Source organism: Mustela nivalis, assembly GCF_964662115.1.
Source record: "Mustela nivalis genome assembly, chromosome: 4".
Lineage (NCBI taxonomy): Eukaryota > Metazoa > Chordata > Mammalia > Carnivora > Mustelidae > Mustela > Mustela nivalis.
In genome coordinates, this window is record NC_139023.1 from 148,946,044 (window position 1) to 149,090,222 (window position 144,179).

At 44.9% G+C, this 144,179-nt stretch overlaps 2 protein-coding genes across 9 annotated transcripts; one reads left to right on the plus strand and one right to left on the minus strand.

The window, feature by feature from the left end:
• Positions 1 to 44,061: 44,061 nt before the first annotated feature.
• PNOC (prepronociceptin) lies at positions 44,062 to 70,730 on the plus strand. 2 transcript variants are annotated; one of them, XM_082726864.1, is made up of 4 exons: positions 44,062 to 44,262; positions 54,056 to 54,205; positions 64,968 to 65,418; positions 68,258 to 70,730. In XM_082726864.1, exons 2-3 carry the CDS (start codon positions 54,080 to 54,082, stop codon positions 65,367 to 65,369), a joined length of 528 nt encoding a protein of 175 aa, XP_082582990.1. In that variant the 5' UTR covers positions 44,062 to 44,262; positions 54,056 to 54,079; the 3' UTR covers positions 65,370 to 65,418; positions 68,258 to 70,730. The 2 variants fall into 2 exon arrangements, with proteins under 2 accessions (XP_082582990.1, XP_082582989.1); XM_082726863.1 differs by lacking the exon at positions 44,062 to 44,262 and adding an exon at positions 44,457 to 44,538.
• On the minus strand, positions 70,287 to 114,437 carry ZNF395 (zinc finger protein 395). Of its 7 annotated transcripts, none has more exons than XM_082726852.1 (11): positions 114,076 to 114,112; positions 85,522 to 85,607; positions 85,052 to 85,298; positions 82,995 to 83,227; positions 81,065 to 81,174; positions 78,017 to 78,252; positions 77,452 to 77,552; positions 76,472 to 76,751; positions 75,007 to 75,099; positions 74,104 to 74,207; positions 70,287 to 73,865 (listed from the first exon to the last, which is right to left on the minus strand). In XM_082726852.1, exons 3-11 carry the CDS (start codon positions 85,283 to 85,285, stop codon positions 73,754 to 73,756), a joined length of 1,503 nt encoding a protein of 500 aa, XP_082582978.1. In that variant the 5' UTR covers positions 85,286 to 85,298; positions 85,522 to 85,607; positions 114,076 to 114,112; the 3' UTR covers positions 70,287 to 73,753. The 7 variants fall into 7 exon arrangements, with proteins under 7 accessions (XP_082582978.1, XP_082582977.1, XP_082582976.1 ...); XM_082726851.1 differs by having other exon boundaries at positions 113,913 to 114,077; XM_082726850.1 differs by lacking the exons at positions 85,522 to 85,607; positions 114,076 to 114,112 and adding an exon at positions 114,319 to 114,437.
• Positions 114,438 to 144,179: the final 29,742 nt, after the last annotated feature.

The window sequence follows — 144,179 nt, forward strand, 5'->3', positions numbered from 1 at the left end:
AAATAATCAATCTATTTGTTCTGTTACTCTGGAGAACTAATACAGGCCCACCTCAGAGAGAAATGATCCTAGGGGAATAAGGAAATGTACTTAACCCAGTAAGGAATGGAAGAGCAATTCTTTAAGGAGCTGTTACACTAAATCAGGATTTCTCTGACTTTGGGAATCCACATATCACTTAATGGACCAAATTTGAGATCATTTCTAAAGAGAGTCATAATAATTTTAATAATAAAAATTAAACCTTTAAAATCAATACTGTTTCTTCAGATCAATTGAAAAGGATAATGACTTGAAATCTTTCACTTTTTGGTTTGGTGCCACCATATTCTATATCTAATTGGTTTCTTCTCTCTATTCCCACCCAATTATAAAATTCTAAGTTTTAATGATGTTATTGAGCATGGCAGCAAGAATTTGTCTCTGTCAGATAAGGCTAGATATTTGGGTTGAATAGGGACACAGAAATCACGAAGAGATGACTCACTGAAGTCTTTCAGCTCTCCCTCAGATGCTAAGTCAATAAGCACATCACACTCAAAAGCTGGAGGAATGACTCTCAGCTTGGGAATTGGTGCTGAATGGATTCCTAATCTACTCTTTGGAAAGTAGCTTTTCATGCTCCATTGCAACCCTTGGAGGTAATTTTAAAAATATGCCCAATAATACGTCATTGATTTCTTTCTCCCTGAGAAGAAAATCAGCAAGTGCTGGAAAAAAGACAAACTTTCTGCAACTGAGCTATTTGCACCATGGACACATTCTGATATCTTATCCTCAATATTAAAATTCATGATCATTCAGCCCTTAGGCAATAAGCTCAGGCTTTAAAGACAATAAATACATTGCAGAGAAACACAGTTGAGCAAAACACTTGAAGTCTTAGAAATGGAGTTTATGACATTATCAGTGTCCTGAAGAAATGTTTTTATTTTATTCCTGATCTCAAAAACTCTTGAAAGCTGCTTTCTCTGACAGCTAGAGTACTTCAGTGTGGAAAAACTCTTGTACCAGAAGCCCATTTCTTGACATAGCACATTAAAAAAAATATGCTGCCAGTGGGCATAATTTGGGTGGATTTACCACTTTCACTATTTCTATTAACCTTGAATCAAGGTCAAGTTGTGTTTGAAAATGTAGGCTTTATGATTATTCAGGTATGGTGAAGCCAACAGATCAGGAGAAAACTGCCATTGAAAAGACAGACTATTATACAGTTACAGGGAGAGTGGGGGAAGCTGAAGAAGCACCAGGGTTGGTTATGCAGCAAAGTTAGGGTGGAGGAATGTGGGCAAGAGCCTTTATTGTGGCTTGCATGGGAAGGAAGAGGTGAGGCAGGGTAAACCAGGCAGGATTGGTTAGCTAGAATAATTTCATCAGGCTCTGGGGATAGGGACTATCCCTAGTTGTCTGCTATCTGGTCCTGGAGTGATTAGCAGGTGTATAGTGCCCCTAGGTGTGAGAGACTAGTAAGCGAGGTGGTAAGGACTTGGATTGGTTGGTTTGCATCTGAAAGTCATGGTCACAGGGGAGTCGTTTTCTATCTCAAGGAACTGGCTACCCCTGGGAGGGGTGGTCCCTTCAGTGTTAGCAAGGCCTGAGATGTCAAAGCATCAACAAACAGAAAATGACAGACATGCTTAACATGGGATGTAGACACTTGGCCACCAGATGTTCTCAGTGAATAAGGCAATGTGTGGATGACATTACCAAGCAAACCCTTTTCTTTGCAAGCAGTGAATGCCCCTTCTTGCTTTACATCTACTTAAGTATGTTCAGAGAAGGTCTCAACATTTCATTTCCAATCTAAACCATCACTCATGAACTAATTAGCTATGGAGTGAAAAATCTCCTCTGCAGCATGTGCTTTTCAGATGACAAGAAGTCTCAAAGCACTTCTCCCTTATGTGTATATCACAACTATACCAAGAGCTATTTCATACTCTATACATCAGTAGTTTCATCCAACCATACATGATGGTAATTGCTTTTTCACATTGCCTCTGATGTCCAACAGCATCAGTTTTTTCAACAGCAGGATTTTTTTTAATGAATTTTTCAATAACTTGGTATGCTTTCTCTCCAAGCATATTTATCATCGGCTTTTGGCTGGTTTTACAAGTGTCCCATCAAAAATATAACTGGGGTAAATGCTTAGCGAAATAAGTCCAGAGGAGAAAGACAACTATCATATGATCTCCCTGATATGAGGAAGTGGTGATGCAACATGGGGGCTTAAGGGGGTAGGAGAAGAATAAATGAAACAAGATGGGATTGGGAGGGAAACAAACCATAAGTGACTCTTAATCTCACAAAACAAACTGAGGGTTGCTGGGGGGAGGGGGGTTGGAAGAAGGGGGGTGGGGTTATGGACATTGGGGGGGGGTATGTGCTTTGGTGAGTGCTATGAAGTGTGTAAACCTGGCGATTCACAGACCTGTACCCCTGGAGATAAAAATATATTATATGTTTATAAAAAATTTAAAAAAAAATGTAACTGGTGCGCCTGGGTGGCTCAATGGGTTGGACCTCTGCCTTCTGCTCGGGTCACGATCTCAGGGTCCTGGGCTCTCTGCTTGGCAGGGAGCCTGCTTCACACCGGCCCCCGCCCCACCTGCTTGTGATCTCTCTGTCAAATGAATAGATGGAATCTAAAAAAAAAAAAAAAATGTGACTAATACCAGGGTAGGGAGAGAGTGGTTGGGTTATGGACATTGGGGAGGGTGTGTGCTATGGTGAGTGCTGTGAAGTGTGTAAGCCTGACAATTCACAGACCTGTATCCCTGGGGCAAATAATACATTATAAGTTAATAAAAATATATTTTTTAAATGTAATACCTTTTTTTTTTGTTTTGCTATGATTGCAATTCTGAAAGATGCCTCTAGATTTGGTCTCTCTTCTGTCTTTTGCATCAAAATCAATCAGTTGGAGGTTTACTAAAGAGGTTTCTAATTTTCATTTGCAAGAATTTTAGTGGCTCTATAGCACTACTTGACAAAGTTTCATAGCAGACAACATATTAAAGACCAGGAGGGAAATGGATTACGTGCCCAAAAAATCCAATTTCTAATTTATTGTCATACTTCTTATTTGCACCTCTCTTCTAACAAATTGTGCAGTTTTACTTGTTCTGGTACATTCTACATTTGAATTGTAGTGTTTACATTATTGTTTTCACCTCTATTTTGATGCTTCATTGAACCAGTCCCAAGCCATCCATCCTTCTTGGTAAACTAGGAAAATACAACATATTTTAAAGTACAAATACTCCTTTGAATGTTTCCAACTGGTTCTGATATAAAATGTTCTTCTATTCTTCACCCCACTGGTTTTCCAGACACTACAATACAAATTAACTATGATGGGGGCTCCTGGGTGGCTCAGTGGGTTAGGCCTCTGCCTTCGGCTCAGGTCATGATCTCAGGGTCCTGGGATCGAGCCCCACATCGGGTTCTCTTCTCAGCAGGGAGCCTGCTTCCCCCTCTCTCTCTCTGCCTGCCTCTCTGACTGCTTGCGATCTCTCTCTGTGTCAAATAAATAAATAAAATCTTTTTTAAAAAACTAAACAAATGTATATAATAACATACCAATGACATGTAAATATATAGACTAGAAGAACTGAAATCTATTCACTGAAATGTTATAAGAGATGAAATCTCTTATACAAAATACCACCCATATACAACCTTTGAGAAGGTGAACAATAATACAGTAAGGTGTCAGTTAAAATCATAAATGGGCTTATAAATTTGTAAAAAACATATGAATAATATGGCCCACTATTTTTCCCTTTGAAAAAAATCCCTATTAATCACATGACAGCTGAGCAGGGATCACAATAATCTATAGATTTGGTTCCCCTTTTGATCTTTCAGATTACTAAATCAATCATGTTTGTTCCATTTTTTTCAGGTATTCTGTTCACTTTCTTCAGTTTAGAATAATTTTATCATTCCAAAAAATTTTTTTTGGCTCTTTGAACATTCCTTTGCAATATAGTCTAATATCTCCATAAGACTTAAATAATTTCTTTAAATCTCTTGTTTCTTCCTGAGTTTTAATCAGAACCAAGTCAGGCTTTGGTCAGATTTGTCTTCAAGCTACTGAGCCCCTTAAGTGATTTAGGGGCTTTCCTTGTCTATTTGTATCACTTAATGCAGGTTAGGATATTGAGCTCTTGCCGGCAGTGGGGAGCTGGCCGCTTAGGAAGGAACCAGTTCTTCTGCATGGCTGAGCCAAATGGCCTGGCATGCTGGGACATCTTTTAAGGGGGGCATATGTTATAATGAGCACTGGGTGTTATATGCAAATACTGAATCACTGAACACTACATACATACATACATACATACATTCTTTATCAGGCATTCTCCTTGTTTCTAAAATTTAAAAATAAATTTAAAAATTTTTCTAAGATTTATTTATTTAGAGAGAGAGGGAGAGAGAGTGTATGTGTGTGAGCAGGGGCAGGGGCAAAGGGAGAGGGAAAGAGAGAATCTCAAGCAGACTCCCTGCTCAACATGGAGCCTGACGCAGGGCTTGATCTCACCACCCTGAGACCATGACCTGAGCCAAAATCAAGAGTCAAATGCTCAACTGACTGAGCCACCCAGGCAACTCTTGATTGAAGCACATGAGGAGGTACCCAATTTCTCAAAAACTACAGGAGGTAGAGTCCCCACACAACTACATGGAGAGAAAGCAGTTCAACCAGGAAAGAAGTTCCCTTTGAAGAAGACAAGGATTGATGGAACCAGCAGTCTAAGCCCTTTGGATCAGTGGGCTCAGGCTTTGCCTTAGCTAGAAAGTCTGGCTTTCTCACAAGCCCTTCAGCTTTTCTCCAATATTGCAAATAATAGTGTCCCTACCCATACTTTTTCCCATACTCAGGGCTCCAGATGTGTTTGGGATTCCCCTCCGGGCTCCAGAAGTGAAACACAATTTTCTTATTAGTTGATGATCCCAGCAGAGAGAAGGGGACAAGGGGTCATAAAAGTGCACTCCAGCCAACATCTTTCCAGAGTCCTCTGCATCCCGTCTTATTTCCATGGAATTTATCTTTCAAATGGTCTCCAGAGACATTTGTCTAACACATAAAAACACACCCTGATGGAACCCTTCGTGATATTCCATCAGCCACAGACAATGTGCAAGCTCTAGTTTCATTCCACCAATTACGGATACATATTTCACACCTGAATAGGATAGAACTGCTTATAGTTCCAACACCAATGTAGTCTTACTGATGCTGTTACATCTCATTTCCAAGTTTTCTTTTATCTCAAGATTAGCTCCGGTGTCACCTCTAAGAAGCTGTCCATAAACCTCCAGTTTGGCTTGAATATTCTTCATGAGTACTCTCACAGCACTTCATAAATGCCCCTCTCATCATGTTACCCTCACACCGTACTGAACTTCAGTTGCACTGTCTCCTTCTAAGCTATTAGCTCCTCAAGATGGAGGACTTTGTCTTATTCATTTATGTATTTCCAGTGCCTAGCATAACGCTGGCCACTTGGTATGTCCACAAAATATTATTTGTTGAGCTAAACAGTTTCCAACTGACTGAAATGTCTACTTTTTTAAAGACTTTATTTATTTATTTCAGAGAGAGAAAGCACAATTTGGGGGAAACATGCTGAGGGAGAGGGAGAAGCAGACTCCCTGCTGAGCAAGGGGCCTGATGTGGGTCTCAGTCCCAAGACCCTGAGGTCATGACCTGAGCCAAAGGCAGACATTTAACTGACTAAGCCACCCAGGTACCCCTCTTTTTGTTTTTGTTTTTGTTTTTGTTTTTTACAATCCTCCCACAAATGTTCTGTGATTACTGCTATAGATCAAATTTTTGTGCCCCCCAAAATTCATATATTTGAAACCTGATCCCCAGTATAATAGCATTAGAAGGTGGGGCTTTTGGGAAGGGATTAGGTCATGAAGGCAGAACACTCATGAGTGGGATTAGCACCATTATTAGAGAGATCCCAGTGAGTTTCCTTGCCCCTACAGCCAGATGAGGACACAGCAAGATTGTTACCTATTAACCTGGAAACTGTTTCTCACAAGACACTGAATCTCCTTGTGCCTTGATCTTGGACTTCTAGATCCAAGACTTCAGTCCTTGGACTTCCAGGACTGAAAAATAAATTTCTGTTGTTTATAAGCCATCCAGTCTATGATATTCTATTATGGCAGCCCTACAGGACTAAAACAATTACTTAACGAATTAAATCAATGTATTTAATGTGCAACTCACATGATAATAAAGAATTTTCTATTATTTCACATGTAATATTGGATTTCAAGAGCCATTTGAGATTGGAATATTACTCCAATTTCTGCATATGAATATTTTGGCCAAAATGAAACCAGACAGCATATCCAATACTTGACATTTGTTCATCTAGACCAGAAGAACTCGTTCATATTGTCAATCTCACAAAATTCTATAACAAACCATGTGAAGTAAGCCAATACATGCTATCAGCAGTGAATGACTCTCACTCCGGCAAAACACTTGGCTGCTTTGCCAGAGGATTCCTTCAACCAGACCACAGTGTCAGTTTCTCTGAATATTCCACATTTTCCAGTCCATTACAGTACACTATTCTTGAAACCCCTTTTTTCCAGCCTGATTAACAACTGCCACATCACCACCATATAATTTCCATGACCTGTCTCCTATAGGGAATTAGATTTGGCATTAATTCTCATTGTTCACTCATGCTGAGGTGAAAGCAACTTGGGAAAAAAAAAAACACTTTAGAAGAGAATATTCATTTCCTAAGTCTGAAGGAGAGAAAGAAAGAAAAGCAGCATCGAGTGAATTTTAAAACTTAACCAAGAGGATAGATTTTATATCAGCATGATGAAGAGCTATCATATTATTCTCTGATTTTTCAAAAGATGAGGATTCAGCAGTATAGACACCACCACTGCAGACCGTTGTCAGAGAATATAATCTTAAATCACATACTCTGACTCTTTTAGAAAGCCTTGTTAAGAGATGTGATGTTTAAAGAAGGATTAGAGTCATCCAAAGCTAACTTCAGTCTACCTATTGTTCAGGTCAAACAAGCAAAAGGCTTTCTACTTGGCACCCATTTACCTGAGCTACAGAATCATCTTCACTGAAGTGCACTTAAGTGTTTTAACATCAACTATTGAGCATCATTACAAGAGGAGTTATATGAAATGTGATTCTTCTTTTTGTTAAAATCTTGTTATTAAGGAAATTATTCAACTTTTCTAGTAACAATGACAACAATAAAAACCCTGTATGAAACTTGAGAAATTCATGAACCGGAGAAGACTAGAGAAACCAGATCCCCAAATTCAATGTGATATTCAAGATTGAAACAGAACAAAAAAAAAAAAAAAAAGAAAAGATACTAGGAAAGTTAGGAACTTGGAACTTGTTAGTTCAAGATTGAAACAGAACAACAACAAAAAAGAAGATACTAGGAAAGTTAGAAAACTTGGAAAGTTGGTGAAACCCAAATAAACTCTGGAGTTTAGTAAATAGTTATGTACTGTGAAAATGAATATAGGAAATCTCATTTAAAATGGAGTCAAGACGTGGATGGAACTGGAAGCTATTAGGCTTAGCAAAATAAGTCAATCAGAGAAAGACAAGTGTCATATGATCTCCCTGATATGAGGAAGTGGAGATACAACATGGGAGGTTTGGGGGGTACGAAAAGAATAAATGAAACAAGATGGGATCGGGAGGGAGACAAACCGTAAGAGACCCTTACTGTCACAAAACAAACTGAGGGTGACCAGGGGGAGTTGAATAGGGGGAGGGTATGTGCTATGGTGGGTGCTGTGACGTGTGTAAACTAGGCAATTCACAAACCTGTACCCCTGGGGCTAATAATACATTATATGTTTATTAAAAGTTTTTTAATATTTTAAAAATAAATAAATAAATAAATAAAATGGAGTCAAGAGGCCAGGAAGGGGAGCTCTCACACCTTCCCACACGTTGCAGCCCTTTGCAGACTCAACAGGAAGAAGTCTATGTTTTAGTATCCCACTGGAGGAAGGAAGATTTTCTCCTTGCCTGGCAATAGCCCAGCCAATGAAGAACTTTCACAACTCAGCCAATGAGAAGCTGCTATACTTCAAGCTCCTAGTTTATGCCAAAGAATTTTTTGTTTGTAGCAGCCCCTCCCAACATGCCCATTTCCTCTATAGAAGAACATCCTCTTTTGTTCTTTGGACTTGCCCATGGCTTTTGCTATAGCTTGCTTTTCCTGAATTGCAGTTCCTCTGCTATTCCCAAATAAACCCATTTTGCTGGTAAAACAGCTGGATGTTTTGCTTTTACCAAATAGTGGTATCAGAGCCTCCAGAAAAGATCCCCCAACAACTCTGAGGCCAGTGAGCAAACAGATGGCAGTATCCACTGAGCCCACTGAGTTCACTTCCTTCTCATAGACTCTTGAATTTGAGGATAATTTTTCTTCTGAATTCAAGCCCTGACCTCTTCGCATCTAAGCTCTCCAGGCTTTATTTTGGGACCTGTTTTGGGGCCAGAGGAGGGTGGGAAATTAAGGGTGTTGTCTTTTTTGTGAGTACTCATTTCACACTGTCCTGACTCCTTTGGAATCAGGCTGTTCCCACTGGAACTGTGCTTGCATTTGGCCCAAATGCTTTGGAATCAGGCTGTTCCTATTAGAACTATGCTGATATTTGGCTTCACTCCCTCGGAACCAGGCTGTTTAGTTTTTCTTTTGCTCTAGAGAAAAACCCTGGGAAACCCTAGAGAAAATCCCAGTCGTCTAAATGCTCTGAGGGCATCCCCCTTCAGGGACATTTGACCAGCTTTACGTTTGAAAACAATGGTCTCTCCTCATGTTCATACTTAAGTAAATGGACCAACTTGGCTAAAGATGATTTAGAACTTAAATGACCATTATGGGGAACTTTTGATCTTCCCAAACTTGTTTTTCTCAAAATTAAATTAGAAAGCTCCAAAATTAAACACACACACACACACACACACTCTCACACACTGAAAGGGATGCCTATTTTTATTGGTACATTGGTACATGCCTATTTTATTGGTGCAAATATTTTCAGGATTCTAAATTGCCTCTTTTCAAAATACTATTTCTAAATTAACTGAGACAAATAAATAATCAAAAGAAGTCAAGGGGGACCTGGATGACTTAGTTGGTTAAACAGCTGACTCTTGATTTTGGCTCCAGTCATGATCTCAGGGCCCTAAGATAGAGCCTGTGTTGGGCTCCATATTCAATGCATAGTCTGCTTGAGATTCTCTCTCTTCCTCTCCCTTCACCACTACTCCTGTTCTCTCTATATATAAAATAAATAAATAAATAAATAAATAAATAAATAAATAAATGCTAAGAAGAGGAAGAAGAAGGAGGAGGAGGAGGAAGATGGGGATGGGGAGGAGGGTGAGGAGAAGAAGAAGTAGTCATCAACAAAATGGCTCCTGAGGCCTTCCCCCTTCCCTTGCAGCAGTCATCCTGTACTCACACCCCATCTCTGATGCCACTTTCTCTGTCTCCTCTGCACTGTCCCACTTCTTCTATAACCCCACTCCTTCATTCTAATCCTTTCACCAAACTTCCCTTTTCCTCCAAAATTCGCCCTGCTTCCTCTTTTCCTGAACCCATTAAAACATGTTCCTTTAGAGTTAAGTCTTCTGCGGGTCCAAATAAATCCCGAACTTGTGCTCCCTAGACTAAAGCTGAACTATAAGTCATCAAGAGTGTCCAAAAGTAACTAAGGACTCCCACAGGTCTGCTGAAGAATTCAGCATAGTCAAACTTACGAACATGGTTTCTTAGAGTATATTAATTAGTCCACATGCTTGTTCGTAAGGGTCAGGTCAAACATCAGATGAAATTAGCCCCAGTGGGAATATCCTCAAAGGGATTTAAAGAAAATGACCCCTACCTTTTGGCAAGATGCTAGAATACTTGCCAGAAATCTCCAGCAAGCAATTAACATTACCTTGCCCTAAGCCTTGATTGAAACAAAATTCAGGCTTGGACACAAAAGCCTGATGAAGCTTTCATGACAATTACAAATCTAATCTTCCTTTCAATGTTGAATTCCCTGTGGTAGCTTAGGTCTCTGTGTATTGAGAGCCTAAATCAGGATCTTTGTCTTTTAGTTAAAAGGATCAGGATAGAAGAGGAAATTATATCCACTCCAGATTTAGTTAATTTGACAAATCACCCTACCCACACCCTAGATGATTCAACTAAAAGGGAGACCCCAAAATTCTTAATTTTCAATTCTGGCAAATGGAGACCCCAAATAAAGCCAAAAACCTCATGGTCTCCACCATTATTGCAAAAACCACCAGGACAATGGGGAAAAGATTTTTTTTTTTAAGGGAAATTTTAATTTTTTATTTTTTTTTAATTTTTTATTTTTTATAAACATATATTTTTATCCCCATGGGTATAGGTCTGTGAATCACCAGGTTTACACACTTCACAGCACTCACCAAAGCACATACCCTCCCCAATGTCCATAATCCCACCCCCTTCTCCCAAACCCCCTCCCCCCAGCAACCCTCAGTTTGTTTTGTGAGATTAAGAGTCACTTATGGTTAAGTGCTCCAGGAGTCTTCAACCCTCTAACCAGCCTTTGCAACATCCTCCTAATTCCCAATGATGAAGTTTGAGGAACAACAAGAGCTTTTCCCAATCTTCCATCTTAATCAACTTGGAGAAACAACTCTCCAGATTGGGAACTAATCTCTCTCCTATCTCTTGGTGTCTTACTGACACTGGAGCTATACTCTTGGTGCTCAACCTAACTTCTCAAAGCAACCCCTGCGTTACAGTACTAAAATGGCCCAAAAACTGGAGTTCTCTAATAAACCTCAACAGGTCCCTGTCTCTGAACTATTCCCTTTGGTTTATGCCCTTTGAGAGATATCCATCTTCTTCCCCTTAGTTCCTCTGCCACTATTCATTTCTTGGGTCCAGATTTCTTAGAAAAATATTGTGCTGTAACTTCTTTCTCCCAAAGGGAGGTAACAGTTCTAGAATTTGACAGTAATAATCAAAATAGCCAACCAGGTGAGTTAAATGACCCCTTAACATCTTTTATTTGCTCCATCTCTGACAGCATTATGGCTGAGTCTAGAAGTACTGGTCATTTGTCCCTATTAGATCAGCTACTATCCTCTTTCTGGGCAAAATCTTCAACCAATATTCAGCTGCTACTTTACTACCCCAGCAGAAGGAAAGAAGACTTTTCCTTGCCCAGTAAAAGCCCAGGCACTGAGAAACTGTCACAACTCAGCCAAAGAAAAGTCACTACATTTCAAACTTCTAGTCTATCCCAATGGACTTTTTGTTTATAATTACCCCTCCCAATTCCCTGCTTTTACTATAGATTGTCCCAAATTGCAATTCCTCTACTAGTCCCAAATAAGCCCATTTTCCTGATAAAATAAGTGGCTGTTTTACTTTTAAGGTCCACAGTACCAATGTTAATTCCTTACTTTGGGCAAATGTACCATGATTATATAAAATGTGAAAGTTGGGAGAAATTTGAGTGAGGAGACTGCAGGAACACTACTACTTCTGCAACTTTCCTGTAAATCTAAAATTATTCCAAAATTAAGTTACATTAGAAAGAAAAGGCTTGGGTAAGAAGTTTTCAGTTTAAAAAAAAAAAATCTCCCAAGAGAGTTCTGTATGCTTCCTTCTTTTCTAACAATAAGTAACCACAATTTATTGTCCTTTTGTTTTTACTTTTGCTGTTCGGATGCCCAGAGCCAAATTCTATGCTGGATTACATCAGCTGCTTTAGTCCTTAGAGCTCTCATACTGTTTTCCTCATTTCCCTTTATCCTGATTTCCCTTTAATATAAGGAATAAAACCTAACTTTATAACATTTTTTAACTGATGTCATCACAAACCACTTCTAATCCTTTTAGGAGGGAGGCTTTGCATTAATTAGGGACCTAAAAATTGTCCAAAGGCAGGGAAGGAAGAATGTGAAGGCTCAGGATGTCATGGGTCACGATGAACAACTGAAGGGATTAGCCTCCTTTAGGCAGAAAAAAGACTCAGAGGAAAGATGATGGTTGTTGCCAAATAACTGAAATATAGCCCTTGAAGAAAGCAGGGAAGAACATGTTTGTGTGACACCAAAAGGCCAAACCCTAACCAATGAGGTACACATCACTAGAGGAAGACTTAGACTCAGCATAAGGAGGAACTAACAAAGCCAACCAGTGGGGGAGTAGTTAGAACCACTGCCCTACTCAAGGGTGTCTAGATTGTTTTAACAGGATCTCCTATTTTAGAAATCCTACTAAAATGCAATAGGTCTGATTCAATGGATAGCAAGACTCGAGTCTAGACCATCTGCTAGGAATTCCTCTTTGAATAGGTTAAACTAGATCTCAAAAGTTTCTTCCAGTTCCATATTCTGAGGTGATAGAAAAGTAGTTCACACTACAGTTCTGGAATGTGGAGTGAAAAAACAGAACAGTGGGTGACATTCATTAAATGCTTACTCTGTGTTGGGAGCTGATGAGTGCATTTTGAACCCACTACCTCTTAACCTTTCAACAACTCTTCAAGCAGGCTCAACAGGAGAGCTTATGTCTTCCTGGCCATGCCTTTTCACACTGCTGTCATATGTAGCAGCAGCATTTGTATGCTAGCTGCATCCTGATACCCCAAAGGCTGAGTCTAAATAGTTGTGTCAGTTGGAGAGAGGTACAGGTGAGTCAAGTGACCCATTTAATCAATAGCCATGGCCTCAGCAATCAGCTTAATAACCTGTTGAGAAGATGCCAGATCTAACTGTTCAGGAAGGAAATCTTGATGTTAGCACAGCTAGCTTCAATCAGAACTTCCTTCTTTCTGTATTTGGGTTAATATTGTGTGTGTGTGTGTGTGTGTGTATATATATATATATATATATATTGCAACACCCACTAGCTCTGTGACTCTGGGCCAGTCCCCTAACTTCTGTCCACCCCTCACACTCTCCAGAGGGGGGTCAGACAATTCTTCCTAGGATCCTGAATTCTAACATTATAGATGATAAATGGAGGTGAATACTTTCAATAGCACCCAAAAATCAAACGATGAGCCAAGGATCATCTAAATGTTTTATCTTGAGGTTTAAACTTTTATTTGTAAGTGCTTGTTTGCCCATAATTTTATTGTTATCCTTAATACCCACTGAGAAGCAGTTACCAATGTCCATTTTTAACATCTGCATATTGGGGAAAGGGTCCTTGTCCAGTGATTCATCCCTTCTGACCCTGGTGGGTTACCAAGTGGAACTAAAGATATAATCTCTTATCATACATACAAGGGAACACTGGAAACACAGTAGCATTGGCCCTGTGGAGAATCAGGACTTTGCGAAGGGACCTTGGTCCCCAAGATGAATAGCATGTAGGACAAAAATAAATGATGCTAAAGTTTCAAGGCAGAGAGTAGTAACAATTATAATGGTTTGTCCCAGAGACCCCCAGATACTGTGTGGCATACAGAGATCAATCAGATACCAACCCTGTCCTCAATTACCAGCACTTCGTGAAGGAGAGAGAATAGAACCAATAAACAAAGCAAACTGGGCTACATGCAAAAATAGTGCTATGGCAGCAGAGGAGTGAAAAAAGAAAACGAATTCTGCCCAAAGAAATTGGTCAGCTTTTTGAATAAAGTATCATAAGAACTTGCCCTTCGGGATGGTAAGAGTTCTATAGCTGAGGTTGGAGGGAGGGAGGAAAAAGGGGGTTCTAATCTAGAGGACAAGCTATAAATTAGGACACAGAAGCAGCAAAATTAAAATTGTGACTTTCTGTAAGACCAGGGAGAGAAAGCATACAGGACCTATGAAGGAAAAAAGTAATCTGGAGGGCTTAGTGCTTGCTAAGGAAATCAGCCACACTTGAAGGGGTTGGGGAGATGTGAAGAGGTTGTCAGCCAGAGGGGAGAAATCACAACTGTATTTTAGGAAGACTGCTCCAGACACTGTGAAGAAGTCATAATCAGAAGAAGGAATTGAGGCAGGAAGCCCAGGTAGGAAGCCCATAGAAGAGTCCAAATCACATTATTAATGGACTCAATTAGAGGCAAGGCAGTGAAATTGGATATGGTTCATTACGGAGCTCTTTGGGATATTACCAGGGTTTGAGGTCCAGCTTTGAAGGTATTGATGACATTAAGCAAGAGTGGACACATTCGTGCAGCACCTCCCCTTCCCTTTTCTCCTAGCTATGTTCCACCACTTTCCCTCGTGTGCCACTCCCCTACCCATCAGTCTTTTCCACATGTGGTCCATTCCCAAGAGGCTGCTAGAGCCACGCTTCAAATGCATGTTCCCACTGGTTCAAGAACCTCAAGTGGTTCTCACTTCAACCTCTCAGATTCCTGGCAGAAAATGGAGAGGAAGGACTTCTGATTACAGTCAGAAGGGCTGTCCTATTTCATCCATGTTCTGTGCCCCCTTGGGCTTTGCTGACCGCTAAGGTACATTTTCCAACATATATGAATGACTGTCTGGGTCCTGCAAGTGGTATTTCTTTATGTCATTTGCCTGACTCCCTTTTATTAGTCTACATTCCTCTTCCTCAAAATCCAGCCTGCAACTTACCTCCAGGAAACCTAGGATTAACATACAGATGTCAATTATCAACTGGACATGCCCCCACTTTTGGCTTCCTTTCTCCCCTCCCATCACTGAAGACCAGCAGCACTAGAGATTGCCCTTCCACCAAGAGAGACTTGTTCTACTCTCCCCAACCCGGCAGGAATCTCAGCTCCCTGAATCTCTCCCCAGCAGAACTCCGCATGCTACAGAGGCTTCCATTTCTCAAAGTCCCTAGTTTCCTCTTTATCATCCACCTGTTCTCAGGGGAGACAGGAGACAGAATGTTCTAGGATGCCAGCCAAGGCTCCCACCTCAACTTCATTTCAACCTGACTGCCCAGAGAACTCGCAGGTCCCAGGATGACCTGCCATCCTTCCCACCAGCAACCTGCCAAAAATAGTGACGATGCCAAAGTTTCTTCAGCTAGAGGAAAGAGGATATTCAGCCACACAGAGAAAGATAAAAACTGTAGATAAAGGGATGAAGCGCTTGAAATCACTCAATGGCACAGCCATCTTTTAATTACCTCGGGAACAGGAGATAAGAATAATGGAAAGCTACAGATAATCCATTCAGTTAAAAAAAAAAAAAAACTTCCACATCAAATGTGCAATTTAAAGTTGATGCTTACAAGACACAAAAGAGGCCAGTGACAGGTTTTCAGGAAGTAAGTAAAATCCAAAGGACAGGAAAGACACAAAAACATTGTCAGTAAATGCTAAGGACGGCACACTGCAGTTATTAACCACAACTCTACACCCTTTCCCATTAATGGAAAGGCTAAATCTTTTCCAAGTGTGACAAGTGGCGTCTGATCACTCCCTAGGGATTCTCTGTTCTTTAGCCACTTAACAGTCAGAGTAAATTTTCTGTGGTTCCATTTAAAACATTATTCTCCAGGGGGTATTCTAGTTTACTTTGAACAGCCAGTGACAAATATCCCCAACCAAAAGCAAAAATGCTTAATTCAACCCACCATAGGAGGCAGAAAAGTCTGCCTAGCCCAGGTAACTTTGAGCTGGGGAGTGCCTTGCTTGGAGGCTGGCTCCAACTCCTACTGGGCTCTCTCACTTTTGCAGGTGGGAAGGATGAGTCTGAGGAGAGGCAAAGACGTGCCTGGGGTCACACAACTAATGAGCAGTAAGTCTGCACCAGGATCTGCACCAGATCTGGGTCTCTTAAATCTGAAATCACACCTAATTTAAAATAGAAGTTTCCCCTTCATTTTCTGTTCCTCCTACAACGGTCAAGGGTAGTCATGGACATGCACACCCAGACTCCCTTTCAGGAAAGACTGCTGGTCCAGTTGTGGGAAGCATGGTCAGCACACAGCCTACAGTTCTCAGTGCCTTCAGGGTCTGCCTCAGCGGTAGAAGTCCATGCCACCCAAGGTCACACCCTTCCCAGGGCAGCCTGAATCCACTAAATGAGGCAGGGTATAAAGACCAAGACATTTCTGCCTAACAGGGCCAATGCTGGTGGACAGGATTCACTCCAGAACTTCCCAGTGAGCTTGTTAGGGTTTTATCAGACCTGCATCACATTGTGACTTCTTCTTCTGCCCAATCTGGCTTTCTTCCTTCTCTTTCACAGATGCTGGTTCCTAATAAATATCTCACACCCCGGACTCCTCTTCAGCCTCTCCTTCTGAAGCAGCCAACCTGCCCCACCTGCCTCTCCCGGCAATGCCACACCCACACTCAACTGGCAACCACCTTGTCCTTGACTTTTATTCATCCCTGACTTGCCCACCCTAATTCTTGGCATGAGCTATAGGTTACCCATTCAGGGCAGGATTTCTTTTCCCACCCTTACCCCATGTCACCCCCTTCACCTTCAACTCCAGCTCTCGAGTTTATGGTCTTCCTGCTTCCCCAGCCCACAATGCAGCACAGAAGAGAAGCCTAGGACAACTGGACAGTCTCTCTACAGGCCTCTGCCCATTGACCCAAACCCATTCTGGGGCTTCCACTCACATGGGATGAGCCAGGTTCTGGGAGATGATCAGGTAGTTGTGTGTAAGTAGGCAGGTGCCCCTGTGCCTTATGGTGAGAAGCTGTAGATCACTCATATGCTAATGTTTCTTTTAGCAGTTGTGGGGTTCACTTTAAGAGATGAGAAGTTTAAAAATTAAGCTAGGATTTTGGTGGAAAAACATAGGACTCTTGGGGTGCCAATGAAGTTTGACTATGTGGATAGGGTGACCATATACCCTGATTACCTGGAACATTTCTGATCTACGCCTGTCATCACAGTATAATTATTAGTAGTATTGTTTTTCCACTCCCAAGTGTTTCTTTTTGGTGTTGCCTTTCGGTCTCAAGTGTCCCATAATGTGGTCACCCAGTACATAGGACATGTTGACTTCAGAGCAAGTCTGTCTGGCAGTCTGTCCCCTTCCCCAATGTTAGACACACTGGGAGAAAGGGATATGGTGGTGGTGTGGGTGGTAAGGGGAAAGAACATTGTCCCAAAGCAAACTTGGGTTTGAATGACCTCTGGGCCAGGCACCAGCTAGGGACCCTATGGATGAGTTCCTTACTCTGTTGCTTTCTCTGAAAAAACTGAAGTAATAAAATATGCTCAGTGTATTATACTGGCTGTTGAGAGTACCAAGTGAAAAAATAGATAATGCTTTGAAACAATAAGGCCCCATTGGGATGTCAAAAATGGACAAAATACCAACACAATAAATATTTGGTGAATGAATGATTGATTGACTGGCAAGAGAGAAATGTTAGGTATAATGATTATCAATATGTGGTAATGTAAACCAGCATTTTTTTTAAGTCAGTGAGCCTCCTGTCAAGAGGTAGAGTCTACTTCCCCTTTCCTTGAATTGGGCTGGACTTAGGGACCCACTTCTAATGAAGAGATGGGCAAATGTGGCATTGTATGACTTCCAAGGCTAGGTCATAAAAAGTGCTTTAGCCTGGCTCTTCCTTTCTTGGGGTGCTCTTCAAGCCCAGCCACGATAATGGGAGAAAACCCAAGCAAAATTGAAGAGGCCAAGTCCTCAGCCCCAGTCTCAGTCCTAACAGAGAACATTAACATCCTTTGAGATAACTCCAGCTCCAGTCACTATCTGATGGCAACCTTGTGAGGGACCCCAAGTAGGAACCACCTCCTAAGTCCAGTTAACAATAAATGATTGTTTGGGGGAGGAATGGAGGGAGGGAGGAAGGGAGAGAGGGAGGCAGGGAGGATAAGTGGGAGGGAGGGAGAGATATGAGAAAGAAACGAAAAGGGAAAAAGAAACGAAAAGGGAAAAAGAAGAAAGAGAGGGAGGAAGAACAGGAGGGAGGGAGAAAGAAAGAAATGGGCCTGTGTTCTGAGTTGCCCCTCTTGAGGCAGACTGCCTCCCAAGAATGTGAGAAGGGCCATTGTAGGTTTGACTCTGCCTAAGCAGCTGGAAATTATGGCCCAGACAATAGCTTCTAGGGGAGTGCCACTCAAGGCACTTGGTTTTCTGTAAGAGCCAATTATGACTGTCATCTCCACATTTATCTTAATCTTTGAAATTACTTTGTCAGGCACTACCACCTCTTGGGATAATGGTTCCATAAGCTTCTTCCCTATGAAACTCTTCCAGAACTGGAAAACAAATGCATATTCAATTGATCTACCACTCCTACCATTTCAGAACTTAAAATCACATTCACTCTTTTTTTTTAATTAAATTAATTTATTTATTTTCAGAAACACAGTATTCATTATTTTTTTTACCACACCCAGTGCTCCATGCAATCTGTGCCCTCTATAATACCCACCACCTGGTACCCCAACCTCCCACCACCGCCCCCCCCCCCCCCGCCACTTCAGACCCCTCAGTTGTTTTTCAGAGTCCATAGTCTCTCATGATTCACCTCCCCTTCCAATTCACATTCACTCTTAAGCTTCACCTTTGCAAGTTAAAGAGTCTAGAATCTCTCATCACATCCCCTACTGGCAAAACAATTTGGCACCTGAAACATTCAAGGCCTGTGGAGTCCGTGCAAATTCCCAAAGAAATGGGGTATAACTTAGAAATGGATTTGTTATTATGTGTATGGTTTTAAATGGCTTTGAAGACAGCATGTGGGTTTTTACTTTATTGAAAAGAATAAAATACAGGGACGTCTGGGTGGCTCAGTCATTAAGCCTTCAGCTCAGGTCATGATCCCAGGTGCTGGGATTGAGCCCCGTAACAGGCTCTGCTACCCACTCAATGGGGAGTCTGCTTTTCTGTCTCCCACTCTCCCTCCTACTCCCCCTGCTTGTGTTCCCTCTCTTGCTAACTCTCTGCCAAATAAATAAATAAAATCTTAAAAAAAAAAAAAGAGTGAAACACATATTGAAGGACTAGAAAATAAATACATAATTCTCTGAACTGAATATTAAGATTCTTAGGTACAATTTTTATTACATGTCAAAAACTAATTTTGTTCCTTGGGAATACAGCTTCACAATTATAATAGAAAGCACCCAGGGAGTGTTTGCACGCCATCATGCCACCCCTGCTCAAAACCTTTTGGAATTACTGTGTCATGACTTATAGGATAGAGCCCACATTACTCAAGTGGCTGGTAGCCATCATCAGCCCCCTATTTTCTAACAAAACGTCAGTTGTGATAAATCCGATCTACTCACCAACTCCCATTACGCAGCACTGTGTTGCCTTTCCCTGTTGTGTTTCCTAGCCCTGACCCACACAGCTGGAATCCCCTTTCGTGTTTTTCTGAATTCTAACTATTTATGAGGATTGGTACTTTATGACTGCCTTCTTTCCTAGAGGTTTTCCAAAGATTAAAAATGGGATTTACATATTTTTTAATTACACAAAACTTATTCTAGCTTGCAATTACCATATGAAGAGTTTTATCCAAGAGCAATGTGTGTCAGATCAAATGTGAGATCTTAATGATCTTATTTTTTCCTGTATTTTTGAACACATTACTATTCCATTACCTGGAATTATTGTTACTCATCATCCCTCATCATTACTCATAATTGTTCCCAACTATACTAAAAATAATCATAATTTTTACATGGGCAAATGATGGAATTGTCAAGAAAGATGAACCAGTAGTGAGGAAATCACCATCCTTCAGTTTTTCTTACTGCTAAAAGAAATGTATTATCTTTCAAGGGGCATAAGAGTAGGCAGTACATACCATCTTTGTAGTCTGCATTTAGCCTTCACTGAAAACAAATGACAATTCAAATTTTTTCATTTTCTACTCTTAAAGGCAAAGAAAAGAAAATGCACAGGGGAAGACACTTCAAATAGACAACCAGAAGATGAAATGAAAAGAGACAGCAGCACTCTAGACTCTAATAATGATAGTAAAATTTATCCTTTAAGTGAAATCTCAGACAGCGAGTCCTCAGATGGCAGTATTCTAATTCTAATGATCTTTCTCAAATTTAAGAATCAACATATGAAAATGTATTTTTTTTAAGATTTCTTTATTTGAGATAGAAAGTAAGTGGAGGGAGGGGCAGAGGGGAGAGAAAGAATTTCCAGCAGATTCCCTGCTGAGCACAGAACCCAACATGCGTCTCCATCCTAGACCCCAAGATCATGACCCGAGCCAAAATCAAGAGTCCAATGCTTAACCAACTGAGCCACCCAGGCACCCCTGAATGATGTATTTTTAAAGACATGATAGAAATACAGTATTTTCATCCAGTTAGTCAATCATAGGAAGGACTTCTTCATGCAATAATTTGTGACAAGAATCTGGCCTATCCCATTTTGCTAAAAGGATATGTAATAGCATTGTTTCGTTTTCAATGACGTTTGTGCCTCAAAATTTACTTGCTATGAAGAGGTTTACCATGTTGTGATTCTTTTTAAAAATCTAATAAAGCTGTTTCTCACTATCCCTTTATTGTTACTTCTGTATTCACAGAATGACTTAAAAAATAAATAAGCCATTGAGCCTTCTTTTTTATTTTTTTTTCAAGTATCTATAAATTTTTATTTTTTATAAACATATATTTTTATCCCCAGGGGTACAGGTCTGTGAATCACCAGGTTTACACACTTCACAGCACTCACCAAAGCACATACCCTCCCCAATGTCCATAATCCCACCCTCTTCTCCCAAACCCCCTCCCCCCAGCAACCCTCAGTTTGTTTTGTGAGATTAAGAGTCACTGATGGTTTGTCTCCCTCCCAATCCCATCTTGTTTCATTTATTCTTCTCCTACCCACTTAAGCCTCCATGTTGCATCACCACTTCCTCATATCAGGGATCTCATATGATAGTTGTCTTTCTCTGCTTGACTTATTTCGCTAAGCATGATTCGCTCTAGTTCCATCCATGTTGTCGCAAATGGCAAGATTTCATTTCTTTTGATGGCTGCATAGTATTCCATTGTGTATATATACCACATCTTCTTGATCCATTCATCTGTTGATGGACATCTAGGTCTTTCCATAGTTTGGCTATTGTGGACATTGCTGCTATAAACATTCGGGTGCATGTGCCCCTTTGGATCACTACATTTGTATCTTTAGGGTAAATACCCAATAGTGCAATTGCTGGGTCATAGGGCAGTTCTATTTTCAACATTCTGAGGAACCTCCATGCTATTTTCCAGAGTGGCTGCACCAGCTTGCATTCCCACCAACAATGTAGGAGGGTTCCCCTTTCTACACATCCTCGCCAGCATCTGTCATTTCCTGACTTGTTGATTTTAGCCATTCTGACTGGTGTGAGGTGATATCTCATTGTGGTTTTGATTTGTATTTCCCTGATGCCGAGTGATATGGAGCACTTTTTCATGTGTCTGTTGGCCATCTGGATGTCTTCTTTACAGAAATGTCTGTTCATGTCCTCTGCCCATTTCTTGATTGGATTATTTGTTCTTTGGGTGTTGAGTTTGCTAAGTTCTTTATAGATTCTGGACACTAGTCTTTTATCTGATATGTCGTTTGCAAATATCTTCTCCCATTCTGTCAGTTGTCTTTTGATTTTGATAACTGTTTCCTTTGCTGTGCAAAAGCTTTTGATCTTGATGAAATCCCAATAGTTCATTTTTTCCCTTGCTTCCCTTGCCTTTGGCGTTGTTCCTAGGAAGATGTTGCTGCGGCAGAGGTCGAAGAGGTTGCTGCCTGTGTTCTCCTCAAGGATTTTGATCGATTCCTTTTGCACATTGAGGTCCTTCATCCATTTTGAGTCTATTTTTGTGTGTGGTGTAAGGAAATGGTCCAATTTCATTTTTCTACATGTGGCTGTCCAGTTTTCCCAGCACCATTTATTGAAGAGGCTGTCTTTTTTCCATTGGACATTCTTTCCTGCTTTGTCGAAGATGAGTTGACCATAGATTTGAGGGTCTATTTCTGGGCTCTCTATTCTGTTCCATTGATCTATGTGTCTGTTTTTGTGCCAGTACCATGCTGTCTTGATGATGACAGCTTTGTAATAGAGCTTGAAGTCCGGAATTGTGATGCCACCAACGTTGGCTTTCTTTTTCAATATCCCTTTGGCTATTCGAGGTCTTTTCTGGTTCCATATAAATTTTAGCATTATTTGTTCCATTTCTTTGAAAAAGATGGATGGTACTTTGATAGGAATTGCATTAAATGTGTAGATTGCTTTAGGTAGCATAGACATTTTCACAATATTTATTCTTCCAATCCAGGAGCATGGAACATTTTTCCATTTCTTTGTGTCTTCCTCAATTTCTTTCATGAGTACTTTATAGTTTTCTGAGTATAGATTCTGTGTCTCTTTGGTTAGGTTTATTCCTAGGTATCTTATGGTTTTGGATGCAATTGTAAATGGGATTGACTCCTTAATATCTCTTTCTTCTGTCTTGCTGTTGGTGTAGAGAAATGCAACTGATTTCTGTGCATTGATTTTATATCCTGACACTTTACTGAATTTCTGTATAAGTTCTAGCAGTTTTGGAGTGGAGTCTTTTGGGTTTTCCACATATAGTATCATATCATCTGCGAAGAGTGATAATTTGACTTCTTCTTTGCCGATTTGGATGCCTTTAATTTCCTTTTGTTGTCTGATTGCTGAGGCTAGGACCTCTAGTACTATGTTGAATAGCAGTGGTGATAATGGACATCCCTGCCGTGTTCCTGACCTTAGTGGAAAAGCTTTCAGTTTTTCTCCATTGAGAATGATATTTGCGGTGGGTTTTTCATAGATGGCTTTGATGATATTGAGGTATGTGCCCTCTATCCCTACACTTTGAAGAGTTTTGATCAGGAAGGGATGCTGTACTTTGTCAAATGCTTTTTCAGCATCTATTGAGAGTATCATATGGTTCTTGTTCTTTCTTTTATTGATGTGTTCTATCACATTGACTGATTTGTGGATGTTGAACCAACCTTGCAGCCCTGGAATAAATCCCACTTGGTCGTGGTGAATAATCTTTTTAATGTACTGTTGAATCCTATTGGCTAGTATTTTGTTGAGTATTTTCGCATCTGTGTTCATCAAGGATATCGGTCTATAGCTCTCTTTTTTGGTGGGATCCTTGTCTGGTTTTGGGATCAAGGTGATGCTGGCCTCATAAAATGAGTTTGGAAGTTTTCCTTCCATTTCTATTTTTTGGAACAGTTTCAGGAGAATAGGAATTAGTTCTTCTTTAAATGTTTGGTAGAATTCCCCCGGGAAGCCGTCTGGCCCTGGGCTTTTGTTTGTTTGGAGATTTTTAATGACTGTTTCAATCTCCTTACTGGTTATGGGTCTGTTCAGGCTTTCTATTTCTTCCTGGTTCAGTTGTGGTAGTTTATATGTTTCTAGGAATGCATCCATTTCTTCCAGATTGTCAAATTTATTGCCGTAGAGTTGCTCATAGTATGTTCTTATAATAGTTTGTATTTCTTTGGTGTTAGTTGTGATCTCTCCTCTTTCATTCATGATTTTATTTATTTGGGTCCTTTCTCTTTTCTTTTTGATAAGTCGGGCCAGGGGTTTATCAATTTTATTAATTCTTTCAAGGAACCAGCTCCTAGTTTTGTTGATTTGTTCTATTGTTTTTTTGGTTTCTATTTCATTGATTTCTGCTCTGATCTTTATGATTTCTCTTCTCCTGCTGGGCTTAGGGTTTCTTTCTTGTTCTTTCTCCAGCTCCTTTAGGTGTAGGGTTAGGTTGTGTACCTGAGACCTTTCTTGTTTCTTGAGAAAGGCTTGTACCGCTATATATTTTCCTCTCAGGACTGCCTTTGTTGTGTCCCACAGATTTTGAACCGTTGTATTTTCATTATCATTTGTTTCCATGATTTTTTTCAATTCTTCTTTAATTTCCCGGTTGACCCATTTATTCTTTAGAAGGATACTGTTTAGTCTCCATGTATTTGGGTTCTTTCCAAACTTCCTTTTGTGGTTGAGTTCTAGCTTTAGAGCATTGTGGTCTGAAAATATGCAGGGAATGATCCCAATCTTTTGATACCGGTTGAGTCCTGATTTAGGACCGAGGATGTGATCTATTCTGGAGAATGTTCCATGTGCACTAGAGAAGAATGTGTATTCTGTTGCTTTGGGATGAAATATTCTGAATATATCTGTGATGTCCATCTGGTCCAGTGTGTCGTTTAAGGCCTTTATTTCCTTGCTGATCTTTTGCTTGGATGACCTGTCCATTTCAGTGAGGGGAGTGTTAAAGTCCCCTACTATTATTGTATTATTGTTGATGTGTTTCTTTGATTTTGTTATTAATTGGTTTATATAGTTGGCTGCTCCCACGTTGGGGGCATAGATATTTAAAATTGTTAAATCTTCTTGTTGGACAGACCCTTTGAGTATGATATAGTGTCCTTCCTCATCTCTTATTATAGTCTTTGGCTTAAAATCTAATTGATCTGATATAAGGATTGCCACTCCTGCTTTCTTCTGATGTCCATTAGCATGGTAAATTCTTTTCCACCCCCTCACTTTAAATCTGGAGGTGTCTTCGGGCTTAAAATGAGTTTCTTGGAGGCAACATATAGATGGGTTTTGTTTTTTTATCCATTCTGATACCCTGTGTCTTTTGACAGGGGCATTTAGCCCATTCACATTCAGGGTAACTATTGAGAGATATGAATTTAGTGCCATTGTATTGCCTGTAAGGTGACTGTTACTGTATATGGTCTCTGTTCCTTTCTGATCTACCACTTGTAGGCTCTCTCTTTGCTTAGAGGACCCCTTTCAATATTTCCTGTAGAGCTGGTTTGGTATTTGCAAATTCTTTCAGTTGTTGTTTGTCCTGGAAGCTTTTAATCTCTCCTTCTATTTTCAATGATAGCCTAGCTGGATATAGTATTCTGGGCTGCATGTTTTTCTCGCTTAGTGCTCTAAAAATATCATGCCAGCTCTTTCTGGCCTGCCAGGTCTCTGTGGATAAGTCAGCTGCCAATCTAATATTTTTACCATTGTATGTTACAGACTTCTTTTCCCGGGCTGCTTTCAGGATTTTCTCTTTGTCACTGAGACTTGTAAATTTTACTATTAGGTGACGGGGTGTGGGCCTATTCTTATTGATTTTGAGGGGCGTTCTCTGAACCTCCTGAATTTTGATGCTCATTCCCTTTGCCATATTGGGGAAATTCTCCCCAATAATTCTCTCCAGTATACCTTCTGCTCCCCTCTCTCTTTCTTCTTCTTCTGGAATCCCAATTATTCTAATGTTGTTTCGTCTTATGGTGTCACTTATCTCTCGAATTCTCCCCTCGTGGTCCAGTAGCTGTTTGTCCCTCTTTTGCTCAGCTTCTTTATTCTCTGTCATTTGGTCTTCTATATCACTAATTCTTTCTTCTGCCTCATTTATCCTAGCAGTGAGAGCCTCCATTTTTGATTGCACCTCATTAATAGCTTTTTTGATTTCAACTTGGTTAGATTTTAGTTCTTTTATTTCTCCAGAAAGGGCTTTTATATCTCTCGAGAGTGTTTCTCTAATATCTTCCATGCCTTTTTCGAGCCCAGCTAGAACCTTGAGAATTGTCATTCTGAACTCTAGATCTGACATATTACCGATGTCTGTATTGATTAGGTCCCTAGCCTTCGGTACTGCCTCTTGTTCTTTTTTTTGTGTTGAATTTTTACGTCTTGTCATTTTGGCCAGATAAGAGTAAATGAAGGGGCAAGTAAAATACTAAAAGGGTGGCAACAACCCCAGGAAAATATGCTTTAACCAAATTAGAAGAGATCCAAAATCGTGAGTGGGGAGAAAGGGGATAAAAAAAGGTTCAAAAAGGAAGAAAGAAAAAAAAAGAACAAAGAAAAGGAAAAAAAAAGAAAAGAAAAGAAAAAAATTTTTTAAAAAGAAAACACCTGAGAAAAATGTAAAAAAGAAAAAATATATATATTAGATAAACTAGTAAAAAATCGTTAAAAAAGAAAAAGGTAACAGTTAAAAAAAAAATTTACCCGAGGGCGAGAAGAAAAAAAAAAAAATTGAAAAAGAAAAAATTAAATTAACTGCAAGACTAAAAAAAATCACAGGAAAAAAGCCATGAGTTCCGTGCTTGGCTTTCTCCTCCTCTGGAATTCTGCTACTCTCCTTGGTATTGAAACCGCACTCCTTGGTAGGTGAACTTGGTCTTGGCTGGATTTCTTGTTGATCTTCTGGGGGAGGGGCCTGGTGTAGTGATTCTCAAGTGTCTTTGCCCCAGGCGGAATTACACTGCCCTTACCCGGGGCCGGGGTGAGTAATCCGCTCCGGTTTGCTTTCAGGAGCTTTTGTTCCCTGAGCGCTTTCCGTAGAGTTCCGGAGGACGGGAATACAAATGGCGGCCTCCTGGTCTCCGGTCCGGAGGAGCCGAGAGCCCAGGGCCGCACTCCTCAGGGCGCCCTCAGAGAACAGCGCCCAGTCACTCCCGTCTGCCTGACCTCCGGCCGCGCTCCGAGCTCACCGAGCCTGCGACCGGTTCAAGGTCACCCCGAGCTGCGAGCTTACTGTCGGCTCTGTCTCTGCAGCCGGCTTTCCCGTTCCAATACCCGCAAGCTCTGCGACACTCAGACACCCCCAATCCTTCTGTGACCCTGCGGGACCTGAGGCCACGCTGACCCCGCGTGGGCTTCGCCCCGGTTTAGCCTCTGGAGCGATGTCCCTCAGCGGAACAGACTTTTAAAAGTCCTGATTTTGTGCGCGGTTGCTCCGCTGCTTGCCGGGAGCCGGCCCCTCCCCCCGGGGTCTATCTTCCCGTCGCTTTGGATTCACTTCTCCGCCGGTCCTGCCTTTCAGAAAGTGGTTGTTTTTCTGTTTCCAGAATTGCTGTTCTTCTTCTCTTCGATCTGCCGATGGATTTTCAGGTGTTTGCAATCTTTAGATAAGCTACCTAGCTGATCTCCGGCTAGCTGAAGCAGTCTCAGCTTGCTACTTCTCCGCCATCTTGACTCCTCCCAGCCTCAGTACCGCCATTGAGCCTTCTTGATGACGACTATTTTTCCTTGTGTCTTGAGAGTTCAGGTCCTGCTAGAGCTCCACCTACCTTCTGGAACCTTCCCTTCTGTTCCAGCCCACCCTGAACTTTCCCTCTCCAGAATTAATGTTCCAAGAAGCTCCTCCATTGATCGAAGGAGAGTACAGTGAAAAAAAGTCATAGCTTCAGGGTGAAACAGAATTGGATTTGAATTCTTGCTCTCACTTCTTCCTATTTGTAGGAACTTAGGGAAGTTTCTTTGTGCCTCTGAACCTTGTTCTCTGAGTCTGAAAAGTAGAGGTTCTATTGCCTTCCTTGAATAGGTCTGCATTAGCTTGCTAGGGTTGCCGTAACAAAAATGCCACAAACTGGCTACCTTAAAAAAGAGAAATTCATTGTCTCACAGTTCTGGAGGCTGAAAGTACAAGAGCAAGGTGGCAGCAAGGTTGGTTTCTCCTGAGGCCTCTCTCCTTGCCTTGTGTCTTCTCCCTGGGTCCTCACATGGCCTTTACTCCAAGGGCACGCATCTCCAATGTCTTTTCTTCTTCTTATGGGGACACCAGTCATGTTAGATCAAGGCTCCACGCTTACAACCTCATTTAACTTTAACTACCTCTTTAAAGGCCCTACCTCTAAATACGGTTACATTGTGGGTTAAGGTTTCGACATATAAACTCTGGAAAGACACACCCCATCCAGAGCAGGGTGCCATGAGAATTAGGGAATATGCCATATATTACATACCTGTTTGTAGTGTAAGCCCTGACCATTGGCTTTTCTTTTTTTGTAAGCTTTGACTTTGGAAGCATCTTCAGAAGATGGCTATCTCGAATAAACACATCGCCAGCCGCATGAGTAGAGGAAGAACCAGGCCACCTCCTGCAAATGAGGCTACTTTGTTTTAGATATCTAGGTTGCTTTCAATAACTGATCATTTAGGCCACTTGCTTTTTTCTCTTCTCTCACTTTAAATTCCCACTCATACTTTAAAATCACCAATAGAAGTGAACCTGTGAAACCCTAGGCCCCCACCCTTTACCTCAATGAAAGCTGAACCCCAGGCCCCACTCTCTCTACCTATGACCTCATTTTGTGGCCCTGGGTATGCTATGAAATTTCCAGGTCCTATAAATAACAAACATCTGTTTTTTGGGTTTTTTTTTTTTAAGTTTCCTGATGTTATTGCTAAAGGGCATCTTGCAATCATAATAAGAACCACAAGGGCTGGTCCAGCCACAACAGTGGTTATTGATAGGCTCAGATTAGCACACAACACTGGTATACAGAAGATGCTCGATTTAAAAGTATCTAAAAATAAATAAGTAAGCAAATAAATAAATAAAGTATCTAATTTATATACAACATTTTCTTTACCCATTCTTCTAAGGATGAACATTTGGAGGGGTGTTATTTGCAATAGACAATATGGAAGTAACCTAAGTGTCCACCAATACATGAATGGGTTAAAAAAAAAAGATGTTGTATATATAAAGCAGAATGTTACTTAGCCGTAAAAAAAAAAAAAGAATGCCATTTGTGGCAATATGGAGGACCTATAAAGTATTAATCTAAGTGAAATAAGTCAAACAGAGAAAGACTAATACCATATGATTTCACTTATAAATGGGACCTTTAAAAAAAATCAAATGAATGAAAAAAACACAAACACACACACACAAAATTGAACAAACAACAAAAAATACAGAAAACAAATTGGAGGTTGTCGGAGAAATGATTGGGGGATGAGCAAAATAGATAAAGAGGGTTAAGAGGTATAAACTTTCACTTACAAAATAAGTAAGTCACAGAGATGAAAGGTAGAGAAAGGAAATAGAGTCAATAATATTATAATAACATTGCATGGTGACTACACTTATCATGGTGAGCAGTGAGTAGTATATAGAATTGCCAAACCAATATGGTGTGCACCTGAAGCTAGCATTACATGGTATGTTAATTATATTTCAATTAAAAAGAGAGGAGTATCTAATTATCATTAAAGTCTTTTGGCTTATAGGTCAATAAATTTTTTTCAAAATCTTCAAACAAGTTGAAGTTGTAATAACCATGGTTATTACAGAATCTATTTGTTAGACATTCTTGTGACACATTTTTCCTATTAACCTGCACTTGTTTCCTTATACGAATCTTTCCATGTTTGTCTCTCCTCACTCCCAGTGAGGAGAGTATAAAGTTCTGAATAGTGGGAATCATGCCTTCCACTCATTTGCTATATTAATGAATTTAACACTCTGCACACACTCAGTGCCTAATAAATGATATATCCTTGAACGTGCCTGATACATGGGTAAACACATAGTAGGTACTCAGAACATACTTGGTGATTGACTGTATCAGGGCATCAGGTTGTTTTCACATACAGGGTTCCAAGATACAGGAGACCCCCACATTTGGGGTCTGAAGAATGGGTTTAAGTCTGGACTTTGCTACTTACTAGCAAGTGACTTTAAGCATGTTACTTAACCTGACACTCCTTTGCTCACATGTAAAATGACAACAACAGTATGTATTTGGCATGGTTGCTTTCAAGTCTAAATGAGATAATGTCTATGAAATCACCCATCAAGGGATGCAGTGGGAGATCAGCAAATACTAGTCTAGTTTCTGAGAGCCTGTCTGAATGTGGATCCCTACGGAGGTGAGGGGCCCAAATAAATAAAACTATTGTGCTCCCATCAGCATTTTCAAACAGGTAAAACACAGTTCAGATGAAATTCACAAGTAGGTTTGACGTGGAAAGATGGGTTGGAGATGTCCCAAAAAGGTAACAAGAGGAACACTTGGGCTAGGCACTGGCCTCAATCTTGGTGTCCTGGAATGTTAAACCTTCAGATTTTTCCAGCACTCAAGGGTATCCCTATTCCCACCAGAGAGACCCACACACACCCATGCACACTTACATACACATACATATACACACTCAACACACTCATATACATATAGGCAGGAAGATTTGTTCTATGGGGCCCTTACTCCATTTCCCATGCCCTCCATAGCCACTGGGGCCAAAGATGAGGGGTAACAGATTCATGTAAAGTCATTTAGATTCTCTCTTTTGGTTGATTCCTGATCTGGGGCAAGGAACTGCAAATAGTTCTGGAACATTTTGTGCCAGACCACACAGTGTTCAAAGATTAACAGCATTGGCTCAGAACATGAAGGACTCTCACTGGCCAAATTTGGAAGCAATCTGAGTATCCAAAAAGAAAAATTAATGTGAGTATTTACAATACTTTGAGGTTGGGTTGTTTTTTTTTTTTAAGATATACATTCTAAAACACTCTTAAAGAAGAGGCGGGCGGTGGGTAAGAGAAGGAAAATAGCGGACAGCTCTTCAATAAGAATGCCATTTTAAAATAAAGAAGGAATGATAGAAAATTATTATTTTGCAACCTCCAAAATAATAACTGATTCAGGCAAATATCATCAAAAAATATCTGCTAAAACTTGTAAGGACACAGTCTCAAGGTTATCACCCCACATATTTCTTATTGATTTGAAGGTCAAAATGTATCATTACAATGGAAAGGCTTCACCAAGCCTTATTACTTATATTACTTATTATTACTTAGTACTTATTACTTATATATTACTTATGTTACTTATTACTATATTAACCATGTAATCAAACTTGGTATCACCAGAAGTTGCCTCCTGATGTGATAAAATAAGAAGTGCACAGTATCACCTAGATAGCTATTCTACCAAAAAAAATATGTTTAATCTGGATCTAATCATGAAGAAACACCAGTCAAAACCGGAATCCAGGATATTGTATATGACAACTGGACACAATGTTTCAAAGCAGTTGATATCAAGAAACATAAGAAGGCAGGATGACTGTTCTAAATTTTTAAATGACCAAAATATACAATATAAAAACTTTTATTGGATCCTTGATTTAAAAAAAAAAAAATTGTAGGGGCACCTGGATAGCTCAGTCAGTTAAGTATCCAACTCTCGATTTTGGCTCGGATCCTCATCCCAGGTCCTGGGATTGAGCCCCGTATCAGACTCTGTGCTTAGCATGGAGTCTGCTTCAGGATTCTCTCTACCTCTGCCCCTTCCCTTGCTCTCTCTTTCTCTCTCTAAAATAAATAAATATTTTTTAAAATTACAAAGGAAAATGTTTGACTCTTGGGAAATTTTTAAATCTTTTTTTTTTTTATTTATTTGACAGATAGATCACCAGTAGGCAGAGAGATAGGCAGATAGAGGAAGGGAAGCAGGCTCCCTGCTGAACAGAGAGCCCGATGCGGGGCTCGATCCCAGGACGCCAGGACCATGACCCGAGCCAAAGGCAGAGGCCCCAACCCACTGAGCCACCCAGGCGCCCCGACTCTTGGGAAATTTTTAACATATGCCAGACTTCAAATGACATTGTTGAATTGCTGTTAATTTTCTTAGGTGCAATAAAGTTATAGTTAAAAAGACCATCTCTCCCTTAGGAGATCATGCTGAAGGATTCAGGGGAGAAGTGTCATGGTATCTACAACATACTTTCAAATGGTTCAGCCAGCCACAGACCTCTCTGGCCAGACCACCTTGAATGTACCTGATTATAAATGTTTCACCCAAAAAGCAGTGTGTTTGTGTTTGGGGAAAGAGAAAGCACATGAACATGGGAAAATGTTAACAATTGATTAATTTGATAGAAGGCTTATTGTTCTGTCCTTTCCAATTTTCTATGGGTTTGAAATTTTTTTTAATAATAAACGAGATCAATAACCTCTTTCTTGGGTATTTGTAATTGGGATTTAGAAATGTTAAGTCATTCTAGGTTGGTCACTTAAACCTAAAAATTGAGTTGTTGTTGTTGTTGTTGTTGTTGTTGTTGTTGTTGTTTTTAAGAAAAAAAAATTATAGGGGCAGCTGGGTGGCTCAATGAGTAAAGCCTCTACCTTCATGGTCTCAGGGTCCTGGGATTGAGCCCCGCATCAGGCTCTCTGCTCAGTTGGGAGCCTGCTTCTCCCTCTCTCTCTGCCTGCCTTTCTGCCTACTTGTGATCTCTCTCTCAAATAAATAAATAAAATCTTTTAAAAATAAAAAAAGAAAAAAGATTTAAAGGACAAGTCAACCCAGAAGCTGAGGGCAGCCACCTTCTACCACATGCTTGGAAAATCAGAGAAAACAAGCCCCAATCAAAAGATGAAAGAAAGAGATACCCAGAATGATGCTGAAAAGAGAGAGACCATGTAATCCCAAATGTAGAAAAGACAAAGATCCCTAGAGAGTTGCTCCTTGTTTCTGAAGCTTTGGTTCTTGGTCTCTGTACCCTAGAAAGCTAGTGGCAGTCCTTCCATCAGGTTCTTGGAAGTGTTTCTGTATCCGAAGTCCTCCTCTTTGTTAAAACCAATTTGAGTGAGGTTTTCTGGCACTTGTAACCAAGGTGTGTGTGTGTGGTGGGGAGGATGTGGTACAGTTTTATTTTAATTGAACATATTTTTTTGTTGTGGTGGTAAAATACACACAACATGAATTTTACCACATACATAGCCTCCCCCACTATCAACATCCCCTACCAGAGTGATACCTTTGGCATAATCAATGAACCTACTACTCTGACACATCATAATTGTCCAAATTCCACAGTTGACTTTGAAGTTCGCTCTTGGTGTTGTATATTCTATGGGGTTAGACACATGTAAATGCTGTGCATCTGTTATTTTAGTATCATACAGAGTATCTTCACTGTCCTGAAATCCTTTGTGCTCCACCTGTTCATGCCTCCTCCTCCATCCCAACCCCTAACAACCACTGATCTTTTCACAGTCCCCACAGTTTTGCCTTTTCCAGAATGTCTTGTAGTTGAACTCATAAAGTAAATAGCCTTTTCAGATTGGCTTCTTACACTTAGTATTAGGCATTTAAGCTTCCTCCGTATCTTTTCATGGCTTGAATGCTTTTTTTTTTTTTTTAAGCACTGAGTAATATTCTGAAATATTGTCTGGATGTGCCACATCCATTCGCCTACTGAAGGGCATCTTGGCTGCTTCAGGTTTTGGCAATTACGATTAAACTTGCTATAAACATCTGTATGCAGGTTTTTGTAAGGACAGATGTTTTCTTTTTTTTTTTTTAAGATTTTATTTATTTGACAGAGAGAGATCACAAGTAGGCAGAGGCAGGCAGAGAGAGAGGAAGTGAAGCAGGGTCCCCAACAAGGAGAGAGCCCGATGCGGGGCTCGATCCCAGAACTCTGGGATCATGACCTGAGCTGAAAGCAGAGGCTTTAACCCACTGAGCCACACAGGCGCCCCGGGACAGATGTTTTCAGTTGCTTTGGAGAAATACCAAAGAACACGACTGTTGCATCATATGGTAAAAGTATATCTAGTTTTGTAAGAAACCACCAACCTGTCTTCCAAATTGGCTGTATCATTTTGCATTCCCACCAGCAATGAATGAGAGTTCCTGTTGCTCCATGTCCTCACCAGCATTTGGTGATGTCAATGTTCTGGATTTTGACCATTCCGGGAAGAATGTAGTGGCATCTCATTGTTGTTTTAGTCTGCATTTCATTGATGACATATGGTGTGGAACATCTTTTCATGTGCTTGTTTGCCATCTATATATCTTGGTGAGGTATCTGTTGAAGTCTTTGGCTCATATTGTAATCAGGTTGTTTGTTACCTTATTGTTGAGTTTTAAGAGTTCTTCATATGTTACAGGTAGTAGTCCTTTATCAAATGTGTCTTTTGCAAATATTTTCTTCCAGTCTGTTGCTTTTTTTCTCATTCTTGACATTGTCTTTTGCAGAAAAGAAACTTTTAGCTGTAATGAAGTCCAGCTTACCAGTTCTTTCTTTCATGGACTGTTCCTTTGTACCATAGCTAAAATGTCATCTACATATTGAAGGTCATCAAAGTTTTCTCCTTTGTTATTTTCTTGGAGTTTTATGGCTTTGTGCTTTACATTTAGGTCTATGATGGATTTTGAGTTAATTTTTGTGATGGGTGTAAGGTCTATGTCTGCATTTATTTTTTGCGTGCAAATGTCAAGTTATTCCAACACCATTTGTTGAAAAGACTATCTTTGTTCCATTGTATTGCCTTTGCTTCCTTGTCAAAGATCAGTTGACTTATATCTATGTGGGTTTCCGGATGTATTTTTACTTTCGTTTTTATGCTTTTTTGGGGTATAGTCTATTTTTTTAGCATACTTTCTTTATGGAGTCAGAAAAATGACAGTGTTCATTTTGGGGGAAAATACCACTTTCTATTCCATAAGTTGTCTTTCCATCTCTGGAAATGATTGAGATAATTGTTTGTGTGATGAAACATTCATTTAGCAAATATTTCAGTATGAGAGGATACTATGTTGCTTGCAAAGACCCTGGATAGATCTTGAAGGTCTTCTCACCTAACCTTAAGTATTTTCTTCCCATTTTACTATGTAAATGTTACTGTAGCAGCATGAAACAAAATTGTAAAAGGAAGGAAAAATTACTATATCAATGATTTCCTTCTTCTTTCCTCCAATCGGTAACTATATCATTTATCCAGTTGTAATCATCTGGCCTTCCTTTGACTTCTCTCCTCAGAATATTGTTTATTAAGTTAAAACCCTCTGCAATCTATGAATATTTGGCACATATACTGCTTTGCATTAATCCTAAATGCCTTTTTCAAGCTTCAAGGGATCCTGCAGCCAGGATCCCATCTCAGTCTCCTCAGTGCCCAGCTTCTAGCATAGCGCCTGCCCCTCAGTCCATGCTTGTTGAATGAATGAACCAGAATATGTACAGTTATGTTGGCAGAGAGGGGATGGTCCATGTATGTTTAAACTGTGCATACACACAAAGCTATGGAATGCAAATAAGCATGTTTCCACCCCAACCCTGAGCCCTGACTCAGAGCCCTCTGGTGCCTTTTGTCTCCAAGCAGCAAGGAATCCAAGCAGAAAATTCACTATTAATGCCTCAATAAAACATTCAGGTCCTGGATGCAGCCCCATGGAGGCCGTGTGGCAGCCTGGAATACAGATGTGCTACCTCAGGGGGGAGTCCCATTCTCATTTAGTCTTATCTGTCATTAGGATAGGAGCCTGAACTCCTGGGGCCTTGGCCTGGATAACTCTCACATTGGTGGGCAACGTGACAAAAGAAGGCAGAGTCAAGGTTTGGCAAGTACCAGTTAGCTTCTGAAAAATTTCCTCTCCTGGCGATCTGCTCTCAGTTATGTTATTATGTGACACAAGAGGTTAATCACCTACCTTTCCCTCAGAAAACAATTTCATTATCCTAAGCGACCAAGGGGCTTTGGATTTTTTTTAGGCACTGTGCTCTTGTGATTCAACAAGATATAATTTGCAAGCAATTCTAATGGCACCCGCTCATGTGAATGCTGGCAAAAGCTCTTTGATTGTAATGATGGCAGACAGAGATGGAAGTACCAGCTGTGTGTGTGTGTGTGAGTGTGTGAGTGTGTGTGAGTGTGTGGCCAGCAGAGACCCTGGGTGGGCAGAGGGCATGCAGGAGGGAGAGGTTACAACAAGGTTCTTAGGAAATGTCTTTTAACTGATGCAGAAAAATTGGACTTGGAGATCCATTATTTTATTTTACAAAGGACTAAAATAATTTTCTTTCTCAAAAAAAAAATCTATTTTGTGTTTTCCCCTTCCAGAGCCATGTAATGGCTTTGGAAAGATAGTCATCTTGCCTGAACAACAACACAATTTCATGAAATGGCATTCTACAATCCTTAAGCCAGGAACTGTTTGGAGAGAGGGAGGAAGAACGGGCCCTTCTCCAGTAGGCACAGGCTCAGACTGTGCCTGACTCTTAGGGCTCTGATAGTGGTGGTGAAGAGAGAGGTAAGTTGGTCTAGAAACTGGAAATGTCAAGAGATTAGGAGATTTTCATGTGGCATTATTTGCTTAAAAAAAAATAGGAAGCTTTCAGTGTGATTGCTTGACTATTTCAATGGGGATTCTGAGGCTGCAGTCATCCACACAGAACCAGCCACATGGAGATGGACAAACACCTACTCAGAAAGACATTCTCCTGCTTTCTCCGATCACAAAGTATTTAGTGCCAGCCCTAGCTTCATACTCCCAAAAGACTGCCCTGAGCATATCACCCCTTGTGCAAAAATCTTCAATCTTTTCTCATTGTCAAGGTACCAGTTATTGAGGCCACCATTCAAGGCCTTCTGCTGTCTCTCCCAGTCTGCATGTGCAGCCCCTTCCCCTGCTTCTACAAAGACTCCCCGGCTTCAGTCCCCCCAGCCTACCCACCGTCTCCTATATTCCCCCGTCTTCACCTCTCCGGATGTCAGCCATCTTTCAAGGCGCAGCTCAAATCTTCCCTGGTGGCCAGAGCTCTTGTGCCATTCCAGCCAGCGGGGTGTTCATCACCCTTCAATGCCCACGTGGCTTTTGCCGACACTGTTACAGCCTTATACAGTTCACCCTGGAACAATAGAGATTTGAACTGTTCAGGTCCACTCATACATAGGTCCACTTATATGCAGGGTTTTTTTTTTACAGTACAGTACCATAAGTATATTTCTCTCTTCTTTATGATTTTCTTAAAAATAGTTCCTTTTCCTATAGCTTACTCTATTGAAAGGAATACCGTATGTAATCCATATCACACATAAAATATGAGCTGTTTATGCTATTAGTAAGGCTTCTGGTCAACAGGAGGCGATCAGTAGTTTTGAGAGAGTTGGAAGTTACATGTGGATTTTCAATTCCATGAAGGGGGACAGTTGGCATTCCCACCTCCCATGTTGTTCAACGGTCAACTCTATATCCTTTTTAGTTCTTGCAGCTCATCTTCCAAGCTGGACTGTGAGCTCTCTGAGTGCTGGGATTTTTACTCTCTGTCATTCAGTCTCTTGTCTAAGACCCCGTGCCTTGTGTGTATCAACAAGGAACTGGTGCTTAACCAATGGTGTGTGGGACGGGTTGAGCTCAGAGTGCTTGGCACTGTGCTCAATCGGAGAGAAATAGAAGAGAATATAACTTGCTTCCCTTGGGTGGTTTACAGTCCTCCTGGACAGGCAAGATGTGACCCACCACCCCCACCCCTCCAACCTCACCTCACCAGAGAACTGTGGTGGCAGGGGGAGTCACAACACAAACAGCAAATCTGAATATAAGCAACTGTCCAGAAAAACGCTATGGAAGTGAAGCTCAGGAAAGGAAAAGGCCAATTTTTTTTTAAGATTTTATTTATTTATTTGACAGAGAGAGATCACAAGTAGGCAGAGAGGCAGGCAGAGAGAGAGGAGGAGGCAGGCTCCCTGCTGAGCAGAAAGCCCGATGCCAGGCTCCATCCCAGGACCCTGGGATCATGACCTGAGCCAAAGGCAGAGGCTTTAACCCACTGAGCCACCCAGGTGTCCCGAAAAGGCCAATTTTTAACTAGTTATAAAAGCTAGTGGTATTTGAGGGGTGTCTGGGTGGGTCATTGGTTGAGTGTCCAGTGGCTGGCTCTTGGTTTTGGCTCAGGTCACGAACTCAGTGTCCTAGGATTGAACTGGAGTTGGGGGGTTTGGCTCTGCACTCAGTGGGGGGTTTGGCTCTGCACTCAGTGGGGACTCGGTTTGAGGATTCTCTCTCTGCTCCCTTCCCTGCTCACACACACCCTCTCTCTCTCTCTCAGATAAATTGACAAAACTTTTTTTTTTAAAAAGAGGTAGTTGTACTTGAGACAGTCTGGAGGGGTAATCATTATATTTTGTATTTGTGAGGTAACTTAGAGTTTTCAAAGTCTCTTCATTTCAATTAACTGTATAAATTTCACAGCACTGTTGTTAGGTATCACTATGCCCATTTTAAACATTCCCCCCCCCCCCCAACGTTAGAGGTTGAATCAGGCTCTCCCCACAAAAAAAAAAAAAAAAATCATATGTTGAAATCCTAACCCCCAGTATTCAGAATGTGACCGTATTTGGAGATCAGGTTTTTCTAGGGGTGATTAAAGTTAAAGTCGCTAGGATGGGCCCTGATCCAATAGGGTTAGTGCCCTTGTAAGAAGAGGACATTAGGACACAGACACACACAGAGGGAAGACCATGGGGGACACAGGGAGAAAACAGCCACCTGCAAGCTGAAGAGAGAGGCCTCAGGAGGAACCAACCCTGCGGACACCTTGATTTTAGATTTCCAGCTTCCAGAACTGTGAAAAAATAAATGACCCCACCCCCACTCCAGTCCGTAGCACTTTGCAGTGACAGCTCTAGCGACAGCTCTCCCCCCTAATGCTCATACTCAGTCTTATTGAAGCCCTGCTGTCACTTTCCTGCCCACTCAGATCCTACTAGGAACCCTTGACATCTTAATTAACATTTCCTTCAAAACAGAAGATAACACGGGCATCTTCTCCTTTTCACTGAGCGTCTATTTAACTTCCAATCTAATCTACAATTAGTACCGTATTGTGCGCTTTCTAATTCCTAAGTTGTCTGGACTACAATTGTAGATGCTGTCCAGGCCACCATTCATTAGCCTGTCTTGTCCTCCAGGACACCTCTCCAGGGCAAGGACATCCAGGCCCTTCCCTCACTCTCACCTCACCTAGCACAGCACTCGGCTGGACATTCTGAGTAGTTCAACCTATGCCAGTGAAGTATAATTGGTTGTTTGCCTTGAAATTATATTTGATTAACTCTTCATTTAAAACTTATCTCTTACTGATCACTAAAATTCAACTTTCCCTCAATAGCAGGGACGCCTGGGTGGCTCAGTGGGTTAAGCCGCTGCCTTCAGCTCGGGTCATGATCTCAGGGTCCTGGGATCGAGTTCCGCGTCGGGCTCTCTGCTCAGCAGGGAGCCTGTTTCCTCCTCTCCCTCTCTCTGCCTGCCTGTCTGCCTGCTTGTGATCTCTGTCTGTCAAATAAATAAATAAAATCTTTAAAAAAAAAAAAAAAAAACTTTCCCTCAATAGCTCAAAAGCCCATTCATGATTGGAAGCAAAGTTGTGGAGAAATAGGAGTGCTTCTTCATTTTAAAAATCCATTTGTCCAGGGGTACCTGGACACCTGGTGCAGTCGGTGAAGCATCCAACTCTTGGTTTTGGCTCAGGTTGTGACCTCAGGGTCGTGAAACTGAGCCCCGTGTTGGGCTCCATGCTCAGCACGGAGTCTGCTTGAGTTTCTCTCTCCCTCTCCTTCTACTCCTCCCACCCCTCTCTCAAATAAATAAATTTTAAAAATCCATTTGTCCATTATGGACATTGGGGAGGGTATGTGCTATGGTGAGTGCTGTGAAGTGTGTAAACCTGGCGATTCAGAGACCTGTACCCCTGGGGCTAAAAATACATTATATGTTTATAAAAAATATATATATATTAATGAATCAAATCCAACTATGTATAAAATGCCCACTATGTATTAAATAAATACATAAACAAACAAACAAAATCCATTTGTCCATAGCAACATTTTTCTAGATATGTCTCCAAAGAGAAAAGAAACAAAAGCAAATATAAACCACCCCCAAAAAATACACCAAAATACAAAGCTTTTGCACAACAGAGGAAATCATCAACAAATGAAAAGGCAACCTATTGAATGAATTGCTCAAGTGTATTCAATAAGGGGTTAGTATCCAAAGTATATAAAGAACTTACACAACTCAACGCCAATAATAATAATAATCCAATTAAAAATAGAGAACCTGAATAGACAGTTTCCAAAGAAGGCTGATGGCCAACAGACACATGAAAAGATGCTCACTATCACTAATCATCATGGAAATGCATTCAAAATCACAATGAGATAATACCTTACACTTATGAGAGTGTAAAAAGAGAATCAAAAAGAGAAATAACAAGGGTTAGTGAGGATGTGAAGAAAAAGGAACCCACATTGTTGGGAATGTAAACTGGTGTAGCCACTATGGAGAAGAGTACAGAGTTTCCTCAGAAAATTAAAGATAGAGTTACCCTATGATCCAGTAATTCCAGTACTGGGTATTTTACCCAAAAAAAAACAAAAACACTAATTAAAAATACATATGCACCGTATGTTTGTTGCAGCATTATTTGCCATAGCCAAGATATGGAAGCAACCCAAGTGTCCATCCACAGATGAATGGTTAAAGAAGATGTGGGATTTATATACAATAGAATATTACCCAGCCACAAAAAAAACGATGAGATCTTGCCATTTGCAACAACGTGGCTGGAACTAGAGGGCATTATGCTAAGTGAAATAAGCCAGACAAAGACAAATGCTATATGATTTCACTTATAAGTGGAATCTAAAAAAAACAAAGGAATAGACTTTAAAAAAGCAGAAACCTACCTATAAATACAGGGAACAAACTGGTGGTTGCCAGAGGGATGTGGGGTATATGGGGGATTGGCAAAATGGGTGAAGGGGAGTGGGAGGCACAAGCTTCCAGTTACACTATTGACTATTGTCAATGGTGTTGTAATAGCGCGGTGCGGTGACAGATGCCAGCGACACTTGTGAGCAGAGCGTAACCTACAGAGCTGTCCAACCACATGTTGTACAGGTGAAACTAATGTAACATTGTGTGTCCACTGTCCTTTAGAAAAAAGAAAAAGTAAATACTTGAAAGTTCTCTGTAGCAATGGGGACACTGTTTTTCTCTTTAGAAAAAAGTAATTAATTAACTAAAAGTCTGTTTGTGTTCAGATTGGCGGGGTTTTAAAATGTGAAGAGGGAAATAAGATGCCGGTTTCCCAGCTGGGACCCTGCTCGCGTGGTTACTAAGGAGACCAACTGGCTACAGGTACTATAATTAATCAGGGGATTCTGAGCTGCCAAACACCTGATGGTGAGAGGCTCTTTACTTTGAGAGAGGAGACTTGCTGGGTGGGTGGAGGTTCCAGGAGTTCAGCTTGGGAGCCTAGCTACGACCGCCGTCTTGCCCTTATACTCCCTCTACTGAAATTTTCAGGTGGCTGTTTTAAAAGCCCCTAAAGCAGCCTCAAAACTTACCCATCTGAATGGAATGGAGTCTAATTCTTGCAGCCACCTTAGCTTGGGTGTCTCTCCTGCAAGAGGACAGCAAGCCGGCATGAGCAGAAGGGAATGACCGTGGCCTCCTGATCACTAGAGATAGGCTTACATCACCTTTCCTCTCCAACGATTTTAATGCATGTATACTGTCAGAAGAACAGAGGGCAGCTTGCTTCTCTAGGACCAGTTATCACACCCGAGGAAAGCCCATGGACCTGGAGGGGCCATGATCTGGGGGCAAAGTGCCCAGGTGAAAACCTTTACCTGACTGTGAGGACCATGTGGTTTGCACCCTTTCTACTTTGCTCTGGCTTTTCTGAGAGGCAAGGTTCTTATGCCCCCCACACAGCAATGGTTGTAAAGTCTCTTCCTAGACTCGTCCCTGCCCTTCCCCTCCATGCCTTATACAGGACAGCCTATCAGAATATGTGGCTTCATTTAACCCAAAGAGAACTCCCAAGTCATTTGGCAAATGACGAAAGAAAGGTTCAGAGAAGTGGTGGCTTTTAGCCCTTGCTTTTCCTTTCCCTTAGCTGCACGGGGGAGAAAAGCACTTGGCTACCAAAACTGTGGGAATGACGAGGTGCTCAAAGGCAGGTATGTCATTTAAGATGATTTCCTTACTGGATGTAACAAAAAATCAAAATCAGTGGCTTAAACAAAAACATGGTAGATTAAAGATCAATGGCTCAGGGGCACCTGGGTGGCTCAATCATTTAAGCATCTGCCTGGCTCAGGTCTTGATCCCAGGGTCCTAGGATGGAGCCCCCGTATCAGACTCCCTGCTCAGCAGAGAGTCTGCTTCTCCCTCTCCCTCTGCCCCTCCCCCCAGCTCATGCCCACTCTCTCTCACTCTCTCTCTCAAATAAATAAAATCTTGAAAACAATAGGAAAGTTATCAATTGCTCCAGTGAACAGCCCCTGTGTAGCCACCCCCTCAGTTCTGTAACTCTATAGTCTCCACCCAGTTTGGGTCTGGACTGTCCTTGGGACCACCTTGAGCCAGTAAATGCAGCAAAAGCAATGGGGCGCCAGCTCTGAGCTTGAGTCTTAAGGGATACTACCTTGTCTCCTTGCCTGATTGTGTTTGCTTTGGTTTGCACCTCGGCCTGGCTATGAGACCATGCCAGACCAGCCTGTTGAAGAGATACGAGAGACACCTGAAGGTGAAGGATAAGACACATGGAGATCAAAGTGCCCCCAGCTGACTGCAGGTTCTCGGGGAAGCCAAACGGAGCCAAAAGAATCAGCCTGCTGACCCCGGCCTAAATTGCCAGTTTGCAATGTCACGAGCCAAATAAAGGATTTGCTGTTCAAGCCCCTGGCTTTGGTGTGACTTGTTAGGAAGCAAAGGTAACTGAACTCTGGCTGATATTTAAAATAGATACCTGAAGTTTCTCTCTTTAAAAAAAAAAAGTTGGAGGTCAGAAATCCAGGATTGGCGTGGCATCTGCAGACTTATGAGGGACCCAGAATCATCCTGTCTTTACTCTTCATCATCTTTCGTTCATGGCTTTCATCCTCAAAGTTGTCTCATGACCAAGAGAGCTACTAGAGCTCCAGCCATCACATTCTTAATCCCAGCAGGCAGGTCAGAGGACAAAGAAGGGGCTCCTTCTAATGGAATTGGCCCCCTTTAGAAGAGCTTTCCTGGAAGCCCCACCCAATGACTAGCAGCTTGATTCTCACTGGCTACCTTGAGCTGGGAGGAAGGCTGAGACATGGAGCCTTTTAGCAGAACACGTTGCCCCCTAGAATAAAATCAAGGGTGCTGTTTAGTAAGGAAGGATAGAGGAATGAGTACCAGGAAGGCAACCAGGAATATCTGCCCCAGTATGCGTGAAATCAAGCTCCAAGCCTCAGATCCCCCCCGCCCATACACCAGGATGTAAAACTGACTACAAGTCATGCTAATTTCTGAGTTCATAGTGATGGCTTTGACCTGTAATAATAAAGTGTAAGCTTTGGGCAATCAAGGTCTAAGTGGAAAATCACGGGTGTGTTGGTCTCCCGGACCCTTTTGCTGTGAATCCAGATGGCAGGGAAATGTTATTCTTAGAACTTGTTGCTCTTCCCTTGAAGCAGGTGCTTTCTTACTTGCTTACTTTCTATTTTTTTCTTTTTTTTTGATCGAGATGTAATTTACATAGCATTAAATTCACTATTTTAAAGGCCACAATTCAGTAGTTTTTAGTACATCCCCTACATTGTGCCACTCTCAGCACTATCTAATTCCAGAGCATTTCCACCACCCCCTCCTAGAAAAACAACAACAACAACAAAAATCAACCCAATTTTGGGTTAGCAGTCAAGCAGTCAAAGCAGATGAATTCTTTCATCCTTCCCCGCTGATCTCAGGTCCATGAAAGAGCCAGACTTGCGCCACAAGAGGGTACCTGAGCTTCTTGTACAACATGGGCTCAAATCTTGGGATTCTGTAATATTTTTGCATCTTTTTGGGAGGGCTGAGGAGAAAGTCATGTTGCAATTTTCCTGGGACAAAGAGAAGCACAGCATAACCTGGGGACGCTGGGGACCTAAGCATCGCCTTCCTGGGCTGACCGTGATCTACCTCCCCACGGGGAAGGGAAGGGGGATCGGTCCTGAGAGGTGCGGGCATCTTCAACAGCATCTGAGACTCCAAGGGAGATGACACCCTAAGGTTCGGCAGCAGCTTTTAAAGTACTCTGTTGTGACACTAGATGTTGACAGGGGATTTTTAGATTTGGTGGGTATTATTTAATGTGAAAAGGGTGAAGGGGGTGCAGAACTCATTTATTAAAGGTCTCATATGTTCCAAATACTAATAGAATCTCATTTTTCTCCCCACAATGGTCCTGGGAGGTATCACACCCATTTTACAGAAGGAGGACCCGAGGTTCCCCAAGAGAAGTAACTTGTTCTGACAGTAGAGACAGAATTTCAGACACTTCCTTCTGAGTGTAAAGGCTCAGAGTTTTACATTGTGTCATGCTGTGAGCACCTGCGAAAGTGCCTCCTGGCATGACCCATGGCAGGTAAGAGCCTCTCCCCTGAGTGGCCTAGTTGCTGCCGCCTGGGTAGGGACAGTGGAAGGGGCTTGGCTTAGCTCAGTTCTGGGCTTCCCTGTGCCGGGGGGAGCTTGGCGTGAGATTCCCCTCCTTCTGCCCTGTCCCTCTTCTTTACTCCTCAGTCTAAAAGGTTGTTCAAGGAGACTCCAGGATTGGGGTCCACCTCGTCACTTTCACCAGGAGCCTTTTTTTCTGACTGACTTGCCAGAGCTCCCCATCAGTCCTCACCGTGCCTCTGGAAGCAAAGGGAAAGCAGCTGGGGGATCCTGGCAGAAGAGAGTCCAGGTAAAGCAGGCTTGAGAATGGATGGGGGGGGGGGGGTGTCACAGGTCTGAGCACAGAGCCAGGGTTGGGGTGGGGGGAGCAGGGAGCAGCCAGGAAGGATTGTAGGTTCTGCTGCTCGCTTGATTAAGGGGGTCAGCGTGTGTATGTGTCATCGAGGTGGGCAGGGAAGGGGAGGGCTGTGCGTGGGGTGGGGGGAGGATATATATACGCTGGTGTGGCTGATACGGCAGAAACGAGCCTCCCAGCCGAAGGAGCCAGGCTACCCACAGCTCTCAGGTAGGCAGCTGCATGCGAACCCCAGCCCCAAGACAAACAGCTGGGAGCCCCGGGAAGGAGCACAGCAGCCAGGGGCTCTTTCCTCACCCTCTCTCCTTTGTCCAGGGCGGATGCTGCTGGCCTCCTGGAAAATTATTTCTCCATTCCTCTTACTTTCAGTGCTCAGCCAAGGGGTGGGAGGGGGGACGGCTGAGGTTTTTATCCTGAAGAGAGAGATGCAGAAGAGCTGAACTTGGAGATGAGAAAAAGTTTTGATTCCCCGGTTGTGGCCCTGACTATGTCGTTGTTATCTGCTGGGAAAAGGTGGATGCAGGAGTGAGATGAGGGGAGGAGCAGGCACTGGGGCAGGGGGCTTGTGCGTGATTCCTGTGCGTGGCTGACTTCCTTTCTTCCCTTGCCTCGGAGTGCAGAGTGCATTCAGGCTGGTTTTCAGCATACCCCTGAACTTGATTTGGAGTGGGATTTTTCCGTCCTACGGGAACCCTTCTCCCTTACGCACTGAATAGAAATTGCTGGTAATGATGTGGGGGAAGTGGGACCCGGGGCATCACGCTCGACCGGTACAGCGCGGAACGCGGCCACTGTGTGTGAGACCCACGTAGATTTCCGCAGGGATGACCTTGGACGTCCAGACCCTGAATTATGTGGTGGTTTCTTCTTTTTCTTTGCATGTTTCTCCTCCTGCCCATCTCTCCCACTTAAAGGTCTCTGCTGAGTCCTGCTGAATATGATGTTCAGAAGTCATCCAAACTCTCGCTCTTTCTCAGCCTCCTTTTCTGTCTCCTTTGTGCGTCTCTCTCTCTCTCTCATACACACACACACACAAATACTCTCTCACTCTCTCTCTCTATCTCTCTGCATATCTCGCTTCCCCTCCCTTCATTACCCATGCTTTCCTCCCCACATTTCACTCTGAACACGGGTAAGTTCTGGGGGAATTTCAAGTGAAGCAGGATGATTCGGGAGATGGACTATTTAAAGCAAGCTGCTTTGGACTTGAATACCCTGATCCTAGGCTTAAACATCTGTGTTTCGCTTCCTGGAGCAGCCCATAATTGCCCCAATTATAACCAATAACATTGTTCGGCAGACTAACAAAAGATGAGCTTTGCATGGCATTCGCCAGCAAGCCTAAACCGGAGTTTTCAACATAGATGGGGGGGGGGGGGGAGTAACTGCCTGGCTTCTTATCAAAACCTCCCAAAGAAATTGCTGCTCTTTCTCACTGCCTGTGGGTAGCTGCCGCACGCACACTCCTTTTTCCCATTTATAAAGTGAGGCAGGGAAATAGTCAATACACTTCCACTGATGCTGTGATACCTTGAACAGAAAGGATCAGTGTTCCTCTGGGCTTGCTGAGTCCTCTGCAGGCGAGGGTGCCTGGAGAGACCGTTCTCTACCACCATCTCAGTAAAAGGAGCAGCTTCCACCCGCCCATGTGTGCTGCCCCGTCGAGGGTCCTATGCTGCAGCCTGGGGTCTAGGGGTGCAGTTCTGTTCTCCGTGCCCCTGCTTCAGCAGCTGAAGGCTGAAGGTACTCAGGGATTCAGAGAATGCGGGAGATCTTGCATTGTCAATGAAGGGAGTCATTGCAGGATTAGGCTCAAACCTGTGCTCTCTGGAGCCGATGACAGGAGCTGTCACAAAGCCATTCTGCATTCAATCAATCCGTTATTTATCATCCACACTCCACCAGGCAGGAGAGGCGGGGCGGGGGGGGGGTGTTCTGGTGGATTCAACAGAGGTGATGATAACAACCCTTTATGCTCATGCAACGATTTACGTCTTCGCGCTTTTGCACCCATTATCCCCAGCAAACAGCCCGGTGAGCTGGTGTCATTGTCTCCGCGTTGCAGGTGGTGAAACTAAAGCTGAGAGCTCGGCTCCGCACCGTGTCTGGGAGTCTGAGCCCTGGGAGGACTGAGTCCAGCCTTCCTGGCTTCTGCACACCACCCCCTCTGGGCCAAGGGTGCTCACCAGTTAATGGGGGCGAGGGTCAGACAACACAAACACAGTGAAACAATTAGAGGACAACGCAAGGTTGGGTGTAATTAAGTCCTAAATTGCATGGTCCAGACAGCGAGTGCTAGGGGAATTTGGAAGAAGGGGCACTTGCTCCCGGATTCCGGAGATTCGAACTGGGCAGGCAAGGAGGTAGAATCTGGATGGGTTGAGGGCTTCGGGGAGGGAGGTGGCAGCCAGGACAAAGCCACAAAAGGAGGGCAAGGGAATCAGCCTTGATTGAAACCTACTGTGTGCCAGGAAGGGAACTAAACTTGTCCACATGTTTATTTTATGCTAACACCCCCTCCCCAATGCACACACATCCAGGCATGGTAGAGGTGTGAAGGTTACGGTGAGTGTTCTATGCTTTTATCAACAGGGTTCAATGAGCTCCACTCCATAGCCCCACGACTCCTGAAGCCCAGGACAGAAATTTTGCAACTGCGTCTGGGGGGAGCTACTCATCAGACATTGTAGGAAGGGAATGGGCCCTTCTCAGGAAACAGGAGTCCTTCCGACAGCATCTTGGAGCGGTTTCAATGGCTGAGAACTCATTAAGCAAATTGGATTTTCTCGATGCTTTTATTTCAACGCCCATAGGTGCTCCCACTCTCTATCCTGAGGGTTTCTTACTAACCACAGACCTTGAGATCTGGGGCACACCCATTTTGGGGGCAAGCCGATTTTCTGGGCATCTCTCTAGATAGGCTCCAATCACGTTTGGTCTTGACAGTCTGTGATCTTGTGGTTTTTCAACTGTTAGCTGCTCCCTCAGCATTGCAGAAACGAGGCCTGCCCAGCTCTGAAGGGCCTGGTGTGGCAGATGAAGTGAAAGGTTTGCTCCCCGGGAGTCTAAGTCTGGGTGAAAATGTCAGTGAATCATAGAGCCAAGGCTCAGAGCCAAGCTCCGCTCTTCCCACACTCATCCTGTGCTTCCTCCTCACCCCCATCCTCATTCATCATTTCATTCGTTCAGCCAAGAAGCACATGTGACACTCATGATAGGAGGCTTGTAGTGCTAAGTGTCAGAATGTCCTCAGCTTCGTAGGAACTCACATCCCTGCAGCTGAGCGCTAACTGAACGAGTTTAGGCCCACAGTCTCCCAAAGGGGTGTGGATGCCCCCCGTGATCCGCTGGGCTTTGGGAAATGGAAGCCTTGTTTTCTGTTATCTTTCCTAATTGGCACTTTAGTGGGTTTTAGAATGTATATAACTTACGAGTCAGTTGGGAATGTGTGCTCACAACTGTTTGATTGCTGGGGGCAGGAGCCTGGAGAGTGCTGGTCTGGATTTATGGCTCTTTGGCTTCTGGGTATTTTCTAATCTTTATGAAAGAACGTTCAGTGATTTTAATATAAAAGTAAATGAAAGCTTTTAAACATCCATTTACATTATTTTGACGGGGGCACCTGGGTGGCTCAGTGGGTTAAGCTGCTGCCTTCAGCTCAGGTCATGATCCCAGGGTCCTGGGATCGAGCCTCACATCGGGCTCTCTGCTCAGCAGGGAGCCTGCCTCCTCCTCCTCTCTCTCTCTGCCTGCCTCTCTGCCTACTTCTGATCTGTCTGTCAAATAAATAAAAATCTTTAAAAAAAAAATTATTTTGACCGCCTATGTGGAACCATGGGCCAGAATCAGGAAGATCAAAGTTCAGAAGGACCCCTTTCCAGCTTTGAGGCAGCCCTGACAAGAAATATGTCTGTGGTGCCTCTCCAGGTCCTCACCGGAGCCCGGACTGCTGCCCTGAGGCCACTTCCTCAGGAAACCCTCATCTTCCCTTCCTCTTCCCTCCCGCCTTCTTGCTTCCCCTTCCCAGGACAGCACACATATCCGGCCACTTAACAAATTAAAAATACTAACCATCTCACCCAACTGCCCCTTTCTGGAGAAGGGGAAGCTGAGGCCCGGAGAAAGAAAGGGCCTTGCTCCAGATCCCACAGGGAAACAGAGAGCAGAGGCTGGAGCCCAGGACTCTCTCGTTTCTAAGCCCAGGGCTCTGGCTCATTCATTGCTCACCAGCACCAACCCTATTTGTTCTGTTGTAGGGGGTGCAGGACACGCTTTGCCCTCCACCTCCTCTATGCTCGCTCCCTCTTCGCAGGTGGAAATTCAGAGCAGAAGGAGGACCTTTTTGAATGTAAGTGAAAGGAGAAAAAGCCACTAAAGAGGCCTCCCTCAGTAACAGCTGGTGAACTAGCAAAATCCCATGTAGGACTCCTGTCTAAGATGAGTCAAAGAAATGAGGCGTGTGGAAGACACACCCCTGTGCCTATGGGCAATAAGAAACTCCTTTGGGAAGGACAGGCAATAATAAGGACGTTGCAATAGGTGAGAGGGAGCCCAGAGCTCAGGATAAAGGGGGATCGTTAGGATGAACTCGCCTACCCAGAGACAGACAGCAGCAGAGATCCTGAGTGGCCTAGTGAGAGCAGGAGCTTGGTGATCAGATGGGCTTGAGGCTCCCCTCTGCCACTCTGAGTCATTACTCCTCTGTCTTCTCAACTGTAAAATGGGGATAATAGCACTTACCCCACAGGATGGAGCTTACAAAGCAATTAGCCCAGCACCTGGCTCGTCATACTCTAAATATGAGAGTAAGGTGATGACGGTTGAAGACAGAGACTGGCCCAGGGAGATCCCTCCAGAACTAGCCAACCGTTCTGAAGCAGAAGCAGTATGTAGAGTTTATGGTTTTCCAGAACACGCCGTTTGACGTCAGCACGTCAGAGTTTGAGTTCTGGCTCTGCTATTTATAAGCTAGATGGTCTTAGCCCAGTTGCTTAACCCCTATGAACTTACGTTCCTCTCAAAAAGAAGTATGTTCTTAACCCTTGGTTCGAGGGTTGTAGAAGAATATAAAAATCTTTTGTGACTTGTAAAGAATAATATCTACACACATGGTTGCTGAAAAGAACAGAGACCACGTACATGCCTCTAGAAGGAAGGCTGTCCCTCCCCCCTTCTCCACTAAAAGCACCAATCTTAAACAGGCTTTCTCAGAGGCCATAAGATGAAACTCAATTAACTTCCAGCTTCATACGTAATCCTCCAAACAGATAAGCAACTAATTATATTGCCCTGGGAAGCAAGATTACATGCAAATAGATTAAGGCTAAAACACAGTGGTATTTTATCTCCATAAGCAACAAGGCACAATTAAATTTATGAGGTGTCGTTACCAAAATAAGAGGTAATTAAACATTTCTTTATTCAATAAGAGATGTCCAGATTATAGCAGCACCACATGAAAGTGTTAGCTGAGTGTATTTTGCTTGGTTCACCAAGTGAAATACAAGCCAGGTGAAATTCATACATATTCTGGGCAGTTCTATTTACTGATGGTCGTTTTCTTGCAATAAACCACCTCCACCACCTGTCCTGATCCCCATTTTGCAGTTGAGAAGACAAACACTTGCAGGTAAAATAACTCACCCAGAATCACACCGAGGGTAAAGATTAAATGTATATTTATTTATATTTATGAATATATTAATCATGAATCAATATATTAATCATGAATCAATTAGCTACCCACCCCTCACCTTACTTGGCATTAACTGATACACAGAGCTACAAGAAAAAGCACATCGATTTCGTGGAGATTTCTTAAAAATGAAAAACTTCTACTGAGCTTCCAGAATTCAACCTAGAACACAATGGTACTCGGTGTTGTGAGGAGTACCAAAAAAACAAAATACAGTCCGCTCTGTGAGGATAATTAGATTTATTTTGAGCTTTCACTTATATTGGCCTCACCAAAATATGACAGCCTTGGAGATAGACCTTGGAGATAGTCTCATTTTAAGGATTCTTAGAATTGCTGAGAATAAAGAGCTTTGTGTATGAATGGGTTTTAAACAAGAGATGGAGTCACTTGTTCAGAGTGAGGGGTGGGGGGACAGAGAGGGTAGGGAGGTTGGAGCCTGAAAGAGAGGTGTCCCATGAACCCGCCGGGAAGGCCAAGCTAATGCCAAGTAGATTCAAGAAGGTTTGCCAAGTGCCAGACCAAGGACAGCTCATGTTTTATATGCGGAAAAGCTACCAGGCGCATTTTACATGCTAAATGTCCCAGGAGCTCATCTTCTTTCTTCACCTCACCCTAAAAACCCATTTACCCAGAATATGAGATAACAAACATCAGTCAGTCCACCGGGCATTTCCTGAATGTGCAAGTAGCCGTGGTTAATGAGGTTCATGAAAAATCTCAGCCAGAGAGCATTTCATTAACAGCTGTCACAACTTATCAGCTCAGCCTATGCAAACATTATGTATTGCAATTGTGTATGAGGAAGAAACCCGTCCCTCTTCTCCTAGCCTTCCCTTTCCTCTGCGACATGCAGACACTGCCACCATGTGCCCAGAGAGGGCACAGCCATGCCATTCTGGACAAACGTTACAAAAATGTCTCCCAAAGAGAAGGACTGAAATTTAGTAGGATAAGAAATGGTAAGGCAAGTCTCAAATTAAACAAAAGACATAGGCAGTCCTCCGTTTAAGACTCGTGTTTATATGGCGGCTGTTTGAAATTCAAGACACATTTTCTCTTCAAAAGGACCTGTGTGATGAGGTTCTATAGCTTGTGTACCGACACCTATTTGACCTGCAAACTTCACATAGGACACTACTCCAACCATGCCTCACAGCCCTTTGTAACCAGGCTTCTGCTGGAGCGTGCATGGGGCTCAGGATGAGAATGGCATCTTGCCTCACTCTGGAAGACACTGTTCCCACCCCAACCCCCTCAAACTCAACACTCACCTAAGAGACATGCTGTCAGCCCCACAGATCCTGAAGCCCCACAGATCCTGTGCCATTAGATTCCTGGGCCCTGTGAGGCCGAGGCTCCTGGACACTCCTCATCTCTCCGTGAGCTAGGGAGAAAAAGAATGCTCCTGAGATACTTAGCAAACATTCTGAGCACATCTTAAGTGCCAGAAATACATGGAACTATAGAACATGGTCTCTGCCCTTCAGAAGTCACCATCCAGTGGGACAGACAGACACAGAAGTCCAAGCTTACAGTACAATGTCACAAGTGCCATGCAAGGGACGATGACAATATCATACAGTGAAGGCTATGCTTTGAGCTCTTCCTTTTATAACTTTTTATTCAGGACTGGTTATGTGCCAAGGGCTGGCACAAACAGCCTACAAACACCAACTGCCTACAAACACCAACACGTTCATGATCGTGTGAGACAAGTACTGTGATTGTGCAAGTTTTACGGATGAGAAGCTGAGGAGTTGAGTTACGCTATGGGATCTGGACCCAGTCGGTCTGTAGTGAGGAGCAGATGAGAAAATGCGAATCACAGCTCAGGGACACAGGTCTGTTGTGCCTGGCTGACAGGTCCCTGAGGCTTTCTTCCTTCCCACTGTGATGTGCTGCTTCCCCATGCCTTGAAATTCATTTCCATCCAGGGGTCGGAGCTGGCTTCCCAGAGGGGATAATTCTTGAGGTGTGTACCAATATGAGTGGGAGACAGGTATTCTGGGCAGAAGGAAGAACATGTGCCAACGTCCAAAGGCATTAAAAACAGGAGAGAAATGGGAACTCTCCATGTTTCACTAGGACCAGAGGGGATGCCAGTGTGAACAACAGGAGACAAAGTTAGAAAATTGGGGCAGGAGCAGTACGCAGTCCCAGTGGGGTTTCAGTATGAAGTGACGTCATCAGATCTGGAGATGTCTTGGTGGGAGGCCAGATCATTAGCTGGACTAATTAGAAGATCATCACAATAACCAAGATAGGAAGTCTCAACTAAGGCACTGGCCCTTGGAATAGAGAAGAAAATGCATATGAGAGGTTTCTTTGTATCAGGGTTTGTCTTCATTGTTCATTAGCCCCGGAGCCCCATTATCTGGAGGGTAGAGTCCAAATCCTTTGGATGGCAAACAAGGGCCAGTTCCATCTGAGCGAAACTTCTCTTTCCACAAGGAGCTTCCCTTAGGCCGTGAAGGCAGGTGGCCCTGGGACACCAGTGCACTCACCACCCCCTCACAGGCTGTGGTCCTAACACAGCCTTTCCAAAGGCTGTTTCCTGGTCCTCTCACATGCCCTCTTCTTTCTCCTCTTGGCAAACTGTTACTCATTCAAAACCCCTCTCAAATGTCCCCTCATGGACTTAACAAACACGATTGAGTATCTTTTCGTGGACAACCTCTTGTTATGAGCTACTTGGATGACACAGAACAAGGCCAGTGGTGAATTCAACTGCAAGACCCCCTTCCTTCTCTTGACATGCTCCATTCCACGCCCATCTTCCACCGGGGATTCTCAGACTTTAGCATGTATCTGGATGTCCTGAGGATCCTGCTAAAAAAGCAGCTCCAACTTTTCAGGAGTTAGGTCCAGGGTTAGGTTGAGGGTTAGGACCCTACATTCTGGTCCCTTGTGATGCTAAAGCTGGTCTGTAGGCTGCCTTTAACAAACAAGGCTTATGTCTCAGTAGAGTCTGATGAAAAAGCAATAAGACAATAATTTTTATTTTTCTAGGCCGGGCTCTTTGTTGAGGTAAAATTTATGCACAGTGAAATGCACAGGATTTAAATGTACAATTCCATGGGATTCAGCAAACGTACAGACCCCTGTGACCCACACCTCAGTCAAGAACATTCGCCACGTTCCCAGAAAGTTCCCTTGCTCCCCTTTTCACTTAATCCTCCAAGTAAAGCTGTTTCTACAGGGACACAAACCGATGCAGTCCAAGGAAATAGCTTTCTGATTCAGGAGGCTTGATCACAGAGTAAATTTAAAGAGAAGCAGGAAAAACTGTACATCTCTCAGGCAATCCCACATAAAGAATGTCAATGACTGATCTAACTAATGATGGTTGGAGCTATTATCTTCCTGTCTTGGTTCATTTTTCAATAAAGAACCACACATACCCAGACCTGTGTTTTGCATGGATGAGCGTGGTGAGCACAGAGTCCCTGGGATCAGGAAGCGAGCTCACACCTCGCCCAGGAAACAGACAAAGGGCCCAGAGTGGGGAGGCTTCTGGGAAGAGCAAATTCTGGCACGCCGGTCATCCCTGGCTGAGACAGAAGGCTGGTGGGGGGAGAGACAAACCAAGTACACAAGTCATTCATAAATCTCACTCTCCCACGGCACTTTGCAAACCTTCCCTTACGGATCTCATGTCTTTGCAACTGCCCTGTGCCAAGACAGGTACCGCCAATTCCCCTTTCATAGGTATGAAAACTGAAGCTCGGAGAGACCATCTAAGGTCCCACATTGGTAAGTGGCAAAGTGAGGTCTTTAGCTCCCTGGAAACGCTTACGCAGGTTGAAGCCAGCTATGTGGCAAGGATCACAAGGGTGCTCTCCCTAGGGGCCCAGACACTAGCCTCTGCCCCAAGGGGCAGGCTCCCTGTATCCTCGATGACCCATATCCTTCTGGGAGGGGAAACTTGGGCTCTGGTGCTATCTCCTCTGGTGCGTCCCCCCATGTGAGGCCCCCACAGAATGGCTCTTCTAATGGCCGCCCACCCTCCCTTGTGTTTTGGCATTTTAGCCCCCGGCTTCCTGCTCCTGCACCATGAAAATCCTGCTTTGTGACCTCCTGCTGCTCAGCCTCATCTCCAGTGTGTCCGGCAGCTGCCAGAAGGACTGTCTGACCTGCCGAGAGAAGCTCCGCCCCGCTCTCGACAGCTTCAGCCTTGAGGTAGGCCCTGGAGCGTCCCCCTCTTCTCCTCTCTCCTTCCTCCAGACCCAGAATGAGAAGTTCCGGCCTTGCCCAGAGGGCACGTGACTCGCCTGGTGTCACGTGGTCAGCAGGCCCCAGAAGCCGGGCCTCCGCATCTTCTAAGTGCACACCCTGACATCTTTCCACCTCTCCACATTCAAATAAAGGCCTGCGTGTGCTGCTATTTTGTTCCCATTATTAAAATAATGCACACTCATGTTGGAGATTTTGGCAAATTCAGAGAAGCCTATAAGAAAGAGAATTACCTTTAATCCCACCTGTCAGAGAAAGAACCCTAGTTTGTTTTTTTTTTTTTTAAGATTTTATTTATTTATTTGACAGAGATCACAAGTAGGCAGAGAGGAAGGCAGAGAGAGAGAGGGAAGCGGGCTCCCTGCTGAGCAGAGAGCCCGATGCGGGACTCGATCCCAGGACCCTGAGATCATGACCTGAGCCGAAGGCAGTGGTTTAACACACTGAGCCACCCAGGCGCCCCAGAACCCTAGTTTTTTCACTTGCTATATTATACCAGCATAATTTCCCCCACGTTATTTTACTTTAAGTTCTTTCTTACTATGAATACGGCTTAGTTTGTTTAACTCTTCCCCTCCCGTTGACCTTCATTTTTGGTATTATAGGTAATTCTACAATGAATCCTAAATGTTTCCTCATACTTTAAGGTTTGAATTTGAGATGCTAATCTGGCATTAGATTTCTTTTCACTAAATAAATTGCTTTCTCAATGCTTTCATGTCAGTCTAAATAGTTATTCCTCTATGACATTCAGTATAACTCGATTATTTTTTCTTGGTAGTCAGACTTCTTTTTTTTTTTTTTTTAAAGATTTTTTATTTATTTGACAGACAGAGATTACAAGTAGACAGAGAGGCCGGCAGAGAGAGAGAGAGGGAAGCAGGCTCCCTGCTGAGCAGAGAGCCCGATGCGGGACTCGATCCCAGGACCCTGGGATCATGACCTGAGCCGAAGGCAGCGGCTTAACCCACTGAGCCACCCAGGCGCCCCAAGTCAGACTTCTTTCAAAAGATGTTGTATTTGGGGGCGCCTAGGTGGCTGAGTCTTTAAGCATCTGCGTTTGGCTCAGGTCATGATCCCAAGGTCCTGAGATCGAGCCCCGCATCAGGGTCCCTGCTCAGCGGGGTAGCCTGCTTCTCCCTCTCCCTCTCCCCTGCTTGTGTTCCCTCTCTTACTATTTCTCTCTGTCAAATAAATAAATAAAATCTTTTTTTAAAAAGATGTCATATTTCAAACGTTTCAATCTTTTTTTTACTTTGATTTCTTTATTCATTACTTTTTAAAATTTCTTTTTTATTTATTTTCAGCATAACAGTATTCATTATTTTTGCATCACACCCAGTGCTCCATGCAATCCGTGCCCTCTATAATACCCACCACCTGGTACCCCGACCTCCCACCCCCTGCCCCTTCAAAACCCTCAGATTGTTTTTCAGAGTTCATAGTCTCTCATGGTTCACCTCCCCTTCCAATTTCCCCCAACTCCCTTCTCCTCTCTATCTCCCCATGTCCTCCATGCTATTTGTTATGCTCCACAAATAAGTGAAACTGTATGATAATTGACTCTCTCTGCTTGACTTATTTCACTCAGCATAATCTCTACCAGTCCCGTCCATGTTGCTACAAAAGTTGGGTATTCGTCCTTTCTGATGGAGGCATAATACTCCATAGTGTATATGGACCACATCTTCCTTATCCATTCGTCCGTTGAAGGGCATCTTGGTTCTTTCCACAGTTTGGCGACCGTAGCCATTGCTGCTATAAACATTGGGGTACAGATGGCCCTTCTTTTCACTACATCTGTATCTTTGGGGTAAATATCCAGTAGTGCAATTGCAGGATCATAGGTAGCTCTATTTTTAATTTCTTAAGGAACCTACACACTGTTTTCCAAACTGGCTGCACCAACTTGCATTCCCACCAGCAGTGTAAGAGGGCTCCCCTATCTCCACATCCTCTCCAACACTTGTTCATTTTGGCCATTCTAACTGGTATAAGGTGGTATCTCAATGTGGTTTTAATTTGAATCTCCCTGAGGGCTAGTGATGATGAACATTTTTTCATGTGTCTGATAGCCATTTGTATGTCTTCATTGGAGAAATGTCTGTTCATATCTTCTGCCCATTTTTTGATATGATTGTCTGTTTTGTGTGTGTTGAGTTTGAGGAATTCTTTATAGATCCTGGATATCAACCTTTTGTCTGTACTGTCATTTGCAAATATCTTCTCTCATTCCGTGGGTTGCCTCTTTGTTTTCTTGACTGTTTGGTTTTTTTTTGGTTTGTTTTTTTTTTTTTTTTTTTTTTTGCTGTGCAGAAACTTTTGATTTTGATGAAGTCCCGAAAGTTCATCTTCACTTTTGTTTCCTTTGCCTTTGGAGACATATTTTGAAAGAAGTTGCTGTGGCTGATATCGAAGAGATTACTGCCTATGTTCTCCTCTAGGATTCTGATGGATTCCTATCTCACATTGAGGTCTTTTATCCATTTTGAGTTTATCTTTGTAAGAGAATGGTCGAGTTTCATTCTTCTACATATAGCTGCCCAGTTTTCCCAGCACCATTTATTGAAGAGACTGTCTTTTTTCCACTGTATATTTTTTCCTGTTTGGTCGAAGATTATTTGACCATGGAGTTGAGGGACCATTATCTGGGCTCTCTACTCTGTTCCACTGGTCTATGTGTCTGTTTTTATGCCAGTACCATGCTGTCTTGGTGATCACAGCTTTGTAGTAAAACTTGAAATCAGGTAACGTGATGCCCCCCATTTTATTTTTGTTTTTCAACATTTCCTTAGCGATTCGGGGTCTCTTCTGATTCCATATAAATTTTTGGATTCTTTGCTCCAGCTCTTTGAAGAATACCGGTGGAATTTTGATCGGAATGGCATTAAAAGTATAGATTGCTCTAGACAGTATAGACATTTTAACAATGTTTATTCTTCCGATCCAAGAGCATGGAATGCTTCCAACTTTTTGTGTCTTCTTCAATTTCTTTCATGAGTGTTCTGTAGTTCCTCGAGTACAGATCCTTTACCTCTTTGGTTAGGTTTATTCCCAGGTATCTTATGGTTCTTGGTGCTATAGTAAATGGAATCAATTCTCTAATTTCCCTTTCTGTATTTTCATTATTAGTGTATAAGAAAGTCACTGATTTCTGTACATTGACTTTGTATCCTGTCACGTTGCTGAATTGTATCTATGAAAGACCCACAGCAAATATCATCCTCAATGGGAAAAAACTTGCAGCCTTCCCGTTGAGATCAGGAACACGACAAGGATGCCCACTCTCACCACTCTTGTTCAACATAGTATTAGAAGTCCTAGCAACAGCAATAAGACAACAAAGAGAAATAAAAGGTATCCAAATTGGTAATGAAGAAGTCAAACTCTCTCTCTTCACAGGTGACATAATTCTTTATATGGAAAACCCAAAAGACTCCACCCCCAAACTACTAGAACTCATACAACAATCTTTATTTTTTTAAGATTTATTTTTTAAAAGATGTTTTTATTTATTCATTTGAGAGGGAGAGCATGAGTGCAAGCAGGTAAAACGTCAGAGGGAAAAGCAGAAGCAGACTCCCAGCTGAGCTGGGAGCCCCAGTACACGGTTCAATCCCAGGACCCCGGGATCAACACCTGAGCCCAAGGCAGCCACTTAACTGATTGAGCCACCGAGGCATCCCTCAAACTCCTCAGCCTTTAAAAACAACCAAAAGTAATGACAGTCCCTTAAGGCAAGTGTGCAAACATAGACCATACCTTCACATGGGCTAGCTCACCAACAATGAGCAGATTCAGCCCCTACAGACCCAAACACCAAGCTCTTCCCACACCTGCTCTGTGGTTTTTGAGCCTATTTTCTGAACAGTAATAACTACCACGTCATGAAGAGCATCCCCAGATAACCCATCCAAAGTTTATACCTCCTTCTCATTCATCTATTGTGGTTTTTCTGAGCATTTACTGTATGCCAAGACCAGAGCCAGGCCAAGGGATCCAAAGGTAAGCAGATGGATGGAGTTTGCAAGCGGTGGGAAAGAAGATCCCAAAATCCCTCCAAGAGGGATTAATTATTGGGTGCAGGGGAAGCACAGAGCAGTAGCCCCCATCCTAGACTTTTGGGACTTTTAGAGGAACAGACATGTCTAAGGAGACCTAAGGAGTGGGAGCAAAGAGGCAGGGGGAGTGCTCCAGGGGGAGGAGGGAGGCAGGGAGCACCCAAGCAAATGCATGCATAGCCTGGAAGCAAGTGGCATGTAAGGAACTGAGAAAACAGTTTGGGGGAACACAGAAGACCCACAGGCCTTTGCTTTGCAGCTCAGAGAGGTTTAAAAGTGCATCTACAAACCACTTTTCTCTGGTCTTAGTAAACAGAGCAGACAATTTACTTCACGTGTAAACCAGTGACCAGTTGATAATCTGATAATCACCACCCTGCTCAATTCTCAATTTGCCATCTAGACGAGACGGGAAACTATGCACAATTCTGAGTCCTCTTTTTCTACTTCCTGTTGGGCTCCTGTTCTTCTCCCCACTCCGTAAACACAAGTGACCCCCAAGATTCTCTCTCTCCTCCTTCATCCAATACTCCTACTTCAAAACTCAGATTAAACTTCACCTGTGAGAATACTGTGCTGATTCTCCACCTGCCCCCAATACTGCCAGCCCCTTGCTCCTTTGAACCCTCACAGACACCTGTGTCTGCTAGTCTCTCACCAAAAGGTATGAGCGTCCTTTTCTGATTGTGCTGGGGATCCACCGTGCGCAGCACAGAGCCTGACACAGAGCCATGGAAATTGTAAGACTACCAGACCCTTAGTCTCCTAATGGGTCCATACCTTGCAGACGCAAGAGAACCTGGAGTGTGTTTCCATCCCTCCCTACCATCTTAAATCTCTGGGGTCCAGACAACACTGATAGATACTTCTTTGAAACAGGCCAGATAATGGCCAGTTAGACCCTCACAGTGAGGGATAAATCCAAAGTGCCTGCTGACCCTCAGAGGACCTGACTGCCTGATTGTTTTGTTTCTAGTTTGTATTCGCTTTTAACATACTTTTAAAAGTTTGGTGAGATGCCTAGAATGTTGGCAACCACATCTCATTTCCAAATCTTACAAGCCTTTTCCAACTCTGTGAATTATGGGGGCTGGGGGAACTTAGATGTTTCAGCAAGGATCACCTTCCCAATCCTTCCACTAAATTATGTAATACTGAGTGATTCCCAGGACCCCTGACATCCTTGGCTTTATCAAGAAGTTCCATGTTTCTCGCTCCAGATCAATGGTCCAAGTATGGCTGGCTTTTTGTTAGACTACCATTCTGGTCAGTAAATGACCCATACACCCAAACCCATTGCAATGTCTTGGGCATCCTTCCTCCTCATTATGAATGGTGCTTACGCCATCAGCTTATGTTGAAACAATTAGACTTGCTGAGGTGTTTTAGAGACAAATGAGAAGGTAACCCTCAAGGTCTGGGAAATTAATTTACAACTTCCTGAAACTTGATTAATAGCAAAAGAAACTAACTTCTAGTACTTTCTATCCTTCAATACATGAAAACTCTTACTAGTTGATTTGCAGTGGGAGTTCATAATATGTTTTTCTCTTGCACTATTCATCTGCTTGCCTGCTAGTGTTAGCCCTCAGACATTTTAGCAGAACCTCCTACAGCAAATGGCTCGCAAATATCTCTTGGTCAGAAGTGATTTGATTCTTTAGGGGCAGAAATTTGGCAATCTCGATGAGCCCCTTCTTTTCCTTCCAATGGGCTCACGTGCCTCTGTTCCCCTAATATTCGATCCCAGACATCCAATGGCCCTTTGCTCAGTTTCCTCACAAACCCAGCTTTACAGATCAATTTGGCACCAATCTGAGACTTTCCAGATGCTCATCCACGCTCTGGCTTAATATAGCAATGTCATCCATGTGGGCTGGGAAATGTGTCCAGCTCACTTACTAGATCATTAACCAATCTTTGAAAAGAGGCTTGTGGGTCCCTTAGACCGGAGGGTTAGGCAATAAGCTCATTTGTCCATCTGCTGCTACAAATGCTGTTGTGAATTTGGCTTCCTCGCATTTGCCCAAAACCTTCTCCTAAATCAAGAGTTGAGATGATTTTGTTCGCATCTAATTCTTCTAACAGTATGTTGAGTCTCTGTATAGCCCATGCATCTGGTTTGATCATAGATTTGCATTTTCTCTGATTGACACCTAATCTAATTACCATCTGGGCTTAGCAACCCAGGGGCTCACAGAAGATCTAATAGCCTCTAGGCTTAACAACCTCCACCTGTTCTTGTAAATGGACGGAGCAGAATCATTCCACAAGCATTTGGGGCTCCTATTTTGTGGGCAGTGGCCCAAGTCTGCTCAAAGTCCATGTGAGCTCCAAAGTTTTACCCATCTGCCGGCTTTCCCTGTGCTCCCCGTGCCTTCCTGCTCTCCCCTTGACCCTGTGGAGTAGGACTCCTCCCACTCACCACTGCGGACACTTTAGGCTGTGTAATTACAGGGGGCTGACCCACACAGTGTAGACTGTTTGCCAGCATCCCCGGCCTCTGCTCATTGGCTAACAGTAGCATATCCCTTCCCCCCACCCACCGTATAACAACCATAAATGTCTCCAGACATTGCCAAATGTCCCCTGGGGACAAAATTGCCCCCACTAGACACCCAGAGCTTTAGAGTAATCAGCCAGTAGGACGATGATCTGAAAGCGTACAAGTTGGTTCTACCTGCTTTTCTTCAAAGTATTTCAGAAGCAAGCTAAATACAGACCCAAGCAACCCTCCCTCTGAAGGAGACTCCAACCACTGTATTGCAGGATGACCCCTTCCTCCTCAGGGCAAGTTCCAAAGTAGGATTTCTCAAAGTACAGTCCAGCCTCAGACTCACCTGGGTGTTTGCTAAAAATGCAGATTCCTGGGCCCCACCCTGGACTTACTAGATGAGCATCTCCAGGAGTATAGGTTAAGGATCTGCGATCTAACAAACCAGCAGCAAGTCTTGAAGAACCCCCAGGTTTGTAGCTACCTTTGTGTTCAGGTCTGCCCTCCCCACCTACGGAAGCTGCTTCCCATTCATTCTTTCGTACCCAGTGACACTGTGGGTGTGAAAAAGGGATTTCTCTACATAACTCTGCTGAATTGGCACTGATACTAGTTCTGTCAGCACCTCTGAGGAAAGTCGAAATGGAAAAGGCATGCTCACGACTTGTGTCTCAGCAGGGACCACTGTCACTACCTCTGGCTAGCGGGGGGCGCTCCACAGGGCTGCACCTTAGAAATCTTATTGGAGAAGAAGAGTGGCACTCCCACTGGCTTCTGTCTCTTTCTCCTCTCTGGTCTGGCAGAAAACGAGCATTTTTCCCATCAGAGCTTTATGTTTTAGTCTTGCAAAAACGTTACTCTTATACTCATGTGCACTGATTTGCCTTGCAAGGGCATAGAGCTCATGGAATAGGAGGTGTCCTGGGTTGGAACTCAAGACATTTGGGTTCTTGTTCAGGTAATATCTTGTCTAACAGTGTAGTTTGGGACACATTACTGAACCTCATTATAACATGAGAACATGGACTATGTCAGTGGTTTCCAAACCTACACAGATAGCCCAGAATTACCTGAGCTTTGTAAAAATAAGTTTTAAACCCTTGTTCTAATTCCTCAGGAATTTAACTGGCTCTTGAATTCTGTCTTTTTTTTTTTTAATTAACACATAATGCATTATTTGCTTCAGGGATACAGGTCTTTGAATCATCAGTCTTACACAATTCTCAGCACTCTCCCTAGCACATACTCTCCCCAACGTCCAAAACTCTGAGGGGCACCCTGGTGGCTCAGTTTGTTAAGCATCTGACTCTTGATTTCAGCTCAGGTCATGATCTCAGGGTCATGGGATCAAGCCCCACCTGACATCAGGCTCCACGCTCAGCAGGGAGTCTGCTAGTCTCCCTCTCCTTCTGCCCACCGCCACTCCCACTCTCTCTCTCACTCTCAAATAAATAAATTCTGAGAGAATTTGAATTCACACCCAGACCAAGCAGAAGAGCAGACTTAAGGGGGAGACTGTATATCACATAATTAAATTTACCTGCTAGTAAGAAGGACCTAAAGTGACAGTGGCTTAAATAAGACAGAGATTTGGTTCCCCGTGAGGAAGTTGGGAGGTAGACAATTCAGGGCCAGTATGACAGCTCTGCCAAAATGTCCAGGTTCCTTCTCTTTCTACTTTACTTTATACGGGTGCCCCTGTCACAGGGCTTCCATCCCCTGAGTCACTTCATGACATCAAAACAGCCAATTGAGCACCAGCCAAAATGCCCACATTCTAAGCAGGAGCCTGGAGGAAGGGAAAAAAGGAGAAAAGGATGCTCTCCCCAGGTAAGTCAGCCTTCTGCTTTCCCGGAATCCACGCCTGGTCACTTCCAGGTATATGTCAGCGGTCGCCTCTGGCTACAAAGGTGTTTGAGAAACTTACGTGTGGTCTTCAGGAAGAAAGCAAGCATTCTGTTAAGAAGGAAGAGGGGAGATGGGTATGGAACAGACAACTGGCAGTCTCTGCCCCAGAAGGGAATTTTTTTAAATTTTTTATTTATTTGACAGACAGAGATCACAAGTAGGCAGATAGGCAAGCAGAGAGAATAGGAAACAGGCTCCCCGCTGAGCAGAGAGCCCAATGCGGGGCTCGATTCCAGGGATCTGGGATCATGACCTGAGCCGAAGGCAGAGGCTTAACCCACTGAGCCACTCAGGTGCCCCCAGAAGGGAATTCTTAACAAATTGCATTTAAAGTGCTAATCAGACACTTTGGTGGACGTACCAGACAGGGATCAGGGAAGTGTCTAGAGTTTAATAGATGTCAGGTGGGCGCCTGGGTGGCTCAGTGGGTTAAGCCGTAGCCTTCGGCTCAGGTCATGATCTCAGGGTCCTGGGATCGAGTCCCACATTGGGCTCTCTGCTCAGCAGGGAGCCTGCTTCCCTCTCTCTCTCTGCCTGCCTCTCAGTCTACTTGTGATCTCTCTCTGTAAAATGAATAAATAGATGTCAGGTGCTGGACATACAGACCTGGGATCCCCTGAAAGAAATGACCAAAATCACAGCAATGAACAGTCACCAAGGGGCAGATTGTAAAGAGAGATGAAAAGGATCTTAAAGATAGAGTCTTAGGAATACAGGAAGAAAGAACACAAACAGTCTGAGAGGTGAATGCAGTGCAGAGAAATTTCAGCAGGGTATGGTCTGCATTGCCAAAGGCAGCACAGTCTGAGAATGAGGGCTAATTTTATCTGGTGACTAAATTCACTGGTGGTCTTGGAGAAGGCAGTTAGTGGAAGATGAGGGCGGGAGCAGATTGCAAGGAGATGAGGCAAAATGGAAGATGCTGAGAGGGAGGCATGAGTGCAGACCACATCTTGGAGAAGCTTGGCAGGGACGAAAGAGGGTCAGGGTCAGGGGCGGTAAAGAGTTGCAGGAGAAGTAGGACTGGAGGAGCCATTTTGAGGGGTTTGGTGGGACAGTTGTAAGGTGTATGATTTTGCTGCAGGCACATTGCACTCCTTGGTTAGGGATCAGGTTGGAAACTTGGCCCACATTGGCATCTATGCCACTCTGAACACCAGGGTTAGGGTTTCGCTCCCCAGATAGGGGGTACCAGCCACACACACCAGTCTCCTGATGTCCCACAGCTATCCAGACAGAGCAGTAACTCTTGATGCCCTGTAAGCCAGGTAAGAGCTCCAAGATTTGATGAAGAGCTCCATGGCTGTCCATGACAGCAAGGTCAAGTTGAAGTGGGATTTTTCATCTGGCTGAGAACAGAAACACAGAGAAGCATTTGGGGTGAAGCCAAAACAGCAATATTAAAAGAACTTGGAGGTTAGATGCTTCCAAAAGACCTAATCAGAGATAGGAATACGGGAGGCAGGGCCAAGGTCAAGACCATTCAGGAGGGGCATGGAAACATCATGGTCAGCCTCTTGGTCTAGACTAGAAGTGGGAGACACTTGCAGAGACAGAGCAGCACTAGAAGTTGCCAGGGGCCAGGCAGGTCCACTGAATAGCATCTGTTGGCCCCCCCTCCCCAGCTAAACCTTAATGCCAACCTGCCTACCTTCCAAAGTGTCTTGAGCCTTGTTTTCCATAACTGAAACCCAGGTAATGATAACTAGTGTATGTGGGCTGAAAAGTGAACAACACAGGGTTCACCTTAACGTGGTGATCTTAAAATAGCCATGCAGATTTAAGTACATGCTTTGACATCCGCACCTTCTTAAATCAACTGGCCTCTCTCAAGCCTGATAAGAGAACAAAATAAAATCCTTCTTTATGGGTGACCCTTGTGAGTTGTGCTTGGCTCCAAAAACTTAGCTAGGGCTCTAACTGGTGTAGCTTGGGGCACTCATTCTGCATTTACTTTCTGTGTCACCTGGGTAAATTAATCTCACCTCTCTGAGCCCTGAGTTTCTTCATTTGTGAAATGACAGAGCTGAGGCAGATAGTTTTCTGTATCTCTGCAACTCTGAAATTCTATGAACCTAAGTAACGCCATGTGAACACGCTATACACAGTCCTTAATAAAGAGATGCTTCAGAATCACTTGCGTTGGTACTGATGCGGATTTTGTACCCAAAGGAAGGGCTTTATCTCATTGCCTTGGACTAAGAGACATTCCCAATCCTTCTTTCTCCCACCTCTGTCTTTGCAGGTGTGCATCCTTGAGTGTGAAGGGAAGGTCTTCAGAAGCCCTCTCTGGACTCCATGCACCAAGGTCATGGCCAAGGGCTCTTGGCAACTCAGCCCTGCTGACCCAGAGCACGTGGCAGCTGCCCTTTACCAGCCAAGCGCCTCCGAGATGGAGCTGAAGCGTATGCCTCGCATTAGGAGCCTCATCCCAGCCCAGAAAGAGACAGAGACCGGCATGGATGAGGCTGGAGACATGGAGCAGAAGCAGCTGCAGAAGAGGTTTGGGGGTTTCACCGGGGCCCGGAAGTCGGCCCGGAAGTTGGCCAACCAGAAGCGGTTCAGTGAGTTTATGAGGCAGTACCTGGTCCTGAGTATGCAGTCCAGCCAGCGCCGGCGCACCCTGAATCAGAATGGTCATGTGTAGCCGGAAGGGGAGCCCCTCCCAGCTGCACCGCGTCCCCTTCAACTCATGAGTGAGTTGGGTGTGAATGAGCTGGGGGAAAAAGAAACCTTATATACCCAACTGTCTTAGCCTTCCTCCCATGCCTGGAAGCACGTTAGCCCCCAAATACATACACACACTGCATACTGCCTCAAGGTGTTCGGCTCCTGGGAGGCGGGGGAGGTTTATATTCACCTCCCTCCCCACCCTCCCACCCGCCTCCTACCCACCCCTTCTCTAGGGAGTAAAGATTTCCTTAGCATTGTTCCTTAAGGCTGACCACTGCCATTTAGAGATTGGTTACCATGGGGATAATAGTAGCATGTTAAGATAACTAATTCCTCTATAGCTCTCCAGGAGCTCAGTTACTATGGGGACAGTTAAGTGGACTAATCTGCCTATCCAGTTGCCATAGCAACCATTCAGTTCACCTTTCTTCAGAGACCATCTCTAAGAACCTATCGCTGGACCTACCCCTAGCCATTTGCGGTCTGATTTCTGTGGCCGTGATGTTGCTATTTCACCTTCGAAGACAGATTAGCTTTCTTCTACCCTACCCCCTGTATCTCAAGGGGGCTGGATTCCACGGAAACCACTGCCCTTTCCCACTTTGCACCTGGAAAGGAGTTCTCGTTAGGACGAGGAGTTACACTTTCAGCTTTTCTCTCTTCCACTCCTCATTTGTCCATCCTGCCACCTTGCCAGTGTCCCTGAGGTCAGTGACAACATCACTGAACAAGGTGTAGAGAATGTGGCCCACCTGACCAAGTAGTTTTAGAACAGAGACTAAGAGATGGTCATCTTTCTTCACTTCACTTCTTCCCCAGGGGCCATTTGCGTTTGTTTTTGTTTGCTTCCTGGCTTGCTTTTACTCTTCTCTCCCTCCTGTCCTTCCCCCACCCCACCCCCGCCCCACACCATGGGAATGCTCATACACGCCCTGTATTACAAATCAGATAAAAAAACATCAAAACTCCTAATTTATTGCCCAGTCTTACAAACTCCACTTTCCCCAGCCCATCAACCTGTACAGAACGTCAAGTGGCATAGGAAACTAGCTCAGTAGAATTTTCTGAAAAATCTAAGAAAATCCCACCCATCAAACATATGTGCTTAATTCATATATGGGAATCTGATTATCTACAGAGCCTCATACCTCTTCTTTAACTGTCTAGAAATTACCCTAATGGAAAAAACTAATCAGTTGGTCAAACACATTCCCCAAACATTACCCAAGAGGGACTTTTCCCTGACTCTGGGCATTAAAAAAAAGAAAAAAGCCTACATATGCTGTTTTATTTTGCTTCCCATATGTCAAAGGTAGCCAGATCAATAATACTCTTGAAAGTGTATTAATAAAAATGTTAATCTTTGGCACCCACAATTCAGCATAGGGACAGCCAACATAGCTCTTTGCAGGTAAGTTGGTTTGCAGAAGGCCCATTGCCAAATACAGACATCGGTATTAAGTTGTGAGGAGAAGGCGGCCATGTGTATTTTAGCAGAATGACTAATCTCCAAAGGCCCTGAATTAATCCGCACCGTTTTTGAAGTCATACTCTTGGATCCTTAACAAGCATCCTCTTTCTTCCTAAGCCATATTTGCACAGTACCTAACACAGTATATCCTTCAGAAGGGGCATGGATTGAATTCTTTCAAAGCTAAGACATTCTTTCTTCTTAAAGTGGCTCTTAAGGAACACTGAGGCTCTTGTCTAATTCCAAACCACAATTATTTTCTTTACCTAAAGACAGTTTAAAACCAGTCACATTAACAGGAATCAATTTTTTAAAAAAAGAGAGAGAGAGAGATTTCAGCTCCTATTCAGACAACTGATTTTGCTAGTTTTCTATTAAACTTCCAGCTGAGAGGCAGTGAAACGTAACTGGTAACTAGCTTTTGTCTGCTGCTTTGCTAAAGATACAAAGTTCTTGACGGAACCATTGGAAACATTAACCAGCTCATCTGGGTCTATCATTGATTTCTCTCCTTCTTCTTTCTGCAACCATCTCTCTGTTTCCTTTTTTTGCACACAGTCATGGTGGCTGAGTTCCAATAGGAATATGTACATACGAGTCCACACCAGGCAGCTTAAACCCTGTTTTCATTCACCTACACACACACCCCAACCAGCCCAACACAGGCCCAAGATCACGCACACCCCAACCAGCCCTACACATGCCCAAGATGTCTCCTTCATGGGGGATCCTGAAGCTGAGCTATTCTGGACTTCTGAGATAACCCAACACCAATCTATACTTGGAAGGCTGCAGGAAGTGGGGCCTCCTAACACCGAAATGGGATAAAGAACCCTACTCAGAAGGTGTAATGATGTGTTAGGAAGGAGGGATATTGACATGCAGGTCCAGTCCTAGACAGAACTGTGCAAGGGGGTGTCTAGTTCCTGTCCCTTTCCCTGTCCCTTTTCTACTCTATCCTCTGCCCCACACCTTGGCCCTTCCCGACAGTGGAAAGTGAGCAAATTCATTCACAATGAGGAACTGGTGAAATCTGGTTTACAGAGACAGGTAAGAGCTATAAATGAGGACACTATTTAGCCTCAAGAAATGAAATTACTGCACATGGATTCCAAAAACCAGGGATCAGAGAGCTGTTTCTGGACATAGGGCCTCTGCTATGCCTTTCAAGTCCCAGCTCACAGAGCTTCTCTTTGTGAGTCCTGCCTGTACACTTGAGGCCAGAAAAATCAGGTATACAGAGGAAGTTAGGGAACCCTACTTGCTGCTTTGAAAGCTCTTTATTTGGTTGATAAGCTTTTCATTGCCTCCTTGCTATTGCTCAGGCAAATAGTATTGAAAGGTCAGAGAAACTACTGGGTTTGTCATTTTAATCATTTCTGTCTCCCCAGGTGTCCAAGTGATCCCCAAAACAGCATGTCTCCAGCCCCAGACCTGCCAGTTGGGAATCAGGACTCCTTTCCCAAGGCACTGAGGCAGGCTTTGCCTCCTGGTCCCCATTCCCGCCCCCAGGGCGGAGAACCTCCACATCCAACCCCCTACTCCCCCACCCCCGCCCATGGCATGTTTCATGACAACCTTGTTGTTACATCAGAGTGTATTTTTGTAATTCCTCCAGCTAACATATAAATGACCCCATCTTTCCTTCTCACTCCCCTTTCTTCTTCTAGGGGTGGGTCAAAGGAATAGGAAATCAAGCCTGGGGTTTTGACTTGTCACTGCCATAACTTGTTTGTAAAAGAGTTGTTCTTTTGGACGGTTTGTTTTAAACAGATATTTCTCCATTAAACTTCTACTGAGCAAATGGTTAATAAACTGGCTGGCTGTTTTTAAGTGAGGTAACTGAGAAGCCCAGACTCCAAACACGCCATCAGAGCTGCCTCTCTTGGGAAAGAGAGGCAAAAAGTACATGGCCCTGCTTGATATAAAGCACGATGGGGCAAGAACACAGGAGCCTAAACGCCCTGACTGCTCTGCGTCTCGGGATCTAAGTGCGGGATCGGCACCACTGATGGGGCAGCACCCCATTTCTGACTCAGGAGGGATTTGCATTTTTAACAAGTACCAGGTGATGCACATCTTGCTGGTTTGGGGCCACTGGGTGGAGACACAAGGAAAGGGGCAGAGCTTAGAAGAGCTTGCTGGTATCATTTTTATCTCCCAACATGTTAAGGTATTGTCAGGCGAAGAAACACACCCGGACAGGGTAAGCAAGGAGAGTCAAACGTCTACAGTGTAGACCAAGCGATGGGAAACCAGTAAGGGAGGGTAAGGAGCTCTTCCAGGAAGCTGGGGAATCCTGGTAAGGGGGGTTACTACTGGAACCGAGGGAGAACAGTAGCTCCATCCCCCCACCCCAGGCCCTGTGGCCATTCAGACACTGTGTGCTGCAGGAATGGCCTGGAGATGCAATACCCCAACTTCTCTCTCCCCTGGCCCTTCAAACTCCAGTCTGGTCTCACCTGTTGGTCAAACCCAACTGGAAGCTGGCAAGTTTAGAGTGAGTGCATGCAGCCATCAAGGTGAGCCTGGGAGGTGCCAATGCATCATGGGCAGCCAGAAGTCACCACCGATGTACAGGGGCTTGGGCAAACTGCAGCTCAGTAATGGATTCTACTGGGACTTTTCTGGGCAGTGGTAGGGCAAGGAAAAGGGGGCAGAAAGAAGCCCTCTGCTCTACCACAAGGTAAGGGGGAAAAGGCCAGAAGAGCACCCCCATACCAGGTTTACCAGGTGCTGGGGCTTGAGTGACATAATCCAGCGCTGGGGTCTGGGGGCACATCACTCTCACCGTCAGGCCCTGTTAAGGGTCCCTAGGTCCCACTCCCAGAAACGCTTGGGTCCTGGAAGCTACATACAGCCGTCCCCGTACAGCAAGGATGAGATGTTACTTTCTGCTTCGCACCCAGACCAGCTTTATTTAGCCCTTTGGGCCATCACTGGACACGGGATCGATGAACTCAGGGAGTGCCCCGTGTTGCTCCCTGTGGTTAGAACCCATCCCATAAGCAGAATATGACTTTTTCCAAAAAGTCATCAACAAGCTCAGGAACACAGCCAAGAACATATTCTCCACTGTCCTGTAGTACAAGCAGTACAGAAAAAGGACTACTGCCTGAGCTTCCAATCTTAGTGCCTTTATTTCCCAGTCTATGACCTTGGGTAAGTTCTTTAGCCTCTGTGCCTTCCTCTTCTCATCTGTAAAATGGAAATAATGGAAGCACCTCTTTCATTGGGCTATTCAGGTAAGCACTTGGTTATTCACACAAGCACTTGGCCTGGTCCCCTCCCCAGTAATGGTCCCTGTTATTGTGAGCTAATGAATGTGTACGCTTGGTCCAAATGCCATCATTTGTTTACCACCAACAGAATTCTTATCCTTTATAGAGGGAGGGGGCAGAGGAATAGGCACACATTAAATCAGACAATGTACCATTTTATTCCTTATAAAATATATTTCATATTGTTGCTGTAAAAACATTACATTTCACATTTTTTAAAAAAATTTTTTTAACAGTAAAAATAATACTTGGAAGACAGCTGGGGGAAAAGGCGCCAATAAGACAAATTCACAGATGGGATTTATCTCCCTCTTCTTTTTTTTTTTCTCTTTTGGCCCCTGGTAAGGTCAGAACCTGGGAGGACCCGAAGGTAACAGGACAGATTTCTTCAAACAAATGAAAGTTTTCCAAATCGAAATTAATAATGTCCTCCAAGGCATCACGCTACAGGCCTACTACCACAATGTGGATATAGCACAAGAACGCACTCTGAAATTACAAAACTGCTTTCACAGCCAGCTTAAAAGCCACGTAATTAAATCCAAGCTATTTTCCTCACCAGTCAGGCCATGAGCTTTGCCCCTGTGATCTTCACCGGACCACAGACATCATCCACGGGACTCAGCACTGAATGAGTACAGTGCAGCTTCCGTATCATTAAGGCTGTCCAAAGCAGGCACCACAGACTCCAAAAGTAATTCCAAGAAATACTCAGAAGAGGGGTAACATCCCTGGAATAAATGGTTTCCCCAAATCAATCACTTCTTTGGAAATCAGTCCTGTCAGTTCCAAATGCACATCTGTGGAACCTTCCCTCCTGTCAGAGTCTGCGGCCCCCAGGTGGGCTGGGAAGTAGGGAGAAACACAGAGATGAAAAAAACAGGCATAGTCGCTGATCGGTTCACAAGCCACCCCCAACCTCCGGGAAGAAACAGCTGGGGCAACCCCAAGGACAAGGACCAACACCACAGCCACAAGATGGAGGAGTGGGAGGACAGAGGCTGGAGGCGGCCACCACCACCGAAAAGGAGAGAGGAGATGACAGGGACAGGAAAGGCTACACCAAAAGAAAACGTTAAAACACAAATATCAAACAAACGAACAAAAAACCCTCAGTTTTTAAACTGTTTCATCCATTTTTTTTCTTTCTCTCTTCCTTTGCTGCCTCGGGTACCCACGTCAGGAGAAGCCTAGCTTACTTAGAGGAAATCTTTACATCCAGTTATAGCTCCACGGTCCAAACTGAGGGGGAAAAGGAAAACAGCTTTTCTAAAGACTCAGCAAGAGCTGTGATGAAGGACAGAGGGGAAGACTGCTCCGGCAGAGTCCCCGAGTGTCAAACGCTCCCTCCCCTCACTGGTAAGATCTGAAGATGGACACCGAGGGGAGGGAATGGAAGCGAGGGGTCAAGACAAGCAACAACCTGCTGTCAGCTTTTAATTCTCAGGGAGGTGGAAGGGACAGGAAGGAGAACCCTGGGCCGCCTCTTGCTGGCCTGGTCTCAGGCTTTAGGGATAGATTCCACATACCTTTTTTTTTTAACTAAATTATAAAAACATACCCCATCACCACCAAAGACACCCCATGGATGTCTTTCCCTCCATCACCAAAGCCGGGCCACTCTCACTCATCACACCATCCTGCCTCTAAGGTTGGCGTGTTTGCTAACACTCAGGGTGTCACAGATTGTCAAGTGCCCGCACAATTCCCACACGAAGTGGCCCAAGGAGCCTCGAAAGCCAGGGAGTTGCACCTGGGAGAAGAGGACAGCCTCATGACACCCAGGGGATGGACGCTGCTGCCGAGCCACAGGACAGGGGCCTTGGTGGGATTCCTGAGCCCCTCACCTCTGGGATGCAGGAGCAGCGCTGATGCCCCGGGGCAGGTGGCACCAGGTGCGCGGGCAGGTGGCACCAGGTGGCCTGCTCTTGCAGGCCTGAGGAACTCCCAAACAAATCTTCAAAGAAAGTGGAACTCCCAAACAAAACGTACCCTCCCCTGAGGGCTAAGCATGTCTGATCTCAATTAAGCACAGGTGGGAGGGCACTGAACTCCTCACCTACATCTCCCTTCACATCAACCAGAAAAGCTTTGCTAATTTACTTCGCAAACCCCAATGCAGGCTCCTCTCAGTCCCTGAGGGCTCCAGAAACCGCAAGTGCTAAAGCCCAGAAGCTGCTAATCTGACCCCATCTCACCAGAGTTCCTCAGGGCTCCTTCCCTCTCCCCAGTGCAGGCAAGAAACGGTGCTCAGCAGATAACCGGAGGTGGTAACTCGGGATCAAACCTACCTTCCCATCATCACAGGGATTAGAAGGACATAGATAAAAATCCAGAAGCTGCGGACACGGATGGGAGAGATGTCCTTCCTACTTGTCACCTCACGAGGGAAACTGGATTCTCCTGGAAGAATGATCTGGAACCTGCCAACTCCCTCTCCATCTCTGGGATAAGCCGCCACCTACCTTTCTAGCTCTTCTTGTCTCTTCCCTCCCCCCACACCACCCCTAACCGCAGCCTTGGGAGGAAACAGGACAATCCCTGGGAAAACCAGACAGAGGAACCTGTGCAGGGCATGCCGAAGGGGGCCTCCTCCCCCAGAGGAAGGGAACTTTAATCAGATAAAAGGCTCTGAATGCACGGGGCAAAGAACACAAAGTGTTTCAGAGGTGTCGTGTCCATAACTGGAGGCAGGAACGTCAAGAGGGAGTTCATTTACTCAGGTAACAGCAGAGGGCATTCACAGATCCTGCAACCCTCCAGCTTTTCCTCAAGGAAAGAGGGGGAAATGGTCAAGGTAGTTAGTGTTTAACTGCCACATTTTCGAAAAGTGAATTCATATAGCCTTTTGGCTCAGCTATCTGGGGACAGTCTTTAAAAACCTACTAGTCTGGGCTTTGAGAAGAAGCCATACAGTATCTGTTGGGAAACAACCCAACAGCTGAGGGACCCCAGGTTCAAATCGTTGTCATCAAGAAAGGGTTTTCCTTTTACTTCCATGGAAGCCACTCGGTGAGAACAGGCTCTCCCTTCTCCCAGATTTGGGGGGAGAAGAGGGGCCGGCTGCACCTTAAAAAGTGCACAGATTCCCCCCCACCCCCATTCTCCCCACCCTACCCATGACAGGTCCTGCTCTTGGACTCATCAGCCAGAACTTTTTTTTAAGACAAGTAAATCCATCTTGCTCACAGTCCCTTCAGGAAGAGTTGAGAAAGCAGAGACTTCACCAACTCAGCAGGAAATGGAATGAGCTGTTCTGTCTTTTGAGACATGCAAACTAATCCCCTAGAGAGAGACGTGGAAAGAGAGGGTAATTAATTCTTTGGTCTCTGGTTCACTGCAGAATACCCTTGGTCAGTTTTGGCTCTCTCCTATTTTGGCGTGGGGGTTATTTTCCTTTCTTCTTTTAAAAACGAAAATGTTCCCAAAAAGGGTGAGGGGGGTGGGAAATGTTTTAACAACTGAACCTTAGCCAACAGAGCCCAAACTCCCAATGTCCACTCTTCATCTTTTAGGTTTCCGCCGAGGGCTTGTGACGCAGCTGTCTTTTGTCATCTGGCTGCCATTTGGGGCAGGGCGCGAAGAGGACAGGCCGGTGGGACAGGTTCAGTCCAGGAAGCGCTGGCAGGCCTTCTTCCAGCGGCAGGCCGTGCACCACTGGTCCCGGTGCTCGATGCCATACACTTTCCGGCACTTCTTAGCCTCCCCGCGGGCTTTCCTGTCACAAAAGAGTCAGGAGGGTATAGACACGCCCTCCTGGTTAAGACCTGGGGCACAGCTGGAGGAGCAAAAGCCTCTCCCCACCCAAGTGCGTCCCTGGGCCACCTCCCCCACTGCAGGGAATAAACCCCGAACCTCAGAGACTGAACCTCAGAGACTCAGGCGGTGGGCTTGCAGCAGGCAGGGTGGGGACGGATGCCAGGAGGGTGGCCTCGGGAGCCAACGGGCTCACTCACCTGGCACTGCTCGGGGCCCGGGGTGGAGAAGTAACAATCAGGTGAGATTTCACTGCCGGTGGTGGCTGCTGGGGCTCGCTGAAGCTTAGCGACCGGCTCCGGACCTGGGCGCAGAAGAGAGAGGCCGTCAGCACAGGCCGGGACAGGAGGGCAGGACTGAAAGGGGAGAGAACCATGCCACTGGGCCATCCGTCACACCTGCCAAGCCCTTCTTGAATGCCTTCTCTAGGTGGAGGTGGACAGGGGCCTGGCAGGAAGGAGTGCAGGCAGAGTGAGGGGTGGGCCTTCAAGCCACGCTTTCCACACAGCAGGCGCCTTGGACAGGCAAGTCCCCTGACCTGGCCACCCGGCAGGCTGCTCTTGAGCTGACTTCCATGGAGTCACATGTGGAGAACAAAGGAGGGCCCAGAATGCCTCAAGGGTGGACCTTCAGGCACTCAGGTTCCACAGTGTCTCCTAGGAGACACTGTAGACTACGACCCACCAGGGGTGGCTCAGAAGGACTTCGGGTTGATTTTAATTCAGCAACCTAAGGCCATGGCCCACCGCATGCAGGGCCCCAACGAGCTCCCATCTTCTGTCTTGCCTACCCTCATCCTCTCCAGCTTCTCCACATTCTCTACCTCCTTCTCCTCTGCCCACTAAAACCTTAACACGCACCCACAGATACCCAAGGTTCAGCAGGGCACTGACCCCAGACTGCTTAATCTGGGTTCTCTGCACACACCCGCCTTGCGCCTCCTAAGAGGGGCTGTGAGCCACTGGGGAGTGCAAAGCAAGGGGAGAGTGCATGAAGGCCTTCAAGAAGTTTGGGTGCTGGAGGCTCATGGTGGAGGGAATGGCCTCAGGCTTGCTCTGGGGTCCCCAGGGGGTGCCCATGGGCTCAGAGACAAGCATACTCACCGGAGAGAGGGAGGAGGCCGTGGAGGGAGCGGCAGCCCAGCTAATACTGGTGTAGATGTGTGGCGACACAGGGATCTGGAAGGACGGCAGGGCCTATTGGAGACAAGAACGGGTCAGGCTTGGGCCACCTGGGCAGATTTCGAGTCCACCTGCACTCCCTGTAACCTCCCGGGCCACAGCAGAGCATGGGCCTCCAAGCGGACAATACCAGGATGCACCTGAACCCTCTGCCCAAGAAACAGGGAGAGCGCGCGCGCAACAAGCCCAAGTCTGCGAGCTATTCTCCTTAGTCCCAGGCTCCAAGTGTTTTTTTGGACTTGTTCTCTCAGAGTGGGTCTTTGTCCAGCCTCGGACTGAATCATCAGCGTGAACTAGCGTCTCCGCCTGCTCACCTCTCAAGAACATGGTACAGGCAGGCACCCAGAAGAAGTCCGCACGCCTCCTGACTCCATGTGGTAGTGCCACACTAAGCTTATGGTGTCCCTGGGCAGCCACTGGAAGGAGCAACACGCTGCCAGGTGCTGAGGTTTAGGTCTGCTCGTAAAAGCCCCAGCCACCCTCTCAAGGTCCCAGCTCGACGGTCAGCCAACTGTGCAAAGGGCCCCCTGACCTTGGCCACATGTGAACTAGCCCAGCAGCCACTCGTTCTAATGAGGAGAGCTGGCCCATCGTGTAAAGGCTTTCTGATTGAAAGCATGGCTTTTTAATTACTAACTTGTAAGTCAGCCTAGAGTCTGATAAAACCAAGCTGTAGGCAGAAAAGAATTTTTTTTTAGTGGCACAAAGCAAGCTGTGCATTAACCTAGTACCAGCTATGTGTTGTAAAGGTCACCATACGTGTCACCTCTCTGTGACAACGTGCCCACCCACATAGGCACAACAGCTTGGTTCTTCCTGAACCCAGGAATCTCTCCTGCCTCTCATAAGGTACTCTATTTATTATAATTAATTAGACTTATCATTTCTCTCTCCAGCTAAACCATGCACTTCACAAGGTCTGGGACAATGTTATTCTTTTTGAAAAGCTAAGCCCAATGCTTAACACACAGCAGGTATTCAAAAAAAAAAAAATGGAATCCAGACCGTTTGTTAACATCATGCCATTTTAGGAGCTAGGGATTTACTACAGGAAGTCCAACTACATGACTCCATCCCCTTGTATAACTAGTGATATAACAACTCCCCAATTCAAGTCCATCGACCTGGCTACTCAGGCATTCAGCCAGATTTCGGGTCATAGTCACGAGAGCCACCAATGGAGAGCTCTGGAATTCCCACATTTACTGAGTGTGAAGTCATTTTCCTTTGCTTCTTTGTAGTAGCTAGAGATTGGCCATTTAGACAAAGGCCTCTGCCTTCGACCCTGGTGGTCAGTGTTCTGTGATCAGACTGGCCAGTGACAGGTCAGACACAGAACAGCTTCCCAGCCACGAGGCCGAGCTCCCCGTGTGCCCCAGCCCCACACCTGGTACGCATGGTCAGCCTGAATGTGCCAGAAGGAGCCAGGAGCTGACTTGCTGAGAGCACCAGAGGGCAGGTAAGACTCCAGGCCTGGGTGTTCTGGGCCTGAGGACTGGGTTTTTGCAGGAGGTGGTGGAAGGAGTGCGAGGGGTGGGCTGGTCATGCCAGGGGTGGGAGCTGGGTCGGCTGTGGTGGCACCAGCAGCAGCAGCTTCCTCCTTCATCTGCACCTCTGTGTAGTAGAAATCTTCCTCCCGCTTGAACTGGTCTGAGTCCACGGTGTCTCTGTGAGGGAGGGAGACATGGGGATGGTCACTTCAGACACAGCAGCCCAAGAGGGAGGAATGCCGGCTCAGGCAGACCCAACCAAGTCAGGGAAGGAGCCCCACTGCTGATGGGGCATCCCAGAGGAGTGCGTCCTGTTCTTCCTGACACATAAGGCTCCCCCTCTTGCAGAACACGTAGACACCTCTCGTCCTGCAACAGTCAGTCATCTGGCTCTGCCATGGGCCTCTCTGGGCCCCTGGCCCCTGCATGTGGTCACACTCTGTCCTCAAAGGAAGGGCTATGGGTCTGCTTCCACTGCTATGAGCAGGCCAGGCTTCTGAAAGTCAGAGCTAAGGGAAGCCCGGCTCCCTGGCGGGAAGCAGTTGTGGAGCCCACAGTGAAGTCTCACCAAATTACCCAATCTCTACCCAGACCTAAAACTGCCTGCTTCCTAAGGTGAGGCAGGAAGACACGTCCACGAGATGGACAGAGCTCCCTCCCCAGAAGAGCATCATCATTCACTGTGAGAGGAGGGCCTTTCCTTCCCAGCCAAGATCTCTTTCCATCAGGCTATTCTGCCAGACAGAGGGGCGAGGGACAGGCACCAGGTGCTGTTCTCAGCAATGGTCTTGGAACTGTTATTGGCTGTGGGTCATGGGGAACTGGAAAGGCAGAGGAATCCCTGAGTGCGTCCCCAAGCAAGCAGGCCAACACCTACCCCAGGTGGAGGGCCTTGACATGTCGTTTGATGCCCACGATCGAGCGCAGAACTTTGCCACAGTTTGGCCATAGGCACTTGTACATCACCTTCACGGAGTTCTAGGAGAAAGGGAGATGGGAGCGTCGGGAGAGGCCCCTCATCCTCAGCCTGTGGGGATGTCGGCCGCCCTCAAACAGAACCCAGCAAAAGGCTTTAGGGAAGGGATTCTCTGGTACCAGAGACCGGACAGGCAGAGGCAGACAGCCAGGAGGCAGTAGATGGTCCTGGGGTCAGCAGCAGCACTGAGTCTGGGGGGTTGGGGGGTGGGTAGTGGCGGTAAGACCCCCACTAGTGGCCCGGCACACAAGTCCTGTAGGAGGGCCACGTACAAGGCAGGGATCACAGCAGGGGTGAGAAGGGGTAGGTGTGAAATAGGAGGAGTGTGGCCCTGCGGGCATCACAAGGGAACACAGGAGCAAAGGGAAATGAAAAGGGGCCTGCGCCTGAGACCGGAGGACCTGTGGGGCCCCGCCCCTCCACAGCCAGCCCCCAGCTGCGGTGTGCCCCACGCCCCACCACATACCTTTCTTTTGCGTGGAGCCGGTTCATCCAACAGGAAAGCATCTGGGTCGGTCTCAAACCCATTATCAGTCTGGGGAGAACCAAAGGCATCCCCCAAATACTTGGGGCTGGCCTGGGGGTGGGGAGGCGAGGGAGTAGAAATGCCACTGCCAGCGCTCCAGTGCCCACTGGTGGTGCTGCTGCCGCTGTCAGACACATCGCCGCTCTCCTTCCACGGGTCACCGGCAGCTCGCGCAGCTGACCAGAGAGAAGACAGACGGCGGTCACTCGTGATGCCCGGGCCGGGCCTCTGGCCCAGTTGTGTCTATGCCAGATTCCAACCAACAGCCCGCGTCGGAGACCATGAAATTCGAGTCTGGAGTCTGGGTTCCTGAATCCAATTCCAGGCTCTGGCTCTGCCACTCCATGGAGGACAGAGGGGATCCCCCAAAACCTCTCTTTTCTGAGCTTCCATGAAGTTGCCCTGTTCTGTTGCTAGTGTCCATTTCCTACCCAAGCCACACTGGTAATCATTAACCAACAGACACACAGCAAGTTTGTTTTACAGATTATTAATAGAAAGATCTAATTAAAATGTCTCACTTTGTATGTGTAAAAAAAAAAAAAAGAAAGAAAAACAAGCAGGGGAGGAGCAGGAGCTGGGGTGTGGGGAGGGAAATGCCCTCCTGCACTAGGGCCTAGAAGGGTAGGTGACAACTTGCACAGACAAGTGTCCCTTGTCTCCCTGGGGACCCTTTTCCAGCAGCAGAGTCAGATGGAAAGGCCGACTTGAGGGCTCCTTGGCCAGGCTTTCTGGAAAAGCACCTTTTGATTATGAAAATCCAGGCAAGGACATCAAAACCTGCATGTGGAAGACAATCCTGCCAGCTCTTAGGACTTCTTAACCCCGGTTTCAACACATTCACGTAAGGGCTTAGCACAGAGTAGACCTTCAGGGCGCCTGGGTGGCAGTCCATTAAGTGTCTGACTCTTGGTTTCGGCTTAGGTCATGATCTCAGGTTTCAGGGATCAAGCCCCATATCGGGCTTCAGGCTCAACAGGGAGTCTGCCTGAGATTCTCTGTCTCCCTCTTCCTTAGCCCCTCCCCACCCCCAAGCTCACTCTCTTTCTCGCTCTGTAAAATAAGTAAATCATAAGGCAAAGAAAAAAAACAGGATAGCCCTCTGGGGAAGAACTCAGGAGCCACCAACAGGCTAATGGGTCCAGGGCCCACACATATCTACTCAGGAAACCTACGAAGGAAAGAAGGGTCAGGGAGTGGAACACTACGTTAGGTGAGATCAGAGCTCTAGCGAGAAAGGGTAGGTCCAACAGCAGCCAGCCACACAATACAGCTGCCTTCCCCAGAAAAATCGTTCAAATGGCTCAAATGCTGAAAACTGGCCAACTGACTTACAAAGGAAGAAAAATAAAAAACAAAACACTTAATATCATAAATTGATCTATAAGTTGTAAGACAAACAGAAATGACTCTTCTATAGATCAGTAAGATCTTCTAGGGCAAGGTTAACAGAATATTCTATCCCATGAAAACAAAGTGCTCTGCCGCAAATACACAGTGATGAGGGTTTACAGTGAGTTTCTAAGAGAGAGTTGTCATTTCCTTGGTTCTTCACACACACACACACACACAGCCAGCTCTAATACAGACAACAGAGAAAATAATACAGACAACAGAGAAAACAGGTGGTTTCTGTGCAAACAGTACCTGTGACCCCAGCAAGGTACAGACCTCACCTTGCAGAAGACAGCAGTATCATTAGCTGCCAAGAAAGCCTTACTTTTCTCCACTAACTTCGACCACAGGATCCAAAATATACTGTCATGGGGAAAAATCTTTAACAGATGATTAAAAATGCTGGTCGAACAGGGACCTAAGAAATGAGGATCAGGTGTATCATCAGTCAGGGGTGCATATGTTGGTGCACCACACACCCTGATGGGACCTGGAGTCACTGATTTTCTTTCCCTTTATGACACTTTCTGACCTTCCTGCAGTTGACAAACCTCCTGGATCTCCTAAGCTTGTAAATGTCCTGAACATGTAAAATTGACTCCTTCCCTCCCCATTCTGCTTGTGCAGCTCCCAAGCACTAACAGAGCAGGTGTGCAAAGCTGATTTGCGCCACTCGTGCTGGCTGACGGCCACGACTCACTCCGGCAGCCTCAGCACTGACCACAGGCTCTAGGTGAAGAATAAGCCAGCCTCGTTGCTCCTTTAAATTTACCTTCATCCAGGGCATTTCCTTATGAGGAACACCTGCAAAGCCCACTTTCCTCCTGGCATGTGCTCCGAGCAAACACGTATGTTCCCCTAAGCTTCTAAGCAGCTCGCAATTCAGTTAGATGTCCCCAATGGAGACAAAGTTATTCCCTGGGAGTAAGTTAGGCCAGCCCTATAATGAATTTCGAAAAGAACTTCAGGTTCACTACCGGTCTTGTCAAACGACTAGCATTCAGCAACCCTTCTTCCTCCCGTGTTACCGATAGTGTATTTTAGGCATCAAGGCAGAAGGTTTTCTTTTAATTGAAAAATTTTTTGCTGTGAAGTCGTACTATTGCTTTGCATTAAGCAATTCGATTTGTTCGACTTCAGCTCGTGCATTCCGGGTCCTTGGCCTATAGGCCCGCACTGATTTACAAGGCTGAAGTAGGCACTTGGAACAGGGGCGTGAAACTTCTGAGGCCACTAGGGGACCATTTGGTAAGCTTCCCCTTCGTGAACTAAATATTCCTCGACTGGCCTTGTTCAGGCCCCCACCAAAGTGCCTCGCTCACTTACTCCCATAGAAGAACTTACTCGAGCGGCCAGTGTGGCTCAGCCTCGGGCTCAATCATCTTCACAATGCACCAGGAAACTCCTCCCCAGCTGAGGAAGCTGAAGAAAAAGAATGGAAGCAGCTAACTCAATATCACTCAGCCAGTCTGAGGAGCCAGTGAGGAGACACCCTGGCAATCCTACTGCCAGGCAATGGGCTGGTCCAAGCAGAGGCAGCAAGGGGTGGGCTTGCGCCACACCCAGTAGCCGCCAGGGGGCCCCCTTCCTCACCTGAGAAGTTGGCCTCGGCCCCAGGAGGGCTCTGCACGACGGGGCTGCAGGACAGGGACGTCAGCACCATGGCCGCCATCATCTCATCCATTTCCACCGCGTCCGACTTCCTGGATTCAAGTGGGTGAGTGCCAAAGGTTACTTCCTAACACAGCAGGGTGCGTGATGGGTTCACACTTCTGGACTGTCCCCTCCATGCCCCCACTCCAATCAGTCAGTGTGCATGCTAAATAAAGCATGAAGGTCTCTCCTCATTCTTCATGAAAAATACCCATGCAGAATTGCGTATCTACTGTCAGTCAACCCCGGTGCAAGCAAGTCGGTCCCAGGCCACTGTGGACACTGGGAGGCGTCTGCATTCTCCCCTAAATTCATGTCAGACCTCTCACTGGGACTTAAAGTCGGGAACTTTATTTGGGAGAAAAAAGAGCAGACATCATAAAATCAACCACGGGCATAAAAGATGCCTGCTGGAATTCAAAAGCACCAAAACTACCTTCCTTTCCCCATCTTCTATTTAAATTAAAGAGGGAGCAGTTCCTTTCCCCTCCCCTGAGAAAAATGATGACATTTCTGACAGCTTCTGAACCTAGTACACAAGCCAATGAGCAAGGACACCGGAAACACTAAAATAAATCTCCTGGTGCAAATCTCAATGCTTTTGCCAGTGGAGTTCTGTAAAATTCTACGTACAATTTCTTAAAAACCCATACAAAGTTACATTATGTGGAAGTAAACTCAAGAGTTGTCTATAGATTACTGCTGAAGTATGAAAAGTTACTCTGAAATAAATTTCTAGGTGGCTCAACTATTTCAAAGGTTTGTATGAATTCCTTCTTCACTGTTCAGATCCACAGAAATATGTGACTGGGTCTGAAGCAGTTAAACCAGGACTAGTAACAGATTAAACAAATTAGTGTCCCCTTTTTGTGTGATCTCTGAATATTTATTTCCAAAGAAGAAGAGCAAAACAATTTCTTTGTCAGCTGAATTCACAATCCACAACTACTGCTCTGGTCTGGTCTGAGGACCCAGATGTATGGTATCAGCGGTAGCCACAAACACAGAAGGAGGGGTGGAACCGGACCTAACTGCTTGCACAACCTCTAGAGAAGGCAATCTCCACTGGCAGATTTTCCTTCTTGGTCTTAGAAGATCAAATGTGCACTTGAGTACCTAATACAGAAATTAGAAGCTATACATACAGTCTCAGGGAAAACTGTATCATACAATTCTAAAGCAATACATTCTTCACCCATCAATGGTTTTGAGTATCTAAGCCAGGGGTCAGCAATCAGTGGGCTGTGGGCCAAATGCTCCACTGCCTGTTTTTACGTGGCTCGCAAGCAAAGAATGGCACAATTTTTATATAGCTTCAAAAAATCAAAAGAATTCTCTTGATATGTGACACATGGAAATTACATAAAATGACACTCTGAGTGTCCATAAGTGACGCTTTATTGGGGCATGACCATGCCTCATGTTTACGTATCATCTATGGCCACACTGACACGGCCACAGCAGAGCTGAGCAGGTGGGACCAAGACTATTTAGCTCATTAAGCAACATGATTTTCTGCCTGGCCCACTCAGAACAAGTCTGCAGACTCCTGACCGAAACCATTTTTTCTTGTCTTTCATCATGAAAAACTACTAATTTTAATTTAAGGATGAAAAGGGGCCATAATAGCCCTTAGCCACAACTGAAGATGTACCACCCATACTCGAGTTACAGAAGGAAAAATGCTGTTCTGGAGTTGTTGTTGTTTTTTCAAGGATGCCCCCCTCTCTGTATCCCATTTGTCCCGTATCTTGACAACTAGACACCCAAAACTTTCACATTCCTTCTCCATCACAAGCAAGCCCACAACCCCAAACCCCACCACCCACATAACTTTCAGAGCCCAGAGCCCAGGTGCTCCCACACAAACCTCTTTGGGACATCAATGTTTCTGGAGACAGGCCTATAGGCTGGTACTGGGGTTCCTGGCTCCAGAGGAGGTGCCTGGGGCACAGAGCCCTGGGCCTCGGCCAGCCACACCTCCTCCGCCTTACAGCAGATTTGTAGCTTCTGATCCGAAAGCCAGACCATCACCTTATCCTCTGCCCAACTATGCTGCTCCACCAGTCCTGTGCACTCTTGCCCCCCATACCACACATAAACCTGCAGGGAAGAAAAAGAGCAACGGGCGGTCAGTATGCAGTGGTTCTGCCACCACTCGCCCCCAGTGCTAAGAGCCAGGATCCACCTGCTACAGACTGCATCTCTGACTCATTTTTAATGCAAGCAGCTGTTCCCAGGTAGTTGCTTCCCACCTGAGCACTCAAATGGGCCACAGTGATCAGTTTCTCCCCAAACGGATCCTTATACAAACTCTCTAGAGAGAGCAAATGTGCCAGTTTCTGGACTTTTCTCTGATCTTGGAATATGTTTACAATTAAAGTTAAGATATTAACATCTTGGGACGCCTGGGTGGCTCAGTTGGTTAAGCAGCTGCCTTCGGCTCAGGTCATGATCCCAGGGCGCTGGGAGGAGTCCCATATCGGGCTCCTTGCTCGGCAGGGAGCCTGCTTCTCCCTCTGCCTCTGCCTGCCTCTCTGTCTGCCTGTGCTCACTCGCTCTCTCTCCCTCTATCTCTGACAAATACATAAATAAAATCTTTAAAAAACAAAAAGATATTAACATCTTAAAATAGACTCTTACAATCATAACATGTTTTCTGTAAGTTCCATGGTAACCAGAGAGAAAAAACCTCTAGTAGATACACAAAAGAGATAGAGAAAAGAATCAAAGCATAGACTACAAAAAAAAACAAAATCAACAACTCACAAGGGAAGACAGCAAGAAAGGAAGAAAGAACAACGGAACTACAAAATAATCAGAGAACAAATAACAAAAGAGGAAGTCCTTACCTATCAATAATTACTTTAAATGTAAATGGATTAAACTCTTAACCAAATGAACTTTTGGAATATGTATCCATCCTCCTGATGACTTGCTCTGTCTTGCCCTCGAAGTCCTATGGACCTGCTGCCTGTATGTATCCCCAACTATGACCTTGAACTGATCAACCCTGCATTTTTCCCTTCAAAGAATTCTAAGTCTACCTGGGGACAAGTTGGTAGGGATGGAGAAGTGGGCCAACCACTCTCAAGGGATGCCTAGCAGTTGGCTGGTCACCTTCTATCATGGGATGAGAGCCCTGGACAACACAAGCACCAGCAGGAGAGAGAAGGTAGAGTCTCTATTTCTGGGCCCTTGAGAAGGCAATGCACTCAGACCTAGTGATCACATCAGGCACAGGGGATGACTGGGCCCTGCCACAAGGAGAGGGACCACCAGAAAAGGAAACACAAACACCGTTCTGACCAAACACATTTGCCTCCTGAAAATGTCTAAAGGGAATTCAAAGATGCAGTATTATCTGTCTCTTACAAGCCTAAGATTCTTGTTTTGTCAAGCTGGAAACGGAGGGAGACTGAGAAACAGAGCCCTTGCTGTGCTCTGAATTGAGGCTTTGAGTAGGCCTGACTCCAAAACAACAAATGCCAGACAGCACTGTCATGGAGGAGCCCTGGGTCTACTAATGATGGCTCATTCTGGGGCACCTGGGTGGCTCAGTGGGTTAAAGCCTCTGCCTTCGGCTCAGGTCATGATCCCAAGATCCTGGAATTGAGCCCCACATCAGGCTCATTGCTCAGCAGGGTGCCTGCTTCCTCTCTCCTTTCTCTCCTCTCTCTCTCTCTCTCTGCCGGCCTCTCTGCTTACTTATGGTCTCTGCCTGTCAAATAAATAAATAAAATCTTAAAAAAAAAAAAAAAATGATGGCTCATTCTCTAGGGAAGCCTACTGCCCAGGGGCCCACAGGGCTGCAAGTAAAATGTCTGTGCACGAACTGGTGCCTGGGAGTTTCTGGTCTGCCACTCAGGGCACTGCTGGCAGCCCCAAGGAGATCACACACCTGGTCCACCTGGGGGTTCAACCTACCTTCTGCCCAGGCTGAAAGGCCACTTGCTGGAGGCCTGAGGTGCCGGGAGCCTTGAGGATTTCCTTGGGCTGCTCCTGGCAGGAAGTGTCCTTGGAGGCCAGGAAGGACTGGGGAGCCGCCCCTTCCAGCAGCTCGGTCTGAGGCTCTGAGGGTGGGGCAGTCCCGGGGGGCCCCAACACGCGGGCTCCCAGGAGGGACCGCTTCCCAAGGCGCCGGGACAGCACACTGGCCATTCTGCTGCCTTTCCTGAGGAGGCAAAGGAGACAGAGGGTCCTTTATTCATTATCTGGAGGAATCAGGAAGCTCTCCGTACAACCCCTTGCATGCAGCAGGCATCTGCAAGCATCTGTTAAAGTAGATGAAACAGTTTAAAGCAGCTTCTCCAGTTCCTTTTCTTTTTACACAAGTAACAGCCATTCCCAGTGGGACATTTAGAAAATACTAATAAGCACAAAGAAAAAGAAATTACTCAAGATGCCGCCTCCCAGAGATCCCCGATCTTCCTACAGAACGTTCCACGCCTTCTTCAATATATACATTTACATTCTTCTATTTCTACAAAAAGGGGATCATCGTTAGGTAAACTGAATTCTCACTAAAAAGCTTCTGTAGATTTTACCCTATCACTTAACATTATTCAATAAAAACAACAAAAACAAAACCACACTATATTTTCTTAAGCAGGTGCATCACTGCTAACTTAACAAACCCTTTATTGTCCCTGAGGCCTGAGTCCTCTATGCTGCTGTCTCATCTGCTCTGCCTGCAGGAGCATCATCTGAGCTCAACCTCCGCAGACACACACCAACGATGCTTCCTTAGGTCAGGTTCCTATATACGGCATCACTAAGTCAGAGCACAAGCACATCTGTCAGAGACTTGCAGACTCTCCAGCTTAGCTGGCTTCAAAGTTGCAAAGAGCCACAGAAATGAGATGCTAACTCTCCTCCTTTTACACTTGAAGAAACTAACACCGAGAGCTTAAGAGACTTGTTCGCAGTAAGAAAAGTGGATGGTACTACAGCCTGAAGGAGATCTGGTTTCCTGACTACAATCTGGCTCTCCTCACCGAATCAGAGTGGCCTGAAGACTCTCTCCAACAGCACCTGGCGTTAGGCTACTAATGCACTAAGGGGTGACAGAATCGCAGGACCACAGCCCAGATCCAGACCAAGGAAGACTATTCCAGGCCTTGGTGGGTTCATCCCACCATAAACAGGAGCTGTTGTGAAAACCAGCACGTGTCATTTCAGGATACTCTGAGGCATCCCTGTACCCCCAATTATCAAACTGTAGAAAGCGGGGAACTGAGTAGCACTTGCCTTCCACACACTAGAGAGGGAAAAGCTAGGAAGGAGATTGTAACGATATTTCATTAGCCAACACCCTCCTGCCTGAGAAGAGGGGTTCTAAACACCCAGGCACTCAGTCAGCCCCAGGGCTGGGTGGGACCCTCAGGAGTTCTTAGTGCTGGCCACTCCTTGACCTTGATCCATCTACACCACTCCAGAAAACAAGAACTCTAGCTTCCAGATCCCTCAGTGATCTGTATCAGTCAACAGGCTGACTAGGGAAATCCTTCCCCTGACCTGCAGCCTCCCTGCTAAGGGAGGGAAAACACAGAGCTGCCCTCAGGCCCCCTGGGCAGGACCCACTCGGAGCCTGTGGGTCCTCACCTACAAGTCACAACACTAATGCTCCCCTCACCAGCACCTTGGAGGAGCACATGAGAACACCGCTGTACAAGATCTTTACAACCTGCCAAGTGGGACAGAAATTCAAAGTAATGTTATTAGAATGAAGTCCACTCTAGTTCCAGATTCAGGGAAATGAACATTTTGTTTTTGTTTTTTAAAGATTTTATTTATTTGATAGAGAGAGATCACAAGTAGGTAGAGAGGCAGGTGGGGTGGGGGGGAAGCAGGCTCCACGATAAACAGAGAGCCCGACGTGGGGCTCCATCCCAGGACCCTGAGATTGTGACCCGAGCCACCCAGGCTCCCCGAAATGAACATTTTGGACACAGACTTCCACATAATTCTATAAGAGACTTAACTTTCATATTCTTTTTTTTTTTTTAAAGATTTTATTTATTTATTTGTCAGAGAGAGAAAGAGCAAGAGCGAGCACAGGCAGACAGAGTGGAAGGCAGAGTCAGAGGGAGAAGCAGGCTCCCTGCGGAGCAAGGAGCCTGATGTGGGACTCGATCCCAGGACGCTGGGATCATGACCTGAGCCGAAGGCAGCTGCTTAACCAACTGAGCCACCCAGGCGTCCTTAACTTTCATATTCTTAAAAAGATGACAAATGGTCCCTTTTTTTCCCACTGGGGGTAACAAGTCCTAACTCCCAGGTCATCTGGACAGCTCATCTCTGAACACCTCTTGTACATAAGACATTACTTTCACACCTAATGGGGACAGGCAGTTCCAGCTTTGCACTGAGCACAGGGTCTGCTTCGATTCTCTCCCTTCCTCTATCCCTTCCCCTACTCATGCTCTAAATAAATAAATAAATCTTTAATGTAAATATTGAGGGAAAATGTTTGGCTCATTTAGAAATATATTTTACAAACTTCAGAGAGCATGGTATCAGAATCAGATGGAATCAGATAGCATGGTATCATCGCCATGATTTCCCTAGAAAGCAAAAAACAAGAAAAGGTTACAGTCACCAGCATCCTATAGAGTTCCTGTTTAGTTGTCTGGTGACTTCACATCCAGGAACACTACTGAGAAGCTTTAACACACAAAAGAAGAAAAATTTAAGGAGAAAATTCTTTTTATTTATTTATTTATTTATTTATTTGTCAGAGAGAGTGAGCACAGGCAGACAGAATGGCAGGCAGAGGCAGAGGGAGAAGCAGGCTCCCTACTGAGCAAGGAGCCCGATATGGGACTCGATCCCAGGACGCTGGGATCATGACCTGAGCCAAAAGCAGCAGCTGCTCAACCAACTGAGCCACCCAGGCGTCCCTAAGGAGAAAATTCTTTACCATTAAAAAAAAAAAAAAAATGATATATCCAAGCTCACACAGTTTCAGAGAGCAGTCACCCACCTTCATCCTTGGAGCCTCAAGCCAGAAACAAGAACCTATCACTTTCAGGTTAATTTCAGAGGGCTCCTAAAAGCTAGAGGCGAAACCGCAATGCCACTTGGAGACATCAGATGGCAGCACCCATCCGGGGAAAGAAAAAAAAAATACCCAAAGCTTTCCTTAACCAAAAAAAAAATACAGTGGCCACCCCCACTTTCCACCGCAGGAAGTTTGAGGTTTCTACCACTGAAAATGAAGAAAGGATAGTATTTCCAAAATTCCTGGGCTTCCAGTCTTCAGATGGGGCCTGAAATATTTGGCTAACAGACTCTGACAATGTTTTTCTAAGCCTTTTTCTTTTTAAATTTAAAGAATACTTTTCCCTTGGTTTGTGAACGCTTTGCTGGATCTGTGCAAACTGGTGAACTTGTCCACTCCCAGCTCATCCTCACGTGCTTTTGCTTGCATTCTCTGGCCTTTCTCCTTTAACTGGCCCAATTCCACTGAAATGCATTTTATTATCTGATTTATTTATAGGATGCCCACATCTTAATTTTTAAAAGCAGAAGAGAAAAACGGAAGGGAAACTGCCTTTTTTAAGTACCAAGTAGGCACTAGCTTTCACAGACTGTACTTAATTAAATCCTCAGAAATGACTTGAGAGCAACAACAGTCTTCTATTTCTGATGAGGAAACTGAGCGCCAGAGAGGTTAGCTTGGGGAGGCTACACAAACAGGAACCCATGCTCCGGGTGGGGTATTTCTAGTACGTGTGGGATCTCTTAAAATACAAGTCAATTACACTGCTTTTTACCTACACGGTATTTTTTTTCCTATGTCAATGAACCTCAACAGAAAAAAAACTAGCTCTCATTCCTACAAGTCTCTCTTTTCCATTCGTTGTGCACTTTCTTTCCTTGAAAATCTCTTCTCCACTTAGCCTCCGACCTATAAAATAAAGGTCAATGCTTTAGTGTGGACCCTGTTAAACAGTCCAAGCCACTGTTAATCATTTAGTGGTTCAGAAGACCTTTACACATATACTGCCTCTCGGAGAGCAAAAAGAGATAACATGACAATCCCAAATGTTAAGGAACATTTTACCTGAGTTTATACTGGGGATGGATAGCATGGACGTGAAGAATACAAATCTAGACTAAATACAGACCGGGCAGCATCGCCTGGGGTGAATCGATGCCTCTCTTGGGTTCATCATTATTCTCATTATTTTATGGACATGGCATTTTATGTACACTATAATCAACATAGTCCCTCAGGGATTCAGAAATGACCTGAAGCACCTACAGGGGTTTGTCACACAGGTGAGTCAGGGGACCAGGGTAGCTCTGGATCTACACTGACCTGCCAGGATCACCTGTGAATTTCCATCTCCAGGGAAATGGCTCCCACCTTACCTCCCAGTACACTTCTATTCATCTAACTACAGCCTCCTTCAAACCCCTCTCTCCTCATCTCTACTTCTATTCACTCCCTTTGGTTTTTTCCTAGGGAGCAATCAGTCCATATAAACAGCCATGCCCTAATTTGCTATAGTATTCTAATGTAGCAAAAAGAAACCACTACTTCAGGGTAACAGTAACAGTGTTTCAACACACACCCCAATCCCACTTTATGAAGTTAGTGAAGGAATTCCTTGATGGAAGCATAAACCTATGCTAAAAACGCCTTCCCAGCTGATGGACAGTTTTAAAGGGATCCTGAGCCTTTCTGTGCTTCTCATCCCTGCTGCTATCATTAATACATGGGGGGCTGCCCTTGTATTTTGGTCAATGTCCAAAAGGGGTTAACCTCAGCAAACACTTCTGATGTACTAATAGCCCTTAATGAGGACATCTGCCATCAGTTAAATGACTGCAACAGACAATAGGAAAACTACCCCTTTCTGTGGTTCTGAGTTGCAAATTGCTATCTGACATGTGACTGTTGCTGGACAACCACCTGTCTCAGCACGTGTGTGTGTGTGTGTGTGTGTGTGTGTACACACGTGCTCATGCACAATGGCTGCTCTCTCCTCCCACCCAAAGACACTGCAGCAAGCCAGGCAGTCCACTTCCTGGCCTCACAGTCCACCCCTAGCCATACTTCCAGGAGGCAGGTCGTAAGTCAACACAATTCAACACACACCTAATGACGTTTCTTGGGGTGTGCTGTTGTTGCTGAAGGAGAAGGAAGCTTGGAATAAGACTCCCATTTGTTAAATCTCAGGTGCTTGCTGCCTGTCTAATGAACATGGGGAGGGACACCAACCCTCTGCCAGGAGTTTCGGATTCCCTACTAAACCTCAGCTTTCCATTTTATGATCTTCACTGGTAACTACTACACAGAACAACAGTTTGAGTTTTTCATTCTTTGGCTAATATTTTGTGTATCCTTCTTATTATCTTATCAGAAAGCTAATTTTTTTTTCCTTTAAAGCTATAAAGGTTTTTTTTATTTTTTGTTTTTCTTTTTTAATCAGAAAGTGAGTACAAGCAGGGGAGCAGCAGGCAGAGGGAGAAACAGGATCCAGGCTAAGGAGCCTGATGTGGGATTCAATCCCAGGACCTCAGGATCATGACCTGAGCGAAGGCAGCCGCCCAACTGGCTGAGCCACCCAGGAGTCCCGTAAATCAAGTCAAGTTTTAACTTGAAAATTTTCTTCAAGTGACTATCTAAGCTCATCCAAAGGTCAAAATATTGTAGCAAACCACAGCTATCATTTTACAACAGAACTTATCAGGATATAGGATTCCCAAACAACTCATTTTTCAGCAATGCTTAGCCAGGGATGACCCCTGCTGAGAGATGCCATGTGCATTTACAACATATTTATGATTATATGCAAATACGTCTATGATCCTCTTAGTCTTCTGGTCACCTTCAGCCCTAGCAAAAGTAAGTTGCCATACCCCTATGTTATCACCATCCAAATGGTGCCTGGTGGTTCTCAGGCTTAATTCCCCACCCCACCCACCACCCACCACCCCCCCCAATGCCTACTCCAGAAAAAGGAAAAAAATACTCACTTCACTGGGCATATACTGACCTTTCTTTCCAGAAGCTTCTATACAGCCTGGCTTTTCACAGAAACCCCTTTGAGAATAGCCAAGGGCCTCAGTTAAAACTTTTAGACCCCTCAAGTTATGTTATTACACCATTCCAAAATTTTCAATTTTTTACAATACAAGTTTAAGATATAACACACTGAGTATGTTAGTGACTGACTCAATACCAACATTTCTAAATCAACTGTTTGAAAAATGACTCTTTGGATTCTTGGAGCATTCTAATCATCATCTTTTACTGTAGGTTTTTAAAAGCTAGATTACACTCCATTTGTGTATGATGGTTTAGACCATCAGCAAAATTAAAAATTACAGACCAGCAAGGCTGACAGGGACCTTAAAGGTTGCCCAACTCCCATTCAGGGCTGGAATCCTCCCCACAGCATCCCCTCTAAGTGAGCACCCAGCCTTCCATTATTGTTAGTAATAGATGTAATAGAATAATGGAAAGAAAAAGTAAAAGTCCCAAATAGCAGTGCTATTTTCATATTCCAGCAGATGGGCCATAGAAATAGGTCATCTGATCTGGTTACACCAAATTTTCCCTAGCAAATGCTAAAGGACCATGATCAGCAAACACTTTTGTTGGTCTGACTGCACAACCATCATTCAGTCCAAGTCAAGGAGATCATTCTGTTTGCACAGCCAGCAGGGAACAAAAGCTGTTCTCACAGTCCTACCCAGGAACAAGTGCACTTCCCCTTCCTTCACACCTAGCTCCCCATTTGCTTTCAAAACCACCGAGGTGCCTTTCATGCACTGCTGTCTCCTGCATACACTGCTGGGTATTAAAACATTCTTGGGCCAGTGCCCAGCACATGGGTGCTGGTCATCAGGAATCTGTAAGAATGTCTACTAGTGCCAGGAGGACTGCATCTCCCTTAGACTGTAAGCCCTTTGAGGACACAGACAAAAAAAATCCCATCAGATTTAGGATTTTTTTTTTCTTCTTTTTTTAGGTTTAGGGTTTTAAGTGGATGATATCCCTATGGGTAGGGAAAGCCCCAGATTCCAAAAATAATGTGCCCTAAGAAATATACGTGCTGCTTGCCCTAAAATGACGACAGAGTATCAAAAGCAAAGGAGGAGGTTTACTGTTAGAACTCAGTTCTGACACTGTTGTGTTTTCTTGAAAACAGGCAGAGAATTCTATGTAAGGAAGAAGGCACAGGTAAAAACATGCTTGCGAATATGCCGTGTGAGGCAGAGGGTTTGTGTAGCACTGTTTTTGTACATGCATGGGGGGAGGGAGAGCACACATGTGTACGTGTGTGCGTGCACTGTGGTTAAACCTGATCTGAACTGTGCTAAAACTATGTGAGCGTTCCAGAAGGAGGCGTGGAGAGGAGTGATTGCTGACTCGGCATTTTACCCAGAGCCCAGTGGGAGGAAGAAAACCAGGAGCTGAGTATCTCCTAGAGAACTAACCATTCTCTCCAGCAGTTTTTAAAGGAAGCATACAAGAGACCTGCTCATTAACTCAAACCACCAGGTGCTGTCTGAATGGCACTTGGGTTTACACTCCCTTTAACACATACATTTGCAGACTTCCTTTGCCTCCTGACCTCCCGGAAACTCAAGAAAATACGGAGGGACGATACAATCCCCATTTTATAGCTCAAAAAACTGAGATTCCTCAAGGTCATGTTATTTGTCCAAGCTAACAAGCTGTGGCATCTGCAGCTTTCCTGGATCCTCTCTGAAGTAGTTCTGTTTTTTCCACAAGTGGAGACCCAGCAGCAGGACGGGGTCTCAGGATGGAAGGCTCTGGAGTTCACAGCTCCCATACCTTCCCATGGCCTTGCCTGATCCTCCTAAGACTGTGAAGAGGAAAGTGTGAGTTTCATTGGGAAGAAAGGACCTATTAGAACCATTTATGGTAACAAAAAGCACAAGCTGGCAACATAACAACCACCCCCAAAAATATGAAACATGGAGGTGAGAATTTAAAAAGCCTAACAATCCATTAGCATAAGGCCCTGAGTAGCACACATGCCAGAAAGGGAAGTCTTGCAGTAATGATGCCCAAGGTGCCAATCCCAAGACCAAAAAAAAAAAAAAAAAAAAAAAAAAAAGGCTTTCTGATGTTCTCCTTTAGGAAGGCAGAGAAATATACTCTCTATGTATTTCTTTTTTCATTTAAGTGGTTGAAGTAGAAACTATTTGGATTTCAATAGTCATTTGAATGAATAATCACATTCCCTAGGGACAACAGACAGAAGGGGGAAAAAAGAATATTTACAAACCATATACCTGATATGGGGTTAATATCCAAAACATTATCCGAAACATATAAAGAACTCATATAACTGAACAGTGAGCAAACAAACAAAATCCTCAAATCACCTAATCAAAAATGACTAAAGCGGGATGCCTGGGTGGCTCAGTGGGTTAAAGCCTCTGCCTTCGGCTCAGGTCATGATCTCAGGGTCCTGGGATCGAGCCCCGCATCGGGCTCTCTGCTCAGCAGGGAGCCTGCATCCTCTTCTCTCTCTCTGCATGCTTGTGCTCTCTCTCTCTCAAATAAATGAATAAATTAAAATCTTTAAAAAAAAAAAAAATGAGTAAAGGACCCAAACAGACATTTCTCCAAAGAAGATATATGGAGGTGGGGTGCCTGGGTGGCTCAGCGGGTTAAGCCTCTGCCTTTGGCTCAGGTCATGGTCATAGGGTCCTAGGATGGAGCCCCGCATCAGGCTCTGTGCTCGACAGGGAGCCTGCTACCCGCCCCCTCTCTGCCTGCCTCTCTGCCTACTTGTGATCTCTGTTGTCAAATAAATAAATAAAATCTTTAAAAAAAAAAAGAAGACGACATATGGAAGGCCATGGAAAGATGGTCAACGTTGCTCATCATCAGAAAAACACAAAGTAAAACCACAATGAGATATCACCTCACACCTGTCTGAAGAATCATCTTCCAAAAGACTAGAGGTAACCAACGCTGGCAAGGATGGGGAGAAAAGGGAGCCCTGTGCACTGCTGGTGGGAATGTAAACTTGTACAGCCACTGGGGAAGAGAGTATGGAGGTTCCTCACAAATTAAAAACAGACTATGATCCAGGAATTCCACTGTTAGGAATTTATCCAAAGGTTAAAAAAAAAAATTAACCCTTGTGTTCATAGCAGCATTATCTTATAGTAGCTAAGACATGGAAACAAGCTAAATGTCCACTGACAGATGAATAAAGAAGATGTATATTATCTACTGTGGGCTATTATTCAGCCATGAAAAATGAGGAAATCCCACCATTTGCAATAACACGGACAGACCCTGAAGGCATTGTGTTAAGTGAAATAAGTCAGAGAAAGACATATAAGGTATGATCTCACTTCCACGTGAAATCTAAAATAAAAACAAGAGCAATACAAGCAAACAAGAACTCAGAGAAAAAGAGATCAGACCTGTGGTTATCAGAGGTAGGGGGATGGTGGGGCGGGGCATCAGAGGAAGGTAGCCAAGAGACACAAGGTCCCAGTGATAAGATAAATAAGTATGGGGGATGTGACGTCCACGCAAAGCCTAGAGCCACCACTGCTGGGTGATCTACAGCAAAGGTGCTAAGAGAATAGCGTCTGAGAGTACTCATCACAAGAACACTTTTCTCCCTTTCTTCTTTCTTTTCACTGAATCAGCATTAAGACAAATGTTAGCTGAATCCCTTGTGATAATTGTTTCACAAAATACATAAAGCAACCCATCACACTGTACTTCTGCAGTGATGTATCTCAGCTGATCCTCAATAAAACTGGAAAAAATACTAGTCACGACAGTGGGGCCTGTAAGGAGGGTGACAGCCACCTACTGACTTGCCTCGCTGGAACCAGCATCTTAATAAAAGGACAGCAACCCTTTCCTGTGAGGGCTGATCAGAGCACACAGGGCTTCGGGTGCCACCTGGTCTGGGGAGTGCACCACCAGTGTGAGACCCCAAATTAAAGATAAGAAACCATGCACATGCAGACAAGATTGGTCAACTCAGAGACACCTAACCAAGAAAGGTTAATAGGTAAGGAAAGGGACCGGGAATACCTACCCAAATACCTCTCAGGAACCCAAAGGTCATCTGGGAGGCACCAGTCTAAAATGTAAGCTAATGGGAAGTAAACTGTAATCTCAGAAATTATAAATCACAAGAAACATGTAATATTGGCACAACAGAATACTGTAGTAGCTGGAAGCACTTAAATCCTGAAATAGGAGCTAACACCAGAATTTGTTCTAAGACCAGAATGGCTGACTGGCCAATGGCTACAGAGCTGTCTGATCAGTAGGGGGAGTGCCAGGCTTCTACAGACCAACTTTTAATCCAACTTTTCCTTTATTCCCACTCCCCCATGAACTATCAGGTTTTCTGTTTCCAGACTGGGGGGCGGGGGGGCAGCCCCTCACCCTGTTGCTCTATTATCTTCTCCTGGGAGACTCTGCTCTGCTCTGAGAGGGGAGAACCCTCCAAAACCAGCAGGAACGCTCCCTATCCCCGAGTTGCCATGGCGGAGGGGGAAAGGCTGTAGGATGCTGAGGGGCTGAACACGCCTCACCAAAATGGACAGCCAGCCTGCAGAGGAGCATTCGCTGCAGAGGCACTTCTCCAGGGAGAGAAGAGACGGTAGACAGGATTATGAGAGCCAGTCACCTCCACCTGTGTGACCTGCGACACTCAGCCACCACTCTGGAGCCTCGTTTCCTGCCTCACCTGTAGATAATGAGAAACGTATCCAGAATCTGGAAGTACCCAGCACGCGACAGATGTGTTCCCTTGCCCTATTCCCTTACTCTAGACAGTGTTAGATTAGCTACGTTCATTACGCAATAGATGGCTCAGAAGGCTCAGTGGTCACTGTCGCACTGGCATCTGGGAATCGCACTCAGCAAAGGACCGTAATACCAGAACCGTAATACAACTACTGACTCCAAAGGAAATCCAAAAGTAAACTACGGGTGAGCCACTGACTAATGGAAATCACAACAAAACTGATTTCAGCAGGATGAGGGGAACCCAGAAGTCCAACAGATTCCATCTGGAGGCCTGCTGGCTCCAGTCAACCACCCCAGGGATCAGGGCTTAGAGTTCAACACCCAGCCAGACAGCTCTGCCACTGCAGTTCCAAGTCAGGACCCGGGCCACTGCCCCTCGCCCACGTGACCTGCCCCCGCCCCCACCCGCTCACACACAGGCCCAAATCCCGCTCCACTCCCCAGAGCCAAAATCTCTCTTGGTGCCCTGCCCAGGGTGAATCAGGGCCTGCTGCCAAAGCTCCGGGAGGCGGAACCCAACCGGCCTCCCCGAGCACCCTCCAGTGGCAGCCTCCCCAATCTGTACCCCACCCACAGACACTTCAGTCTCGGATTCCAGCTGTCCAAGACCCAGACTCTGCCCACACCAGGGCAGACCCAAATGGGAAACAACTCAGCACCCACTCCCTCAGAGACCCAGGGAGAGGGGCACCCCAGAACACAAACAACGTTTATAAAAACATGCTGATGCTCCACACAGGTGCCAGACTCTTAACTGACGAACTGCCCAGAATGACGAAGAAGCCCAAGGGTCAGCCCCTGCCTTTAGAGAATGTTGGGCAAACGGAGCTCCCACCTGGACCATACCTCTGCATGTGGATGGTTCCAGAGCAAGTTCCTATCTTTGTGCGGTATAATTAGATGAATGCATCAGAATTTGCTTATTTCAGGAAAAGGCAAAAAGCATCCAGCACTCTGACATGGAAGTCTGATTAAAAAAAAAAAAAAATGGTTTTCAGGATGAAGCTCAAAAAGTTAAATGAATGTGCATGTTAAAATTTTAAGTGTTTGACATAAGTTAATTAAGCCGAAAGAAAGTATGCTATGAATATTTAAAAAAAAAAAAAATAGTCTGCTGGGTGACTGGAGGGTGAGGGAGACAGACACACTCCTCCAGAAAAAAGAAAGTCAGTATAAGTGAAGCAAGTAGAGACACCATCAAGAAGACTGTTTAAATACATGGTGAAAAATGAACACCATCGGGGAGGGGCTTGCCCAGAGCACAACCATTCAGGGAGTCCCCTTCTCCAGAGAAGGCTGTTTCGGGAGTCTTCATGCCCCAAAAATTACGTGGCTGAGGCTGGGTTCAAAGACAAAACAGAGACGGAGAAACTGGCTGAATGCGGCTTCACCCCGGTCTTGGCTCAGGACACTGGGGTGTCCACTTGTGAATGTCTTCCCTGAAATGGACAGGTTAATGGCATCAGGCAGAGTGCTCACTGGTGAGGATGGTCTAAGCCAAAGTGACAAAATAAATGTGGATCAATCACAGAGACCAGATGGCTCACACTCATGAGTTTTGAGAGAAGTGAAGGATGAAATCAGCACTCAGTAGGCCAAGACACACAAGCCGTGGTTACATGGCGCTGGTGAGCTCCTGCCTGCTTCAAGGACGATCAAGGAGGCCGCTCACGTAGCGGGTAGTTGGGGGGCCACCAGAGGACTAGAGCCTTTGAGGAAAAAGGCACTTCCATGTACACAAGAAACAAAACTGTGTCTAACTACATCATTAGAACTGTTACAGAATAAACCGGAAAGAGAAAAACAGGGGCTCTTCTCTATAACAAACAGCCTTTTGAAGACTGATGCTCCTTCTGGAAGGTTCCAAAGGCTTATGTGCCAGTCACTTGCTGAGCATTTCATGTACTGCATCACATTTCACCCTTTGAATAATCCCAAAGAGAAAGACTACTGTCTTCTCCATTTTACAGGTAAGGATACTGAGGTTCACACACGTTGAGTCATGTGCCCAAGGCCACAGAGCACGACGTGACTGAACCAAGACAGGAGCTCAGATATGTCTGGTTCAGATTCTGCTCTTTCTACTCTATTATACGGGAGATCTATGCATCGAGGAAGAGGAGGAAGAGGCTAGACTACATGACCTCTTACAGGCTCCTTGTTAGGAAAAACTTGAGTCACCGAGAGGTTCATGTGGTGGTGGTGGTGGTTCAGTCCGCAGAAGAGGAAATGAAATGGGCATTGTGAGAGCAAAGTGTCAAGCATGGGGCTCACTCAGGGTCAGGACTAAAATTACTATCTAACACTTATTATAAATTTGCCCAAGAGAATGCAGAGCGAAAGAGTCAGGGTTGCAAACAAACTCGAACTTCCCAATGTGTGACCTTGGGCAAATCACCTGCCTCTCTTTGTCTGTTTCCTCACTATAAAAGGAGGAAAACACTGGCTCCTACTCCAAAGATTATTTGGGGCTTTGGAGAAGCAATGCAGCTTTGTTTTCAACAGTCTCTTGGTTTTAAAGGGTCCCCAAGCTCCTCTTTCTGGAAATTCTGATTCACTGGGTCTGACAAAGCAGCCTAGGAAAAAAAGTGAAAAAATGCACCTCAGGTACTAAGCACCATCCCTTCCTTGCAGAGTACGTGATACATGATAGGCAGAAAAAAAAGAGAAGAAAAAAAATACTAAACTCTGAGTAGTGCTAAGCCAAACTTATGGGAAGGTTACAAGGGAAACTTTGAACAAATAGGAGGAAAAGCAGCCAGTAAATTATAACAATGACAAGGGAAATGTAATACATATAAGGAAAAAACACTCAAGGCCATGTCAAAGCTCTAGGGCAATCATCAGAACCTCATAAAAGAACCTCAATGTCACTGTAGATCAGACTGTCATACTACTGTGATCACCAAGGCCAAAAGACAGAAAGACAAACCATTTTGTCCACCACCACGGCAAGAATACTAAAAACAAACGTACTACCCACCTACCTCTTCCCCATAAAATTAGAGACTCATCCATACTGAGAACACTGGCTGCTGCCCGCCAAAAAAGACAACCTATAAGACCAGAGGAGAGTCATCTAAATGGGTTGTGTGATGGGGCAGACTTGCTAAGGAGGCCAGAAAGACCAAGGCCAGGAGGGCCCTGAGATAAGGCAGGGTGCCAACTTTGTCAACAAATCCTGAAATGACAGAAGAGGTACCGTCTGCTGATGCTCAAGAGAGACTAGAGGAGCGTATGCCTCAACGCCCCAAAAGAAGACTATGTAAATGCATCACTGGGTTTGGACAGGAGTTTTAACGCAACAGGGGGGTCCCCCTGGAATCAGAACCAGAACCATTTGCATTAATGTCTGCATGAAGGATCTGAAGACAAATCCCCGTCTAATACTTATAGCTGCAAAGGGCCCTGCCTCTCATCAGTGAGGTGACCAGCAGCACCAGCACGGAGGTGCCTTCAAGAGAGAGACAGCCAAGTCCTCCCTCGACACACTGCCTCCTACAGGCATGGATTTGGCCTGACATGATGAATTTTCATGATTTCTAGGGAGTTCTCGGAAATCCAGAGATCATGGCAAGAAGTGTAAATACAGAGAGACACACATCATCCTTCTCCAAATAAAATGAAACTGTTAATAAAAGTAATATGACAGCGTTCTAGATTTTTTTTTAAGAACGCTAAAATGCTTCCAAATGTGCCTCGCCCTTGGCTTGAGCATTTAAGATGTCACCGAGAAGAATTACAGATGCACTGAAGGTCTCCAGTTTGGAAATGAACTGGACTGAGAATTTGCCATCCAGAGTCCTAATGTGCTATGCATCCAACCTGTGATTCCTCTCCACACAACCACGACCAATATGCAGACCAAAGTCCTCAGGGAGACCGGAAAGAATGAATGATGGGGCTCAGACGGGCTCTTCCCAACACCACCTGTTGTAGCCAAGCAGCCTTGACCTACAGCCGGCGGGGGCGGAGGGGTGGCCAAGGAGCCACACACGTAGCACAACTTAAACCCGGCCCTAGTCTTAGGAAACAACTGCTTCATACTAGCCGTAGCAATCAGACATGGGGCGGGGGGGTGGGGGGCACCCATATTGGTGAGAAGAAGTAAACTGTGACTTTGCAGATGACATAATACTATACGCAGAAAACCCTAGAACTCTATCAAAACTATTAGAAATTACGAATGAGTTCAATGTTGCAGGATACAAAATTAATACCCAGAAATCAGGTGTATTTCTACACACTAAGAATAAAGAAGCACAGAGAAAAATTAAGAAAACAATTACGTTTATGTCCACATTAAAAAAGAGTAAAATACCTAGGTAGAAATTCAACCAAGGAGGTGAAAGACCTGCACACTGAAAACTATTAAGATGACACAAACAAATGGAAAGATATTTCATGCTCATGGATGGGAAGAATTAATACTGTTAAAATGCCCATATGCAAACCCCGTCAAAACACCAACAGCATTTTTCACAGACCTAAAACAAACAATACTAAAATTTGTATGGAAACATAAAAGGCTGTGAACACTCAAAGCAATCTTGAGAAAGAACAAAGCTGGATGTATCATAATCCCAGATTTCAAGATATGCTACAAAGCTGCAATAAACAAAATAGTATGGTACTGACATAGAAATGGACACATAGATCAATAGAACAGAAGATAGGCCAGAAGCAAACCCAGGCTTGTATGGTCAATTCATCTATGACAAAGGAGGCAAGAATACACAATAGGGTGGAGACTGAGAAGAAATTTTAAAAATAAATAAAAATTTAAAAAATAATAATACACAATAGGGAAAAGAGAGCTCTTCAATAAATGGTGCTGGGAGGAAGGTACAGCTACCTGTAAAAGAATGACCACTGGCTTACACCAAACACAGACACTCGAAATGCATTCAAGACCTTAATGTGAGACCTGAAGCTATAAAAATCCTAGAAGAGAACATGGGCAGTAATTTATTTGACACTGGCCTCAGCAATATTCTTCTAGATTTGCCTCCTGAGGCAAAGGAAACAAAAGCAAAAACAAACTACTGGGACAACATCAAAATTAAATGTTTCTGCACAATGATGGAAACCAATAAAATCTCTACTGAATGGGAGAAGATATTTGCAAATGACATAACCAATTAGGGGTTAGTATCCAAAATACACGAAGAATTTATACAACTCAACACCCCCAAAATAAATAATCTGATTAAAATTGGGCAGAGAAACTGAATAGACATTTCTCCAAGAAGACATACAGCTGACCAACAGATACATGAAAAGATGCTCTGTATCACTCATCATCAGGGAAATGCAAATCAAAACCATCATGAACTATCACCTCACATCTGTCAGAATGGCTAAAATCAGAAAGAAATTTTTAAAAAATTTTTAAAGTATCAAGTAATAGATCACACAAGCGTTGGTGAGGACGTAGAGAAAAAGGAACTCTCATGCACTGTTGGCAGGAATGCAAACTGGTGCAGCCACTGTGAACAGTATGGAGTTTCCTCAAAAAATTAAAAATAGAAATACCATCTGATTCTGCTACTGGGTATTTACCCAAAGAAAATGAAAACACTAATTCGAAAATATATATGCACCCCACGTTTACTGCAGCATTATTTACAGTAGTCAACATATGGACACAGCCCACGTGTCCACAGAAGGATAAAGAAGATGCAGGGTACATATACAGGAGTATTACTCAGCCATTAAAAAAAAAAAAAAAAAAAGAGGGACACCTTGGTGTCTCAGTTGGCCAAGTGGCTGCCTTTGGCTCAGGTCATGATCCCAGGGTCCACAGATCGAGTCCCACATCTGAGCTTCTCTGTCTGCCCCCTCTGCCTGCCGTCCCCCCTGCTTGAGCTCTCTCTCTAACAAATAAACATCTTAAAAAAAAAAAAAAGAGAGAGAGAGAGAGAGATCTTGCCATTTGCGACAACAGAGATAGATCTAAATGGTATTATGCTATGTGAGACAAATACCATATGATTTCACTCCTCCATGGAATCTAAGAAACAAAGCAAATAAACAAAAAGCAGAATCAGATTCATAAAAACATAGAACTGATGGGTGCCGGGGGCCAGGGGCAGGGGGACAGGCAAAATGAGTGAAGGGGAATGAGAGATACAGTCTTCCAGCAATGGAACGAGTAAGTCAGGGGATGAAAGGTATGGCAAAGGAAATGAAGTCGATGTATTGTAATGGCATTGTGTGGTGACAGACAGTAGCTACAGTTGCAGTACAGGGTTGTTGAATCACTACGTTATATACCTGAAACTAATACAACGTTGCATGTCAACAGGAAGGGAAGAGGAGAGCAGGAGTGAGCGAGGGAGGGAGGAACAATCGCTTCATGTCAGAACGCACTTCAAGTATGCTCTGGCCTATAATCAGGTCTAAGCTAGGAACTGACCTTGCAATGTATCTTCCTTAAGATTTCAAATCAGAGCACTCTATTACCCAACAACTGCTTTCTCTTAGTATCTACCCTAGATGAACAAAGAGAGGCATGTGCAGCCAAGTTTACTGTAACAGCTTTATAATACGAAAGAGTTTGGAAATAACTTAAATGCCCATCAACTAGGGGAAGGTTCTCAAGACTGCGAGATAGGAGTTAGACAAAATCAGGAAGTCCTAGATGGGCGAACAGGAAGCAATCACCAAGATGTCCTGCAGTGGGGGACAGGGGAGCCAACATGCTGAACTTGTTTTAACACAAGTACATAAAGCATCTAGTTACCAACAAACTCCTCTAACAGAGGTTAACCTCTGGAGAAGGCCTGCGATTAGGAGTGGTTGTCAAGAAGATTCTGTTTCCTCTGGGAAGTCAGCATTTGTTTTTGTTTTGTTTTGTTTTGTTTTCTACAGAGAATGTATTCATGCATTCTCTGTGATGAAAACTGCATTTAACTGTTTAAGTTTTTTTTAAGGGGGGGGAGGGAGGAAGAAACTGACCCTTTTCAATACATTTCAGTAAAGTGTTGAGAGCAATTTGTATCTGAATCTGACACATGCTTTCCAGGAGGCTGAGAGCTCAGCAGTGCAGGGAGTGGGCTTTGCAACACAGACCTTGTACACTATTACAAGCCCAACACTATAACTCCTTGGATCATTAAATTTATATGCTAGTTCAAGGAAGAGGCAGGGAAAGAGAGAAAGCATGTCAGGGGGGCTTCTGGAAACCCAAGGGGATGTCCTAGGAGCAACTGCAGTTCTAGCTGAGCATTCTGCCTCTCCAACACAGGCAACTAACACACACTACCCAATAATGGCAGCCTCTGCCCAACTGCACACATTCCACCCTAGGCCTGGTTGTGTGTGCCTCAGACTCTTATCAGAATTCCTACCATTAATCTGGATCCTGTGGACTAATGAGGAGGACGAATCTGTATGCATGAGCACACGAGTGCCAAAAATTATTTACTTACCAGGGCCACCTAACCATATAAACTACTGATTTTAAAACACACTCTTCCGCCTCTTCAAAGCCCTACTCAAAAAGCCAACATTTTAATATTAAGAACCTAGGAGGCAAAACTAACCAGGGTGACTGAGATCAGAGCTATGGTACTTCTGGGGGGGTGGCGGCGGTAATCTGGAAATGGTCACAGGGAACACGTCTGCAGTGATAGAAATGTTCTGTCTCAAAACGCATTTGTCAAAACTGATTAAACAGCATACTTAAGATCTAAGCATTCCAGTGTATGCAAATTATACCTCAATTAAAAAAAAAAGCTCCTCCGACACTGTTTCTCTGCTGGCTGCAGCAGAACTTTGAGCTGTCCTATCAGACATCTGAAATCTCTGTTGTGCTATGTAAAGAGCTCGAGTACCATGGCGACAGTCACCATAAAAATAGATAACAAGATTAAAATGGATAGAGGACACATGAATTTAAGAACGGCACACCAAGAGCAATTCATTTCCAGCAGAAGAAAAATAGAAAGAGGAGAGGGAGTTTTTCATTCCGCAAGCACCAAAAAAAAAAAAAAAAAAAAAAAACCCAGCCACTGAAAGTGGTTGTTTTTACTAAAAGAGTTTTATGGCTTCCCTACACTCAAAGGACAAAAAAGGCTGTGAACGGTTATTTCTTATCATACTTTGCTTTAAAAAAAAAAAAGAAAAGCATACGATAGTCTAAGTGTTTCCCATACCTCCAGTAAGCAGCCCAAGGAAGAAGTTCTGAGCGATTCAACAAACCCAGCCCATGGTCCATACTCTGTGAGGCCCCAAAGATACTGAGATAAAGCAGACCTTTATCATTAAGGGCAAAACATTTCCAACTTCAGTTCTAAAAAACCACGTCCTGCCTGTATTTTTTACATATACCCAAAGCTGTCATCCCCTACTTCCTGCACCCCCAAATTGCTTCACTCCATGGAAAGAGAGCACTTTCTTGCCAAATACTGATTTTTCAAGTGCCAAAATGTGAGGCTGGATCACGGGGACACAGAAATCATCTTGTGATATTCTCCAAATTTGAGATAAGCCTCCATTCTCTCTGCAGAGCTGTCTAAGAAATTTCGTTATGGGATTTACCCCTAGCACTGCCCCCCCCCAACAAAAAGTAACCCAAAAATATCAGGAAGAGAACCTAAAATTTTTAAATCATCATAGCAGATTCTAAATATGCCCTCTATTTAAGTAAAATTTAGGCAAAATTAAACTAAGTCAAATTTTATAGAAACGAACATTGTATTTTCTATGTGTAAGCTATTAATAAACTGAAAAAGTACGTTTTTTAACTCGAACCACAAACATTATTGTCTGATATAAACCAAAAATGTGCATTCCTGGAAAACCTCACTCCAGATTTCTTTAAATTTGTCCCTTTGTTCTCTTTGTCCCTAAACCTAGAGAGCCATCATGGGGCTCAGCCTGATCCCTGGGGTCAGAACAGTTTTTAATGCGCTACAGCTGGTGACAGAAATCTGCAGTGTGGGAGACGAAACAGGAAGGAGATGATCAAGGGCACTCCCAGGTCCACCACAGCCAGGTGGACAAGCCATCATTCAGTTAAAGGGCCCCATCTTCATTCATTCAGTATACTGAATAAAACTGCCCAATCAACACACTGGTCTTCAACACCATCATCTATTTTATCATTCACCACTTCCAGCCCACCCTCACTCTATGTTTCTGAAAGACCAAATTCAGTTTTCAGCAGTCACAACGCCGACCAACCGTGAAATGGTTCTCCTCATCCTCTCTAGAATGACCCCAGAAGGGTCTCCCAAAAGTGTGGGGACTCACTTATAAATATTTTTTAAAAGAGCTTACATTCACTCAAATACTATGCAAGCAGAGGTGTATCCCCCTATTCCACATTATCTTTCAGCATTGACAAGTCACATAATAACCCTACGAACTGGAAAGGATTTCAGAGGTCAGCCGAATTCCTGTCCTCCTCTTTTACTGCATCCCTAATCAACAGTATTCAGCCCAAATTGAATACCTCTGACGAATGGGAAGTTCACTACTCCATGGGCAGACACTTCCCTTGTTAGACAGCTCTGCCAGCGACCAAACCTACTTTCATAGTGAACGAAGATGGTTCTCCCCTTACTTAGGGTTAAGTACTTCAGAGTAATCATTGCACAGATAAGGAAGCCTGTAATGTATAATCATTCCAGAGATGAGAAATCAGAAACTGGAGAAAATAAAGTAATTGTTCTATCCACTGGTCATATTCCAACACCAGAAGCAAAATTGAGTAAATCTACTCTTTCCTACACCTGATAACCGTCAAAGTACATGAAAGCACTATTGTGTACCCACCCATGAGGGTCCTCACTCCAGTCATTCCTGACCCTACGTCATCCTAGGGTCCCTCCTGAGGATAAAGTCTTGCTTGCTCATGTTTCCTTCAAATCATGCCTCCCCAAACCCATCATGGCCCAAAGGTCAAATGACCATTGAAGTCATTAAAAACAGATCCTGTGATCAATGAATTTCCAATCCAGTTATTAACTAGATTCAATTTTCTAAAAGCCTCACCCCACTCAGGGCTCACATCAAGCCATGAACAATAGAACAATCTCAAAACTTTCTTCCCCCCACATGATCTGCCCCTCTTCTGCATGTCTGGAGTACCAAGAGAGCTACAGTATGCTTGTCTACTCATCTGTTCATCTCCCTCTTTCAATTAGATCACCAGCTTCAGGTCAGGGGCTGAGTCTTACTTTGTGACTCCAGTGCCTAAACCAGGGCCTGACATACAGTAGGGAGGTACTCAAAATCAGTCACTGAATAAACCATCTACCTTTACCAGATCCTGTCCTTGAACAATAACATGTTTTGTTTTAATAGCAGCGATCAAGAGAATGAAAAGATAAATGGGGGGGGGGGGGGGGATAGTTGCAAAAGACGTCTGCTAAGGACTATTATCCATAATATACAACTCCTAAAACTCAACAATAAGAGAACCAACAATTCGATTAACAAATAGGCCAAGGAGCTTAACAGACACCTCACTAAAGAAGATACACAGATGGCAAAAAAGCACATGAAAAGACGTCATCACAGTCATTAGGTAAATGCAAATTAAAACGAGATACCACCATACACCTATGAGAATGCCCAAAATCCAGAGCCATGATGCTACCAAAGGCTGGTGAGGGTGTGGAGCGATAGGAACTCTCATTCATTGCTGGGGGAAATGCAAAATGGTACAGCCACTTTAGAGGGCAGTTTGGAAGTTCCTTACAAAACTAAACACACCCTTATCATATGATCTGGCAATCACACTCCTTGGTATTTACCCAAAGAAGCTCAAAACATACATCCCCATGAAAACCTACAGCAGTTGCAGACGTATATAGCAGCTTTGTTCATAAGAAGCGCCAAAACTTGGAAGCAACCAAGATGCTCTTCAGGAGGTCAACAGATACACAGTAACTATGGCCCATCCAGACAATGGATTCTTCAGTGCCATAGAGAAATGAGCTATCAAACCATTCAAAGACATGGAGGAAGTTTAAGTGCACGTTACTAAGCAAAACTAGCCTGTCTGAAAAGACTATATGCTATATGATTCCAACTACATGACCTCTCGGTAAAAGAGAAACTGTCCACAGTAAGAAGTAAATATGGTTGCCAAGGGTTGGGGGGAGGAAGATAAATGGGCAAAGCACAGAGGATTTTAGGGCATAAAAGTACTCTATATGATACTCAGTGGTAGATACATGTCTTTAATATATTTGTGTAAACTCACAGAATGTACAACAGTAAACCCTAATGTAAACTATGGTCCTTGGGTGATTAGACATGTCAATATGAGCTCATTAATTTCAACAATGTACCACTCTGGTGGGATGTCCATAGTGGGGGAGGTTATGCATGGTTGGGGAGGCAGGGGGTAAATGGGAAATCTTTATACCTTCTCAACTTTGCTATAAACCCAAACCTGCTCTAAAAAATACATTAAAAATACATAGCAGTGTTTTCTCCCCACTGTGCTATTAAATACACATTATAGAAAATACAAATGTAAATTTAAAAATGCAAAAAAAGTCACTCAGCTCCATCCACCCTTCCAGTATTGGTAATTTGCTATTAGAATTAGTATATTTAGGGCACCTGGGTGGCTCAGTGGGTTAAGCCTCTGCCTTCAGCTCAGGTCATGATCCCAGGATCCTGGGATCGATTCCCACATCTGGCTCTCTGCTCGGCGGGGAGCCTGCTTCTTCCTCTCTCTCTTTCAGCCTGCCTCTCTGCCTACTTGTGATCTCTGTCTGTCAAATAAATAAATAAAATCTTTAAAAAAATAAAAATAAAAAAAAATAGAATTAGTATATTTACTTCCAGCCATTTTCTATGTACTTTGTTTCTTTAAGATTTGAAATCATATTGTAGAGGCACCTTAACTTTTAGCAGAAACATTTGCCCATGTTATTTTAAAGGTATTCCTAAACATTGTTTTTTTGAAGATTTATTTATTTTAGACAGAGCATGTGAGTGGGAGGGGCAGAAGGAGAGGGAGAGAGTCTCTCAAGAAGACTCTGGACCTTGAGCTCCATCTCATGACCTGACGCCAAAACCAAAAATCAGTCACTTAACCAACTGAGCCACCCGCCACCCAAGCATCCCCTTAACATCACTTTTAATGGCTTCATCATATTCTATTATAAAGACATATCCATCAGAATCATTTATAGGTTACTTCCAGTCCAGTCACACCATTGGACATTTAGGCTGTTTCTAATTTTCCCTAGAGTTAAAAAAAAAAAAAAAAGAAAGAAACAAAAAACAAAAAAACAAGACTGTGAATAATCCCTGTGCATAAACATCATCCACATTTTGGATCTAGTCTTCACTGTGCTTCCAGAAGTAGAATTAACTTACCAGAACATATCAACAATTCAAATTTTAAAAACTACATCACACTTTATATTTATCCCCTACTCAATTTCTTTTTTAATTTGGAACTTCATTCTGGATTCCTATGAACCTTGATCTACCTCCTAAATAAGCAATCCGTCCCACCTCTGCGCCGTCAAAAAGCTGACAAACACAACTTCTGTATCCCCATCCATGACACTGAAAAAAAATGTTGAATAGCTCAAGGCCAAGAATAGAACCCTGTGACGATCCTCTTCAGACCCCCTTCCAGGCTGACTCAGTGCCACTAATTAACAGTTTTTGCATATGACTGTCAAATTAATAACACCATCCAGCCCACATTCCACAGCTTATTTAATATGGACCATCATATCTTAAGAAACTGTTAAATACTTTACTAAAGCCAGAGTGCGCCAGAGCTAGTCCCTCATTTCTGTCCTAGCAGCAAACCACCGTGTAAAACAAGAAACGGGTTCAATTTGTTTGATACCATTAGGCTGACTTCTGGTCACCCTGACATCCGACAGCCACACATTTTTAAGCAAAGAGCACGTCACCTTTGGCTTCTGTTAATGTCACAACAGCGACATTTTAAGTAATCAGATTGTGCAAGCTGCATAAAGCAGGGCGAACACTGTTCCGTCCCTCTCACCTGGGGAAATGCTCCGGAATCACCGGTGGTTATGGACTTCCAAGGTGCACCAACTGTCCCCAAACCACAGAGACCTGAATTTACTCAACTTCAGCTAGTCTCCAAAAAGCTTAGTTTTCCAAGGGTCATCTGCACTATCATCTGGGTTTGAAACAATAATTCCGTGGTCATTTTGAATCCTGGATTATGAATCTCTGGACCACAGAGGCCTGCCCCCAGAGGTATCCTAGGAATAGGGAAATAAGAAATGACACAGCCCCTCTCTTTACTGTTCCTTTATTACTGACTCATATAACCAAAGATCCTGAGAATCTAATGTCATACGGCATTTGACAGTGGTGACTCACATTTCACCAAATTATTACCCCAATATCATTCTTGGAAGATAAGTGCCAGGAGCCACCATCTACCCATGCCAGCCAGAAGCAGAAAGTGGAGGGCTTGAGAGATCTTGGGGTCACTAGAAATTGGCCTCACAATACACAATATAGCCTAAAGCCCTAATTAGTGCCATTCCAATCATCATAAAAATATTTTAAAGTCCTAGCCAGCAGCAACTCGGCAAGTGCCGCTGATTTGCCTAAAACAAATCACTCGCACACAAATATCTCAGATTCCATCATGTCACACTCCTACCCAAATCCCCCACTGGCCACCCAGAACCAGGACAGCCATCCCAAATTCCCTAGGTTGGCATTTAAGTCTCTTGAAAGATCAGACCACAAACCTAAAGGCCTACAGACTAAATAGGGAATGTAAAGAGACTGCACTCATGCAGAAGTGGGTGCTGGGGATATGATAATGGGGAACCACCAGGCCTGTCTCCTGTCCACAGGAGACCACCACTACTCACTGCCTGATCTGATTCTTTTTTTTTTTTTAAAGATTTTATTTATTTATTTGACAGAGAGAAATCACAAGTAGATGGAGAGGCAGGCAGAGAGAGAGAGGGAAGCAGGCTCCCTGCTGAGCAGAGAACCCGATGTGGGACTCGATCCCAGGACCCTGAGATTATGACCTGAGCCGAAGGCAGTGGCTTAACCCACTGAGCTACCCAGGCGCCCCTAATTCTTTAAGAGAGTCCCCAGTCCAGAGGTTTTCTGCATCGTCCCAATTTTTTAAAACCTTTGTGTACTCCAAATTATAACCCTTCTGGGCAGAACACATTCTCTGGGTCACTGGTTTATAACCCCTACACGTTGATCCTAACCCACCGTTTCAGACCGGCATCTCCCCACCCTCTAATAAGAACCCTCTTTTATTCACTCTTACACACACTGTGCACATCCTAACTCCAAGCCTTTGTCCATGTTACAGAGCCCCCAAACTGTGCAGCATCATGTGACACACCAAGAGTTCATCCCAGACTTCCTTCCCGATCCCCAAAAGTGTTACCAAGCCACTCCAGCCCAAGCTGCTTGCCCCCTCCTATGAACCCTCCAGGGACTTATTTTTCACTTTGGCATTTAATCATCTTGCCTTGCTCCTTAATCATAGGTATACCTTCTCTCTCCAACTAGCCTGTAAATGTTCGATCTCTTCCTCGTGCTTCCCTCCACTTGCACTACGAACAGGACCACTGCACACAAGCAGCTTAATAAACACTTACTAGATGTGAAAGTTCTCTATAACTGTGTTTTCCAAACTGGGTTACATCCATGACAGAGTGGGTAAGTCAACTGAGTGGAAGACAGCAAGCATTTTTCAATGAAAAAGAAAAGAATGGGGGCACCTGGGTGGCTCAGTGGGTTAAAGCCTCAGGTCATGATCCCAGAGTCCTGGGATCAAGCCCCACAACAGGCTCTCTACTCAGCAGGGAGCCTGCTTCTCCCTCTCTCTCTGCCTGCCTCTGCCTACTTGTGATCTCTGCCTGTCAAATAAATAAATAAAAATCTTTAAATAAAAGAATGGAAAATAAAAGTACCAAAGGAGATGGCACCAGACAAAAGAAAGGAGTACTTCAGGAACTTAAATTAGATTTTTATATACATGATTTACTGTGCCTAGATCATGATGTAAATTTTATTTCTTAATGTAGGTCACAGATAAAACAGTGAAAAAAAAAAAAAAACACTACTTTTTAAAGAGTAAATTAGCTCAACCACTGCTCCATGAAATCCTTTTTGACAGTCATATACTCCCGATAAAAAAAATATCTGATGGACGCCTCTGCCCACACAAGGCAGTTTCCCCAGCTAGCTCACTGATCCTGCATCTCAGAAAAACGAGGCAGCTCAGGAACTCTGAAGTACATTCTCCGCTCCATTCTGCAACTTTTTGCAATCATCCTCTAAATTCGCCAGCCCTCAGATGTTGCAAGTTGAGGCTTGGGGAATTTGCTCGGCAAATCACCCTAAGCCACCCTTGCAACAAGAAAGCGGAATTCAGAGCTCAAGAAAAAACCAGTGCCAGCTCCTCACTGCAGGTTCCTGGGAACCAGCAATGGCAGAGGTTAGAACAGACCTGGCCCTGGGAGACGCAGTCTCCCCAGGCCCCAGATTCCCTCCTTGCTCCTTGCTGATCACCTTGCTGCTCCCCCATCTTATGGCTTGCCCCCCCACACCCACCTACGAAGGGACACCAGGACTAGCCTGAAGGTCTCGGCAGAGAGCATTATTCAACTTGTTTCAAAGCCCGACAATTTCTGTGTTTAGCAAATTCCATTCTTCCCTCCCATCTCCAATCCCAAGCTGCTCTGCCAGCTTCAGGTTCAGGACCTGGCAATGTCATCTGAATGGCAATACAGAACAGAGTATTCCAATTCACTCACAAGCATCCTCCACTAGTAGGACCTACGACCTCTGACCAAGACAACATCCCACTCAGAGTGCCTTCACTCTCCCAGCTTTGGCAGCGTGGTTTCCCACCAATCTCAGAGCTTCGGTTGCTTGCAGGACACCTGTGTTTGGACGTCTTGGCAAATACGAGAAACCTCTGCAGCCTGTCAATTGCTTCTCTCCAAAACACACATTTCCGATTTCTCCAGTTACCAACGACAGCAGTTCCAAGGTCCTGGCATGTAATCAATTTCCACAAAGAATTAATTTCCATTCATCTCCTTCCTTCACCCTGCCCCTATCAACAGATTATTTCAACAGTAATGCTTTTCTAAAATCCACCCTCTTTTCCATCTCCAGTTATCCCAGTCCAAACTCTGAGCACTCCACAACTGTAACAGTCTACTGATTCGTCTCTGAACACTATTTTAAAAACCTTTCCAAACACCCTTTCATTACGTCACTCTCTGGCTCAAAAACCTTTCACGTCTCCCCAGTACACACAGGGTAAAGTGCAATTCCCCAGTCTGGCTTTCTAGGACTTTCACAATCTTAACCATTGTTCCTCTCCATCTTTATCTCCTGCTCAGGAAACGTTCCCTTGCCTGGCCAAGCCCATCTCCTGTCTCTCAGGAAAGCCATGTTCAATCGCACCTCATGACTACCTCAAGGGTCTCGTCCTCCAGGAGTACAGTGCTGGTGATTCCTGACCACAGCCCTCTTCTCTGAGCTCCAACAGCATCTCTTCCACACTTCACATTTTGACAGCTAATTGTGTCTTATCTTAAGGTCTTATTTCACATTCTCAAGGGTTTCTGTCTCCTCCTCAAGATCATAAACTCTGGGAAGGAATCATCTCATCTATCTTTTGTATCCTCCCTCACCGAGATAAACTGTTTGAACCTACTCTCTTCTGGCACCTGTTACCTCTCCATCTCCTGCCTCTGGGCCTTGGCCAGTCAGTTATCCTCCAACTGCCCAACTTATTTCATAACTCAGTACCCTTAATCCAGTCCCCCAACTCTAACCTGTTCTTTGAAACTCCTCCTCCCCCCAGCATTTATAATAATTTAGGCAGCCATAGCCCATTAATTTGAACTTTAGTTCTGAAATCACTTCCACCTGGTCAGCAGGATTTCTGAGGCCTTAGATTTCTTGTGTGCCTCTTATCATCTCTCCCTGAGAGACTGGCACGGTGCTGAGAACACAGCAGCCCCTCAAAAGTACCTGTGGAGTTGAACTTAATTGCTGTTTCCCTGTGTTTCAAGTTCCTTGAGACCCAGAACCTCTGTTTACACAACACCTCAGGAGGGTGTCAAAAAAGCCTTCAATACCTGTTGATCACTCACTTTCAGGCAAACTGCAGCAGGGACACTTTTCTAGAATAAGTGTAAAGAAGATAGTGGCGGCCTGACATCAAGGAAACGCCTGCCTGAGGGAAACGTTTGAAAGCCACAGAGGACTGCCCAGGACTGCTTGAACTCAAGGAGGCAGTGCCACTCCACCGGAGTGGCAGGTGAGCTTCTTTAGATTTCTGAGTCAATGCTAAAGTGAAGGAGCTGAGCCCTGAACTCCCAGACGGAGTTAGAAAATTCTCTTTGGAATTGTTTGCATATGACAAACTCCCGGGCCAGGCCCCCACCCGAGCACCCCACATGCCCACAGTGCCCCTTCCAAGGGGCGCCAGGGGCCACCGGTGAGGAAAGGCAATGTTAAACCGCCTGGAAGGAAGTGGGGGTGGACAAAAGGGGACAGAAAGGGTGGGGGGCAGCCCCGGAGCTGGAGGGTGTGTCGCGCCGCGCGTCCCGGAGCCCGGCACTCGCTCGCTCGCTCGCTGCGTGGAGTGGGCAGGAACGCGCGGGGCGTCGGGAGGGCTGGGCTGGCGGCCCAGCCGGAAAGGGTCAGGGAGGGGGCAGGTCCGTCTCCGTCGGAGCGGCGACTCCGGACAAGCGCTCAAAGTTGGGGAGGGGGCTCCCCTGTGAGCGCCCGCGGCGGGCTAGAAAAACAAGGCGGCGCAAGGGAGGGCGGGCGGCCACCCCCCACCCAGCCTGCGCGGGCACTTGCACTGCCGCAGCGCCCCCGCGTCCCGACCGGCCGCTAACCCGGCGGCACCCGCCTCCCCTGCCCTCAGGCCGCCGACCCGGCCCCCGCGGGCGTGCAGAGCGTGGGAAGTTCCCGGGCCGCCCCCGTCCCCGGGCTGCAGCGCCGCGAGGTCCCCGCACAGCTCACCTCGCCCCGCCACGAGCAGCACCGCGGGCCGGGCAGTTCCCGTTCGGACAGCTCGGCTCGGCTCGGGGTTGCAGCTGCAGCTGCCCCCGCCCGCCCACCCGGAGCGGCCCACAGCCCCGCTCCGCTCCGGCCGCCCGCCCGCCGAGGCTCCGTTCGCGCCCACCTGGCCGGCCTGCCCTCCCTCTCCGGGACACTGCGCTCACGTACGCGGCCGCGGCCACAACCCGGCCCGGATTCCCCGCCCGGGAAGGGAGCGGAGAAGCGCGCCAGCCAGCTAGCGAACGAGCGAGCCTCGGGGACACACCCCCCCCGCCCGCCCCCTTCCCCAGCCACAGGCGCCGCGCGCGCACGCGGCCTGCGCGCCCCCGCCCGCCACGCGCGCCCGCGTTCCTCGCCACACACCCACCGCGCGCCGAATACACACTCCCGGCCACCCGTAGACAGTGGGCGCTCAATAAGTGCCCGAGCGACCCCTTATGCACATGCGCACTTGAACCTGACCGACTTGTGACACACCCCCACCCCCACCCCAAAATCGGAACCGGCGGCTACAGCCCCAAACCAAACTTGAATGTTTGCCTTTTTTCAGTGAACCGCAAAACGAGCCAAAGTTTTTTTTGCTGTTGTTTTTCCAGGCCTGGCTCTGGGATGGGCTTCTCCGAGAGAGGCCGAGCTCGGCCCCAGGGCGGGAAAGGAAACCAGAGAGCTCTGGGCGCCAAGGACGGGAGTTTGGCGAGGGCGACAGAGACCCAGGCCGCGCAGCCGGCACCCGCTCCCGGCGCAAGCGAAAGCGCGAGAGGGAGGGAGCCAGCCTTTCCATTTTCTTTCGGGGTTAATGGTTTCCTATCCATTTTATGACATTTTATTCGATTTTTACCCGTTCGTAGTTGTAAAGTGAGGTGTTATTTACTCTTTCTGGAATTAAATGAAAAAAGTTAACTATTAGCTTTCAGCCCTTATGTAAACGATACCAGTTGCTTTTGGCACCGTTAGGCTCTGGCTTTTGTATAATTTGTAACGAGGAGAATTGAAGCTGTTCCATTGTGTTGCTCTATGTTTTTGAGAGATAAGACCACAGCATTACAACGGTAGTGAGGGGCCCCAAAGTCTATAGGTACGAGTAATATACATTTATATTCAAGTAAATGTAAACAATAGAAGAAATAATTCCCCTCCCCCAAAAAGTTTTAAATAGTTTTGGACATACTTGCTGCAATTCTTCAACTTGAGGTATGCCGTTTTTCTTGCAGAGAAGCAATGGGGTGTGTACTGGAAACGATTAAACTTTGCAGTCAGACAAGCCTGGTTTGCAATCCTGATTTTACTGCCTTATCTTTATGATAGCAGATTTTTATCTCTCTGAACCTCAGCTTCTTTATCCGTAAGTTGAAATAGAAAGCATAGGTATAGTGCCTAGGTCATACCCAATAAGCAATAAATATTGTTTCCTTTCCCCCTTCTCCCACCAATTACATAGAAAAAAATATCTAAGTAGAATCAAATTCTTATAGGACATACATTTCCAACTGCCGGCGATTGTGCCCCCAGGACACATTAGCAAGGTCTGGATACAATTGGGCTGGGGGAGGAGCGCTACTTGATAGGTACAAACCAACTGTGCGGCTAAGTACCCTGAACACAGGAGAGCCCCCACACAACAAAGAATTACCTGGTCTAAGATGTCAGGAGTACCACTGTTGAGAAATCCTGCTGTAGGAGAGTTCTGCTCTCAAACAGTTCGCCAAAGACTGATTCTACCTTTCAACTCTCATCCTCAAGGAGACATTCTTGTTTTGCATTTAAAAGAACAACAATGGGGGCACCTGGGTGGCTCAGTTGGTTAAGCAGCTGCCTTCGGTTCGGGTCATGATCCCAGCATCCTGGGATTGAGTCCCACATTGGGCTCCTTGCTAGGCAGGGAGCCTGCTTCTCCCTCTGTCTCTGCCTACCACTCTGTCTGCCTGTGCTCGCTCTCCGTCTCTCTCTCTGACAAATAAAAATAAAATCTTTAAAAAATAAAAATAAAAAATAAAAGAACAACAATGAAGCCACCGTGGGGATCACAGCAATTCCATTAAGGCTCTGAAAACCTTTCCTTAACATGAAAATGCAGATTCGAATTTTACATTTAATTATTAAAAGAGTAGTTTAGTTAATTAACAAGAATGTATACTCCCTTATTCTTAAGGTATTTTATGTATTACGTATTACTGTGGTTTATAAATAGTTTAATGTTCTTTTTTCCCTTTTCCCTCCAACAGTGGGTGTTCGCTCACTGTATATTCACCTCTCTGCTAAGTTCCTCGCCTACCCTAACATTTGTAATATAGTCCCTGCCCTCAAGGAACATATAGCCTGGTTGAAAGTGGATTCAGGCACATGAAACAATTAAGGAACAATACAAGATAGCACATAATTAAGCTTTAATTGCAGGACCCAGACTCAGGTGGTTCAGATGAAAGGTTAGTGAGGTCAGCAGCAACAGCCCAACCAACACTGCCTACATGGCTGAGGTGTTCTGTGAACGTTTATTGAATAATAGGAAATAGTGAAAGCTTTTTACGCTAGGTAGGACTTCAGCTAGCATATAAACTCCATGACAGTGCTTAAACTGCTAGTTTTTGTAAAGAGATGTTGATGCTGGGCTGAGTTTATTTTTCTTAAAACATCTAGTTCAAACTTGTAACCAAACCTCTGTTATTTCCCCAGATGACTGAGCTTTAATAAAACGGAAACAATCATTTATTTGACAAATATGTGAGTTCCTGCTGTGTGCAAAGTGAACCAAAAGAATCTCTTAAGTTTGAACAGAACCCATTGCTTATGCTGTTTGAGATGAGCTTGTGAACCCAGGCCAGCAGAAGGCATGAGCCCTCTCACAGCGTGAACTGCACACATACTCCTTGCCACTGCAGGTACATACTTGCACAGTATGCATTCCAGAGTTTCTCACATTAACGCAGACTCAGAGTGAATCTCCCATCACAAACAGCCATTACCAAACACACACCCAGCACTCAGCACCCTCACAAAGAATCCAGGCCTTTTGTCTAAAGACACCCTGAATAGCACACATATTACACAAAGCAAACTGTGGGTTTGCTGCCTTGGCTCCCCTATGACTACAGCCTGCCCTTTCTGGAGGCTTTTCCATCCTAGAACTGCCCTTCCCCTTGCTTCCTCCCATACTCTAGCCTCCTATTACAATGCAGGCATCTTGTACCTCTTTCCCATTAAATCATTAGCTTCTTGGAAAGCATCTCCCATTAGCTGAGGTTAAGCAAAGCAGACCCAGACTCTGCCTCTTACTATATGGACATGTTTATAAGTGATTTTTAGGGCAGTTTGAGTCTGAGATTGCCACTATCCCCAATCTCCTGATGGAACTGCTCCCAGTCTGGCTGCCACCTCCCCCCACCCTCCTACCCCAACCCCCCCACCCCCTCCACCCCCCAACCCCCAACCCCCAACCCCATTCATTCTTTATTGTGGCCTCTTTCCTCTGCTTGAAACTCTTCAAAGGCTTCCCATAGCTTTTATAATAAAGTCCTGGCAATTCTCATTCAGATCCTTCATGATGAGCCTCCTTATTAATTGTCCACCCACTACCTGCCCCCATGTTTCTGCCCTGTTCACTCTGCACTCCGAACATGCCACACAGAACTTTGGTCCTCTGCCTGAACAGACTTTTTCTTTACTTGATACAAACTCTTTTCTCTGCCTAGACCACTCTCCGCCCCCCTCTCACCTCTTTACCTATCCCTACTCATTCTTCAGGAATCAACTTAGATACCCCTTTCTCGAGCCTCCAAGACAGAAACAGTTGTCTCCCTTTTGTGTCCAACAGCACCCTATACTTTCCCCCATTGCACTCTACTGAGATCTCCTTTCTCTTGTCCTAATACCCTATCAGACTCAACATTCTATGAGGCCAAAGACCAAGTCTTGTTCTCCATTGAATACCCAACATTTGGCACAGTGCCTGGCTTGTAGTAGGCACTTGCATTGATTAATAGTGAATTGCTAGTTGGACTGGGGGACTGACATGATCTATTCCATCCATGGTCTGGGCAATCCCTGGTTCAAAGCATGCCCCGGATGCTTGTAGATTCCAGGGCTGGTGAAGACTTTGTAACCATTTATTTAGAACAGGATGAGGCCTATGGAATGAACTGAGTCCTCAGGTGCCACTCCCACCAGAGCCTAATTTTATAAATAACTTGGCCTCCTGAGCTCCAGACTCTTGTCACCAATTAATTACCTACATGACATCTCCCATTTGGGTGTCTACTCGTATCTCAAATGTACCACGTCCAAAACCAGACTTCTGATTTCCCTCCAAAATCTCCTTCTCCCCATCTCAGTAAATGCCAATTCCATTTTTGTCCGTCGCTCAGGAAACAAACACACAAAAACTTGGAGTCATCCTTAACTCCTTACTTTTTCTCATGTTTCACATCTAATCCACCAGAAAATCCTGTTGGTTCTGTCTATGAAATATACCCAGAATCTGGTTCTGTCCCCCCATATCCACACTACTCCCCCAGCCAGACCACTACCTCCCTGATCTGGTCTTCCACAAGAGGCTCCTATCTGGTCTCCCTGCCTTTTCTCTCGTCTCTTTATTCAACACCATGGCAGCTAGAGTGATCCTTTTAAGACCTAAGTCAGATTGTATCACTGTTCTGTGCAAAATCTTCAGTGGCTCCCCACCTCCTTCGCTATAAGGTCCTAAGGTCCTACCTAGTCTTGCCCCCAGTCAACCATCTGGCCCCACTGCCTACCACTCTTCCCTGGCTCACTTGGTGCCAGCTACATTGGCTCTTGCGGTTCTTAGACCCACTTCCAAATCAACCTTTCCAAGGCTATTCCTTTGGGTTAGAATGGATCTTCCTCCAAATCCCCATACAACCTGCTTCATCACTTGATTCAGGTCCCTGCTCAAATGCACTCATCTGAGAAAGACAGTCTCCGGCTAACCTATCTAAAATAGCACCACCCACCCATCCCTTCCACCTGCTTTAGTTTTCTCCTTAGCACTTGTCATCACCTGACAGCCTGTCTCTATCCACTCAGCTATAGGTTTAAGGGCAGCAGAGACTATTTTTTGTTTCCTGCTGTATCCCCCAGCTTCTAGAACAGTGTCTAGCATATAATCAACATTCAGGAAATAGCCATGAAGAACTTTTTAAAAATTTTAAAAATTAAAAAAAAAAAAAAAAGGAATCATGAATTCAGTGTGGTTAGACTACCAAAAAGTTACCCCTGAACCAGGTCCCTGTCCACTGCGTTAGTCCCAATCTACGTTAGTCCCAATGAATCCCTCCAGAATTTAGCTGTCCTACAGCAGGGCATCAGGATCCCAATTGCCCAATTTACACTAGGGACTTCTAGTACCTCTACCATACAGGGTTCTAGATCCCCACTGCTTCTCATCCACTTACACTAGAGACTTTAGTACATTTACGATACAGGGTTCTTTTGTTTATTTATTTATTTATTTATTTTTAAGATTTTATTTATTTATTTGACGGAGATTACAAGTAGGCAGAGAGGCAAGCAGAGAGAGAGGAGGAAGCAGGCTTCCCGCAGAGCAGAGAGCCCGATGCAGGGCTAGATCCCAGGACCCTGGGATCATGACCCAAGCCAAAGGCAGAGGCTTAACCCACTGAGCCACCCAGGCGCCCCTACGATTCAGGGTTCTAAGCACAGCTTGCGTATCACAACCTCAGACCAGGCTATGGGTTCAAATGAAAAGGATAATACTGCTAATTCTGCATTTGTAACAAACTTTATGCATTTCTTTTAAATGAGAAAAAGCATAACATATCCCAGTGGGTAAAAACAGGCCCAGCACCTATTTTTAAAATTTTCATTCAAAAAGGCACAAGCTCAGAAGCTCCAAAGAGAAAGTAGCTTTTGGGTGTGCCTGAGGCAAGTAGTGTCTTCTCTCTGATCTACTCATCAGTAAGGCTTTCCTGGAGAAGGTGGGCTTTGCATTTCATTAAAGAGAGAGGATTGATAGGTTGCAAGGAGGTTGTTCAAAGCTTAAGGGCATCCCAGGAGGAGTTTGCTCAGATTTGCATAGCCACACTTTCCCTGCGAACTGGTCCTCACACGTGTGAAGATACCCCTGCAGATACACCCGCAGCATAAACACCCAGATCCATGCCTACTTCCCCCTAGCTCTAAAATTCTGTGAATATGAGCAAGAGTACATAATCAGAAGGGGGGAAAATGAGCTAGCTTTGGGAATAGGGACCATAAAGCCCTATGACTCTGGGTATGAAAGAATGTGTAAGCCCAGGCCAGCTCTCTGTGCACATCTGGTTTTTCCTTTTATGCTTCTGTGATTTCTATGACACAGGAAATCCATTCTGGAACAACCCTGTCTGCTTTCTAGTGAGTGCATTAAAAATGGGGATTAAAAGTATGTTTATCTCACTGTTCAGAGCAGGAAGATAAAATCCAGAACAGCACCATTTCGAGGGTGGACCAACTCCAGCTTCGTCCTCCACTGCGTCCCTGGGGAGGTGCTAGCAACTGAGACCAGAGGCAGGCAAGTCCAAGGATAAAAGTTTCTGAACAGGCTTAAGACTATCTAGACATGGCTCTCACTGTGAAGCATACCAGGTACAGGAAAATACCACCCGGTGAAAACACCCATTCCGTTCAACTCAATGAATACTATTATACACTAAGTCCTGACAGAGTCCTTCTCTGCCAGGCTTCCATACTATAACCTCTGTAATAAGAGCCTTTTCAGAGAAAGTCCTTAAAATGGGCTGAAGCAGCCAGCTTTTCCCACCCAGGAGAGATATCAGAGGTATTTAAGAGATAAACAACATTAGATAATGTGGGAAAGGACAGGAGACCTTAGACTGTGAAAGTCAAGAGGACCAGGTTATACCTTGGTGTTGATGGAGACTGAAGTCACCTCAACCCCTAGATTACAAATGTTACTAGAAAAACAGATTGGGGACAGTTGAAAGAGAGAGAGGACAGACAGATCAACCAAAGGCAAGACCACCAGTCAGAAACAAAAGAACTACAGAAAAAGTATACACTGTGAAGGCCCACCTATGCCATCCTCTATTTCATTTTCTTGGGTTCCAATCAACAACAATAATTACTTTCCTGCCCCAGGGAAGTAATTGTCATGTAACTTTGCCCTTAAGGCTTCTATTCTTAGCCACCCTGTCATGGCAGTAGAAGGGGCTGCTGGCCTTTTCTCTAGTGAACTTACCAGAGTTTCATTTTAGTCAAGCTGTTAAAACTTCATCCCCTCAAATATATTCCATTTTGTTCACTAGCCTCACATAAGGATTCTGCCATTCTTCCTTATTTCTCTATAGGACCAAACTCCCACCCAAGGCAGATGTGCCTGCCACAATCCAGACCAGCTAGACCATCAAGAATGGCTCAGAGCCTGTTTAAATTCCCACATGGAGGAGTGACCATGCATGAGTACCATAGTGCTTTTTTTTTTTTTTTAAGATTTTATTTATTTATTGGACAGAGAGAGACACAGCAAGAGAGGGAACACAAGCACAGGGAGAGAGAGAAGCAGGCTCCTCGCGGAGCAGGGAGCCCCATGCAGGGCTCAATCCCAGGACCCTGAGAGCATGACCTGAGCTGAAGGCAGACACTTAACGACCCAGCCCCCCCAGGTGCCCCAGGCATACCATAGTTCTTGACAAGTGAAACACAGTGGGTTTGATTTGCACCCACTCTATATACCATGCAACAGTAGCACCATAAACCCTGGGAAATACTAACAATTTCTACAGGGCCACACCACTGATGAGCTAACTAACCACTTCCCAGGATCTGGGGTTATCAACTGAAGGACTTTCTTTTTAAAAAGATTTTATTTATTTATTTGATAGTGTGAGAGAGCACAAGCAGGAGTAACATCAGAGGGAGAGGGAGAAGCAGACTCCGCCCTGAGCAGAGAGCCCAATGCGAGGCTCAATCCCAGGACCCTGAGATCATGATCTGAACCAAAGGCAGATGCTTCACTGACAGAGCCACCCAAGTACCCCCGAAATGACTTTTTGATTTAAAAAAAACACATTTTTTTAAAACTCCATAAACCGGGGCACCTGGGTGGCTCAGTGGGTTAAAGCCTCTGCCTTCAGCTTGGGTCATGGTCCCAGGGTCTTGGGATTGAGCCCCTCATCCGACTCTCTGCTCGGTGGGGAGCCTGCTTCCTCCTCTCTCTCTCTCTCTCTCTCTGCCTGCCTCTGTGCCTACTTGTGATCTCTGTTTGTCAAATAAATAAATAAATAAATAAAATCTTAAAAAAAAAAAAAAAATCAACTCCAGAAACCCACAAGCCAATCAGACAAAAGCCCCAAAAGCCTGTTTCTAAAGGCATTTTAAAGGCTGCTGATTACGTTATGACAATTTCTGCCTCTTCTGAATTGAACATCAGGCACTCTTCCCTGTTTGTACCAAACACCTCCTTGTATTTGCAGTCATCACAATTTCTTAGATTTTTCATAGGTTGGCCTCCATCAACATCCAGTGGGAAATTCAATTTCACAAGACCAGTTTGTAAGACACTAGAAGCAAAGAGGAATTGATACCCATCATTGGATTCCCTCTCGTGTTTTAGTATAGAGAGCAAGGTCTAAAACTTAAGAGTTTCCTTAAACTTTAATTTTTCCAAGTTTAGATCATTTACTGATGAAATTTTCTCTTTCGATAGACCAGCCTAAATTAATTTAGATGAAAAGAATGGGGCTTCCTGATCTTTGGTTTTCTGGAGAAAATCAACCAACCACTTACTCGTAATCTTACTTTGATCATGCACCCAGTTCCACCCAGATTTTCTTAAACTACCATTCAGCTAGCTTTAGGCCACATCCTGCGTTAATAATCCATATTAATACATTGGAGTAGAAATCATGTGGATTAATAAAACCCTGTTCAATTACCTTTTTGCATTACCCACCTGGTAACATGCCAGTTTTCTCATCCTTGTTTTATTCTCTTTAAAGTAGTTCACTCATTGGGGCGCCTGAGTGGCTCAGTGGGTTAAAGCCTCTGCCTTCGGCTCAGTTCATGGTCCCAGGGTCCTGGGATCGAGCCCCGCATCGGGCTCTCCACCCAGTGGGGAGCCTGCTTCCCTTCCTCTCTCTCTGCCTGCCTCTGCCTACTTGTGATCTCTGGCAAATAAAATAATAATAATAATAATAATTCACTTATTTATTCATTTATTTATTTATTTGAGAGACAGAGCGGGGGAGGGGCAGAGGGAGAGGGAATCTCAAGCAGACTCTGCACTGAGTACAGAGCCTGGTGCAGGGCTCAATCCCATCATCCAGAGATCACAGCCTCAGCCGAAACCATGAGTGGGACACTCAACTGACCAAGCCACCAGGCTTTTAAATGGGACTAGTCTAATAATCCTCTCATAAACTATTGAATCACCAAATCTCTAACTTCTCCTTCTGACAGTATAACTGATTGCATCTCTGATGACCCCAGCAATCTTACAATGATTCCTGAGGGCAAGACAGTTTTCAGTCACTTACCAACTGGGTTTTCAGTCATTTGGTACCCAAACAGGCAGGTAAAATCTACCATATGTAAAAACCAGATTTCTAACCACGCCCAGACCGTTCTGGGTTGTTATTTCGTGGATATTTCTAAACCTCCCCCCGCTTTATGGCTTATCTTCTGGTCTACACTAATCAAGATAATCTCTGAAATAACACTAGCCAGTAATTTGCCAGGCTTCTCTGACATGACTACCGAGAGCCCCAAAATGGCTGGAACTCATTACCATCATGCTCTTTAGCAACCACTGGCACCACTGCCAGGACGCTAACACACGGCCTAATAAATGGAAGTTATTACTGTCACTCTGTTTTCTTCTGTGTCTGAGGAGAAGGAGGTGAGATGCTCTAGCACCTTCAGGTGGCTGGAGGAGTCATGAAATGCTGATGGCAGACCTGTGAAATGGGGTGACAGACCCAGGAGAAAAATAAACTCAATTCAAAAATGCCTTGAAAATAATGCAAGTCTTCGTTGAGCTTCTCTTGAGGCAGAATCCAAAGAAGAATGTCATCTCACCTCACATAACAAAGCTTCGAGAAATCTCTTCTCGAATTTCTGTCCCCTGCCTCCCACCAACAGCTGTTTCTCTCCCCTTCTCTTCCTCTCTTCTCACCTTGTTCTCTTTGCTACCACTTCCACTCTCTCTCTCCTCCCTCCTCAAGTGGAGAAATCAGCCTGCTCCTGACTTCTGTGTCTTAACTTTGTCAAAGACCTAGCAGCTGACTGAGCCAGCCAAGAGACCTTCCCCTGGAAGTCAAGGAATGGCAAGTGATCGGTATAATACACGTTTAAATTTTAATTTTTTTCCTTTTTCTTTTTTTTTTTTTCTCATGACAGCAGTATTGGACCAGATCCAGTCTCCCTGCTGAGTTCCCAAGGAACACACACAGGGCCTCTACAGTTTTATCCCAGACCGTTAGAATAGCTGACAAAGGATGGAAGGACCATTCTTTCTGGTGTCTCCTTGGACCGACTGACTAGCTTTTGCTCGGTGACCTAGCTAGCTATCCACCACCAGAAATGTTCGAGAGGAAGAAGAGCCATCTGCCAGGGACTCCTTCTGTCTCCAAGATTCTGTGATTCTAAATGCCCCGGCTCCTAGCAGTTCAACGTCCTGTCCTCATTATCTCTTCAAAACTGACTGCTCACCTACCTATCCTTCACTTTAACCAACCGAGGACAGTTGACACTTGAACAACACAGGTTGGAATTGCACGGGTCTACTCATGAGCAGATTTTCCCCCATAAATATATGCATTTTCTCTTCCTTATGATTTTCTTAATAACATTTTCTCTTCTCTGACTTGATTGTCAGAATATACTCTATAATACATATAACATACAAAATATGTGTTAATCAACTGTTTATGTTATCGGTAAGGCTTCCTAGGCCATTAGTTTTCAGGAATTCAAAAGTTATACACAGATTTTTAATTTTGAGGGGTACCAGGTGGGGGTGGGGAGGGAGGCCGGCACCCTTAACCCTCATGTTATTCCGAGTCAACTGTAGTTGTTATTGGTCCCTTTTTATTTGCCATTTCACTAAAAGCCTTGTAATAATCTCATCTCAAAAATCTGTCTTATCCTCTTCATGACCCGGACTGTCCCAGTATCCGAAAGTTAAATGTTATCTGTCCAACATCTAATTTGGGTTTGTTGAATTGTGTCCTGTTTATCATACAATAATATTTAGGAAGAATTCTATTTTCTTCTGTCTACCCACATCCATGGGACTCACACTTGGTATGACTCATGGGAACTAGAATACTTAAGAAGTGATAGTTGTGGCAAGCACCCAACTTCCATTATTTTCTGAGGAATAAATAAATAATACTGTGCCAAACTTATTAGACAGGCCTCTCTTGGAGACAAGTGACAGGAACTCAATTCATGCTAGCTTAAGCAAAAAAATGAATTTGTTGGCTCACTTAACTGGGAAATCCAGGAGTTTGTACTGGCCACAGTCACAGCTAGGCCCCAAATTGAAACGACATTGTTAGGGTTTGCGCTCTAAACCTCTCATTTCTGCTTGCCCCTTCTTATTAGTCCCAGTCTTTCCTATTTCAAAAGAGCTCCCCACAGCATCCACTCTCCCCCCAAAAAGAGCTTCTTTCATAGGCTTGGGAAGATGGTTGCCGGCAGCTCCAACTATGACATCCCAATTTAGCAACAGCAGCAAAGGCAAAATTTCTCCCTTGGTATTCACATACCAGTTCCAGGGAAAGACTAATTGATTCTTAGTTAAAATGCCCACCCTTTGGACTCTGTTGCCAGAGGAATAGGATACTACGGTTTTGAGCCTAAATAAAACCACAGGAAATAGAGGACTTATGTCCCCAAGGAATGAATGCTGGACTGAGAAAAAAGACATCTGTCCACTACGGGAATGGAGAGCGAAGGACACCATTCGGGAGTCAAAGGATTTGTGTTCTTGTGCTCTTTTTTACTAGTCGTGTGATTGCTGACAAACCACTTCGTCTTTTTAAGCCTCAATTCCTCACGTATAAAATGGCTCCATGGCACTTTTCCGTACAATATTAAATTACATGTTACAGTGTCTGATACCGGTACCAACTAAATTTCCCGATAATGAAAAACTGCGTGAGTGGAAAAAGGCATTGCAAGGGGGCCCCCTCTCCTCTATTTTTATGCGGGTACATTTATGGAGCGCTTTACATTTTACGAAAAGCTCTTTCATCTACCACACAAATTGGTAGGAGCCCAAGAAGCTGGAATGCTTAAAATACAGACTAAAATTAACTTATTTGTGTAACTCTAGCCACACGCAGACACGCAAAATGTATGACGATACTGCAACTGAATCATTTCCTGGATTAAGAAAAGTATCCGAGACTCACTCAGGGACAACGCGCGCGCAGGCATGCACCTCATGAGGCCGGGCTCCCTGCGAGCAGAGCACGTACGCACAGCCCTCTCCTCTGGGCAGCCCACTCAAGGGTTAAGGCATTTCAGGGCCAAAGGACTGCAGGCGAGCTCCCTTTCCAACATGTGTGTGCGAGAGACAGAGACAGAGAAGGGTGGAGGCGGAAGGTGGGAAGAGGAGGGAGCACTGAGCAGGCTAGAAAATTTCAAAAACACACCAAATTTACAAGCAAAAACCGTCCAGCGCCTCTGCAGCTGGACCCTTCCAGGAACGCAGCGGCCTCGGCACCTTCTCGGCGGTTCCCTCCTTCCGCCCACTCCTACTCCAGCCGCTCGAAAATCCGGCTCCGGGTTTTCCCTCTCTCCCTCCCGCCCTTCGGGTTAAAGCTCCCCCGCCAGGAGTAAACAAGCAGCCCAAACAGGCAGCCGGTAGGACCGGCCCCTTCTCCCCGTTTCCTGCGCCAGACCCAGCAACAGGCCCCGCCCTTCACGACAGGCCCCGCCCCCGAGCCTCCCGCCTTCCCCTTCGCCGCGGCCGCCGGCCTCGGCCGGGTCCCGGCTCTGGGCCGACGCTTGGGCCGGGTGCCCAGCCCCCGGGCCCGCCCCCGGAGCTTCCTCCCTGGGGACCCCGCGGGCCTGCCTGCCTGCCTGCCCGCCCGCGCGCCCCCGGCCCGCGCCGAGGGAGGGTGCGTGGCGCACACGTGATTGGTGTTGTGGGCGGAGCCTGCGCGGGCCGAGCCGCCGGCTGCCGCCCGGGAGAGGGCGGGCGCGGGCCTCGGCTCGCTCCCTCCCCGGAGCCCGCGCAGGCCCTGGGCCCGCCAGCCCCGTCCCTCCTCCGGCCCGGCTGGGGCCCACGTCTGGCCCCTCGCCCGGAGAGCGCTGCGCTAGGCCTCCCGTCGTTTTTGCCGCGGTTGCGGCTCCTCCTCACGCACCCGCCACGCGCAGCCCGGCTTCAGGGCTTGCTCTCAACTCCTCTCCCCCACGGCAGGGGCCGAGCCTCTTGGCTGAACTTTCAGGCCTGGGTCCGCAGACCCTGCAGATTCACACCCACACCCCCCCACACACAGCCTCCCGGCTGCATAAACACACCGCCTTCCTGCCTCCTCCCACAGTGGCATCCTTCTGCGCACACAGACCTCTGTTGTACGCTCTTCCCACCCCTCTCCCTTCCACACCCCAGCCGAATGGCGCGGGGACCCGGGAGCTCACCTGGCGCCACTCCCTTCCCCTGCCTCTCACTTTTCAAGTTGGGAAACGTGAGGGTTCAGAAAGGTGGAAATGTTGTCTCCATCAGAACCAAGACCAGAACTCGACCTCCTTTTGCCGGGGCCTTCTCTGTAGCCTGATCCTTTCCTGCAATTCAGGGGCCGACCGACGACCCTGAAGCCGGTAACCCCAGTCTTGGTTGTTCAGTTTACACCTTCCAGATCTCCCACCACCCACCAGGGAAAATGCACCGACCTGTTACCTTCCGTCCGACTCAGGGTAGCTCCAGGAAATAACCACAGCTGACAGAAAAGAAAACCTTTCCCGAGGACTGCAGGAGAGGCGAAGTTGGGGGAGCAGCGGGCTAGGTGAGCCAGGCAGCCTCCATTTCAGCCCGAGCTTCTCCACCTACTAGCTATCTGGGCAGTTACTTGCCTTTCCTCTGCCTTGGGTTCCTCATCTGTAAATCGAAGATAATGATAGTAACTACCTTACAGAAATGTTGTGAGGATTGAATGAGTTAATATAAGTAAAGTGTAGAGGACAGCGCTTGGCATGTTAACAATATCATCCAAGAAATCACTCCGGGCTGCCCAGCTTGCTAGGTTTCTTAAATGTTCTTCCTGGTGCCCGATGTGCTTCCTCGGCCCTGCAGCCTCCCACTCTGTGTTGCAGCCAGATTAATCAGGTCAGACCCAGCTTTAGAGGACTGCCTTCCGATTCCAGCAGATAGTTATGGAAGGGCAGAGGGCAGGTTAGCCGTGTTGACTGGGAGCATCCCCAAGTGGAAGGCAGCACAGCGGACGTGGAAGCCAAGGGGAGCAGGATGGGTGGCACAGTGAGGACAGAAGTAGGGTGCTTCTGAGCGCTGCTTCTGTAAGGTGAGCATGGTGGGGTGCTGAATGGGAAGAAACATGGGATTCAGAGAATGAGATCAGCCAGGGAGGCAAACAGTGGAGAGGGCGGACAGAGGCAACTACCAGGCATAGTGTCAGACAGATGATCAACCAGTTCCTGACCTTTTAGCTCCTGACCCTCACTCAGTAAATTCCTCAAGTGACTATGTGCATCTAGTCCTCCCTTGTAAGTTCCTTGAGAGCTAACCCTTTATTGTTCACTTCCTATTCATCCTTTAGCCAGTGCTTTGGGAATAAGTGATCAACAAATGTTCGAGTGTTTTTTGAATGAAATTATATATTCATGTCACTGAGCTGGGCCCTGTGGAGAGGGTCCTAATTTTAGAAAAGGAATCTTAGAGTTTCCCTATCCAACCCCCTTACTTCTGAGTTAGAGGAAGCTGTTTGCCTGGGGTTTGTACAGTGAGTTAGAAACAGAAGCCAAGTCTCTGTTTCAATCTGATGTTATTTCCATGACACTGCATTGAACTTACAGTGTAAATTGGAAGGAAAAACAAATTCCCTAAAAGCTGTAGAACAGAATCAGGCAGTGTGCAGTTAAGATCTGAATACACGGCACAAATGGGAGGAGCCGTAAGAGACGTTGGGTCTGGAATCCCTAAGGGCTGGGACCTGTCAGAAATTACTGCAAGAGACAGAATTGGTCCTGAAGGATGGGTAGGATTCAGGACTGTGGAAGGGAAAGAATTCCTGGTAGGGGAAGTGGCTTGCTGCTGAGGCCATGGTGGATCTTGAAGGGTCACTGGGGAAGCCAGTTGGGTTAGCAGAGGGGTTTGGGTTGGATCATAGTGGGAGAAAATGTTAGATAAAGTTGAGGCCAGACTTTGGAAATTTTCAGACACCAGAATAAGGAGATTTGACCTTAGTCTGTGGATAACAGGGAACCCCTGAAAGTAGACACTGAGCTAGGCACTGAACCAGGACAAGACACCAGGCACGTATCTGCCAACTTGGTCTGATTTGCATCTTTTGTAGACAGTCACTTGCCATATATGTGCATTTACTTAATTTACCCACACATGAAGGAAATTCTGCCATTTAGCTTGTGTATATTTATTTTGTCTCCAAATACATATGATATCTGTATGGGAGCAGAGGAAGGAGTGGGAGATTAACAGAGTTTGTGTGCCTGCTGTAGCCACTTTCATTTGTGATAGCTCATTTAATCCTCACAATCTGGTCGGGTGTGGGTACTGCTGCTCCAGTAACACCCAAAGATGGTAAGTAACCTTCCCAGATCACAGAGCTTGGAAGACATAGGGCCAGAGTTCAAACTCAGCTTTGACACCAAAGCCCTTTCCAATCCCCTGTCACAACTGTCCAATGAGAAGATACAGGAATTGAGTTCCCACTCTCAGCTTCCTTCTTGGGAAGAAGGGGCTGTCAAGGGTGGAGATAACCCAGCTAAGCTTACATTTCTAGGAGTATTTTCACATCCCTGGTTTTCTATTCTTATCTTGAGGGAAAGAAAATTCCTATTTTGTGTCTTTAGAGGCAGATAAGGTGGAGTTTGAATTACATTTCCACCACTTCCCAGCTGGCGGCCAAGTGGACTGGCTGTGAAGCCAACAAACCTTAAGCTTTAGGACTCTTCACTTGCATAGTTCCCCAGCAAGCTCTCTACCCAAATTTGGAATGAATTGTGCATGATTGTTCTTAAAGAGGACAAGTGTAAAGCTCCAACAATTGTATAAATTTCAGGCCCATAAAGCCTGGATCTGGGGGCTCCTGGCTGGCTCAGTTGGTGAACGGGATTACTCCTGATTTTGGCTTGGGTGGCTTGGATGGCTTCGGTTGTGGTGTCAGGGTCCTGAGATCAAGCTCTGAAGCAGTGCAGAGAACTCTGGGAGCTGTGCAGGGTGTCTACTTGAGATTCTTCCCCTGTCCCTTTGCCCCTCCCCCTGCTCGTGCACTGGCTTTCTCTCTCTCTCAAATAAATATTCATCTGCCCTACCTGATATTCTCCATCAATTTACTTTCTGAGACTTAGTTACCTCATCTGAGTAAAATCATCCTAAACTCTGGGTCTACCAGCTGGCCATCCAGTTGGCACACAATACTAAAGAAGTTAACTTAAAGAAGTTGATATCACCCAGCCTTACACCTAAGGCAAAGGTCCACTGAGACTCTAGGCCAATGGAAATACCTACCTAATAGGTCTGTTTATCCAGTAGTTGGTCCAAACAATTTAGTGGTTGTTTGCAAAAATTATACACCTAAATGAAAAGAAGTAGATATTTTTATTTTATTCTTAAATAACTACAATTACTGGGGCACCTGCGTGGCTCAGTGGATTAAGTAAGCCTCTGCCTTCGGCTCAGGTCATGATCTCAGGTTCCTGGGATCGAGTCCCCCATTGGGCTCTCTGCTCAGCAGGGAGCCTGCTTCCCCCTCTGCCTCTGCCTCTCTTTGTATGCCAAATAAATAAATAAAATCTTTTAAAAAAATAACTACAATTACTTTCTAAGGAAATTCATACATCTGCGGAGCGCTATATCACTTCTCAAACCCTGGAATCGGGTTGCACGCAACCATCCCCATTTCCTTTTCCCCCACAATTTTCTTTTTAACACAGCATCCACCAAAACAAAAACAAAAAACAAAAACCTCCATAAAGGTAGGATGTCGTGCAAAAAAAATGTATGCAGTCTAATGTGGAAACTGTGGGCTTCCTCTAAGTAATAGTTTATGCAGTTTGTGACAGATGTCAGGTATCACCCTGTTTTCTTCAAAAATGTAAAATATACCGAGGCATCCCTGTGGATTTTCTGAGTCACCTGGGGATGCCTCGGCTCACAATTTAAGTGGTGTGGGATTCAGGACCCTGTTAGCCACCAGGGGGCAGCAGAGTCCTCTCTGGTAAAGTGAAAGAGGGGGACCCATGCTGTGGGCCACAGTGTTATTACTCAGTTCTCCACAGGAAATCTTCCCAGAGTATCTCTTCTGGGTACCTCTCTACTCTCAGCGGTGGCTATTTACATAATATTAACAAGGCAAGAAAAGATGTGGGGAGGCCTCGACTCCAGTTCCTGATATTTCCCTCGAGAGGCCTGGACCAGAACCCCCTCTTTCCAAAGACTCTTGAAGCTTTATGTATGAATCTACGAATCCACCCTCAAGTTTTCTCCTACGAGGCCAGAGGTCTTTTTTTTTTTTTTAAGATTTTATTTATTTATTTGATAGACAGAAATCACAGGTAGGCAGAGAGGCCGGCGGGGGGTGGTGGGGGAGCAGGCTCACTGCTGAGCAGAGAGCCCGATGTGGGGCTGCATCCCACGACCCTGAGATCATGACCTGAGCTGAAGGCAGAGGCCTAATCCACTGAGCCACCCAGGCTTCCCAATGCCAGAGTTCTTAATGAACTTGACTTCAAGCTGGCCTCCTAAGAGTAGGAAGGAAAGAAATATTTCTTCTTTTGTACACATTCTCCAGGCTAGGAAGCTGGGAAACGTGCCATCTTTAAGTCAAATAAAAATCAATTTGCACATCAGGCAAATTTCTGAAAGGAGAAGAGAAAGAACAATGAAAACTCTGTACAGGGGGGCTTCTGGGATGACGGGAATGTTGTTTTTTGATCTGAATGCAAGTAACAGTGTGCTCAGTTTGGGAAAATTCGTTACTTTTGATATCTGCCTCTCTCTGTATGCGTACAAAGAGGGAGGAAAGCAAATTACAGAATTGAAACAACATATCAATTACATAAAAATACAACACCAACAGTACTATTTTAAAAATCTGACAATGAATTGTAAAGGTGTGCATATACTGCATGTTTGTGGCAATGTTTTCAAATAAACTTTATATCATTTGAAAAACAAAATAAAGCTCTGTCTTGCTTTAAGGAAGCTTTAGGAGTTGGGCCAGGAGGAGGGAACAATATCTGTAGGATATAGCACAATTTTTGAAAGGTTTTCCTTTATACCTGCTCTTCTGCCTGTTACACTACTGAGGGTCAGAATCTTAGCTGAGGAAGACCCATAAAAAACAGTTTATCAGGATGTTTTGCAGAGTTAACATCGGCAAAATCCACATTGCTCAATAACTAAGGATTGGCTAAGCAACCAGGCTGAGTAGCCAAGAGACAGAGGTCTCTGTTCTACCTAAGGGCACGGGTGGGTTGCCTGCTCTTATCTGTAATGCTGGAAACAGCCAGTGACCCGACATTGCAGGAAAGAGCACTGGGCACCTGTGATCTGAGCACCTCCTCTGTAAAATGATAACAAGACAATGGAGAAAGTCCCTTCTAGATGGAAAATTCAACCATTTTGCAATTTAGTGATACTAGGAGAATGGTTAATAGTCTTCAGGAAAGCTGAAAGTAGAAGTAAACAACACGCCCACCCTGGAAAGAAGCCTAAAAGCCATCTTTGAGAATATCACAAGGCCAGCGGCCCAGATGAGACATGCCAGGCAAACACATGAACAGTACTGACTTCAAAGATAAGGGTAAAACAGGAGGCTCTGGGTGCAATCCCTGAGCAAGCTGAATTTATGGGGCTGGGGAAGCAGGCCAGCTTAATGGATAGAATATAGTAAAACCATGTGATGATAAATTTGCAGCCAAATAGAAGTAAACATGAAAAGTGGTTGCTGCTGCTATATTTTGATCCCATCAGGGCTGTGCTATGATTGTGTGGGCATACTATACAAGGGTTTAAAATATAAGCATAGGTCTTATTCAGGTTATGTGCTCTCTCTGCAGGTGCAAAGGTGGTGGGGGAGGAGTGTGGGGGGGGGGGCAAGAAACAACATGCGTTATAACATGTGTTATTAGTTACAGGGTATCAAGGAATCAGACAAACCACTCTGAGCCACTGTTTCCTCATCTATAAAAAGAGCCACCGTCCCTCACTGGGTGGCCATGACCTGTTAGAACACTCAGAGTAAGCTAGGGCTCAACAGAGTGGTTATTATTATTCATTCTTCTAATGCAATACCAAAGCTCCAGAAAGCTTCACAGTCCCTTTGGCCAACTGATTTGGGGAATGAATCTTCCTGGATCATGATTTGCCAAAGCATCCTGAGCAAGAAGGCAGTCAGGTTTCGAGGGGATCCCTCCCCCTTCCCCCTTTGCATTTTGCATTTACCTTTATTACAGCACTTGCCCATTTAAATTTTATTTTTTTGTGGGATAAGGCTAAATGAGGTCATTTGTATGCAGAATATTTCTTCTTTATTCTCCAGTTTATTTTATTCTCTAAGGTCCAAGCTATACGGGACCTTTTTTGTATTGAAATATATTCGACATATAACGTTGTGTAAGTTTAAAGTGTACATGTTGATTTGATGCATCTGTATATTATAATGATTACTATTGTAGAATTTTCTAGCCCCTCTATCATGCCACCAAATGATCATTTCTTTTTTGTGGTAGGAATCATTAAGATCTAGTTTCTTAGCAAGTTTGATGTCTATAATATAGTATTATTGTTTATAATCACTATGTTGAGCATTAGATCTCTTGGACTTATGTATCCACTAGTTTGTACTCTCTCTCTCTTTTTTTTTAAGATTTTATTTATTTATTTGACAGAGATCACAGGTAGGCAGAGAGGCAGGCAGAGAGAAAAGAGGAAGCAGGCTCCCTGTGGAGCAGAGAGCCTGATGTGGGGCTCGATCCCAGGACCCTGGGATCACGACCTGAGCCGAAGGCAGAGGCTTTAACCCACTGAGCCACCCAGGCGCCCCTGTACTCTCTCTCTTTTTTTAAGATTTATTTATTTATTTGAGAGAGACTGCAAGTTTGTGGGTTGGGGGTGGAGTAACTTAGAGGGAGAAAGAGAGAGAGTCCCAAGCCGACTTCACACCGAGCCTGAAGCCTGACGCAGGGCTCAATCCCATGACCCAGACTTCACAACCCGAAGAGACCAAGAGTCTCTCAACCACTGCACCACCCAGGCATCCCTCCTCTAGTTTGTACTCCTAAACAACATCTGTCCTTACTCCTCTAGCCCCATCCCAGCCCTTGGCAAATGCCATTTCACTCCCCGCCCCCCTCTTTTTATGAGTTTGGCTTTTATTAAATTCACATGTAAGTAATACATATAATATTTGTCTTTCTCTGTCCAACTTACCTCACTTAATTTAATGTTCTCAAGGTCCATCCATTGTTGCCAATAGCAGGATTTCCTTCTTTCTCATGGCCAAATAATATTCCATGTGTGTGTGTACACATATACCACATCTACTTTCCCCATTTATCCTTGATGGAGAGTTAGGTTGTTTCTCCAGGGAATTCTTATCTTTTTTCCTTTTCTTTTATTTTCTTTTCAGAGAGAAAAAGAGAGAAAGAGGGAGAGGGAGAGAGAATCTTAAGCAGGCTCCATGCCCTGCGCAGAGCCTGATGCAGAACTCGATCTCATTACCCTGAGATTATGACCTGAGCTGAAATCAAGAGTCAGAAGCTTAACTGATGAGCCACCTGGGGACCCCTCCAGGGGATTCTTAATAGAAATAATTACTTAACACCTAAGCTTTGGCTTATTGACCTGACCTCATGGGAGCCACTACATCTATTAGCCGATTGAAACTCCTGAGGAAACATACGGAAGGAAGGAGCTTCACCTGGATGCGGGGGGTGGGGGCTGGGGGACTGGGGTTCTAGAAGAGAGAATTCTGATTCCTCTTCCATTGCTAAGACACTGAGTGCATGGTATTATTCATAAGCTTTAGGGGAATAGAAAATGATGGGGAAACTGAAAAACAACAACTGGCCAAAGTCTGCAGTAGTTTGCATGTCTGAATCCCAAAGGCTCTGAATTCTTCTTTTATTTTTTTTAATGGAAGGCAGAAGCTAGAGCAGAGATTTCATGCCCAGAAGGAGAGATGGGATATCTATTCAAGGCCTGGTGTCTTTCTAATTGGTATTCATAGGTATAGTAAGACTGGCCATTCCTCCAGTGAGACGGGAAACATAAATTAGAACAGACATTGTGGAGGAAAATTTAATATGAAGAATCAAGAATTTAAAAAAGTATTTGTATCCTTTGGACCTTTAAAAACAGAAAATGGGGGGCGTCTGGCTGCTTCAGTGGGTTAAAGCCTCTGCCTTTGGCTCAGGTAATAATCTCGGGGTCCTGGGATCCAGCCCAGCATCAGACTCTGCTCAGTGGAGTGCCTGCTTCCTCCTCTTTCTCTGCCTACTTGTGATCTCTGTCAAGTAAATAAATAAGTAAATCTTAAATTAAAAAAAAAAACAGAAAATGGTTACATTTTGGTACAGCTATACAATGTTAATAGAAGCAATTAAAAAAAGGATTTGCTCAAGCAAGAAATGTTTGTATTAAGCATAAGAAAGAAGATACCAAGTAACTTGCACAGAATTAGCAGTCATGTAACAATGTATCTACACAGCAACATGCGAAGAACTATTCCAATTTGTACAGTGTTTGCTTGTGGGCAGTGGAATTGTGGGTGTTTTGGTTTGGGGTTTTTGTTTTTTGGTTTGGGTTTTTTTTGTTGTTGTTTTTTTTTTTTTTACTAATTATTTACACCTTTCTGTATTTGCCACAGTTTGGACAGGAAGCACATACTACTTGGATTCTACGGTGGCAGACGGAGGTTGAAACCGACTTCAAATCTCCTCAGTTTCCTTCCCAATTTTTTGAATCAGGTTGATTTCCTCCAACCCCCTCTTAAAAGTTCTGAAGGCTACGCAGGGCCCCCGGGGGAGCGGGGGAGCGCGGGGCTGCCTGCAGGAAGATTCGAGAGGCCGAGGCCGAAGGGGCTGGGGAGGGTCTCGTCTGGCTCGGGCGGGTTTCCGCGAGCCCCCACACCCACCGCCGAGCAGACGGGCTGCTCCGACCCCTCCACCCGCCCAGGAGCCGAGCACCGGGCACCTCCCGGCCGCACTGGGCGCTTCATGGAGAGGCTGCGTGGGGGCTCCGCGCCCTCCACCCCGCGCGCGCTCCGCCCGGCACTGCCCGGGAGCCGAGGCCACGCGCGCCCACAGCGCCGTCCTCTCCGCGGGGCCCAGCGCCCTCACCCTGGCTGCGGCCGGCGGAAGCCGGGGAGCGAGAGCGAGGCCCCTCCCCGCCAACTCAGCCTGCCGGGGCGCGAGGCCCGGAGGGCGGCGGCGCGGACGTGCCCGGGCCCACGGAGGCCTCCCGGCGCCAGCCCCCGGCGCGCGGCCTGCGGACGGGGAGGGCGGCGGGCCCACTTATGCCGGCCCCAGCCCAGGGCTGGGGGAGGAGCAGCAGGAGGGGGAGGCCGGGCCCGGCCCGCCGCCCTGATGCACGGTCTTGGCTGCTCGTCCAGCCGCGGAGTGGTGTTGGGCTCGCGTTTGCGAATCGCGCCCCGAGCCGCACGCGCACCTTAGCGCTGGTGCGGACTGGCCCGGGAGGCTGCCCCGCCGCTCCCCGCGCGCCCTGCGGTCGAGCGGTACAGGCTCGCCAGCAGTACCCGCCGAGGTTCCGCGTTGGCGCCTGGCTTGTGCTCTGCTTGCTGGCGCACCTTCCTCGCCTGGGCCGTCGTTCTACCACTTAGTTTCCCTCCAGTTCCGAGGCCTTTTCCAAGGCTGGTCTGTCGCACCAAGGGCTTGGAACCTATTTTTCTCCTCTTCTGTAAATCCACCTTCCCTCACCGGGTGGGTCGTCTTACTACCATCCACTACCCTCTCCATCCTCTGCCCTCTGGCAACACGCACGCCCAAGGCTAAATGAAATTTTTACCTCTGCTCTGTCTTGGTGGGGCAAGATACTGCCCTCTCACTGTCATCAGCAAATACTCCCAAAGGAAAAAGTAGTTTACGCTTGCTGCCTCACCCAGGACCAGCTCTGAGATTTGCAGAGGCTGGGGCAAAATGAGAATGCAGGACTTCTTGCTCCAATATTAAGAACTTCAAGAGCATTAAACCAAGCCTGGCACTGTTCTTGATGCCTGATAGTACACCCAGGAAGCCGGCCTTGCCACCACCATTTCTATCCTCAAGCCTATGCCCTAACCTAGAGTCACCAAGTCCGTCACGAAAAGGACAAATGAATAATCTCTTCATCGTGGCTAGGTACTAGAACCGGGGATCTTTTCTCTTGGTCAGTCGTCTCCTTTAACTTCTTCACAGCACTGGCATGGCTGACTACTCTTTTCCTTATAAACTGTCCCCTCCCCTTTCCTTTGGTTTCTGTAACTCGGCACTATGCCTTTTCCTCACTCTCCAGTGCATTCCTCCAAGTCCTTTGCTGGCTTCCCTTTCTCTGGGTCTGCCTCTGTGTGTGTTCCCAAACACACATTTTCATTCTAATGCCCTTGTTGAGATTGTCCTCGTGGTAGTCACCCCCTTTGTGTTCGCAAAGCTCCAGGCATTATCTCCCACCCAGATTTCCCTCCCAAGCCCCAGTCTGGCTTTTCAGGGGTCCAGGCAACTCCAATGGGACAAGGAACAAGTCAAAATTTGAAAGTATGCTTGTTTGCTCTTTCCTTCCTTCCTTCTCTTTGGGAACTGAGCAAAAAATAACCCAAGCCTGGGACCCTTCTAAGTGCAGGACCCAGTGCAACCGTGCAGGTGGTACCCCATGAAGCCATCCTGGTCACCACCTCACAAAATATCTTAGCAATCAGATAGGGAGGTGGCGAGTAACTTGACCACAGAGAAAATTGTCAGGTACCATCTTAATCAAGTCATGGAAGTTAACACCACAAGCCATGAGGTAAATCTGTACAGCTTGATGACGCAACGAGCTCTTGGTCACTTCTGTGGTATTTCCAGTTGAAGATGCACAATCTGGTCTAATTATGAGGAAACACTGGACAAACCCAAACTGAGGGACAGCCTACAAAATGGGCTGTAATATTCAAAAATATCAGGCCATGAAAGGAAAGGGAAGTCAAGGAACTTTTCTAAAATGAAGGAGGTTTGAAAGACAGGACGATTCTGTGTTGGATTCTTCTGCTATAAAGGATGTTATTGAGATGACAGACAAAAGCTGAATGAGTCTCTGAGCAAAGGGAATATAATACTTATTTTGTACTATTCCTTTAGTATAACTTTTCTCAAAGTTTGAAATTATTTTGGGGCACCTGGCTGGCTCAGTCGGGGCTTAAATTCCATGTTGGATATAGAGATTACTTACATAATTACCTTTTTTCTAAAGTCTGAAATTATTTCAAAAGAAAAAGGAAAAACTCCCCTCCCCTCCAAATTAGCTTTTCCTCTAGGTTTCTATTAATAACATTCTCCCCACTTGTCCAAGCTCAAAATCTTTGGGATCATCTTTGATTCCTGTCACCCCCCCACCCCCCAACTCCTTTCCCATCACTCTACCATTCACTAAGTCCTGCCAATCATTTTTTAAAGATCTCTCCCATAGACACCTTTTAAATGAAACTTCCAGGTTGTTTTATTTTTGTTTTGTTTTGTTTTTAAATGATACTTCCTACCTCCCCTAATCATTTTAAGGAGTGTTTGTGAAAAGAATTTGTATAACAAAATACCATGTAAACTTAAAGTCCTGTCACTCCCATCTCAAGCCTGGATTACTGCTGCTTGCTGCTAGAATTTTCTAGCCGGTCTTCCTGTATTTGGTTGTTCCCTTCAACAACCCATCCCATATACAGTTACCAGAGTAATCTGCCTAAAAGCACACATTCATCCTTTCGGAGGCCTTGCTTCCCACGGTGCACAGTGGGGCCTAATCCATACTTCCTGGGAAGATTGATGTTGTGAGCTGCACCAAGGTGGTCTGACCTCATATCAAATAACCATGACCTTTGCCCAATTCAGAGGGAAAAGGAAATTTAATGGCTAGAATGTCTTCAACATGTGAGGTTTTTTACCCCTATATATTTTTTTCCATAGGTGTAAGGATCCCAGTTTTTCATCTGCTAGCATTAAGAGATGACAAGCTGAATGAAAGCAGCAAGTAAATAATAACACAGATTTGGCATCAACAGATGACATTTACTTCAACAGCTTGGTTTTCTCACGGCCACGTGTGTTGTTAGCTGTGAATTTTATAATGTATGTCAGTTGTATAGTCATTTCTTAAAAACTGTGTTTTATTTTTTATGACAAAATGAAATATACTAAAAACTTCATCATAAGTAAGTTAGAGAAAACACTGCACTCCCAAATAAATACCTTGACCTATATCACTAGTAATCCCCTTCATGAATTCTTGACTTCAAAGTTGTATCTCTGTTCACCTTTGCTTTTATTTTTTGCTTTTGCTGTGCACAAATCATGACATCTCCCTGGGACTCTGTCCTGGCTCACGCCTGTCCAAAGAAACCTTCTAAAGCCTTAGAGCATCAAATCAACTCTCTACTTGGTGAAAACTTCTAAAATCACGATGATCTCTCCTTCTAACTCACTATGTTATGTGGAAAATGCATGGGAAAGAACACAGTGATGTGTGTCAGTGTTCTTCAAACACCAAAAGTCATTAGAAACACCTGGCAATGTTTTTTAAAATGCAAAGGTTTTGGTGTGTTCCCACGAGAACATTTTAAGTTCCATTCTCTTAGCAGATTTCTATTATACAATAGTGTTCTCAACTATAATCCAATGGTTTATATTAGATTCTCAGAACTTTTTCATCTTACGGCTGAAAGTTTGCATCTTTTTACCAACCTGCCGGTATTTTCCCTACCCCTCAGCCCCTGGCAACCACTTTTCTACTCTCCATTTCTAGGAGCTGGCAAAAGGGAGGGGCTGAGGGAGAAGCCAACTCCCCACTGAGCTGGGAGTTGTTTGTTAGACCTTGGTTGTTGTTTGTTTGTTGTTTGTTTTTAAGAGCCCATATATAAAGTGATATGATGCAGCATTTGTCTGTCTTTGTTTTCCTTATTTCACTTAGCATAATGCTTTCAAGTTCCATCCATGTACTCGTACTCACAAATGTCAGGATTTCCTTCTTTCTTATGACTCGATAATATCTTCTTTATCTGTTCTAATATCTGTTGATGGACACTTAGTTTGTATCCAACATCTTGGCTATTGGGAATAATGCTGCAACCAACATGGGAGTGCAGATGTCTCTTCTGTATCCTGTTTCATTTTCTTTCAATGTGGGATTCCTGGATTATAGGGTGGTTTTATTTTTAATTTTCTGCGGAAGCTCCATACTGTTTTCCACAGGGGCTGCACCAGTGTGCATTCCCACCAACAGTGCACAAGGGCGCCCTTTTCTCCACATATTGCCAGCATTTGTTACTGCTTGTCTTTTTGAGGATAGCTGGGTGTAAGGTGGTATCTCATTGTGGTTTTGATTTGCATTTCCCTGATGATCATGATGTTGAGTACCTTTTCATGGACCTATTGGCCATGGAGGAAGAATGGAAGAATGTCTCTTCAGTTCTTCTGCCCAATTAATTCAGACTGCTTTTTTGCTTTTGAGTTGTAGTTCTTTATCTAGTTTGGATTCTAATCCTTTATCAGACAGATGACTTATAAATATTTTCTCTATTCTGGAAGTTGCTTTTTCATTTTGTTGATGGTTTTCTTTGCTGAGCAAAACCTTTTTAGCTTGGCATAGTCCCAGTTGTTTATTTTTGCTTTTGTTACCTTTGTTTTTGGTGTCAAATCTAAAACATCGTTCTCAAGACCCAAGGCCAAGGGACCCTACATTTTCTTTTAGGGGTTTTATGGCTTCAGGTCTTACATTCAAGTTTTTAATCCATTTTGAGGTGTTTTTTGTGCATGGTAGAACACAAAGGTCCAGTTTCGTTTGCTTGCATCTGGCTGTCTGGTTTTCCCAACACCCTTTATTGAAGAGACTATCCTTTTTCCATTGTATATTTTTAGCCCCTCTGTCATAAATTAATTGACCACATATGCATGGGTTTATGTTTGGATTCTATTCTACTTCATGAATATCTTTGTTTTATGCCAATACCATACTGTTTTCATTACTATAGCTTTATAATATAGTTTGAAATCAGAAAGCATAATGTCTCCATCTTTGTTCTTTCTCAGGATTGCTTCAGCTATTTGGGGTCTTGTGTGGTTCTATGGAAATTTTAGGATTGGGGTCCCTGGATGGCTCAGTCAGTTAAGCATCTGCCTTCAGCTCAGGTCATGATCCCAGGGTGCTGGGGTCAAGCCCTGCATTGGGCTCCCTGCTCAGTGAGGAGTTGGCTTCTCCCTCTGCCGCTCCCCCCAACTTGTGGGCATGCATGCACTCTTTCTCTCTCTCTCACTGTTTGATATACATAAATTTTAAAAAATCTTTTTTAAAAAAGAAATTTTAGGATTGTTTGCTCTTTCTTTGTCAAAAGTGCTGTTGGAATTTTGATAGGGATTGCACTGAATCTGTAGATTGCTTTGGGTATTATGGACATTTCAGCAAGATTAATTCTTCCTACCCATGAGCACAGAGTACCTTCCCATTTGTTTGTGTCTCCTTTAATTTCTTTCACTAGTGTCCTGTAGTTTTCAGTGTATAGACCTTTCGCCTCCTTATTCCTAGGTATTTTATTCTTTTTGACGTGATTGTTAATGGGATTTTCTTTACTTTCTCTTCCTGATGGTTTATGAGTGTATAGAAACACAGCAGATTTTTGTAGGTTGTTTTTTCTATCCTCATCTTTTACTGATTTCATTTATTATTTCTAATGATTTTTTGGTGGGGTTTTTAAGGTTTTCTATATGTAATATCATGTCATCTGCAAAGAGAGATGGCTTTACTTTCTTTTCTGATTTGGATGCCTTTTATTTCCTTTTTGTGTCCGGTTGCGCTGGCCAGGACCTCCGATACTGTATTGAGTGAAAGTGGCAAGAGTGGGTCATTCTTCTCTTCCTTCTGGTCTTGGCGAAAAGTTTTCAGCTTTTCACCACCGAATGTGATGTTATCTGAGGGCTCAGCATATATAGCCTCTATTGTGACAAGGTACATCCCCTCTGTACCTAGTTGAGTTTTTTATCATGAATGAATTTTCTTAAAAATTATCGTGAATGAATTAAATTTTGTTAAATGGCTTTTCTTCACCTACTGACACGATCATATGATTTTTCATTTTGTTAATGCAGTGTATCATGTTGATTGATCTTTGGATACTGAGAAAGTCCTATCATTTTAATCTGCTCATTTCTTTTCATTATTATTTTTTAAAGATTTTATTTATTTAACAGAGAGAGAGAGATCACAAGCAGGCAGAGAGAGGGGGGAAGCAGGACCCCCTGCTCAGCAGAGAGCCCAATGTGGGGCTCAATCCCAGGACCCCGAGATCATGACCTGAGCTGAAGGCAGAGGCTTAACCCACTGAGCCACCCAGGTGCTCTATCTATTTCTTTTAATCCTTAGGGTCGCTCTCCTTACTCCGGAACTTCATCATCTCACATCTGAAGTTTTGCTGTGGGGGTCAACTCACCCACCTATTGTCTTTTACTTCTCAAATCTATCTGCTTTCTCACCAATCTTCTGCAAATGGTTTCATCATATTATTTCTCTATGCAACAACCCACAAAACTCCTTACTACCTTTTGCTCCGACATTGCCTGCCCTTAGCCTTGCCCTTTTCACCCGCCCTTCTTGCTCAGCCCTCACAGGACACAGGACAAAACTCGACTCCTCCCTTAGCAGCAAACTCTGCCCTACACTGTCTTCTCACTCCTCCTGTTACCTCCCTGTCTCGTCTCTGTCTCGCCAAGCCTCACCCTTCCTCCAGGGCTTGGGTCACCTTCACAACTGCTTTTCCAATCACCCTCACCTCCGCCAACTTTGTTCTTTGCACTGTAACCACGCTCAACATCTTTAGAATGCAACTGTTTCTTGTCTGTAAGACACACCTTCTGCAGTTTCCATGATGGCCAGGATTGTATCTTGGCTTCAGAATCTTGTAAGGGGCCTAGAAAAGAAACAACTGTTTCTTTGAGAACAAAGGATGGTATCTTTGTTAAATAAGCTGATTACCAAGTGGATGCGGGCTCAGTTACTTAGTTTTAATGATATTAACGAGGGAATTTTTACTGACACAAGAAGTATTTACTGATTCCGGCTTTTTTGTAAGATTGCCTCATCACAGAACTGTGATTCTCAGTGCAGCTCTCTTGAGTATGTACTTCCCCAGCATCACCAGCACAGAGAGCTACTAGTTTTAATTACTAATTACTAATAGGAGAGTCCTTTCCCTCAGGTGTACTGGGGTTGAGAGTCCACCAAGAGAGAAAACTGAAACTGTCGGTGGTATTTATTAAACTAAGATTATTTCGGGGCACCTGGCTGGCTCAGTAAAGCATGTGACTCATGATCTCAGGGTCATGAGCTGGAGACCCACATTGGGCATGGAGCCTCCTTAAAGTAAAGATTTCACCTTTCTATCACAGTGGGTCAGAATTGGACCTTTCTTAGAGCATGTGTCAGTTCTTAGTTCTTTGAGCATTAATGAGTAAGAGAGTCTGCTTGACCAAGTAGGGTAGGATATGCCATGTGTGAGAATTACATGCATTTCTGCTGGGGGTTGGTGGTGGTGGGCCAGACTGAGGACTCCTCTACCTGCCGGAATCTCCAAGGATTACCTTTAGTTCCACTTGTTGGGGATGGTACACCGTGAAGAGGCAGCAGTCACGGCATGGGGACAGACTTCTCAAAAGAAAAGAATACCCATGTACATCAATGCTACAGAGGTCCCAGAGGACAAAGAGGGAGAAATGGCCATCTGATTTGGCAATTAGAAGGGTCCTGGAAACCTGTGTGCTGTGCTATGAAGGTTTGTGTCCCCCTAAAATTCATATGTTGAAATCCTAACCCCCAAGCTGATG

Coding starts and splice junctions, on each gene's coding strand:
- PNOC (XM_082726864.1), top strand. CDS start 54,080: ATGAAAATCCTGCTTTGTGACCTCCTGCTGCTCAGCCTCATCTCCAGT. Junction 54,206..64,967: donor TCGACAGCTTCAGCCTTGAG/GTAGGCCCTGGA, acceptor CTGTCTTTGCAG/GTGTGCATCCTTGAGTGTGA.
- ZNF395 (XM_082726850.1), bottom strand. CDS start 85,285: ATGGCCAGTGTGCTGTCCCGGCGCCTTGGGAAGCGGTCCCTCCTGGGA. Junction 76,752..77,451: donor GTCAAGGCCCTCCACCTGGG/GTAGGTGTTGGC, acceptor CCTCCCTCACAG/AGACACCGTGGACTCAGACC. Junction 73,866..74,103: donor CGGGCCCCGAGCAGTGCCAG/GTGAGTGAGCCC, acceptor CTTTTGTGACAG/GAAAGCCCGCGGGGAGGCTA.